The sequence below is a fragment of the Leptidea sinapis genome, chromosome 30, assembly GCF_905404315.1.
Source record: "Leptidea sinapis chromosome 30, ilLepSina1.1, whole genome shotgun sequence".
NCBI classification, from domain to species: domain Eukaryota; kingdom Metazoa; phylum Arthropoda; class Insecta; order Lepidoptera; family Pieridae; genus Leptidea; species Leptidea sinapis.
The window spans coordinates 3140121-3259231 of NC_066294.1; the positions used below are offsets into that span (position 1 = coordinate 3140121).

At 35.4% G+C, this 119111-nt stretch overlaps 6 protein-coding genes and 1 long non-coding RNA gene across 12 annotated transcripts; 4 read left to right on the forward strand and 3 right to left on the reverse strand.

Moving 5' to 3' along the window:
* Positions 1–738: 738 nt before the first annotated feature.
* Positions 739–28959, reverse strand: LOC126973904 (mitochondrial 2-oxoglutarate/malate carrier protein). Its single transcript, XM_050821272.1, has 7 exons — positions 28748–28959; positions 26607–26825; positions 22732–22825; positions 11177–11262; positions 9202–9304; positions 6940–7058; positions 739–5821 (listed from the first exon to the last, which is right to left on the reverse strand). The coding sequence occupies exons 1-7, from the start codon at positions 28825–28827 to the stop codon at positions 5641–5643; spliced, it is 882 nt and encodes a 293-aa protein (XP_050677229.1). The 5' UTR covers positions 28828–28959; the 3' UTR covers positions 739–5640.
* Positions 28960–36056: 7097 nt separating this feature from the next.
* On the forward strand, positions 36057–42721 carry LOC126973867 (uncharacterized). The gene is made up of 3 exons (XM_050821222.1): positions 36057–36427; positions 36919–38296; positions 42119–42721. Exons 2-3 carry the CDS (start codon positions 36927–36929, stop codon positions 42450–42452), a joined length of 1704 nt encoding a protein of 567 aa, XP_050677179.1. The 5' UTR covers positions 36057–36427; positions 36919–36926; the 3' UTR covers positions 42453–42721.
* On the reverse strand, positions 42711–50464 carry LOC126973916 (non-structural maintenance of chromosomes element 3 homolog). Its single transcript, XM_050821286.1, has 5 exons — positions 50049–50464; positions 49696–49870; positions 47901–48013; positions 46757–46852; positions 42711–43212 (listed from the first exon to the last, which is right to left on the reverse strand). The coding sequence occupies exons 1-5, from the start codon at positions 50259–50261 to the stop codon at positions 43150–43152; spliced, it is 660 nt and encodes a 219-aa protein (XP_050677243.1). The 5' UTR covers positions 50262–50464; the 3' UTR covers positions 42711–43149.
* Positions 50465–54022: 3558 nt separating this feature from the next.
* LOC126973921 (glutathione S-transferase 2-like) lies at positions 54023–69407 on the forward strand. Of its 4 annotated transcripts, none has more exons than XM_050821292.1 (5): positions 54023–54190; positions 54293–54429; positions 65071–65238; positions 67190–67332; positions 68331–69407. In XM_050821292.1, exons 2-5 carry the CDS (start codon positions 54297–54299, stop codon positions 68499–68501), a joined length of 615 nt encoding a protein of 204 aa, XP_050677249.1. In that variant the 5' UTR covers positions 54023–54190; positions 54293–54296; the 3' UTR covers positions 68502–69407. The 4 variants fall into 4 exon arrangements, with proteins under 4 accessions (XP_050677249.1, XP_050677251.1, XP_050677250.1 ...); XM_050821294.1 differs by lacking the exons at positions 54023–54190; positions 54293–54429 and adding exons at positions 60585–60652; positions 61705–61841; XM_050821293.1 differs by lacking the exons at positions 54023–54190; positions 54293–54429 and adding exons at positions 60601–60770; positions 61705–61841.
* A 7742-nt stretch (positions 69408–77149) lies between these two features.
* On the forward strand, positions 77150–89478 carry LOC126973893 (glutathione S-transferase 2-like). Of its 2 annotated transcripts, XM_050821258.1 has the most exons (6): positions 77150–77231; positions 77319–77563; positions 84317–84450; positions 85969–86136; positions 88023–88165; positions 89027–89478. In XM_050821258.1, the coding sequence occupies exons 2-6, from the start codon at positions 77388–77390 to the stop codon at positions 89195–89197; spliced, it is 792 nt and encodes a 263-aa protein (XP_050677215.1). In that variant the 5' UTR covers positions 77150–77231; positions 77319–77387; the 3' UTR covers positions 89198–89478. The 2 variants fall into 2 exon arrangements, with proteins under 2 accessions (XP_050677215.1, XP_050677216.1); XM_050821259.1 differs by lacking the exons at positions 77150–77231; positions 77319–77563 and adding an exon at positions 79677–79839.
* A 1843-nt stretch (positions 89479–91321) lies between these two features.
* LOC126973922 (glutathione S-transferase 2-like) lies at positions 91322–103007 on the forward strand. 2 transcript variants are annotated; one of them, XM_050821296.1, is made up of 5 exons: positions 91322–91489; positions 94278–94414; positions 96828–96995; positions 100956–101098; positions 102538–103007. In XM_050821296.1, the coding sequence occupies exons 2-5, from the start codon at positions 94282–94284 to the stop codon at positions 102706–102708; spliced, it is 615 nt and encodes a 204-aa protein (XP_050677253.1). In that variant the 5' UTR covers positions 91322–91489; positions 94278–94281; the 3' UTR covers positions 102709–103007. The 2 variants fall into 2 exon arrangements, with proteins under 2 accessions (XP_050677253.1, XP_050677254.1); XM_050821297.1 differs by lacking the exon at positions 91322–91489 and adding an exon at positions 92199–92223.
* Positions 103008–106714: 3707 nt separating this feature from the next.
* Positions 106715–113704, reverse strand: LOC126973933 (uncharacterized). The gene is made up of 2 exons (XR_007731436.1): positions 113434–113704; positions 106715–106972 (listed from the first exon to the last, which is right to left on the reverse strand). It is a non-coding gene; the product is annotated as an uncharacterized LOC126973933 (long non-coding RNA).
* Positions 113705–119111: the final 5407 nt, after the last annotated feature.

A 119111-nucleotide genomic window follows, 5' to 3' on the forward strand; every position in this document is an offset into this window, starting at 1 on the left:
CAGCTCGAAGTCCCGACCTCAATCCCATAGAGCAATATTTAGGATGTGCTTAAACGAAGAGCACGATCGGTGCCGCCCGATTAATTGATTTCATTCATGAATCTTATTATATCTTTTGTAGTGAGCTGAAGTAGGTATCTCAAGTGGATGAAGAATTAGGCTTCCCAAAGCGATGCTACTTTTACGTATTAACGGACCCCATTCAGTGAGGATATGTAACGGGGTTTCATCTGCACTATTACAGAATCTACACCCTCTGCAGTATCTGAGACCTAAGATTGAGAGGTTTTTGTTTCATCTGCAGTGCTCCGTTAGTGTCTTGGTTAGAATGCGTAAGTTATATCTACCTAGCCCTAGTGCCTTATGTGCAGCCTTGGATTAGGGATTTGGAATGGGTTAAACCCGGAATGTTGCTCCAGAGTTTATTGCACTCTTGTGAACATGATGTATCAACTATCAAGGGTTGATTTAACAAGACTTCTTGGGACACCGCAGAAGGGTTCAAGGCCAAATTGAGTGCTTTTAGCACCAATTCTTGCAAGTTCGTCGGCGTCTTCATTGCCTTCGATCCCTGCATGTCTTGGAACCCATCAAAGTCTAACTCAATGCTCCCAGAGTATTCAGTATAGTCCGGCAGTTATCTACAAGCTTTGAGACTGTTCTCATGGAGTCTGACTATCTTTGTGGGTATAAATACACTACATTTGGGTTACTGGGTTGTTTAATAAAACTACCATAAATATAACAACTGTTTATTTTCGCAGTAAATGTTTACAAAAATATATATCGACATTACATAAATATCACATAGCACATCCTACAATATATAATGGTAACATAACCTATTACTGTACTAACATGAATGAAATGTCAAATGACATATTAAAAAGTATTATGTACTCTGTGTATTGTGACGTCATTCGCCTAACTATAGACATGATAATTCACAGAGTACTAAATATCGCAAAATTCAATTTTATCAGTTACAACGATAACAAAAAAGATAGATCAGGCAATATCTAAGAGCAAATTTTATAACATTGTAATGGTAATCTTATTTAAAGGTTTTCTATGAATATTATATGTAGATTATAGAATCATTTGTTATTAGTAACCGATTAGGTGAAAACCCCAATGGAAGTTTGCAAATCAAAGAAGTTTTATTCATATCGTCTGATTTACTCAAATGTATGTTTTAATACCGAAGACCTTCGACTATAGAGATATTCTCTAACTCTACTAGATGAAAATTCTTTACAGATTTGACGTTACGATACGTTCAACAATCTAACCCTAGGTCATTTATACGTCTGGATAAACTGTGACAGCTGTGAAAAACTGAGATTGAAAGTTAACCTGTAATTTGAGCAATTCACGCACACTAACACAAAGTGACATACAAATCGCGAATGTTTAGACGTAGCTTGTCACGTACAGTAAACCTAACCTATCATCATCAGCCAGTAGACGTCCACTGCTGGACAAAGGCATCCCCCAAAGATTTCCACGACGATTAGTCCTGCGCTGCCCTGGTCCCCGTATTCCGCCGATCTTGACCAGATCGTCGGTCCATCTTGTGGAGGCCCCCCACCAACACTACATCTTCCGGTACGTGGTCGCCATTCGAAGACTTTTATGCCCCAACGGCCATCTGTCCGTCGAACTATATGCCCACTGCCACTTCAGTTTCGCAATCATTTATGTCGGTTTGGATCTCCTATGGATCTCCTCATTTCGATCTCGTAGGGAAACTCCGAGCATATTATATAGCGAGCATATACGACCCTCTCCATTGCCGTCTGAGCGACCATGAGCTTTCTCATAAGGCCGATAGTTAGCCACCGCGTCCCAAATACCACAGATACTGTTGTATTTGGGACGCGAAGATGCTACGGAGCTTCCCTAACACAGGCAAAAGAAAAAATAAGCAATTGTTTTAAATAAACCTATCTTACTGAATTCTGATGACGTATTTTTACATTTTGATTTGATTTGAAACTGGCATACCTACTGGTTTCGGGGTTTACACAAGACGTACTACTAATATCAAATATAAATTAAAAAATGAACATCATTTCATAAGTGTGCATTGCCTAACTTTAGTAACCATAATAGAAAGCCACGAATCAACTTAAAAAAATAATTTCAAAATTTTAGATAACTTTGTTTTATATTTATCATAATTTCAATTAAAAGGCGTTAATAATTTCTTTAAGCAGATACTACAAAAACATTTCACACTACCACGGACTAGTAAAAAATAAGGACTCCATGTCACCTTACATAACAGTGTAGCACCAAAACAAGCCGATGAACGTGTAAATACATAGCCCCACGCACACACTTACACTACTACAGGCCGATCGGCGGCCATTATGAGGATTGTCATCGTCTGTGACAGATCAGTTTGCGTCACAATAAAATATTTTAAAAATGCCGTCGTGCGTTGTGAAAAAGTGTAAAAACGATACTATTTAAGTATTTGTGGCCATATCTTGATTATCTTAAATTTTTATATGTAATTTAATTAAAATGAAATCAGACTCAACAATGTAATGTAATTTAAGTTAATATTGTTTGTAAATCTATGGGTGAAATGCCTGAAAATAAATAATAATAATAATTATTATTATAAAGGTGCCTCACTTGCTAATATCACGGCGCGGAGTCCTTCTTTTTTCACTCGTCCGTGTCATACCTACTACAAACAATATCTCACTAAATGTAATTTGTTCACATTAATGAACTAAAACTAAAATAGTAGTACCTAAGTAATAAAAACATATTTATTTTAACAATTATACAAAACGTAACGAAACTCAACAAAGTTTAGTAATATTAATCAAAAATAGAAAATATTCATAAACCAATTTTACAAAAAAAAAAAAAGCTTCAAAAATAAAACAAGATATCAAAATTCATTATAAAAATTATACAACCAAGCAATGGATTAATTTAAAAACAAAATATTTTTATGCAACTAAATATGCAAAATCTTATTAATAACAATTTAAGCAAATTTCGTACAAATAACCCTTTCTTAAGATGAACAAGCAATTCAAATATCAGTTACTAATTGCAAAAACGTGTTAAATTGCATTTTATGATGATGTACGAACATCAAATGGATTTCATGCTGACAATTTTTTTTGCAGTTTCTCTTACGGCCGTTCCTATCTACTATCTACAGATAAATATAAATTACTACCTTCTACTGTCAGTAATTAGCTGTCAATAATCTGAAGCTGTCCCAATATACCCGATATGTCATTCTTATCGCCTTATATTGGGACGCGTGAATTGAAATTTCAATACAAACTTCTATCGCTGCTGGTAAGCTATACGTCGTCCCAATGACAGACAGCGTGTACGGACAAGGCGAGTTACCGTCGATAAGTTTATTGGGACAGAAAAGTCAACGATAGTCACGATTTTTATCTCAAGAGGTAGACTGAATATTGGGAACGGCCGTTAATGCCATTATGAAAGAAAATAGTATAAAGCAATTCTACAAAACCTATTTGGCTACATCTGGCACTTTCACTAGGAAGCAATATTAATTTGGCATCAATAAAATTTATCTAAATCAATTAATAACTTTGAATAATTTAAAGTTACATTTAAATATCGATTCAAACGATTATTTATTTTCGTATCATAATCTCAAATCACAACGAAACTCGACGTTTAGTATGACAGTTCTGTGAGATGTCAAATACATAAACCCCAGACCAAAAAAAAAATAACAGTGCAGGTTTTGGCTTAAGAAAGTGTTTTCCAATTTGGCCATAGGAAGCCAAATAGTTTACAAGCCGCCACACTGACTTGAGAGCATACTTTCTGCATTATTATAATAAAAAAATCAAAAAAACGCCGTCCTTCTTCATATAAAAAGGAAACTGATAAAAAATTTGATTAAGAGTAATGTTTGCAGGAATTTTAACTTTACTGTAAATTAATTTATAAATAGGTTTCTTAATCAATACGATTGTACAATAGTCTCAAAAAGGTCTCCTTTGGTGGTGTATGGGTAGTATGAAATCAAACACGCTATAAGGATCTGGATCTCAGTCTGAGTCTGAGTCATTTAATCATAATAAATTGCCTGACCTAACTAAATACAACAAAATAGTGTTAGCGTGTTTTAGAATATCAAGCCTCGTAGTGAGCCATATATATTCGTAAAAAATATATGTGGCACAGCAAACATTCATGTATCCCGCAGGCACCAAACGATTGATATCACTCAAGAAGTACAATTAATGGAAAACAAGTTAATATTTTTAGTTTCTTTTATCATGTTTTAATTTTAAAATAAAAAAATAATAACAATATTTAAAAATGTGTCTAAAAATAAAATAATCCTTAATATATCTACTTTATGATATTTTATATCGTATAAAGCTGCACTGCACTTTCTACGTTAAACAATTTTTCTTGCAATATCTAGGATGGCCAGACTACATTACTGACACCATACATTTATGAAGCGATAACATTTTAGCTTGTGGGTATTGAATGAGAATGAGCTGTCACGCTTGGCTGCGTAACGCTAGTTCGGGGTGAGTTGACTAAGGGGGACTGGAGAAGAGATTACTCAAGCCAAATATTTCATAATATTTACTTTATTAGTAAACCAGCCGCGTCACCGACACCGGGTTGCGTTACGAAAATGCTTAGGTTAATAGTGTATAAAAGGGTTGATAACAGAGGGAGCCGGAGAAATATCAGGTTTATGGCTATTGAGGATCCTGATTTATTGCCCTTTTCGGAACACTTCCCTTTCATGAAGTGATCGAGCCAATATATAATTTTACAAGCGTACCCAGCAAACTTTGTATAGCCGATATTAAAATCGCGATACAACAGTAACTGTTGATCGTAGATGGGTGAAAATTTGAGGTTGTATGTATTTTTTAATGCTGACTCATAATCAAACAAATTAAAAAAAAAGTCAAAAAAAAAATCGTGTGGGCCACCCTTAACATTTAGGGAGATGAAAACTAGATGTTGTCCGATTCTCAGACCTACCCAATATGCACTCAAAATTTCATGAGAATCGGTCAAGCCGTTTCGGAGGAGTTCAAAGTTTAAGACCATGACACGAGAATTTTATATATTACATTTAGAAATGCTACAAAAGGGACATGTTCTTTAAGTTGAGTGCTCTCCCTACGAACAAGCCCTGTTAAAATAATCAGATAAGCTGATTTGTACAATCCGAGATTCAATATTTATATCAAAGACCGTTTATCTACATTTTGTGCTTAAACTTATTGTTGAGTTACGAAATCTCGAGTTCTTCTTCATTAGAGACATTTCAGTCGCTACAAAATTATATATATACTTTTAGTATTGTTATAAAAAATAAATATGTATTACCTAATTCTATAGGAAGCAACATAATTTTCAATTATTATATAAAACAAATAACTACCAAATTCTACTAAACAGTTTCTAGTAAGTTAACTTTATAAACGAACAAGTGATAGCAAAGTTGTTCTTTTACAGCCAACTCCTATCAATTTTAAAACTTAATAATATAGGTTGCTTGGAGCTACAAAATTGATGATAAAAAGTTTAATCCTACCATATTCTACTAACTTGGTATCGGTTGGTATTCCTACGAAAATCTACCAATTAGTAGTATTTGAGGTAGGCCGCGTTAAATTGCTCCAGGAATATGAAGGTGAGTACAGTGTGGGGTCCCAGCCGGGCGTAGTACGGCAGGAAGCCCTTCCACAGCGACAGGACGCCCTCATTCCTTAGCAGGCTTGTCACAACAACCAGCTGACTCTCACCCTTTGCTGCGTTTTGTATCCTGGAATAAGTAATTACTTGATAAAGTTGGCAATATGGCCGAAAGTCTTTTTTAAGTCGTTACATTATACTTTCAGTTACCTTGTTTTTAAATGAATATATTCAAATTCAAATATTTCTATTCAAAATTGGATGTGACATCACTTGTTGAAAGTCAAGAACTACCACTCATTACAAAAATAATGCCTCAGGACTTGAGAAGAACGGGCGCAAAAAACTCAGCGGGCTTTTTTTCATCATAAAATATGTTTACAAGGTAAAATTGTAAAATTAAACTTATTATTTAATAGCCTGAGGGCGGTCGCTCTATTCCCAATCTGTCAATTCATCATCATGTCATTTATGTTATAGGAACCTTTACCACACAAACGTTTTTAAAACAATTCTTTTAAATATCGTAATACTTTTGTTCTGAACATTTTCTAGGATCTTGTTGTAAAAGCATATACAACGCTCCATAAAAAACTTACTAAGTCACTCAACTTAGCCGAATAGTAGGCATTATAAGTTTATGTCTGTTCCTGGTGTTAACATTCCGTCTTTAGCAAATTCATTTATGTGTCTATGTATTACATTATCAAGAATATAAGCAAGTAATACATGTAAGAAGTCTGCGATTTTTAATGTGAAACTTTTATTACATCGCCACAAATTTTTTCGACCATCTACCGCATGTCGCATTACAGCCCGCCGCTGATCAGGGGTCAATTCATTAATGGACAAAGAGTTTTGTTTTATTAATTTTTATTTTTTGAATAAGAGTAAAGCAAAATATTTATATTTTTTTATTAAGATTATTATGCTGATATCTGTCATTTTGCGAAAAAAAATTTTTCACTTGTATTAATGTTTCATAAAACCGCACAAATCCCTTTTTTGGAAAGTCTTTTAATTGGCACTTTTTAAGATAAGTAATGCGTCAAAAATCATCAACTTTTCCCAATTTTCTCTTTTTAATGTCAACTCATTCACCACCGCATCGGAAACAAAATGATTGCTATTGAGCAATTGGTGCTTTGCAACAGAAGAAACTGGCAGATAAAGAATTCGTTACATATTTCCAATACAATATTAATATGTATTTGGTTACATTTATTACCAAACGAAATATCAACTCACCTCGTTTTAATGATATCGACGGGCATCGAAGCAATTGTTGTGATCAACCCGGAGACCATAGACGCACAGAAATGTAGTGTGATGCCGTCGGGAACGCGCTTCGCAAATATTTCTCTAGCCTGCGTATTGACATAAGGAATAAAATGGCCGCCTTTTGAAACGTAAACATTAATATAAAAAATAGAGGTCATAATAAAAATCATAACACATAATTAAGTTCAGGGTAGGTATACAAATTTATAATATTTACTTGAACCTACGCCTCCAGCGCTCTTTACCCAACGGAATAAGAAATAAATATTAAACCTAATATAAACCTTGGTATACTACCATAAAAGACGAACCCTGTGTGAAAGTGAGATAACTATACCTAAAACCTAGGTGTGAAAATATATGAAGATGAAACCGTTTTGAAATAATTTAGTGTCCATTAGTCTCCTGTCAAATTCGACCGCGTCTTAATATTATTAGTGTTTTTATCGTTATTGTTCTGTGTTAAAACTAAAAATATATATTGGTGTCGTGTTCTGTATTAGATTATAGTGTTACATATAGCAACATTCCAACTAAAGAAACATTTCACAGGTAAATAATCATTCTTAAATACTTCTTTCGTGATGTTTATTTTCGTACAACATATGCATTAAAATACATTTTATATATGCAGTAAACACTGTATGCCTAATTAAGAAAATATGTGTTAATAAATCATAAAATAAAAAGATGTGGTGTCGTGGGACACCAGGTAGGAACGAAGTTCCTTCGGCTAATGTAGGATCGACACAATTTGTAAAAAAAAAAATCGTGTTCAATTTTATGTAGGTTTTCTTGATTTTTTTCTTAAATTTTGCAGATTAGTTTTTATTTAAGTACAGGAACGTATTTAGGAAATTCAGTATTTTAGGAAATAATAAATTACGTAAAATAAAAAAAATCGTAATCCAAATTATCAATTAAAATAACAAAATATGTCTCTTTATTTTTGTTTGACAACATAAAATTACATAGAAATAGAAACGACTGTCGCGCCTGCGCACGTCTCATTTAACGATTTTATTCCACGGACTTTTTCTTACGGTTTTACTATCACATTTTTTTCAGTTCGGTCCCGCAGCAAAATCCCTATCTCCTCCAAGCCTTAAGCCTAAGGAACTTCGTTCCTATAATGTATACGTGAATATGACGCCGTTTATCAAAATTTGTCATAGGGATTGACCAAAAGCAAAATAATACACACTTCACTAAGTCACTAACACATCTGTAAAACTAGCACACATGAACATTTTACATTTAGTCTCGCCGTTATGAGGAGAGTGTTTGTCTATTACGCTACTATACTAAGTTTATGGTTTCACTGTTCGGTCTTGGCTCCACCTATAGGATGTACCTTACAGTCGATAGCTTGCTCGATCCCTATATTGTATATTAGGTAAAGTGTAGTGACACCCTTGGGAATATCTCACTAGTGTTATGAATTCCAGTGTTCGCACAAATTAAATCTACATTGTTCTAATTTTTTTTTGTGGAAAAGGAGGACAAACGAGCGTACGGGTCACGTGGTGTTAAGTGATAACAGCCGTCCTCATTCTCTTGCAACACCAGAGGAAGCGAAAAAGCGTTGCCGGCCTTTAAAGAAGGTACCCATGTCGTATCGTCCCAGAAACACCGCACAAGGAAGCTCATTCCATAGCTTTATAGTACGTGAAAGTAAGCTCCTTGAAAACCGCACTGTGGAGGACCGCCACACATCCAGATGGTGGGGATGATGTTAATTTGCGGCGTGTCGTGCGAAGGTGGAATTCGCCGGCAGAAATCAGGTGGAACAGGTCTTCGGAACACTCCTCGTGATAAATGCGGTAGAAGACACACAATGAAGCGACGTCTCTACGCAACGCCAAGTGATCCAGCCGTTCACAGAGCACTGCTATGCGTTGCATGGTGAAATATATTATATTACTTTGTTTGTTTCCGAGTCATGGATGTTTAAATGTATTTATGTATGTTTACATGAATTTATGTATGTTTAAGTACGTATATTATATTAAATATATCATTGTCTTGTAACCCATACCATAGGCTATATATGCTTAACTTGGGGCAAGATAATTTGTGTAAAAATTGTGTCAATATTATTACTTATTTGCAAAAACATATTTTTAAAATGAAGGAGTTTGATATTTCTACGAAATACAATGAGAAAACTTTCAAAACCGAATCACAGGTGGTGGCTTGTAGAAGAATTCAGTGTGTTCGTCTGTCTACCTGCGAGTAGGTACTCAGCTGCGCCGCGTTGACGACCATCGCACGACTCACGGTGGGCGTGGCCCCTCGCCACAGCTTCAACACGCCTTCCTCGCGGACTATCCTATCGACGGACATAAACATTAACCAGAGATAATACAGCCCAATCGACAGACTGGTTGACATTAACGGATTCTTAGTAGTACTGCGCGATACTTAATACTAAAATACGCGTGACGTCACAAACCATCAATATAATGCCTCGTACATTGTACATGTAAAAGAACAGTAGCCTAATCGCAGACGACAAACTATCCGTGCCGCACTTTTTAGTCTGTCATAATAAAACTATACAATAATGTGCATACGACGCGCAAAGTCTGACATACAAAATATGCGTGTTCGCGACTACACGCGCTCACGCAGACGACGCTCACGCGACGCGACGCCTAGGGCATAGATATATACTAGAGATAGATGTGCTCAATCATCTTTTTATTTTGTAAAATCAGTGTACCCAGGCCAAGAGATGGCGCTGCGTTATTTTTACGCTCTTAGGGTACCGCCGCTAGATGGCGCTAATTATGTTTATAGTTTTTACTTTTTACTATTGTTGTAGACCGTATTGGATGCATACTGATGTTTGTTTTGTGTCGTTGGAAATTATTATTCGTTTATTAAGTTCAGCAGTCACCTTTAAATAAGGAGGGCCATTCAAGTGAGTTTTTGCTATCACTAGATCCATCTATCCATCTATCATGTATGTTAAATTATCGCCATCGTGGTGAAGTTGCAGCGTACCTAATAGAATAGGTGGCAGCACTTTCAATGCAAATTTTTTTAAGCAGGTTTCATATAATTAGCAGCTCGTTAAGTGTAGTAACAGACATTTATAAAATTTTAAAAAATTAATTGGATATAGTTTTAGAATTGAATGTTTATGAAACGGTCCCTTTAATAATCTTTCTGAAAGAATAGAACTAATCCAAAATTCTTTATTTATTTTTCTTTTTTTGTAGCTCATGTACGAAATAATACACTGCAATCTCTTTACTTTCATTGAGTGTACATTCCTACAGTTCTGCCGACCAAAATGACCGAAAATGTACGTCGTATGCGTTGAGTCTGTGAAATATTTGTCAAAGACATTTTGCACGCAATGCAGACTTTTCGAGTGTCGCAGACTCGATAGCACAAAAAGTGTATCGTCTGCGATAGGCCCAGGGGTGGGACAGACGCCTTAAAGTGACGTTTTCAGAAAACTGTAGTGCCATCTGTTAGTTGGCCTGAAAATGATAGCTTTGTCAGCTGTCACTCGCTTTGAAACCTTTCAATTTTCTTTATTTGTGTCACTGCCCACTGGTCATAAAATGGCGGCTACTTCTAGCGTTTGCGCATGTATATATAGCTCTCGTGTTCCACTTTGCATATTTGCACTACTTAATCTATCCTTTATGTTCTATGTTGTGACAAAATTAAATAACTAACTCTACGCGCAATTTCAACATGGTAAAAAATTGGAATACCTACATTAAAAAGTAGAGTTAGTTATTTAATTGCGTCACAACAAAATGAATTTTAAAATTTCGAGCTTATATAGAGTAATTTTGGGGGCCAATCTCCAGATGGCGCTAGTTTGCAAATAGACAGCTCATAATGCGTAGAGAGGGCTCTCTTTTCCCTATATATTATTATACTCTTTGGATAGGCCTAACTCAGCGGTCTCCTTGAAATTTATAACTGCGTCTAAGCGGAACGCTAGGGTTGTTACATACAAATAGATTGACGACGCGACGATTGTCTCGGCAGCGTACGGCGTGGCACTCAATAGTCTTCCCAAGATTGCTTAGCAACCGTGTAAACCATGTGTATGTGTGCGTGCGTCGATTCGGGTGCAGTATTATGAAGATAAAGTACTGTTCTATTACTGTATTGTTCTATTACTGTATTGTTCTAGTACCACTTGCATATTATGTTTATGATATAAAATGTATACCTCAAGAGCGCGTCCACAACATTCTTGTAATTCCTGCGTTGTTCAGCGGGGAGTCTCCCATCGGCTGTCATGCGAATCAATGCCACCTGTCAAACACAAATCATTTAGCAGTTATAGACAGTCTCTCAAAGAAAAATTTAAAGAAATAAATATTATGACTATTCATTGTCAGTACATTTATGAAAATTCAATATACGTTCACAATAATCGTCACCTTTTTGCTCTTAATAGTGATTTTCATTATTATAACACTAGAAATAAGGGATTGCTTGTAACTAATTCTAGTAGGCTTCATAAGATAGAGAAAAGCTTTAAGGGTAAATGTATACACTTCTATAATAAAGTCCCAGCCAGTGTTCAGGCATTATCTATAAATAAATTTAAATGTTCTATAAAAAAAAAAAAAAGGCTCTGTCGTAAATTCTATTACTCCACTGCTGAATATCTAAATGACCGGACAGCCTGGGACTAGATTGTGATTATTTTATAGCGATAGAGTTGACTGTACCATATTGTATATTTTTATGGAAAAGAGCGCAAAAAAAGAATTCTGGGAGAGTTTCTTGCGCTGCTTCTTTTCTCTCAGAGTGCCATTTGTTTACGAAGCGGTAGTAGTATCTAGTAGTTATTAGAAATGACATCAAAAAGAATTCTAAAGGAATCAATTTTGAGAAAATAAATGCCTTTTATGCCTTTTAGACTATGCTAGGAACAGTAGGTCTACTCTTATTCAACGAAAAACGAAGTTTCGATCGATGTTTCGGGTGTTTCCTACTACGGTTCCATTCGTTCCGAAGTTTCGTCACGAACGTCATTGTTTGGCATTTTGAATTTCTAAACCTACACTAATTCATTTACGTTGCGAAAGAAAATTTGAATTTTGTTACGTCACTTTGCATATACTGTAGTTGAAATGATTTGTAAGACAATTAAAATGTAAATCTTGACTTAAAGCGCTGAGTTTCTTGCTAGTTCTTCTCATTAGCTCAACCCTTTACGAAGTAGCGGTAAATTCAATAAGAAAAAATTTTTTTTTGACATTCATAAGTGTCATTTCCGTGACCTACACGAATAAAGTGTTTTTGAATTTGAATTTTTTAAATTTCAATATGACAGCAGTTTGTTCGGAATTTTAACTTCAGTTTGACGAAACCTTTTGATTACCTGTTGATTGTAGTTTGTGTGGATTTTGTTGCAAACTTGATTGAAATGGTTTCAATAAGAGTCTACCTACAGGACCTCAGATCAAACACCATAATTATAGGCACATGGAACCTGGATCAGCTGCACACTTCTAGAGGAATCAGACTATAGTCGGACCCAGAGAACCAACTAAAAATATTATTTAAATTACTTCGCCCTGTCATGTAATTCTGTAACGACATAGGTAAAGACAAAAAAGTTTTAAACTTGGATTATCTACTTCGCGTTTAATACATAGGCTGCACTAAAAGTATCGGGAATGGAATATTTCCATTGTTCCTGTCATATTAAAATCTTTTTAGTTGAAAACTCCTTGGTTTTAAAAATCGAATACCATTTATTTATTTAAAAAAAGATTCTCAATCTTGTCACAAGGTCTTGTCAAACTTGTTTAGTCGTTGAGAAAATGGAATTGACTCGAGAAAATCGTAATACGACCGCTAGTGTTTGTCCCTTGCAGAGCTTAATCAGTCAGAACACTTACGAGTCATTACTCTCATTGACCCGCTGTTTGACAGCGCGTCAATGTGACAGCAGTCACTTGATACAATGCCAGAAAAACAATAACAAAAATAGTAGACACCTTGGACAAAGTTAAGATCAATATCTGGTTCTATTTTATCGCAAGCAATTACATATATATAATATACATTGTGAAAACAATGTCAGTTCTGCTAAAACCCATCCATCCTCAGCAAATACTACTGGGCCAATAAATTGCGGTAAAGTACCCATTAACAGGAGCTGTGATGGCTAGATACCGTGTATATTTTTTTATTACTTATATAGAGCATTGTTAAAGAGACCATCAGCTCAAACCAAAATACAAGATAAAAAAACTGGTTGCACTCCAAAGTGCCTAAGTCAAAAATTGGACAAGAATGTTGTAAATTTTTTAATACTTTGGAATGGTTAGGGAATAATTATTGTTTCCTTATCAGTATAAAGGTGCTAGCATTTATGTGCACAAAAATGACAATTTATATTACAGAAAAAAATTAACACTTAGGAACTATTACAATATTACATTAAAAAGTTTATCTCTCAGAAAAATCAACTTTCATCCATAATTTAAACGACTGTCTTACGAATTTTCGATCAGGTCACGTGTCCTGATGCGAGTTTAACATTTTATAGCCATCGCAAAAGTGCTGTTGCACCACTTAAGAAATTTTCACTTCAAAAATACACGTCGTCCGTGAAAATGTTCTACTTACTGTAAAGTCCACGAAACGGCGGGATAAATACATTATATTAATTATTTATATTGTGTAATCGATCTATGTGTAATCCGTTAAACATATATTTTATAAAATAATGTGTTAGATAATTACTCTATGGTTCAATGTAAGCCTTTTTTGTTGCCATATTAAAAGCTACTAGTCGCGTAAAAATAATGATGTACAACAGCTGTATTGCCAACAACATTTCAATGAATGAATTTGAGCAAAAACGTGAAACAAATATTACCTAATCATTAGTTTTTTTTTAGTAATCTGATGCTATATCTAGTAAACGTACAATAGCCCAGTCATATTAGGGCTTTCACCTCGGAATGAAAGATAATAAGCTGCAAATTGGTATGAACCTTTGTTTTGTCATTCTAAATGTTGTCTCAAAAGTCACAATCGTTATCGTGTCCGCGTCTCAAGATATTCAAGGTCAAAGGTCACAAAAATCGGTTTTTCGCGAATATCTGGCTTCCTATCGGTTAAATGAGATTTGCATTTATTATAAAAGTTGTAGGCTATAAAATTCCCTACAACTTTTGTTTAAACTTTTTTTTCATACGACCAACCGTTTTGAAGGTAGAGCGCGAAGTGCACATCGTACAGTCATATACGGCCTAATGCAAGGTCAAGCGTGAGTTATGGTTATCAGTACGTTATAAAGTCAATTATTTACTTGGAAATTATAATTATTAAACAATGCCTATTATTTATGTACTAACTATTAATTATTTATATTTAATTAAAGTAAGTAACTTGATTATTTATATATAATTATTCATATTTAACTATTTAAGTATAAAATATTATTAATTCTGGATTATATATTTTAGTTTTATTTTAAGTTAAAATGATAGTAAGAGTATATATTTTACACATATTTTTATTTATTATTAAATACGGCATAATATACATTTATCAAAATGTGAGTTCAAATATCAAAAGTATCTTTGTTGATTTTAATTGTAATGAAATTGGAAATGGAAGCTAATTATCTTCTTCTTCTTCTTCTTCGTCTTCTTCTTCTTCTTGTCGCTCAAAAATGTTCGATTCATTGTCATCATCCTCATTATCTGTCATGTTCATCTCCAAACCTTCCAGAATATCGGGATCATATGTATTTTCTTCATCGGGATTACTTGGATACAGTGAAGCGTTGAGGCAAGCTTGTCCGTTGCACTGGCCGCAAGCTAAAGAACATAGTAGCCCTGATTTTCTGCATCCACAGCGGGAACCACAACCATTTTTGCAATTGCAAAATATTACGTTTAGTAGTTCGGCTGGTGCTGGAGGTAATAACGTTCGTATGGGCTCCAGGATTTCATTTTCAAGCATCCAGCCCCATTCTTGAGGTTCTAAGTCCTTCCCTAACCACGTTTGAATCTGGTAGTAGACACGTTTTATGTGTTGATGAGCTGCTACACTTGTTGGTGGAAGTGTTGACAGTTGTACAGGTTTATTTAGTTTTGTAAATTTGATGAATTGCGTGTAGCGGAAATGATCAATGTTGTCCTCAGATTTTGGAGCATTATATAATGCCAACAAGATGCGCACTCCATTTTCTAATAATGTTTGTTTTGGGCAGTTTTCTTGTTGAAATACTTCCACCAGTTTATCTAAATCAGGAATTTTTTCCAATGCTCTAGTAACAGTTTTTTTCCCTTTTTTAAATAGCGCAGAAGTCGTGTCACAGCCACTGAATGCGTGTAAAAATAAAATGTGCTTTTTAGTACGAGGATATTGGTCAAAACTTTTAGTAGAATATATTTGTGTTTTGACATTGCCTTTGCCAACTTTTTTCAAAAAAATTTCCTGATGATGTGACTGAGTACGTCCAATTAAAATAACGAGCAAATCGATATCTTCTCCTATGATGACAGCAGTCTTTTGATGTTCTGATAAGGCAATAGCTGTGTCAATGATGAGAACATCAGCATCATCTCTGGCTTGTTTTGTTGTGATATTAACAGTTTTAAATTTTTCAACAAGCATGTCGATAATTTTTTTTTTATTAGACCGATTTGATAAAAATTTTTCTTGACTGATTGGCACAACCATTGTTTCGTCAAAACAAACTTCATATGATTTTGAAAGTGCAGCAGTTCTTCTTCGTTGTTCCAGTGCTTTAATATTTTTACTATAGTCCGAATATCCGTCAAATACAACAACAATTGCTGAGCCATAATGTGTTTGTAAATATTTAATGTACTTATTTAAAATAATAGAGAAAGTATCGTCTTTGCTCCATACGACGCGATGCAGAAGAAATCCACCATCGATGATGTATGTTACATTATTTTCATCAAGATCGATAACGACAGGCATCATATTGTCATATAATGTTGCTTTCGTGGTTTTTCTCATGCCATTACTATCAAATAAAGATGTCGGATACGGGCTTAGTTCATACTGAAGATATTCTTGTAAATTACTTTCAAATTTTTTGGTTACAGTTATTCTATGGAAAAGTAACATTGGATCTATAGAAACTTTACAATCATTAATTTTGACAGATTTGTTAATGGCTGAAAGCGGTAAAACCTTATCGACGCGTTTTAACTTTATTTCGTTGAAGTTCAAACCAGTTATCTTTACCATAGATTGCAATCCGATTTCATGGGCTCGGTGACAATTAATTTGGTCATTTCCAACGATTCCTGAAGCTAAGGATACCAACTGATTCGTATTTGGAAAGGGATTATGAAGCGTAAACCAACCAACCAGTTCATTTACATCAGTATCATCCCTTTTTATTCGTGAATCTCTAGCATCAACATGTTGGTCCACAGAATCTAAAGAAATGTTACAAAATCGTTCAATTTCTTCACAAATTGTATTCGTGGCATACATAGCATATACCCACTTACATAGAACACTTTCTTGTGTACTTCGGCCTCGAGATACTCCTCCTTCTGTCTTCATAGATTTCATCAGACTTTGCTCGATTACCATGTCTGTCCATGTACCAGAATTGAATTTTTCTGTTCGTTTTACAGTAAAGAATCCGTTTTTAAAGTTCTCAAAAGCCTGTTGATCCATTGTCTCCTCAAGCTTTAACATATCTTGAAGATACAAATGAGCTGATTTCGCATATAGGAAATGACCACCAGCATGAAAATAGGGCAGCATTTTTCGCACTGCATCCAAATGTTCTTGAAAAAGTCCCAGCCTTTCAGCGCGAATGAAATCTAGGGCTATTGATACCATTTCAAAATATTGCACCCATAACTGTGCCGTGGGACCTCGAGCTTTTAATTCTTTTAGTTTATCCTGAAATTGATCAATTAACGAGTTGGAGCTGCTCGTACATCCTTCAACATCTTCGTAGGAAACATCGCGACTAGTTATCTGTTCAATTAACTCATCTAACACACAATTTTCAATTTTCATCTCTTCAAAAATCTTTATTGATAATGCAAGTCGTAATAATATATGGCCTCTGATACTTCTTGCATAAGCGTGACCATTCAACATTTTGTCGACCGAATTTGTAGCATATATTTTACTTAAAGCTTCCTTGAGACCACTACCGTCCATTACATGTCCTATGCATCCAAGAAAAGACATGAGCATATGAAATCCTCCAAGTTTGACAACTGTTTTAGACAAGTCTGAGTTTGCATCTGACGCAGCAACCATTTCACGTGCTTTTGAGTACAGGGGCTGATCAAATGTAATTATGCACGTTTTTTGTTGATGTGACTTGGCAATATTTATAGCACTATGTAAAGTTGTATAAATTGTGTCTAAATTACTGGCAGGATGATCAATGAAAGGTAGAAATATAACCTGAGAAATTGAAAAATTTTGATTATTTTTCGTAAGTTGTTGAAGATAGCCATTCCACCCTGGCAACGGTGAAAGATTCTTCCATTTTCCGTATAACCACAACAAATCAACTGCATTAAATTTTTTTTCAATCAGTACTTGATCATCATGTAGATTTTGGACTTGAATCTTGCTGTTCCCAGGTACAACTGGCTTTTCATATGCTAAAAGAGATACATGTGATATTGCTGCTAACTCTTTTGCACTCGGTTTAGTTGTACATTTTTTTATGCGATCATCATAAATTACAGCATCTTTCGGAGTAATTATTTTTATCATTCCCATAACAATGTCAAGAGTACTGACATTAATATCTGCATTGTCTCCAACATATTGTACCAACGCACCAGACTCTGATGGTAAAATACGAGGTTGTGGATGGTAAACTGATGAAACTTCATACTGTATGGTATTACTATATGATGCAGCAAATCCTAAAGATGATAAAACATCCAACAATTTTTTAGACCCATATCTTCTGTGAAGAAATACGGAAAGGCCCAACAGTAGCTGTGATGAAAATGAACGTTCTCGTATCGAAGCCATTATTGCGTGGCTAATAGATGTGCATTTCGTTTTTAAATGATCTACTTGTCCTTTTCTATTTTTTAATATCATTTCTTCCAAAAAATGTGATAATGTTTTTGGTATTTCTTCATTAATACAATCTAGCATTTTATTCGGAGGTGGATACGTTTTTGTTTCAACTACAGATGATCTGATGTCTTCCCTAATAATAGCCGCAGCAGCTTCTACAATCCGTAGACGTTCTTCTACAGGAGTACTTTTTTTATTTTCGTACCAAGCTTTTGATAATACGTTAAGCTGTGTATCACGGAAAGATATAATTGTAAATGATCCAATTTTTTTTGTGATTATTATATCAGTTAAATACTTTTGTTGTAATTTTGTAATAATTGTCTTATCGTCAGGTATGTATTCCGTAGGGGCATCTTTAAGTTCTTTCAAAGTAAATTGAGAATCTTCATTATTTTCTATATAATAAAAAATCTCCTTCATTGCTTGAGTGACTTGATCATCTTGGCGAGGCTTTTTATCTGCAGATGGTACTCGGGTTAAAAAGTTGGTATAGCAAATAGTATGATACTTTGCTTCAGCAGCGATCAAATCATACTCGTAATATATACGTTCCTTTACTAATTCTCCTAAGGAATCGTTTCGTTCTTCTGCTCTCTTAATTACGTTGTCTTTGAATGCAAGAGTACTTACATTACTTATTGTCCGTCTATACTTTAATTTTTTTTTCTTTTCTGCTATTTCATCAGCTTCTTGGCCACAAAATAAGCATAACTTTCCAAAATCAAAGACTTCATTTCGTTTTTTACGAGGTGCACTTGACGTTGAAGGTTCACTCTCATCTGTGCGTCGTTTTGATGCAATAATAACATTTTTACTCGTGTACACTTTTCGACACTCGGAATGCACATTTACAGAACTTAAAGTATTTAAATAGTCTATATGTCCATCATTTCTTTCAATACTTGCAGTTTTTAAAGTTTGTAAACCACGTACGACATTCACAGAAACTCCTTCTGAAAGTTTCTTATCACATATAAAACACAAATCAGCCATAGCTCTTAAAACCGTACGTCCGTAGTTGCAACGGTACAATTTCAAACTAACGAATAATCTTGACTCATACAAAGTGGAGAGAGTGGCCTTGAATACTATAGAACATCTGTCCCGGCAATGAATAGAAAAGGGCATAGGGTAGGGACAAGTATTTCCAGGTATATAAGTATTGAGAAATTTACGCGTTTTAAAGAAAAGATATATAATGTCGTGTTAACTTAAAATAAAACTAAAATATATAATCCAGAATTAATAATATTTTATACTTAAATAGTTAAATATGAATAATTATATATAAATAATCAAGTTACTTACTTTAATTAAATATAAATAATTAATAGTTAGTACATAAATAATAGGCATTGTTTAATAATTATAATTTCCAAGTAAATAATTGACTTAATAACGTACTGATAACCATAACTCACGCTTGACCTTGCATTAGGCCGTATATGACTGTACGATGTGCACTTCGCGCTCTACCTTCAAAACGGTTGGTCGTATGAAAAAAAAGTTTAAACAAAAGTTGTAGGGAATTTTATAGCCTACAACTTTTATAATAAATGCAAATCTCATTTAACCGATAGGAAGCCAGATATTCGCGAAAAACCGATTTTTGTGACCTTTGACCTTGAATATCTTGAGACGCGGACACGATAACGATTGTGACTTTTGAGACAACATTTAGAATGACAAAACAAAGGTTCATACCAATTTGCAGCTTATTATCTTTCATTCCGAGGTTGACCCCTTTTTTTACCTAATATGACTGGGCTACAAAGACATGCCATTTTGGAACAACTTTTTGACTTGTATAAATACCACTGGAGAGGCTGTTCCATATGTTTGACAACAAATTTCTTGTACCTATTTGAAGCGCCACTCGCGAGCGTCCAGAGATTTTGACGTAAAATGCAAATGGCTGCAAAGGAACGTACAATACTTACTCTGAAGTATTTTTACAATTTGAATTCTCTCTTAATTTCTTTCAATTTCTCAATTTGAATAATCTCGTTCGTTTTCCGTGTTATTTATACATCAAGAATCAACGTAATAAAGTACACATTTTATTTTGTAAATAGTTTTCCACCATCTATCGATTTTAGTACTAGATTGTAGACTCTCGCTAAATGGCCAACAGCTCCAAAATGGCGAATATCGAAGAGGCACAAAAGCACTTTGACAGCCGCCAGTCCAGTGGTAGAGGTCAGTGGAACAACTCCTTTACAACGAGAGGTGAAATAAATGTGACTGATTGCACTCCTGTGGTATACGTACACGATTAACGAACTCATTTTTGTGGACACCAGAGACAACGATCTCTTTTATTCACCCATCATGGTTGGTGAATAAAAGAGATCGTTGTCTCTGGTGGTCAGGTGGTTCATTGGTCAGGATGATAGTGTTTTCACAATACGACCTCGCCCAAAGAGGATGAAATTTTACGTTATACAAGGCTCTCTATGAAAAAATTGTAATTTAGTTTAGAAACATGCATTGATTTGACATATAAGTTTGAAATAGTAACTACAATATAGGCGACGAAGTATAATCCGGCTACGTTTGAAAGCGAAGAGTTGCTTTAAACGTACCCGTAGTGGCTAGTTCTAGCTATCTCTTTTTTTCTATTTTTTTTATAACAATAAGGGAAGAGACGAACAGAGCGTTCAACTGATGATAATTGATACGCCCTGCCGTACCGCTCGGGATTCTTGAAAAAGCCAAAAATTCTGAGCGGCACTACAACTGCTCTCGCCACCTTGAGACCTAAGTCTCATTTGCCCTGTAATTGCACTAGCTACGGCGCCCTTCAGACCGAAACATAGTAATGCTTACACATTACTGTTTCACGGCAGAAATAAGCGCCGTTCTGGTACCCATATTCTAGCCGGCATCCTGTGCAAAGGTGCCTACCACTGGTAATTATAGCCGTCATCTGTCAATCTATCAATGACTGCACGTTTTACACAATCGCTTTTTACTGAAGGTGAAGAGTAAGCAGAAAACACGCAAACATGGTGTTTTTAGACAAGTTTTGTGGTGAAAGTATAGCATTTCGAGCTATGAACACTACTTAATCCTGTTACACATATCCTTAAGTCTTATTTGTAGGTTGCTAATGCTTGCTGTTGGTTATAGTTAACACTGCCGAGCCGTTTTGAACTACCACTTTTCTTTGAAGTTAAACAAGTTTTTCGGCATGGCGTGACGCATTTTTTGGTACTTCTCTCAGAAAAGTTATTCTTAGAGCTTGTACTTTTTTGTGTAGGTTCATTTATTCAGATTAGTAGTGAATAACGAGGATTGTAAGCATATAAATGTTTTCCACCCAAGAATTTTGAAAATATTGGCTTTGTTACCGGCCGGCTTCGGCCGGCAGCCGTGAACTCATATTGCTCAGGGTAGCTGGCATTTAGTGTCGCCTTAAAGAGTTTCGCTAGGCTGACCTCGCCTTTTGTAAGAATCAATACCGATACATAGTAACTGTTAATCTTATTTTGTACCTTGTCAATACGTTTTCATGTTGTTATCGCTTGTATTATCACTCAGCGCGTCAATGTTAATATAATTATTATGATATTTCAATATTTGTATTGTGTGTTCACCTTGGCGTAATTTGTTCCATAAATGAGATGAACATTTTTATGATAGCCATCAACGAGGGTTCACTTCAATCACCTCTCATTACGACCTGTATAGCCGAGAGGTTAGCGATACTACCTACTAAGCTAGAGGTCCCGGGTTCGAATCCCGGTAGGTGCAAGCATTTATATGATGAATACGGATGTTTGTTTCCGAGTCATGGATGTTTAAATGTATGTTTATATGAATTTATGTATGTTTAAGTAAGTATATTGTATTAAATATATCATTGTCTTGTAACCCATTAAACACAGGCTATATCGACTTAACTTGGGGCAAGATAATTTGTGTAAAAAGTGTGTCAATATTATTATTATTATTATTACAGCATTATTAGGGTTCCGTAGCCAAATGGCAAAAAACTATCCGTATGTCAGCCACTTTGGTACACTTGGTAAGTAGCTTTATTTTATGAAAATAAGGGACGAGACGGGCAGGACGTCCAGCTGCTGGTAATTGATACGCCCTGCCTATTACAATGCAGTGCCGCTCAGGATTCTTGGAAAACCCCAAATATTCTGAGCGGCACTACAACTGCGCTCGTCACCTTGAGACATAAGATGTAAGTCCCATTGCCCAGTAATTTCACTAGCTACGGCGCCCTTCAGACCGAAACACAGTAATGCTTACACAGCTTAGCTATGTATTCTGTGAACCGCATTAAGATTTTTAGACAAAAATAGAAAACAAAATTGCGGGTTCCCCATACTTAGAACTGAAACTCAAAATTTTTTTCATCTGAGGTTTCTAATATGATTTTTCTAAACTGAATAGTTTGTGCGAGAGACACTTCCAAAGTGGTTAAATAAGTGTGCTTTTAATCATTATTTTAATTTACGCGATGATTCCGTTTCATGAGTCTTGTCTTGTTGACATGTAAATACAGGTATGTAACAATTACACGCGTTTTAATCCTTTAAAAAGTAAAAAAAAAAACCCGCTGAGTTTCTTGCGCCAATTCTTCTCAGGTCTGAGGTAGTCTTTTTTGAATGGGTGGTAGTTTTTATAAGTGATTTTGTATCCTATTTTGAATAAAAATATTTGAATTTGAATAAATACCTCGGCAGGTGTACCGACGAAGGCCCCGATGGATCCAGCTGCGATGCCCAGCGCTGTCTTTATCCCGAACCCTGGGGCGGTGCCACCATGGCGTCTATAAACAATTAATTTGTTTTATTAAGAGGAAGAAGGCTCAAAGGAACTCATATCAGGGACTTCCTATAAAAAAAGGCCACCAACGAGGAAGACAGTTAAATTATAAATCCATTAAAATCTAGAAGACACGTATCGAAGTCGAAGCTTAAAACGAAAAAAAGAACGTTCGAGTCGACTCCGAGACACGTAAAATACAAAACATACAGGGTGTCCCAAAGTTATGGGACATGAAGGGAAAGTACCTTAAATATCGTAGATAGGGTATTTTACTGAAAGAAGACTTTGTTATTTTTAAAAGTTAGTAATTCCGCATTCAAAGATTATCTAAAAATTACTTGCCTCGTCTGGCACTCGAACCGACTTAAATGTAAAAAACACCCCTAATTTTAAAATGTCAATCGAAAGAATGGCAAAAAACTAATAACTCTTCTTATGTAACATAGTATTTTAAAAGAAAGGAGCAACGTAAAATGTTTGAGTCAAATTTCAAGAAAGTTATTTATTGCCGACGACGACGTCCGAAAAGTAGAGATATTATCATTCCATAGATAGCCTTGTTTATTCGTAAATAAGTGCCCACTTCATAATTAAAATACTTTATTGCATAGTTTTTTTAGTTTAAAAGCGATACGAGAACGTGGGCGAGTTACAAACAGAATTGTGCCATATCATATCGAGTATTCACCATAAAATGATAAGAAAGTCAAAAGGCAGCGGACTCATTTACAGATTGGCGATTTCTTAAAGACAGAAAGGATCACATTTTGAGCATTTTATTAATTAATTTACAAAAAAATACCCACTTAATTGACTACTTTCTCATATCTTCATATCATAAAAGTAGGGGTGTTTTTTTTACATTTGAGTCGGTTCGATTCCCAACCGAGGCAAGTTATTTTTAGAAAATCTTTGAATGCAGAATTACTAACTTTTAAAAATAACATAAAGTCTTCTTTTAGTACAATACCCTATCTACTATATATTTAAGGACCCTTCATGTCCCATAACTTTGGGACACCTGTATACCTAAATACAAGAATTGTTGGCTTAAATATATAAGATTTCATGCTATTATGTTCCTGTGTCAGTAAAACTTTTAAATTTAACTCACAGCCACAGAAAGGTCATTGTACAGCAAACACGTTAACACCTGACCCCTTGATATTGTATTGTTAGATAAGGTTACATCATATCTTATACTATCAATATCTCTTTATTATTCATAATTTTCATTAACGGAATAAATTCAAAATAGATTGATGCAGAACGGAAAAAGCGTGGCTTAGCCGCATATATTCATTCATTCACCAGTGGGAGGTTCCTTTGCACAGGATGCCGGCTAGATTATGGGTACCACAACGGCGCCTATTTCTGCCGTGAAGCAGTAATGTGTAAGCATTACTGTGTTTCGGTCTGAAGGGTGCCGTAGCTAGTGAAATTACTGGGCAAATGAGACTTAACATCTTGTCTCAACGTGACGAGCACAGTTGTAGTGCCGCTCAGAATTTTTGGGGGTTTCAAGAATCCTGAGCGGCACTGCATTGTTATGGGCAGGGCGTATCAATTACCATCAGCTGAACGTCCTGCTCGTCTTGTCCCTTATTTTCATAAAAAAAATATATATATATATATATGTCCCTTAAACCTACCTACACCAGGGAAAAGAGATAAGTAAGTAAATCTTTAAAAATATTGTTTTATTGCGAAAAATATCTTCTTGTTAAACTGAAACTTTTATTACATCGTCTCAAACTTTTTCGCCTGTGTGTTGCATGTCGCATGACGGTTTGGTGGCGCCTATAGTTCGCAGCAGCTGACCGTGTAGTGTATAGACATAGTGTAGCATATATTATTCATTTGAGCCAGTGCTCCACGCTATTTTGTTTGTTTTTGTCAGTGTTTAATGTAAATATTATTCCAAAAACTTTTAGTTAAATGTGTATAATGTCAAAAAAGTTTCACTTTTACAGTGGTTTCATAAAACCACACAATCCTTTTTTTAAGTTTTAGCAACAGATATATTATTATAAATCAACACAGTGTCTATTGTATGGAAACTTTATCCTTTAAACTACGAGAGTGCACTAAAGAAACTATGGACCAAATAACGAATGTAATAACAATTATCAAGCACTATGTATACTATATTTTAAAGCACACAGATTCTGTAGTTTTAAAAGGTGCACAAATGCTGGCTTTTGTAAAACGAAACACGGAAGACTTCAGATTAATCAATACTAAAATCAATTTATATAATACTCTAGTTAGAAGTATTTTAGAATATGCTTGCATTGTTTGGAGCCCAAGCTATAGCAATCAATATAATATACAGGTGACCCGTACGCTCGTTTGTCCTCCTATACCATAAAAAATAAAATAAAAAAAAAAACACTCGCAAAGACTAGAAACCATACAAAGGAGATTTACTAAATATTTGGCATATAGTGCTCAGTGTATATCCCACAGAAGCTCTTATAGTGACAGAAGTATATTTTTTAAGTTGAACACTCTCTATACCGACATAGGTAATCATTTATTTAGGTTCAGTTTTCTTATATAAATTAATAAATGGTATTAATTCTGCTTAAACTTGTAATTAATATTATATTTTTACTAACAGTAATCAAAAGCTCAATCCTTTGGGGTAATCTAATCAAAATCACCTTATTCAGGCAGGTCAAGGAAATGACTTTTCTTTTTATATCCACCTCCTTTGAGGGTTGAGCTTTAATAAGAAGTGGCAAGAAACTCTTTGTGGCAATCACTCACAATTCATTTCAGTTACATATGTAAAGTGATGCAGCAATAATACTCAAACTACAAATACTAAAAAAAAAAGGAAATTAATACGTAAAAAACAAGAGCTATTGAGTACATTCACGGCCGATACTACTGTATCAACAATAATACCAGGCCATGGTACAGTTGATGCATCAATTCACACACACCGTAAATAAATAAAGGTATTTAGCGACCATTTTATTAGCAATTATAAAAATATAAAAATTTTAATTTTAAAACCATGAGGCAGAGTTTCCGGCTACAGGATCATCCTGCCACCGCAAGCAGCGCCAGTTCACGAGCATGACGCATGGGCCAGCCATCGCCTCCCTCGACCATATTTTAGGGAAGGGAACGACCCGTCCTACGTCGCCGCCACAAGCAGTGACATTTAAGCAAGCATGATGAAAACTGTCACAGGAACTCAACCAATTATTACGTTATTACATTGTCATGAGAATAAAAAGTTATAATTAATTTATAAAATTGTTTTCTTATATTAAATAATAGTGAATGCACTGATTTGCTCATAGTCTACTGCTGATACTCTGTTCTATCTCATATAACATAACTATCTCCCATTATCAAACATGCATCCAAAATACGACAAAAAAAAAACAACTTATTTAATTATTAATATCTAGATAAACTGTCAATCCCTATTTTCATAATTTCAAGCAAACTGGGTCATCAAAAGCAATTTATTATCATTAACAAATATTATTGCTTTAATAATGTTATGAAATATAGCCATTTAGCCCCGTGGTTATTGACCCTGCCTATTGACATTTATATGATGAATATGGATATTTGTTTCCGAGTCATGGATGTTTATTTATGTATGTTTAAGTAAGTATTAAATATATCATTGTCTTGTACCCATAGTACTATGGTATGACTAGGCTAGGCCTAGTTTGGGGCAAGATAATTTGTGTAAAAGTGTGTCAATATTATTATAATTATTACATAGTAAAATACTTGGAAGTTACTAAACTTACTCTTTGTATGAATCAAATAGCCAGTTATATACTCCAAGACGTGTTGTTGTGTATGTAGCTTGTCTGAGAAGACCAGCAGATAATCCAGCATAGAGTGCCACAAACCCTTCTCTGGCTACAATCTCCCCTGCAACCACGAATGATGTTCGACCTCCGCCACTTAGTTGCATTCGAGTTTTTATCAGATCAAGCGGCTGTACTACACATGTCGCTGCCATACTGAAACAATGACAAATTCTTTTAACCCACCACACACAGACACCACTTTGGTATAAATCTTGTCTGTCTTTAACTCTTCAACTATAAGTTTATTGTTTTAAGAAAAAAGTACTTCTACACTAAAATTCTAGGTGGAATATATAAATAATATAAAGTTTTTTTTATTGATTGTTTTTGCAATCGGTCACCAAGACCAAAAGCCGAATTGTTGGAGGAGCTATGACATTATGCCGCACCTCCTCCCTATAATAATATGTGTTCATGTTTCAGTTGCTTCACCACTGGCATTTGTAGCATCTCTGTAATTCATAGTTTATTTATTAGATTCTTAGATACTTAATGCACTCAACAGTTGGTGGTAAGATAGAGTTGCCAAGTCTAAGAAATACAGTGTAAACTGCATGTAACGGCACTCAATGTAACGACCAACTCCCTAAAGTGTCTATATCAATTGGCTTTGTTTCGTTTAGCTTCCATACATAGGATTACACCCACTTTCAATACTGACAACAATTGAGTAGTAAAAAGTAACTTTTAAGTTGCTAAAATTAGTAAAAACTGCACAGCTGTGAACGTTCTTTTGTTGATTTACTATCCTAGCCTGCAATAAACTCAACTGTCGGCATCATGCATACCGAACATTCTAAGAAATTGGTTCTTTTGTTTACCAATTGGGATTGCTTGCAAGTGGAGACTGTTGTTACTCATGACTAAAAAGTAGGAGTCATACGCAAGATATGAATAAAATAAGTAAAAAAATACAACACAAAAAAATAACTCATGCAGCAAAAGATGTCAGACAAAAATAACAGAATTTACTCAATAACATTCAAATAGGATTATTTTTTATGTACATAACTACTAACACTAGTCTGAAATAAACTTTTTCTTTTTCTAATTCTGATTTTTCTTCCCTCTATTTAACAACATCTGTCTATAACCCCATAAAATGCACAGTCCCTTCTGTGTCATTTGTACAGAGTTTACACTGTATAAGGTTAACAAAATCAATAATTTTCCCCATTCCAACTCCATAAAATATCTTATTTAAACATAAAACCTTTCTTACAACAGTTCACATATTCTCAAATATTTTTATTATGTGATACCGCAACAATACTAAGATTCTCCAATTACATTTTAAGGAGGGACTTAAGAATAGTTCATCCTGATCAACCGAATTTCAGAATTTGTATACTACTATATACACATTTTTTATGGAATTAATCATAATACATATAAAACTTTTGTGTCATGTTGTTTGACCATCATGAATTCCTAAATCACTGAACCGATTTTACTGAACTTTTGCACATTGTGTGACATTTAGTCAAACAAGAGAGAAAAGAAGACCCTAAATTTTTTTTTATTTCATATTTTTATCCTGTATGAATAATTCTATGACATATATTTTAGATGCAGTTTGACAGATCTGCTGTGATATTTTTTCGTTACAAGAACAGGGAAAAATCAAAAAGTTAGTGTAAGCAATAAGCATTTGTTTAGATGAAGTGAAGAACACTGGTCACTTGCTAGATCTTAAAAAAGAACCAAACAAGGCTAAGAACTTCTTCGGCGCAGCCTTGTTTTGGAAGAATTTTTATTACTCATTATTTCTTATTTGTCATTCATAACAAAGTATTACTTGTCATGCATTGGACGAATACTTTCTATATAATATAAATGTTATAAGACGGTGGCATGATAGTGATTAGATAATTAAATAATAATTTTAATAAATAAACTTATAGTATTGATATCAACATTGAGTTATATAACTTTTATGGTGTGAAGGTTATCAAGAAATGAAGGTTTCCATGGCTAAAACAAGTACAACCATAGTTTAGAAAATAATAAATTTACTTTTTTTCTTAGATCAATAAAATTTAAAGCTATAAATTTATGAACGAGTTGAGAATTACCCAGCTAGACCACCAAATGCAAATTTCAATCCGTTTGGGACATATCGCTCCTTGGGTGTAGAATCCTGAACCTTTGCCATATTGTAGAAATTATTCACTTTTCAAGTCTTCGCGAATTTATTAACTTACGCATAAGCCTAACAACCAACAGAACTTATTGCTGTATTGCACAGACTAATTCGCAACCAGGCCTCTGGCCAGCGTCAATTTTTAATACAAAGGTATAAGGTACTCTGTGACTCTGTCAAGTGTCAAACTAAAATATCAATGTACCGTAGACTGAGTAAGTAATAGACTACTAGATAGCTTGCATCTCATTCACACAAGAAAGAGAACAGCATATGCATTAGTCATATAAAGAAATAAGATAACCTTACTTTTTTTTCTTTTTCATGTAGCTTGCCGGTTTTTTCAAGGTCAGCACAGTACTTTGTGAAACAAACATTGACAGTCCGCCATAGTTGCAACGCTGTGTGTCTAAAATATAAAATTAATACACGTTGTAAGCACGGAAATACACTTGGTAATACTTCTCAGCTACGAGTAATAATTTGCAAATTCTGAGTTCCACCAAGTCGCACCTAAAGAAGTTTTACTTCAAAAATTCTTTCAATAGACTTTTGTACTAAGCGTTACTTCCGGCAGAAAAAAGTATGTGTATGTACCTTTACGCGCGAATGAAATAAAACTTAAAAAAAAAGTATGTGCGTGTAATCTTTACGCGCGATTGAAGTAAAACTTAATAATGATTAACTTTATGAATAATTTACAGACGCATTAATATATTACATTAAATAAAGCCTTGTTACCAAATAAGCACTCACGTATTACTGAGAAGCTTTGTTAGATTTTTTGCTATTTTTTGTCTCGGAAACGCTAACGATCTAATTTCATCTTTTCGGCATTTTCTCTACCTAATAAAATATAATATTTATAATAAATAGTACTATTTTATCAAGTGAGATTTTATATATTTTACAAAGAATGATATACTTAATGTTATATTTTGATATTATTATTCATCAGAATGTAAACACTTACACTTTTTTAATATATATTAATATTATTTTATCAAGTGAGATTTTATATATTTTACAAAAATGCTATAATGTTATGTTTTGATATTATTATTGATCAGAAAATAATCACTTACTTTACAGGTCAAGTCTTTATCAGGCTCTTGATTTTCTCTTTTATGCTTATTGATCAAAGAGTAAAATGATTGTCATAGAAGAATTGTCAAACTATTCAACGTTGTTTAGTTCCATTAACCTTTCCGAATCGGCGCGCTCCGGATCTCGCTGTACACTGTAGATCGGCAAGCTTCCGGCATTTTCGCGGCATTTTCCCCGTGTGTATTATTTTACGTGTAGTTATAAAATGCTTATAACTAGGGTGATTTGAGTGACTGTCACTGAAAGCTATTGAAACAAGCTATAAGACCATGTATAAATTATTCATATTGTCTTTCTTTTTTATTTCACTCAGACTTTTCATTCGAAAAAAAGTGTAAAAAGCCTTAAATTTTCGTTGCGTTAGTGATGCGTCAGTGAAGTTGGTGAATACGAAAGTAACGCTCGCCGCTGCTGCAGCGTCGAGCTGGAGGTCGTGTAGAGAATTGCATTGCAGAGATGGTATAAAGGATTCAAGTTCACTTAATTTGGTAAGTCTTAAATTTACCGATTATGGATGTTATTTTTGAAGGTAGTTTTAAAACCTAAAAAGAATTTCATAGTTACTGTGTACAAAGCCGTATGATAGCGAAAAACGTCTTGTGGGCGGCGGTGATCACTTAACAACAGGTGACCCGTACGCTCGTTTGTCCTCCTATTTCGCTACCCTCATTACGTACTAAATGAATTAAGTGTTCGATTATCTAAGAAATTCATTATTGTGAAACTAAGTTCACGCTACCGTTAATGTATGAATGATACTTAAGTTTTGTGTTAGAAAAAAAAAAGATACCGTATCATGAGTGTTGATCACTTATTTGTAGAAACACCTATGAGAATTAAGGTGTTTAGTGAGTTGCTATTTTGTGATTGTATTTTCTGTAAATCAAAGTAGTAAATTAACTGATGAGTAATAAGTTTATAAAGTCTGGGATATTATTATTGCCTTAAGACGTGTCATAACTTTTGAGTTTCCCGAATGTGACCAGTAATTAGTTTCATTATGTTGAGCATGTGTCAACTTCCATTTTGATGTTTACAGCTGGAACGAGTGCGCTGCAATGCGTAGTGCATAACAGCGTGTGATGTCACGTGATACCTTGCACAGTATTCTCATGATACAGCGAGGCTCAAGCGATGGAATACCACTGGCGAATGTCCCTTGGCTGTGATTATTTATGGCTGTTGCCCGTGTGTCGGTGACACAGTTGGTGGTATCTTTACATTTACTGGACAGGGATGGGATATTTAGTCAGGTTCGACCAAGCAAGAAGATAACGAGACATGACATGCCCTGTACTTTCCCCGGGGCGTAAAAAGAATAGGGGAGTCCCAGGCCCATGGGTGTCGCAAGAGGCGACTAAGGGCTTTTTAGAAGTGGGAGAGTCACGCTGCCGTTTTATGACGGCAGCACAATCGGGCCAGACTCGTCCGGGTGAATTACCACACTCGCACAGAATACCGACGTGAAGTAGCGGCCTAGAGCCGCTATGTTTCGCATAGGTTAGTGTCGAGGACCGAAGGCCATTCCGCCCCCCGTCCTCCTCCCCCTAACATAATATGAGATCGGTCCGAAAAAAGAAATTACCCCAAGAGGGTACCAGCTCTACCAGAGCCGGAGAATCCCTCCCCGAGCACTCTCGCTCAGGCTGCCCTTATTATTCTGGGGTGGGCATCGAACCGCGCATGACCGAGGACTAACGAGGCAATAACACCACGGCACCCCACGCTCCACGCTCAACTTGGACTTTTGCAATATCAGTGGAATTCACTCCAATTTTAACGCGTCCACCACCACCTTTAAACGGCGCAGCTGGCCGTGTGTTTCCTTACGGAGACGCAGATATCTCGACCTAGCGATACGTCATATTTAACGTACCCGGGTACAAAATTGAGCACAATTTTTTGCCTCATGTGTGTACGTTAGGGAGGATATCTGCTGTCGCCGTCTCGGCAATTTTGAGAGTAGGGACCTGTCTACTCTCTGGCTCTAGATAGATTCTAGATTTAGAGGACCGCGTCCGCATCTATGCGTGTGTCTACAGGTCCCATAGTGGTAACGCAGAAACCGATCATCTCATGGGCTGCGTTCAAGCGGCAATTGCCGACGTACTTGCACAGATCCCCTCCGCTGAAATCGTAGTCTTAGGTGATTTCAACGGGCACAATGCCGAATGGCTGGGATCACGTACCACAGACTACGCAGGGCGATCTGTGCATATGGCGTATGGTCTGTCCCAATTGGTTGAGTCGCCAACGCGGCTCCCGGATGTGGATAGCCACATGCCGTCCTTATTAGATCTTCTGCTGACTACACATCCCGATGGTAACCAGGTCTTTGTCGACGCCCCTCTCGGAACGTCCGACCATTGCCTGGTCAGGAGTGTAGTGCCTATCCGACGCCAACGTCGCAGACCACCAGCAACCCGCCGCGTTTGGCACTACAAGTCAGCAGATTGGGATAGGATGCGTTCCTTTTTTGCATCCTACCCTTGGGGCAGGGTTTGTTTCCCTTCGGATGATCCTAGTGCCTGCGCCGTTGCAGTAGCCGATGTGATACTGCAGGGCATGGATATTTTTATGCCAAGCTCGGTAGTACCGATCAGTGGCAGATCACAGCCCTGATTCGATGCGTCAGTTAAAGCAGCATCCGACTGCAAAAAACAGGCGTATCGAACTTGGGTTGCGGCGCTGTGCACAAAGGATCCGAACTGCAAAGTTCTTAAGAGGAAATATAACCGTGTCTCCAGATTTTTTAAGCGGCAAATCGCCCGTGCGAAATCGAAGCACGTTATCAAAATTGGCGAGCAGCTTTCCAGTTACCCGACCGGAACACGCAAGTTCTGGTCATTGTCGAAAGCTGCTCTTGGTAACTTCAATCAGCCATCCTTGCCACCGTTGCACATTAGGAATGACACCCTGGCCCATACGGCAAAAGAGAAAGCTGATCTCCTGTGCGCTCTTTTTGCCTCCAACTCGACTCTTGACGACAACGGAAAAACACCACCGACCATCCCGCGGTGTCAGAGCTCTATGGCTGAAGAACAGTTCAGATAGAAAACTGTTAGGCGAGCTCTGTTATCGTTGGACGTCAGGAAGTCTAGCGGGCCGGATGGCATTTCTCCAATCGTGCTTAGAACGTGTGCCCCTGAGTTCACGCCGGTGCTAACGCGTTTATTCCGGCACTCTTATTCAAAAGGCGTAGTCCCTGACTCATGGAAGTCAGCCCTTGTCCATCCGATCCAAAAAAAGGAGACAGTTCGGATCCGGCAAACTACAGGCCTATTGCTATTACCTTCCTGCTCTCCAAAATCATGGAGAGCTTAATCAACCACCAGCTCTTGGTATACCTAGAGGGTCATCAGTTGATCAACGACCGACAGTACTGCTTTCGTCATGGTCGGTCAGCAGGTGATCTTCTGGTATACCTAACACATAGATGGGCAGCGGCTATTGAAAGCAAGGGGGAAGGCCTGGCAGTTAGCCTGGATATAGCGAAGGCCTTTGATCGTGTATGGCACAAGGCGCTCTTCTCAAATTTCCATCATTTGGGCTTCCCGAGAGCTTGTGCAAGTGGACCTCCAGCTTCCTCACTGGGCGCAGCATAATGGTCGTTGTCGACGGATATTGCTCGAACCCGAAGCCCGTGAATGCTGGAGTGCCCCAAGGCTGTGTGCTATCTCCTACGCTGTTTCTTCTGCATATCAATGATATGTTGGACACCTCCAACATACATTGCTATGCAGACGACAGCACTGGTGATGCCGTATACACGGGCCATGCAGGTCTCTCTCGGAAAACCGTCGACCAGTGCCGGGAGAAACTTGTGTCTTCCATCGAGTCCTCTCTCGAGAAGGTCGTGGAATGGGGTAAATCCTTGTCTAATTTAACCCCCAGAAGACTCAAGTTTGCGCGTTTACCACTAAAAAAAAACCCCATTTGTCGTATCACCGCTCTTCGACAACACTTCCCTTAAAGCCTCGCCTAGTATCGGAATACTGGGTGTCGAAATCTCGAGCGATAGCCAATTTCGTGGCCATCTGGAGGGCAAAGCCAAATTGGCTTCGAAGAAGCTGGGCGTCATCAATAGAGCACGGCAATACCTCCAGCCGGCCCACATTCTAGCGTTCTACAAAGCGCAGGTCCGGCCACACATGCAGTATTGCTGTCATCTCTGGTCTGGCGCACCCCAGTATCAGCTCGATCCATTTGACCGCGTGCAACGCAGAGCAGCTCGAATTGTCGGGGACCCAGTGCTCTGCGAACGGCTGGATCACTTGACGTTGCGTAGAGACGTCGCTTCATTGTGTGTCTTCTACCGCATTTATCACGGGGAGTGTTCCGAATAGCTGTTTAACCTGATTCCTTCCGCCGAATTCCACCTTCGCACGACGCGCCATAAGTTAGGATATCATCCCCACCATCTGGATGTGTGGCGGTCCTCCACAGTGCGGTTGTCAAGGAGCTTTCTTCCACGTCCTACAAAGCTGTGGAATGAGCTTCCTTGTGCGGTGTTTCCGGGACGATACGACATGGGTACATCAGCTGAAAATCCTACTCGTCTCGTCTCGTATTTTCATTAAAAAAATGGACCAGTGCCGTGAGAAACCTGTGTCTTCTATCGAGTCTCTTGAGAAGGTCGCGGAATGGGGTAAATTGAACCTTGTCATGGTCATTGAACCCCCAGAAGACTCCAATTTTAGACGAAACGAGACTGCAGGAGTCACCGGTCTTCGTCACTTGGCTCTGCTCAATAGACAAATCTCGTGCGAATACTTTTGAGCCTTTCTTAAGCTCTATGGCTGCCGTCATACAATTTGTATTGTGGATGCGTATATCGCGAGTCAATGACTTGGAGATCTGTTTATTTAGCTACCTCTACTGGGAAGCATCGTGCGGGGACTGAAGGATCATTTAGCGTCATACATATCCACGCAGTCACCAAGGCATTCGAAGTGGTTTTGCAATTCGAGTTGGAAATTTCCGGCGTTTTGGATCTGGGTGGGTGTGGGTCGGACCGCAGATTTCACAAGTCGAGACCACTCCAGTTTTTGATTGATATTCAATGTGCCTCTTACTATACGGTGATCACTGCCAGTTTTCACCGACTTGATCACGGAGACATCATTAAATATATGTCTTACGTCATAATGAAGTCGATCTCATTTTTGGTGGCACCATCGGGGCTGATCCAAGTACATTTGCGTTGTTCTGGCTTCATGAAGAAGGAGTTCATCATATAGAGATCCTCCTTCTCCATGAAGTCGGCTACATCTGGCCTAGGGCGTTCCGATTTGCATAACCAAATTGCCCCACTCTCAACTCATCGCCGCTACGTTTGCCCAGTTTTGCGTTGAACTCTCCCATGACAAGGTTGAAGTGGGTCTTCGAAGTGTGAATGGCTGTTGAGATGTCCTCATACATGGCCTCCACCTCATCGTCTGAGTGTGTCGAAGTCGGAGTGTAAACCTGTATGATCTTCAACAAATACCGTTCAGTAATTCTGAGCATAAGGTATGCTACCCTAGTCGACACGCTTCCCACCTCAGTTACTTTGTTGACGAGAGACTTGTAAACGAGGAAACCAACAATACCCTGGGACAGTTGGTCTCCCTACCGAAAATAGAACATGTGTCCGGAATTGAGGATTATCGAGTTCTCACCCTGTCATCGGACCTCAGATTACCCCACGCATCCCCGTAATGAGCTTCCTCCATCGCAGCAGATGTTGTGCTCGTGTGCTTTAACGAAAGATATTGCTGCCCATCCTCCGTTGTTTGTATCCCTTAGTCGCCTCTTACGACACCCACGGGAGGAGATGGGGTGGCGCTATTCTGGTGCGACACCACACACACACAACGGCTACATATGGATTTGAAATCACACTTTCTATCACACCTCTGGGTGTATTTGATGAAAAAGTGCAACTAGTTAGAAAATGTTCGATTAAATTTTAATTAATTATTATTGCTCCGATTCATTGACCATTAAAGTTCGTTTGTTTAGTAAAATGTATTATTTGGTGAATAGACATGTCAGTCATTACGCATTTGACATTTCTGTTGTGTTAATTGAACGTAGTGTTTAAATTCTCTTTGATCTCGATATCTGAGTAAATTTATTATTTAAATTTATTCTTTGTTTGTTCGAAATACATGTATTACCGGCGTATAGATATTAGGTATATAGTTTAAAGTAGGAACTAGGATCCATAGTCTAAGAATTAAGATTGCCGGCTATAAATTATAATAATTTGTTATTAATATATATTACCGCGCGACTGTAAATTGTAGTCGTAACATTATAGACCCGATAGGTATTAGTGCGTAGGAGTGTAATGAAAAAACAAGCAAAGAGTAGCGATCTAAGATCGTTAGATTAATAGTGTTCTGTGTCTAAGATTCTCTACGATTTCCTACTTAGATTTTAAAATTTGAATTTCGAGCAACCAATTGTTTAAATTTGCAAAAAACCCTTAGCGGTCGTGATTGTGTCCCAACTCCCACAAGTAAGTACTTAGTAAGGAACTGGTATTAAAAATACATTTAATAGATGTTCTTAAAAGAACAGTTCTAAGCAGAGCAGCAACAGTACTAAGTTAATAACTTTCATTGTTCAGAATCATAATATTATATGCCTTTGACGAATAAATCTATTTAAATAAAATTATAGAGGTTTACATTTGTGTGCAGAGCATGGAAAAACAACTGTATAGATTTCAAATAAGTCTTCTAAGTTTTAATCCTTAGACACTTGGCCCTTACCTAAAAATATTGTGATATCTTCATTTAATAATATAATGTTATAAAAGTTTTAAGAAGCAATGATTTTTATTATCACTACATCGTCAGTCATGTACTCGTGTGTGTACATGGACAAAGTTGCGTGTATCAGCTAGTTAGAAATAAAACTCTATGGCAATCTTTTCACAAACAGCTATATTCTACATAAGATCTATACTTGTGTTGGAATTACTTATATAATTGAATTTGTTTCTAGTAAATACAATGTGGCTGACAAACTTTCATTCATTAAAATCATCCAACAATATTGATACAGAACGCAAAGTTTACAATGCTCTGGAATCAGATGATCTGGCTGATATAGTTATGACAGCATTAGAAATACTGAACTTGCAGACAAAATTCGCCAATAAGTTCATTCCTCAAGAGGAAATATACATGTATAAATCTGAAATTCCTTCAACTATATATCGTGAACAGGGAAATAATCATTTCAACAATAAGGAATATAAAGCCGCCTTGGAGTTATACAATAAAGCCCTAATGTTTGCGCCAGTTAACTCCAGAGCTATGGCATTGGCTTACAGCAATAGATCAGCAATTCTTTTCAAAGTAAATCTTTTTGAATTATGCATATCGGATATTGAAAAAAGCCTGGCTGCAGAATGCCCATCTCATATAATAACAAAACTTCAAAACAGAAGGGAAGCAGCTGAAAAACATGTGGGATTATACATATATCAGTATGATGATGTGATAAAAAATTATGCCCAAAATTATTTTGATGTAAAACAACACCAACAGATACCATATGCCAATATAGATGTCAGGCTGATAGATGGAGAAGTGAAAGTCACTGCAAGATCTTCCATACATTCAGGGAAAGTAATAACTTATGAAGAACCATATATGATGACTTCTATTACGGATAATAGACTGGTACTTTGTCACTATTGTTACAAGTTTGTGCCAAATTTAATACCTTGTCAAAACTGTTGTGATGTTTTATATTGCAGCGAAGACTGCAAAGATTTGAGCTTCAAAGAATATCATGAGATTGAATGTAAAATCGTGAATTTTATAGAACTAACAGAGTATGAAGGAGTCATTCATTCTTTAATATTTAGAACTGCACTTAAAATGAAATATGGATCTTCTTGGAATGACTTCATCAAGGCTTCCAAGTTGATGGGCTCTGAACGAATAAAGAGCAGTAATATTGAGACATTAAACTTTACCAATAAATTTTCCATACTTTGTGCAAGTGAAAATAAGCCATTTATATATGGAAAAAAATTCAATACCAGTTTTGTTTTTGCTAAACTTATACAACACTTAGACAAAAGTAGATTATTCTTTCCACAAAGTGGGAAACAGAAAGCAATGAGGGCATTTGCTAGAATAATGATGCATTTATATCTGTATGCTTCAGTACGGAAATTATATCCGTATTCATTTGATGCATTTTTAAAACTACACTTGCTTGTAAGAGTACCTTCTTTTGGAATCTACACTTTTGCTAGTAAGCTGAATTATTCCTGCAAACCGAATTGTGTGTTAATTTCATTGAACAGAAAAACATATTATATTGCTATCAGGAATATCAAACCTGGAGATGAGCTGATTGTGTCCGAGTTAGTACCTATTGGAAATTTAGTTATTTTATTTTAAATCTAAGTACTAAGTTATGCAGAAACAATTTACTTTGAAGGTACTTTGCAAGTCTGCACCAGCCATTATAGATTCCTTGAACATTTTTTTTTATGATAATAAGGGACAAGACGAGCAGGACGTTCAGCTGATGGTAATTGATACGCCCTGCCCATTACAATGCAGTGTCGCTCAGGAATCTTGAAACCCCCAAAAATTCTGAGCGGCACCACAACTATCACCTTGAGACAAGATATTAAGTCGCATTTGCCCAGTAATTTCACTAGCTACGGCACCCTTCAGACCGAAACACAGTAATGCTTACACATTACTGCTTCACGGCAGAAATAAGCGCCGTTGTGGTACCCATAATCTATCCGGCATTTTATTCCCACAATTTGCTGTGTAGAAATTTGTGAAAATATAAAATTTATATGGATACACAGACGCTTAAGACAATACTCATAAAAATATTGCTGCTTTAGATTGTTCATGTTTCAGCTCCATAGGTAAAAAACTGGAAAACCAGAGGTCGCCCATGTTGTGTTTAGGAATTCCTTGCCATATGAATGGCTTTTTAGTTAGCCATAGGCGTTTTTGAAGTGTAAACTTCTTTAGCGGTGTTGAGCACTTTTCTTGGGATGGGTATAAAATGTTAAACTCGCGTCAGGGCACGTGTCCTGATCGAGAATCCGTAAGACAGTCGTTGAAATTATGGATTTATACTTACAACTAATTATTGTTCGGATATTTCAACTTAATGATCATATGTTCATTATACCAGTATTCAGAATCATAGTGATTGCGAAGCCGAAACACCGCAAGGTCGAGAGATCGAATCTCAGCCGTGAAATATTTTTACAGTTTTATTATTTTATTTTAAATCTTTGTGGTTTTTAAACCCGGGATATATGAATTTATCCAGGGCTTATGCCCTGAATGGTCCCCAGCATCAGGTATAACGCCGGTGCAGTCCATAATCATTAACTTTGCTTCTATTTATTGCAAAGCCAAGTTTTCCGCTCTCGACTTGAAGCCTTCACGTTACGATTACTGATCTTCAAAATTACTTGCAAGGTTACTATAGGCATGCACAAGACATCTTTAGTGGAATATTTTAAACCTGTACCTATTTGACAATTTTAACACACGGAAATGGCTCTTCAACAATGTCGGCGATTTCTTGCGTGTTCTTTGATATGACCCACCATCACCGCAAACATACTACACAACTACGCAATGTTCAATAGTCTGCTTTTGCATTAGTAAATCAAATACTAATTAAACTAAACAATTTGTTAGTCCCAGTCCCGCATCGTTCATAAAATTTTGTTTTCAAATTTTATTTGTCTAATTAAACTATTGCCACAATAGTTTCAGTGATACTGATTATCACCACCGGCACACCCCGTGCCCTCCGACCTGTCAAGTCCCGCAGTAGGAGACGGGACGTTATCGCGAACCCACTACACTCGCCCTGATGAAGGACCTCCAAATGGTCAGAAACTAGTCCACCACACCGATAAACCATGAGTAAAGTGTTAACTAAATAATGTTAATAACGTCTCGAGAAAATATTAATATTATTCCAGAGTGTGACGGACCCGTATGTTCTCTCCGCATAGTGAATGTTACTTCTCATGACTTTTGGGCAGACACATATTTTATACTCCATTTAGTATTATACTCTACTTATTAATTTGATTTAAGCTGTTGAACTTGCATCGTAAATATTTTATACAGGACCGGACCAAAAACCAAAAAGGGCAATCAAAACTGCTGGTAGTGATTGAAAACTAAAAGTGCTTCGATCTTGTTTTATTTGAATGATCCTATAGCCAAGTATGGTTTTATATGAGCAAAGTATTGGTATAGCAGCAGTGTTTTGATCTAAGATAGCTCTTGTGCCAAACTCGGACTCTTTTAAATCAAGAAATACAGATTACCAGTATTCCCTATTTTCAAGTGTATCTCTGATAACTTCGCTAACTTTTTAAAAATTTTCAGCTGTGGTGTCGTTTAAACCAAACTGTAGGTCAGGTTTGATGAAGATCCATTGTTTGAAGAGAAGTCCGGAGCTCTTGTTACTTTTTTTAGTGAGACTTATTGGCAGTTTGTAATGGCATTCCCAGTTTTTCCTAGAATTCGCAAATTTGAGCAGTGCCGATTTCTTCAGGTGATTGAATCATCGTAACTTTTTTCATTTGCCTGAAAACACCCATGACCTTTTATAGCTCAGTGATTTGTTAGGAAGCACAAAATGTTAGTCTTGGCGCAGACAATATCTATTTCTGAATTATCAGATGTTCCCCAAACGCATCTACTTTTTTCTGTTTAGATCTAGGCTAGATCCAACTTCTGTTGTGGATTTTAAATTAGTTCTCAGGCGCCAGTTTTCATGACAAGCCCTTCTATGATGAATAATTGGTAGTAAGTACTTGTCGCGGAGAGTGGTTTCAGGTGAACTTTCATTCATGTTTCTTTCTCTTTTGGTATTGTATACTTCAGCGTTTTTATAGGTTTATTGAAAGCAGCATTATCAACTGTAAGATGAAAATATAGAATTCTTTGTCAAGAAGTTGGTATGGTCCTTGGCTCGTAGGTGTGTATTCTGGCAGAGATCGCCACGACGATCGTGCATTCCATAGTAAAAAATTGCAAGCAGATTCCGAACCACTTCCTCTTATCCTACATAGTTGAATGGTTACATGTTGGTTCAGTTTTAATGACAATGCATTTATAACAAGCTTATCATAAGAGAAGTATGACTTGGATGGAAGTCCAGGAGCTAGCTCCACATAGAGTATCTCTACACGAGTAAATAATAGAAAATCGAAATATTGTGAATGCATTTTATTTCAAAAGCCGACTTTATTTATTACCATGATGTGGCTACTAGCCAGGAAACGCAAATCAGTTTCTGTCGCTTTACAAGTTTTAAAAGAACAAATTAAGGATTTGTGTTTGATTTTATTGTTGCGCGCATTAGGCGAATCAATATATGAATCGACGTCTCATGGGCCAACATTAATAAGTCCGTTTATTTTTTCTCTTGCTTAGAGCGCTTTCGTACTACGTCCGATCCGTATCCGTGGAAACACAGTCCGGAGTAGTTGTAGAACTATTGCTGTGGTAGTTTACGCACTAGATCCGGCTTCCGTCATCCGATTTCTTTCAGTCAACCGTAGAAATCCAAGTTCAAATACTACTTCGGACCGTGTTTTCACGAATACGGATCGGACTCTGATTGGACGTAGTGCCAAAGCGCACACTATATTACTTTGTAGAAATATTAGAGAGACTACAAGAGCCGAAGACTTGCCCAGTATATTTTATTTGACTAACAAGAGAAGCTCTGTAGATTGTTGCAACTTTACATTTTCTTATCTACTAGGTAAATATTATTTCCAAATGATAAAATTTAAAACTATCTTGCTTAGCTTGGGACGCTATCGATCGATAGCGTCCCAAGCATGCACAAGTTGAAACGTTTCAGAAATTGATCGTTTCAGCTTCGGAATTCTCAATTTCCTATCTTTCCTCGTGGACAGTGTGCTTTATTATTTCACAAAACCGAGAACAGATAAAGAATTGAGCAGCTAGTTGGTGTAGATACGTGTCTGCTTATCAGGCCGCGGGTTCTGCTGTTCGATCCCCGCTGGGTATATTACGTTTATTTTCTTATTATCTGAGTGCATAAATTCTTATTCACAACTATGTACTTAACTAATTTAGCAAAAACAAAATAATAAAAATAGTTTACTTACCTCTTATCAACTTATTCTAATATAATGTTTAATTTCCAGTGAACTGTTTCCAGACACTGATTGCAAGATTTCAGCCCAAGACTACAACTATGTATGTGATTGTTTAGCGAACAAAGATCAGACCTCGAGGGATCATGTCTCTAGTGAACAGAAGCTTTACTATAATAATCTGGATATTGACAATTTGATAACTTTAGGTAAAGATGAAAAAATTTCATTTATATTTGAGACAACTGCAAAAGCTTTGGATGTCCTTGGTGATGTACCAGGGTCTGATGAATACAAGAAAGTTTACAGACTCTTCCGCTTTTGTTTAGGTGCCTTAGAATTTACTCAGACAGAAAGTATTTTTATTTCTCCCGATATGAATTAATGTCGCAATATCTCAGTATAATTATTTTTAACATTAATTGTGTGTGCAAGCGCTAATGCTTCGGTTTGAAGGGTGCTGAATAACAAACTGGGTGGGATAGTGACTTTTATTCAATCATATTTTCATTGGTTATACTTAATACATTCTTTATAACAATATTGATTTTTCTACAATAGTAAAACAGCATGAGGAAGAAAAACTAGAATTTTTGTAAGAACTTTTGTTTTATTACACTAAAGAAGAATAAAATAAACATAATTTAAAAAAAACAGTTTTATTTATACTCCACATTTTAAGTGTATATTATATAGATATTGTGTACAATTGTCAGTTGAGACGCTTTAGCAGTCATAATCCGTGATGTTTACAAAATTATGGTTAAAAGCCTGGCTGCATTTACCTTTCACCATTTACTTCAAATTATATATTTTAAACTGCTTCTGTGGCGATTTTGTACTACTCACTCCAGTTTGTTGGAGTTTCGTTTCACAATAGTAATTAAATGTACTTCAAATTATATTCACACTGCTTCTGTGGCGGTATTGTTTACTCCAGTTGGATTTTCGTTTCACAATAGTAATTAAATGTACATCAAATTATATTTACACTGCTTCTGTGGCGTTTTTGTATTGCTCACTCCAGTTTGTTGGATTTTCGTTTCACAATAGTAATTAAATGTAAGTACTTCAAATTGTATTTACACTGCTTCTGTGGCGATTTTGTACTGCTCGCTCCAGTTTGTTGGTTCAGCTCCAAATGCCTGAAATTATTATTTTTGTCATTGTATTTTGCGACAAGCCTATGGACTTACTTATTCCGTTTTTAAGTGTGCTCAATTGAACGTCGCTAGTTTTATATTGTGCATATGCCTAACTGACATGCGTTAGTTACGTGAATTATCAGGCTGCATGAGATAATTCACTTATTTTCGTGGGAAACTTTCTTAATCATTTTATTACGCTGTGTGTTTACTATATCTAACTGTGGAACCTTTTTCACAACCCGCAACTATACTAATCAAAACTATGACATTTCATACGTAATTATTATTAACCTAACTGCAATTTTTTTAAAGTTATACTCCTTTGGCGCGTTAGGGAAAAATAACCGAGTGAATTTTACGATGAGCGTGCTTACTTAAAGAACATCTTAATGATGTAGGTTTTCGTTAGATGGCACTTGAACTAAACTAGAAAAGAGAAAGGAGGTGTTATCAAGTACATATTTTGAATGCCATGAAATGTGATGCGTTATATTTCTATAGAAACACATAAATGATATTTAAATTAACGTTTAAACTAAATAATGAGGTATAATAATTGTAGCTTGAGTCACTTTTTCGGGAGTATTTCTAGAATTTAGTTACATGCTAGGTGCTAGAGTAGCTCTGCGAGTCCAAAATTGGATTGAGGATGCATTTGTATAACAGTAGTTTGTTTTTCAGCGATTACACTGATTTTTTTACTGATAAGGACATGTTGTGGACATTTCCATTTGTATCGCTCGTTTCGTTAATTTTTTTTTTCAGGAAGTGAACGAAGAAAAGACTAAGGCTTCATTTGCTAGGGGTATCTAGCAAATGCTAATGCAAAATATTTCACGTCATGTCGTAAAGGTCACCTATTATTACATTTGCAACTTAAATTAGGCCAGACAAAAGCCAGCTATTCCGTGCTGTTATCTAGTTTCAATCGCTGAGTATACAGTAAGTATTTTAAGGACGCGTTTACGAATCTGACAAAAAAATAGATGTTTTTCGGTAGAGTTTGTGATGAAATGAAACTAAATCTAACAAAACTAAAAATAGAAATAGATTACTTCTTTATCTCCAATTAGCCCGAAATTATTGCTTTAAAATTTTGATATTTTATGTCGTAAAAACGATTATCCGCCTCTTAACACAAAATTGACGAAATGGGGCTTCGTTCAGGATCATTTTTCTGCTACTACTTACATAAGTTTGTTTCTTAAAAAATATGTAAGGAAAGCAGATATATATATTCAAAAACACAGGAAATAAATTAATGAATATGTTATAGATAATCTTAGAAAAATATAAATGAATTGTCTAAAATTCTATCATAAATATTTTTTTCTGATAAGCATGAGCTTTAATGTGTGGTATTAATGGTTATTTTATTTTGTCACTCCGTACGCATTGCACAGAAATATCTATCGAAACATACTAGATCAAATAAAAGGTCAATATTTAATCGAAATCCAAGATGACGCTTATAAAATTGGCAACTTTTCTTCATGAGTGTTATTTTAATGGTTTTCGGGGTCAACAATATCGAATACCGGGTCAAAATCGAAATCTAAGATGGCGCCTATGAAATTTCCCAACTTCTCTTCATGGGTGTCATTTGCATGGTTTTCGGGGTCAACAATAATGAATATCGGGTCAAAATCGAAATCCATGATGGCGCCTATGAAATTAACCAACTTTTCTCATGGGTCATTTACAGCGTCAAAATTAGAATTCATTCGTAACCTTAAATTTTATTATAAAAGGCCTGTCTAACAATGTGCCACATGCTAAATTAATTCTAAATTCCCTTAATAAGCTGAGAATTGCAACCATACCTTAGAAAAAAAAATAAAGTTAATTATATCCAATAAAGTATCATATATTAATTGTATATTTTACTAACCTACGATACCACAAGGCAGGGGGGGGGGGGGGCACGACCAAAGCATCAGACAACACAAAAAAATAGAAATATTTACGTTTCGACTTTTAGTTACCACCATATTATGTCAAGAAGAGTTATTTCAATAGATATTGTAATCATAAGGTATAAGCTATTACATAAATGTAACGTATATCTTCCTTAATCTCGCATTATTTTCAAAAGACCAAAGGAAATGTCACATATCAAACCTGAATCTAACTTCCAAAGACCTATCCAACAATACCCCACAAGGTAAGTCTCCAGTATTTTTTTAATCTCCACTTTTAGGCAAGATGTCCTTAGGGGGGACGCTACGTTCAAAGCATCAAACAAGACAAGAAATGGCGTGCGTACAAAGTACACATGTCAGAAGTGAAACTTCTTTGTGAAAACTTATTAATTATTACTTACTACCAATTGTTTTTTGTCAATATTAGAAATTATTAGATGTTCTACTTACTCGTTGCCACGCTAAACCTGCACGATACAACGCTAGGAGCGAAGGTGTTCTACTTACTCGCGGCCCTACGCTAAACCCGCACGATACAACGCTAATAGGGAAGATGTTCTACTTTTTCGCATCCGGGCGCTAAACCTGCACGATACAAAGCTAGTAGGGAAGATGTTCTACTTCCTCGCGGCCGCGCGCTAAACCTGCATGATACAACGCTAGTAGTGAAGTTGTTTTACTACATAGCGGTACCATCTGCTTCATGCTTCATTCGCCCTTTCTCACTCTATCTCAATCAGACTCAGTCTCCCTCCCCTCTTCTTAGATAAAAACGTCCTTCATTTTCGTGACACTTTATTTCGTTTCATCGGTAAAAATTCTCGGCCATCTTGGATTTCAAAAATGATCTCAAATTCGTTCTCTGCACCCTCAAGAACCTCGGATACGATATCAATAATGTTGAATTTACAAAAAACTGCGTTTACTGCACACGACATTATGCGACAGAATTGCCATGTAAAGTTCTAAGATTTAACTACTAAACGAATACATCAACCATTTTTATCAAAAATATATAGGTATTAAAAAAACATGAAAGTTATCTGTGAAAAAAATTCAAACTTGCTAAAGTATCAAATTCATTTTATTCCCGCAATTAACTTTAAGTACGTGTATGTGTCAGTGTAGTGGTGCGATTCGATACCTCTCTGTTTTGAGAACGCGTCCTTAAGTATAGCCTTTACGTAGTACAGCCATTTATGTCCGGAGGAAATTCAGAAGTTTGCCACAATCTATGAGCCTGTCTTTTTAGCTTTTACACTTTTAGACACTTCCCTTAATGCCTCGCCTAGTATTAGAGTACTGTTTCCCAAATCTGAGAGGCCACCTGGAAGGCAAACCCAAATTGGCTTCGAAGAAGCTGCGATTCATAAATTAACCAGACTAAAGATGACTTGATGATTGACACAGGAAAAAACAGACATTTATCCTAAAACATATCACTAACATACAGGAAACCATTGAAGTACTCATGTGATGCTTTTGAATTTAGAGTGTAACACATGAGGGATTAGATAGTAACTTTATTGAAGTAGGCGTTACTTTGCGGAAATAGAAGATAGTAACATTTAGTTCATAACATCATCTATAATTATTGTCACTTTAAACTTATTACATACCTCGGCAAACTTTTTCAGCAGAAACATTCTAGGAACTTCTTCAATAGCTCTTTGGCCCCATTCAAAAGTGTACTTGCTCAAATCACCTTCACCAACCTATATTTTTTTTGATATTTATATGAATTTCATTAATTCTCATACTAATTGAATAATTAGGGACTTTTTCTATCCAACCCATCTGGACATAATACGCAGCTGTGAGGATCTGCTAGCGTCTCAAATGTGAAATTTACAAACATCACAAAATTAATTATTTGCTATGTTTAATTTGTGTTAACTTGATTTACTAAAATAACAAATGCCATGAATATCTCAGTATGGATATAGTAAATTAGGCTAAAGCTACTCTCGGTACATATTATAAACAGAAACTGGAGGAGCACACTAACCAGGATGCAGGACAGCTTACTAAATGGGAGACAATATTTATCTTAAAAAGTGCTGAACTAACTACCCTGGTCAAGTAGAGCTCAGTAACTATAGTAAAATGATTCAATTAGTGTCACAAAAATCTTAAGAGGTTTCACACAAAGTCCAATCCATATCAGTGAAAATACTGATCTAGAAATCTCAGACCGAATACAGATATTACTTACTCACTAGTCCGATCTCTGTTCCAACTCCAAGCAACCAGGGGCCACAGAGCATTCACGTCGTTGATTCCTTTCAATTAGGATCAACTTCTGCCAAGGCTATTTGTATGTACGAAGATGCAGAAGTAAGGAATTCTAGGTGCACCCTCTCTTGGTAAAACAATGTTTAAAAGGAGTTTTTAACAATCACCATGCAGTGTTACATTTTTACAACAGTGAGAGAAATTTTGTAATTACTAAAGAATGAAGTGTGTTCACTTTTGATTTCATTTTATAACACAAAACGGTTTTGTTTCGGATACAGTGCATGAGAGTATATACAAATAATTATGGCTACTTCACATTTGACTGAAAGATATCGGATGACAGAGGCCAGATATAGTAGGTAAACTATAAAAAAAGTTCTATGAATATGCCAGTTAATATTTTCATCGGTGCAAATTGGATTGTTTTAGAAATAGTGTGAAACCTCTCTAATGCACACATTTCACTTGTTTGTCGCAAGGCACTAGACCCATCATAAATATCTCAAAACACAACAACTAATCTACCTTTGTATATTTGAGGTACATTTGCTTGGTAAATATATGTGTTAAGATCTTTCGTCCTGCATAATCATTTTCCTGTATTAGATCTGCTTCTGATAAGAAACTCCACATATCATCTGAAAAGTGGTGATTTAATCACTATTTTTCATCAGTTACTTCAAATTATTTCAATTGGTTCATTAAGATTAAAAATACAAGCAAATTGTACACATAAATTTATAGGATAATAAAACAGTCATTTGGAAGCCATCATCAATCACATTGATTATTTCTATACCAATTTGTCTGTTCTTTACACTTTTTAAGAATTGCTTGTTAGAATTCAAGTACACTATATTCATATTATAATGTTGTCTTGGAGTAAAATAATCTAGGATTCTACTGAGTTATGATACTTACATTCATATTGAATTCCCCTTGGGAAATCATAACTCTTTCATGATAAAATATACTGCTAATTTTCTGTACCCATGAATTGTCATGTGTGCAAATTTCACAGTAATCTGTAGTATAGTTAACATACAATACCAATGACAATCTATACACATATAAGCAGATATAATTCTCAGTGTAATGGCAAAAGCGTGCTTAAAGACGATGTAAGCACACTTTTCTCCATATTTGTGTCAACTGACACTGTCCAAATCGGGTTCTAAATTCAACACACATAATGTAAGCTGAATAAATGTTTTACATCACTGCTTATTGACCACGAATATTTTATACAACTGGAGTAAATGTGTCAATGTATAAATAAAGCAGTTAAAGCTTATTGAGGTGTAATTTGAGGCATGTTTCATATTTCGGCTTTGATTTTATACTTTTTTTTTTTTTTTTTTTTTTTATATGAGAGGGGGCAAACGGGCAAGAGGCTCACGGAATGGGGAGAGGTGAGGCAACCGCCCATGGACATCCGCAACAACAGGTGTGTCAAGAAATGTGTTGCCGGCCTTTAAGGTGGGAGTATGCTTTTTTCTTGAAGGTCCCTAAGTCGTATCTGTTTGGGAAGACCGCTGCTGGTAGTTGATTCCTCAAAGTGGCTGTGCGAGGCAAGAAATTTCGAAGAAAACGCATACTATGTGATTTGTATATTAAATAGACATATATTTAGAACGTCATTGTGCAATACACACAAACAAGCTCACAATCACCATAATTATGATATTATGAGTTAGGATAGGAATTCTAACAGTATGCTTGATGGAAATTAAATAACAGCTTATTAACCCCATAGCTATTCTAACAGATTTCCAAGAATTAGGAACTTGGGGGGGTGTAGGCCAGCTATTTCGCCCTGGGCAAGGTAGTACAAATATATAAATCTAAATTTATTGGGATTTTTATGGGATACTTACTCCCATGACTGGATGACTGAATATGAACTTTGGTGATGAAACTCAATCAGAGATTGGTCAGAATTGCAACATTTGTTTGAACATATCTATAAATTATTTGAAATCCGTGGAGTTTCTGGTGTGTGTGTGTGTTATTTATGTATTAAGTCAATTGATACGTCATCATGTAGTCATTTCTGTGGCAATACATTTTAAATATTTCCATATGTCAGACAATAGCCATGTAGTGGTAAGGTATTTTTTAGTCTTAGAATAGAATAGAGTTAAGAACTTAAATTTGCATATATGTTGTAAATCTGTGTTCAAGTTTCGTTTCAGTTTAACCACAAAGTAGTGAAACAGGGTTTAATGTTGAAGCTTGTTTCACATTCCATAAGTTGGTGACCATAAGCTATAATTATTAATAAATAAATTTTGATAAATACAAGAATTATTAAAAATACCCTCTTTGACTGGCGCTCCAGACATAAATATATGGGTCAACATAGCCAACAAAATTTTACGTTGAGTTGCATCTGTTGCCAATGACAATAACGATTTCTCACATGGTTCGTCTAATACCGCTATATACTGAATACCACTTTTAGATTCAACTTGTACTAGTTTTATCCCATATATCTGTAAATAAATAACATTATTTAAATGTAAACATTTTGATTTTTACTACATAACAAGATATGTCTGATTGTTTGTCCACTAAAAGTAAATTTATCTATTCTGTGTACAGTGTCCAAGTAAAAAATCTATTCAAATACATATTAATTAAAAAGAAAAAGTATTTAAATAACAAACTAACTTTTTTCAATAATTTATCAGCCTCTAAAATCACTGTGTTTATGTGGTTTGTTGAAGTTTGATATGTATTTTGTAGATGTTTAATAATTTCAATGCGCTTTATAGGAATTTTGCTTCCTTCACGGCAAATAATATAGCGAACACATTCTCTAACCGCATCCTCTAAATTTTCTGGGAGTTCTACACTTGGCCTACTAGTTCTTCTTTGAGACATTGCGGGTTGGACTTAGTATCCCTTAGCACGAATATGGATTAATAAAAAATATTGTAGTTGATAGAGCTTTAGTCCACGATTACAATGATACCACCTTTATTACAAGGTAATGCACCGCTTTCAAGAAAATAACGAAAAAAATTCTAACCTAAAACAGATAAATCACGTAAATAAACACTACTGACATAGTGGGGGGAGGCTAAAAACTGTCATGATTCATGAAATGATTTTGGTTTCTTTGTAAAATATTTGGACAGGCAAAGGGCTTAAGCCCATACAGCCATAAAATGTATGAAAAATAGTGAAATGAAATGTAAAAAATAGTCTATGACAGATTAGACGGCTTGCTAGAACCAAACTGTAGGCGTTTCCCCCCATTAACAAATTAGGTAGGGGGGAGGGTAGACTTTTATTTTGAGTTTTCTTGAAAACTGTGTATTTCGTTGTAATAAGAGTGGTAGCACTATAATCGTGGACCAAAGCTCTATCAACCAAGTTTTAACCATTTATACCTCAATTCCTCTAAAATTACAGTAGGTATAAACAAGTGAAAACCACTGAACACTTTTACTCTAACGAGTAACGAGGTGAAAACTCAGATGTTGCGGGGACTACTTCTATAGTGTCATTAATATATGGGAAAACAGAGTAATGCCACCTGTTAGCGTGTTTTGGCAACTTTTTAACGCTATAGCTGTACCTACCTATTATATAATTATGTTAAATATTTATCTATGATTATTATAATAATAACAAAATAATTATTAGACTCCTTGTTATTTCACACACAATAATAAATCACATTGTCACAAAGAATAACAAAAGAATCACTGTGTAATATCAGTAGTCACTAGTCAGTACTAGCTTACATAGTACAATGATATTTAAAAGTATAGATAGGTATCTAGACTAAATTCGATGTTTAAAATGATTCACTTACGCACACATTAATCATTTAACATTTCAATAGCACTACGCTACATAACGATTATATCTGAAAGAAGCATAGCATGATACAATTATCGCAAGTGAGAAAGAGATAAATCTAACTTGTTGATTGCGTCTTCGTTTAAATTGAAACAACATACAGTAATTTATCAGATATGACTTTTACCCGTACACAGTGATTTATGCCTAAAATACGATTCACTCATGAGTTCATGTTGTAAAAGTTATAAAGTAGTAAAACTGCATTGAAATTGGGTAAATAAAGTGTTATTAAAATTTAATTTAATAATTAATTCAAAACTTCTTGACACGCTGATGCGGTTGGAACTTAAAACAAGGTAACTAAAAAGGTAAAAAAGTGGTTGAGTAATTTATCAGATATGACTTATATACCCGTACACAATGATTAATGGTAAAAGAAGTTTTCACTTCAAACACATACAGACAGAATAAAATAAAACCGGAATTTATTTACAATAACAGTTCCATGTTTACAATTTTACTAACAACTGATCCCAAAAAGTTTTAAGTATGTAATTATTTTTTGTATATTGTAATATTATTTATGAATATCTTTTTGTTGAGGGTTTATTACAATAAGACAATGGGAGAGTAAGAAAATTATCCATTGATTCTTCTGCACTTAGCAAAAAATATACCGATAGAAACAGAGTTGCTGCAAAAACTCCAAAGTAAGTCAAATAGCACAATCCACGCCCCCAACTCCCGTAAAACTTGTTTCTTTAGTTTAAGTATTTAGCTACCTAAAAGCGTAGTTGTTTGGTAAAAATTATTATATTAATACGTTTCGTATAATACCTGGATCATTCCGTGACAGATAGCATCAATATTTCACTTGGCACTTCTGTATGTTAATCTATGGCACTCGACTCGACTCGGTAGTCGAGTCTCACTCGACTTATAGTCTGAGAGCCCGTGAACCTCAGACCTACGTTATTTTATAAAAGCTGAAAGTTTGCCAGCGCATGCTCCCAACACAGGTAAGAACGATGGACCATTATGGTGTTTGGGTGGCTTTGGCAGGTAAACGGTACTAAAGGTGCGTAAAATACCGATCTTAATATATCAAATAATAAATTTTTTCGGTATAACCTTCAGAATATTATTAAAATCATGTTATTCATTGCCAGACACATAACATCGTGGGAACCCCTTGCCAGACACCCTTAATGTTCATGAAATAATAATTTTACTTACGTCATAGTATAAAAGCTGATTTTCATATATAATACTTGTGTAATAAGTAGATGATGTTTCCTCATTAGCCAGACACTTTTGATAGTTCCAACCCCTTGCCAGACAAGCATGTACGGTAGCTGTAGGAGAGCGCGAAGCAGTATGCATATGGATGAGTGCGAGTAAGATGGCGAGTTAAGTCTACCGCGGTCCCTCATCGCGCAGTTGATATTTCTACTGCGCATGTATTGTTTAGTACTCGGTACTTGTTAACATGAGCTAAAATAATATGACAATAAACTATCTTCAAGTACTATTAATTTAATATTTATTATTAATTAAAGATATAAAATATTTCGAATATATACAGACTACAAAGTAAATTCAATATAATTGATATATACATATATTGTACGTAGTATATATATACGTACGTATATATATATATATATATATACGTAGAGTATATGTTTACAATTTGTTTATGTGACTTTGTAAATAAAAGTGAGTCAAGTCACATCAAGTCATGGGTGACATTAGTGTTATTTGCAACAAAATTAGTGATAAAATAACATTATTTTTTTCTGACGAGACATTAAAAAATGTGAGTTAATTTTAAAATAATATGTAGTCATCAATCTATTCTTTTATCCTTTATAATAACTTGTGTCATTCTTATCACGAATCTCTTCTTGCGATTTACAATTATTGTTTGGCAAGGGGTTGGAACTATCATCAGTGTCTGGCTAATCAATCAGGAAACATCATCAACTTATGACCCAAGTATTTTATATAAAAATCATCTTTTATACTAAAAGCTATAATTTCATAAACATTAAGGGTGTCTGGTATTTTAAGGGTCTGGCAATGAATAACGTGATTTTTAATAATATTTTGAAGGTAATACCGAAAGTAGCACTATAATATTTGATGTATTTAGATCGGTATTTTACACGCCTTTAGTGCCGTTTACCTGCCAAAGCCACTGTAACGCAAACTCCATAATGATCCATCGTTCTTACCTGTGTTGGAAGCATGCGCTGACAAACTTTCAGCTTTTATACAATACCGTAGGTCTGGGGTTCACGGGCTCTTGCACTATTCCGTCCGGCACGCGATGTCGTACCGCCATATTTATTTTATTTAGAGAAATATTGAAATCAAATAAAATACTTTATTTCATGATCCCTTACCTGTGGAATGTAATTCCATTAATTTTGCTTTTTTTACTTGCGTAATTAGTGCATCTTCGCATTACACAAGACGCCATTTTAATGCTGTAAATAAAATTGTAAGCAATTCTGTCAACAACAAACGCGTGTGTACCGTTTTCGTATCGAGAGAGCGACTAGGACCACATGAACCAATTGACTCCATTTAGGCGATTGATTTTCGGCGCGTTAGTGACATATCTACCTCTTTTAATACTATTATATAATTGACACGGTACAGCAAAAATTGGCTATTTATATCAGCCTAGCGAAACTCTCTAAGAAAAAAGCGATTCACTCGATTGTATGAAACGTGCATAGAATAATAGATTGACAGATGACGGCTATAATCTTTTTATAAAAATCAAATCAGATCAAATTTTACGCTAGTATTCTGTGGAATTTAGTTTACATTCCCTTTGATTTATATTTTATACGAGTAATAGACAATAGTGTCCCCACTCCCCAGTTCTGAACAGTGAACGTAGTGTTTAAATTCTCTTTGCCTAGTTCTGTGAACTTGTCTTTCTGTGCTTGTGCCTTGAAACTTGCTTGGAGCTAATAAAATTGTTCGTAAGTACACACTTATGTTGTTTGAATCTTTGCTTTGGAGTAGGGACTGAACACTGATATCAATAAGACAAGTTATTTAAAGAAGTTGGTATAAATTTTTAGAAGGATGCCGAAAATAGTTTTCCACTACTTCCCTGTGAAGGCTCTTGGTGAGTCTACCCGCTTATTGTTGGCGTATGGCGGGGAAGATTTTGAAGATCACCGAGTTCCTATGGAGCAATGGCCAGATTTCAAGCCATGTAAGTAGATAATAATAAGTAATTTCTTTGATTAACGCGAGTGTTACACATTTATATAAAACTATAAAAAAGGCTTAAAACGCGTGTAATTGCGGGAACTGATCTGGAAAAGTCTCGAAACGCCGGCTTTATAATAATATAATATAATATAATGGTATCTTTTCCGCAAAATTAATGTAATAACATAGTTACAATTACCCGCGTTTTAATTAATGTTTTATTTTAATAGATAATATTTAACAGGACTAATAATAAAGGGATTATTGACCTGCATTTGCCAAGGTCCTTTTATACTGCAAGGGAAGTAATGTTAGCTTCTAATAGCATCAATCCTTTCTTATAAGCTCATTTATTCTTGTAGAAGATGACATGTGAATATAAAGGCATAAAAGGCCTTCAAATGCTTTATTTTCTCAAATTGATTCCTTTAGAATTCTTTTTTATGTAATTTCTAATATACTAGACACTACTACCGCTTCGGAAGCAAATGGTGCTCTGAGAGAGAAGAAGTGGTGTAAGAAACTCTCCCAGCATTCTTTTTTTTGCAATCTTTAATCAATTATACAATATTGTACAGTCATTGCTTTTAAATTATCATAATATAAAGGCATTTATTTTCTCAAAATTAATTCCTTTAGAATTCTGATTGATGTCATTTCTAATAACTGCTAGATACTACTATCGCTTCGGAAACAAATGGTGCTCTGAGAGAGAAGAAGCGGCGCAAGAAACTCTCCCAGCATTGTTTTTGCGCTCTTTTCAATAAAAATAAACAGTATTGTGCAGTTATTTCTATCGCTATAAATTAATCACAATCTAATCCCAGGCTATCCGATCATTTAGATATTAAGCAGTGGAGTAATAGGATTTATGACAAGAGCCATTTTTATATAAAACATTTAAATTTATTTATAGATAATGCCTGAACAATGGCTGGGACTTTATTATAGAAGTGTATACATTTACCCTTAAAGTTATTATGTATCTTATGAAGCCTACTAGAATTAGTTAGAAGCAATCCCTTATTTCTAGTGTTATAATAATGAAAATCACTATTAAGAGCAAAAAGGTGATGATTTTTGTGATTGTATATTAAATTTTCATAAATGAACAACTGACAATGAACAGTCATAATATTTATTTCTTTAAATTTTTCTTTGAGATTTATAGGCTGTTGTATCTCTTAGATATTCCGCTGTGGAGTAGTAGGGTCAGTCATCATCGGTCATTGCTTTCAGTGTAATTGGTGGCTGTAATATTGCTAAGCTTTTAATGGATCCGTATCATTAATTAAAAAAATTCTTAAAATTTTGAAATCACTGATTAATTAGTGTACTAAAAGTATAAATGTAAAACTAGTTTTTATTATAAACATTGTCTAATTGTGAATAATATGTTCACACACTAATAATTAATTAAAGATAAGTATATAAAATATTGATGCAATTTTGTGTTTTGTGTTTGTATGAGGAAGGGATGTATGTATGTGCTTATAAGTATTAAACTATTTTTACTAAAGGTTGCTTTCTATTGCAAAATGAATCTAAAGAACATAACAGTAAAACCTGTTTAAGACGATTTCAACCACCAAACAAAAAACACATCTTTCAGATCACATTTTCAACATAATTTAACTTTCGTAGTGCTTCTTCGCTTTGATTCAAAGAAGGTAAAAAAGTGTAAATAATTAACAGCTATTTAAGTCTACATTAACACCCATTAATAACCGAAGTTGACACATCCTCATCATTATTACTCAGGACCTTTTTTTTGTGTGTTCTGCAAAATCTCAATAAGATTTTCAATTGGTTGAATTTTATATGGAGCATTGTCATTAATTATTATTAAGAATATCCAGGAACACCTTGCAGTGAAAAGAATTTTGTTTTAATGTTAATGTACGTACAAGATGTACCTTAAAGGCCGGCAACGCTCCTGCGATTCCTCTGGTGTTGCAAGAGATTGTGGGTGGCGATGATCACTTAACAACAGGTGGCCCGAACGCTCGTTTGTCCTCCTATTCCATAAAAAAAAATGGGTTGTTATTATATTAGGTTTATTAAATGGGATGAAGAATCGAAAATTATCAACTTTCGATAGTGTAGAACTAAAATGATGTCTTGACTCTCAGCTATCAATGTAGTCAGATAATATATGACGAAGCTCAGTAACGGTTACTTGTAAATATTATTTATATTATACATTATTCCATATTCAGTAGAATTAAAATTGTTTATTATTCCATATTCAGTACATGTCGACGTAAGGACGAAATATAACTTGTGTTCGTGCTTCCAATCTTGAATGATCTTGTTTGCATCTTCACCAATATAGATGTGTATGCCAAGGACAAACTTTATTATTTCTGGAAATTTAATTTAAAAAGAATCAATGCTAGTTGTAATGTTCAATGTTTCCTCACGAGTGAAACAACTAATTAGAACTGCCTTCCTCTGTACTGTGCATTCCGTTTATAGCACTCAACGTCACATGGTTAATGTCACTGTCGATGTTGTGACAGTGACAATGATAGTTAACACACTCTGTTCAGACTAGATGTCAGCACACTACACTAGTGTTTGTAAGTATTCTATTCTATTCTTCCTACTATGGCTCCTGTGGAAGGTATACAACAAGTTTGCCAATGTCACGTTAAGGTAGACCACCAAGCTTAGAGTATTCTTTTACTAATTTTAATGGTAGTGATCGGTGCTTAAGATTGAAACAAGTTTCATTTTCTTATACCTGAAACAAATATGCATGCTGTTAGGACTATAAGGGACAAACACAAATATAATTACTTAAATTATTTGATATAAGTACTTAGTGCTATTTACAACTTAATCTTATTTATTTTAATATATTTACACAAAATATATACAAAAGGAGCGAAAACTAGGGAGAGGAGACATTTAAAGGAAGTTGGGCGGGGAATTTCAGGAGGTATAAAATTATATAAAGAAGGTTGCGTTAAAGGGCAATTGAAGAATAAATGATCCACGTTTCCCTCATCTAGACCACATTCACACAAGGAATTCCATGGCGTTCCATGGCGGTGCTCTAACCAACTGAGCTAACCATACGAGTACCGCCTTGTTATAAAATTCTGTTTGCTTTGTTCAACTCTCAGGTTGTGGCTTCATAAAGTTTTGTTTTTCAAATTATATTTGTGTATCAATGCTAGAAGTGAGGGTTATCACTTTAAAAACATTACATATTCTTCACATTTATATCTTATTTTGGGAATATGGTGAAAATGTAGCCGCAGCTAAATTTTGTAAGTGACATATGAAAAAAAAAATGTCTGGGAATCTTTGTTTTAAATTGCTAATAATGTGCCGAGTTGGAAATAGCTGATTAGTTCTTAAGCTACACAAATCTCTTATGATGTTTCCTAGTAGGTACATTCTTCACCCCATATAAGCTCTTAACATTTTTATTATAGTTTACTCTATGTGACCAAAAATTTAATTTAAATGTTATCTAGTAGGTACTGTTGCTAGGTACCTAGTGGGTGGTACGATAATATGGAGTGATAACTTATCACAATATACTTGTTACTTATCAGATACTAGATGATGATGACACACAACTTTAATGGTTATGAAATAATTTAAAAATGGTGTACATTGAAAATTTTGTTTATATTACTTTGGCAACAAACAGGCATGTGAAAATATTTTCTAATTGTAATACTAAGCACTATGGGCATAAAGTGCCTATAAATTAAGTCCATAATTCAAGCAAAATATAGAGGCCACTACTTTTGGCAGTAATTTAGAAAATCAATATAGTAAATTACCACCGTTATATTGGCTGTGTGTCTTATAGCAAAGGTCATGGAAATTATTGCTTCTTTTAATTCATTTTCATTTGATGAAACTACATATATTTTTGATAAATTTCTACTTATCCCTGGCAATGACTTCTTAAAAGGACGGAATGTTTAAATATGGTGATGGTCCTGTACACATGATGTATGATAATTCTTAATATTACTTTAGTACATAATATATTACCCAGATAGAATCAAATGCGGTACTTTGAGGTATTCTGTCATCCACAATATTCTTTTTATATTTGTAATCCACACTTAAAATATATTATAACACCACCAGCAGCTCAGTGTTTTTACTCCGTAGTTCATTGCCATATCTATGTAAACCCTAATATTTCGGTAATTGAATGTCTTCTTCGTTGTGATAACATGGCGGTTAAGGTAGTGTTGGCCGGTTTGTATTTGGCACTATGCAGTAAAGTAAAATTATGTGACATATCGATATAGACATCCATTTATTTAATAAGTACAACCACATTACATGTAATATTATCCATAGAAACCACTTTTATATATTGAAGTGTAACATGTCTGATATATGTAACAATTACGGTAAACAAACTTATAACTTTACCTAAACACTACAAAATAATACTGATACTAAATGACGTAATAAATTAAATAATGATATAAAATAAATTTTTAAATGTTCCCAAAACTTTTTCTTATAAATATATGAAGACTCATGAATTACGTACAGGGATCTAACGACTAAATTAGAAATCAAAAAATTTATAACTAAATTCGTCAAGAAACTTTTACCCCCTTATTCATAATGGTTCGCTAACTTAATACAGCCGCTAAGGAGTGTTTTTTCTCATTCTGACTTAGGTCAGTAGAAGAAGACAGAGTGAGAATTAGCAATGCTTTAAGTTTGCAGACTTTTATGAATAAGAGGGTTAGCATATAGTGTTGTGACATTTAATTGAGGATATTTTTTGTGTTTGTATGTTTTTTCCTTTGTTTTTCTTTTGAACATGCGTTTTTGTTCCTGAGTAATAATTATCCGGATAATAGAAATCATCGCATTTATGCGCTGCCAAAATTCTAAATCAAGAACTATTCAACTACGAGCGCAAATTAGCAGTGCAAGATGGGCCGCGAATGACGACTCCGATGTAGGACTTCCAATTGGTCTGAAACTAGTCGGAACGATCAACGATTCAGCGTGAGTAAAGGCGATTTAAACCAGCATTCTTTTTTTGCGCACTTTTCAATAAAATTATACAATATTGTACAGTCATTTCTATCGCTATAAAATAATCACAATCTAGTCCCAGGCTGTCCGATCATTTAGATATTCAGCAGTGGAGTAATAGGATTTACGACAGAGCCATTTTTTTTATAAAACATTTAAATTTATTTATAGATAATGCCTGAACAGTGGCTGGGACTTCATTATAGAAGTGTAGACATTTACCCTTAAAGCTATTATGTATCTTATGAATATTTTATATGTATTAAATCCAACTAGACTTATGTTCTCACCTATCACATCGTATTATATTATTTAAGAAGGATGTCTAACCTTTAATGTCCTGTCCCTGTCAATCGGCTTCCATAAATAATGAATTATGCTAGACCACGCGTCCTAATTAATCCTGTATCCGGTACTGCCAGATAAACTAACCAAACCAACCTTTTCGGATGATACTATAGAAGCTTCCTTTCCGGAAAATCTCGACTTTACTCGATTTTCTTTGAAGTAGTGGTTTATCCAGATCAAGGGCGTGCAATGGTTTTCTAGCAAGGTAGGCACTGTGGATCTAACTAGTCGTAGTTGAGCTGTGGAATATTAGATTGCTTTACCCGTAGGTATTTAGTATCAGATGTTCAATAGTATTAAAATATCGGAACCAAATTAAACTAATTAACTTTAGTGCTACATTTATTTAGGTTCATAATGATGTAGGCACTGCCTAATTGCCTATGTGATATTCACGCCCCTGATCCAGATACTACTGAGCCTCATTGGCGATAGAGTCGATAATCAAACGACACCTAATATAACTTTTGCCGATTATTATTGTAATGCAGGCCTTACCGGCAAATCTACTAATAATTACGTCGAATTAGAAAAAAATATATCTTATTTTAAAACATAATTATTATTACACACACGAACATTATTTGTAACACAAAAATGCTTGTCGTGTTTCAAGCGTTGATCTTTTCTTTATGGTAAATTGTCACCTACCTATTGTAACTTGACAGTTGTTATTTTGTCCGAAAATATTGAAAGATTGTCAGCTTGGTTGTCAAGAGAACATGACAGCTGACACATCAACATTCATTGATCATTCATGATTCAATTGTCAACAGATTGGGGCCTGTTTTGTGATAGTAGCCATTAGTTTATGTTTAATTGATTTGAATTTTAATTAGGTACCTACCTACTAACCTACTTAAGTTATTTAGTTTTAACACTTCCGCCTTGGTGTGTCGGTCGGTGTTCTTCTGTTATTAGAGTAAAAGTTGAAACAAATCTTTTAATATTTTTTTTGTAAGTACCTAGAAATTGAAACTTTAAAGATACCTATATCGGGAAAGTGTTTATTTATTACTATGATAGAGTAGCTATTATTTAAAAAATCTTTATATTGGATTAAAGTACCTTCTGATATATACAGGTGTAATCTTTAACCCCCTTATTTATAATGGTCCGCTAACTTTAAACAGCCGCCGCTGTTTTTTCTCATTCTGACTTAGGTCAATAGAAGAAGACAGAGTGAAAATTAGCGATGCTTTAAGTTAGTAGACTATTATGAATAAGGGGGTTAGTGTGTTAAATATATGGGAGTGTATAATATCAAAATTTTGGATAGATACTTCTCGTTCGATTTTTAAAAAGCTATTGATATCATTTTACTGATTGGGAACCATACTTACGATATCATTTTAAAGTTTTTTTTTTATATTTAATAGGTACGGAATAATCACATGGTCACAATTAAGGATATATAAATATATTTATTTTATGACCTGAAAAAGTAAATTAAATTCTTAAAGTACTGCTAGAATTTGAATGTGTCATTATAATATCTTATTGCAAAGTAATTTAATAAGGACCACAAAAAGATTGGCAAATGGTTAATGGTAACTAGGACCGGACCGATCAATGGTTACTCGCGTACTGCCTTACTAAAGGCAACACATGGTTTTATTACAATTAATTTTATCTACTAAGCAATATTTATAATATAATGCTGTTTGATGGATTTACTTCGAACAATGTACATATGGGTATTATAAAAACAATTGGTAGGTACATACATATTACAGTATTTTTTTTATGTTACCCTTGATAAACAGACTAACATTATAGGAGTACCTACATATCTAGTTTAGTAAATGTTTAGTAAGGAACCTGTGAATCAAATGTTTCAAAATTAAAAATTTCAGTTTCTTTACCTATTTAGGTTGGTATAAATTTTTAGAAGGATGCCGAAAATAGTTTTCCACTACTTCCCTCTGAAGGCTCTTGGTGAGTCCACCCGTTTACTGTTGACATATGGCGGGGAAGAGTTTGAAGATAACAGGGTTCCTTTTGAGCAATGGCCAGCTTTCAAGCCATGTAAGTAGATACTATTAATTGACAACAATAATAATAAATTGTTGCACAATACTAATATAAAATATAGATGTAAAATTATATTTTTTTTTTAATTTAATAGCACCGTATCCAAGTCCATAGTTAAGGCCTATAACATTATCTCTGATGTGGCACATAATAAAGTACATCTACTAATATTATTACATCTAAAAAGTCATTTTTATTACCCAAGTCTCAGAATATTGGATGAAAAATTCAAATTCAAAATTTCTTTATTTGTACACAGTCATTTACAATCACATATGAAACTCTCCTGGTAGATTTAGATAATCTGTGTTAGGAGAGAATCGCTCATTGCAAGTTATACAAAACAATATTAAAAACTAAAAGTAAGGAAGCTGTTGACTCAAGTGAATTGGTGAATTCAACAAACAAATTCCAGTTATCTAGTTGGCCCGGCAGCCCGGGCGATCGCACACGAAATGAGTCATTAATTTCAATGTGGATCAGGTTATATTAGCATCATGCTAGCCCGGCGACTACATAAACATGGGAATTAGGATCATGTACAAACATTTTTTTTTAGATATAAATAAAGATTATAGTAAAAATGTACAATATATCAAACATTTTAGTTACTTATTATTACTGATTTCGAAACATATTATGATACAAAAATAATTAATTTGATTATATAGTCACTCTTGAGTCTTCTTTAAATCCTCTTGCTTCAGTGATCATGGATGCTAACACACTATCAGCTGATCTTCATGTCATTCTTAGCTAAGTTTTGTCTTTTTTTCTTTCCATCGAATAATGTTTTTTTTTTATGATAATAAGGGACGAGACGAGCAGGACGTTCAGCTGATGGTAATTGATACGCCCTGCCCATTACAATGCAGTGCCGCTCAGGATTCTTGAAAAACTCAAAAAAATTTTGAGCGACACTACAATTGCGCTCGTCACCTTGAGACATAAGATGCCAAGTCTCATTTGCCCAGTAATTTCACTAGCTACGGCGCCCTTCAGACCGAAACGCGGTAATGCTTACATAGTACTGCTTCACGGCAGAAATAGGCGCCGTTGTGGTACCCATAATCTAGCCGGCATCCTGTGCAAAGGAGCCTCCCACTTAAGATTTAAGATTATGTATCAGAGATTAAAATTTCTCTAACATTTTAAAAGCAATCAATTAACATGACAAATGTTTTTGCGAACATGATCTGATTGTGAATTACAGGTTCACACTTTAATCAATTTAGGTTATTAATAATTCGAATAATGATACAAAATAGTGATGTTTTTTTCCGTTTTTGTATGTGAGGGGATGTATACTTGTGTTTTTTTTAGTATTGAACTAGCTGATGCGGCAAACATTGTTTTGCCATATAAATTATTTTTAGAGTTAGGCCGTTTCTTGGACATTGCAACATTAATTTATCTTTCTAAAATTAAAAAAAATCTAAATAAACGTAGCCTAAGTTATTCCTTTTTACTTCAGCTACCTGCCAATCAAAGTCGCGACAAAATCGGTCCAGCCATTTCGGAGATTAGCGGAAACAAACAGACAGACAGACATACCAAAAATTGTAAAAAATGTTTATTTGGTGTATGTACAGTACATAATATATTCATATACATGTAGTAAAAAACGGTTATTTCAATATTACGAACAGACACCCTAATTTTATTTATATGTATAATGTTTCTTTAAGATTGCTTGGAGAATTGAATGTTTCATTATCATCAAAGTTGTTTGTCACCATGAACATCAATATCATTTATCTGATATAACGAGTACTTATTTAGATTTTGCGATAAGTGCGACATATATTATTTTATCAGTCCACAGTATCATACCACCAATATCCTAGTACTTAGTAACAGTTGTGGATAACGATAATGATAATGGAAAATAGATGGTGGCGGTTCAGTCATTCAAAACCCACAAGAGGAGGGATGGAGGATGGGAGGGATGATCCTCGACACTAACCTAACTGTTCTGTGCGAGTGTGGTACTGGTAATTGAGTAACCAGTGGGAGGCTCCTTTTCGCAGGATGCCGGCTAGATTATGGGTACCACAACGGCGCCTATTTCTGCCGTGAAGCAGTAATGTGTAAGCGTTATTGTGTATCGCTCTGAAGGCCGTAGCTAGTGAAATTACTGGGCAAATGAGACTTAACATCTTATGTCTCAAGGTGACGAGCGCAATTATAGTACCGCTCAGATATGTTGGGTTTTTCAAGAATCCTGAGCGGCACTACATTGTAAAGGGCAGGGCAGGGCGTATCAATTACCTTCAGCTGAACGTCCTGCTCGTCTCGTCCCTTTTTCATTAAAAAAAAATCTACTTACCTCAGACCAAGTTCTCGAAAACATGGCGCGATGATGTAATGCGATATGAAAAAAAAAGATCTTCAATATAACGCAAATAATCACATAATGACTTTAGCCTTGAAACTCGTGAAAATACCCGTCGGCAATTTGCATTTACAGCGACGGGTTACAGTTTTTGCTACATATTATTGTCGAGGTTGGTTCATTATAATTTATCAACACACGAATAGGCATGTTTCATCTTCCAAAATTATGATAGATGAAACTGGGCATTGAATGAGACGAAGCCGTCACGCTCGGCTATGTGCACTGTCAAACTGGATCACGTGCCAGCTGGCTTATGGGCGTGAGTTATGGGGTTATTCCATTTCCTACGTTGCTTCTATTAAGATAGACAACTTCAAGCCGGCCCACATTCTAGCGCTCTACAAAACGCAGGTCCGGTCATATGGAGTATTGCTGTCATCCCTGGTCTGGCGCACCCCAGTATCAGCTCGATCCATTTGACCGCGTGCAACGCAGAGCAGCTCGAATTGTCGGGGACCCAGTGCTCTGTGAATGGCTGGCGTCGCTTCCTTATGTGTCTTCTAACGCATTTATCAGGGGCAGTATTCCGAGCTGTTTCACCTGATTCTTACCGCCGAATTCCACCTTCGCACGACATGCCACAAATTAGGATATCATCCCCATCATCTGGATGTGTGTCGGTCCCCACCCTCTGGATGTGTCCGGTTTTCAAGGAGCTTTCTTCCACGTACTACAAAGCTGTGGAATGAGCTTCTTTGCGGTGTTTCCGGGACGATACGACATGGGTACCTTCAAAAAAAGCGCGTAAATTAATTTTGAGAAAATAAATGTAAAAGAAAATAAATTTTAAACTAGACACGGGTTGATAATTTGTAAACATTTCAGCGACTCCGTTCGGGCAGATGCCCGTTTTGGAGATAGACGGCAAGAAATATGCACAGAGCTTGGCCACGGGCAGATACCTGGGTCACAAATACGGACTTGCCGGTGCTAACATCGAGGAGGACTTTGAAATCGACCAGAACATCGAGTTTGTCAATGATATTCGTGCAAGTGAGTTGTCAAAATACTAACAACATATTAATTAGACGTTATTCCAGAAAAACGTTCCAAACCACAATCATGTCCAAAACTGGTCATGACATTCATATTAACGCTTTAAATGACATCATGACTTAGTACCTACCCACATGTATAGAATATTTATTCAAATTTAAACACGAATTCCTTTAAATGTGATGTTTGCAGCTTGGAACGTTTTTCAGGAACTTCGTCCAATTTAGATTCAAGGAAATTGTCGATTGTACTGGAGATGCTGTTGTAGTCTTGGTTATGCGGGTATATCTAGAATCTAGGGTAATCGTCGACCATTGCCAGAAGCAACTTGTGTCTTTAGAGAGGTTTTTGTGGTAGGTAGACTGATGTAAAACAGAACCTTGTTATGTTACCACTTAATTCTAATTTTTATTCATAACTATTTAATTTTAGTTTCTGAATCTACCATATTATAATATGTTCGGAAAATGTGAGGCCACTTTTATTAGGCCTTTAAATTAATGAGTATTGTACATTAGCTGTGATATCCTTACCAAAATCAATTAAGTTTGTAAGGTGCTGCATCCAATAATATATGAATCATGTTCAAAGCTAAAAAGCGTTACCAGTGGGAGGTTCCTTTGCACAGGATACCGGCTAGATTATGGGCAGCACAACGGCGCCTATTTGTACCGTGAAGCAGTAATGTGTAAGCGTTACTGTGTTTGTGTGTGGAAAATGAGACTTAACATCTGATGTCTCAAGGTGACGAGCGCAGTTGTAACTTTTGGGGTTTTACAAGAATCCTGAGCGGCACTGCATTTTAATGGGCAGGGCGTATCAGTTACCATCAGCTGAAAGTCATGTTAGTGTCATAAAAAAAGCGTTTTAAATATGAAAATATTGAATTAATTGTTTGTGCAAGGATTCTTCGTGAACATGACGTGATGGTCGTGATTACTGTCATAATTAGTAATTGCATCAAACAAATACAATAATATTGTATTAACTGTAAAAGCTCGACCAAGGCACCATATGTAGCAACTCGTTGACGAGTTGACCTTTGCAAGAGAATTCTTCTTAGAGATATATACCTATCTAAGCATTTGAGAGCTTTAGAATGTGTTTGGCTCTTGATTTTCTCCCGGCGCTGTTTGCTATATTTCCAGGTTCAGTTATATCTTTATTTCTTCACAGATCGGCTCCGGTCCTGTCAATTTTGTACTGGTCTTTCAATTTATTCCCTTATTGTTTAGTATGTGGCTAGTAAGCTGTGCGATGTCGCTGATTTGGTTTCCTCGTCTTGCTGAACACCAGGCATCACTCGTTTTTATCTCAGTCATGTAAAGACTAATAAATTATTTTCTTCTCATTATTATTGTAAATCTATGTCGCTGTATTGATAAGGTGTGCAAAAATAACTTTCCTAAGAAATTTGAATTAGTCTATTTGTATAATAATATATGTAAATTAATATACTTTTATGACAGATACTTAATGAATAGGTATAATGACATAGGTACTAAATGAATTATTTAGTTATTTACGTCTCATATTATAATATCTTAAAATTTTATTTTATAAATATTAATGATATCATTGTGAAATCCGACATGTTTCGGTATAACAGTACGAGTAGTGTTTAGACAATTTTGTAACATATTTTGCATGTCAATTGACGAAACATATTGGATTATGCATTATATTGTTAACATCTTAAGTACAAATGTTTCCTGCAAATAAAATTTCATTTTCATTTCATTTCAAATATTTAAATTGTAAATTTTTATTCATTTTACAACCTTATTATTATTCCACTACCATGACAATAAAACTTTTGTTACAAATAACACATTGCTGAATTTTAAGAGCGGAGACACATGGTACGGGCATTATTTGCCTAAAAGATGACTCCGGCCACTATAAATTATTATTATTATAATAATGAACCATTGTAATATATTTTCAGAGTCAGCTTTGGTTCAATACGAGCCAGACGCAGCTGTGAAAGCCAAGAAACACGAAGAACACTCCAAGAATTTGTACCCGTTCCTGTTGGAGCGTCTCGATCAGATGATCAAGAGTAACAACGGCCATATTGCACTCGGCAAGGTTTGCTATTTTTTATTAATGAAAATAAGGGACGAGACGAGCAGGACGTTCAGCTGATGGTAATTGATACGCCCTACCCATTATAATGCAGTACTGCTCAGGATCCTTGATAAACCCAAACATTCTGAGTGGCACTACAATAGCGCTCGTCACCTTGAGACATAAGATGTTAAGTCTCATTTGCCCAGTAATTTCACTAGCTTTACTAGTTTGTTCAATGTCGCCCAAACTTCCTTCTTATCAGTAATCACTATTAAAAACTACAATGTTAAACTCAGCATTCGATTCTGTTCTGGGAGTTAATCTCTAACATTAAAAAATATTTGCTGAAGTCATAAATTATATTACCATAATATCTAATCTTATATCTTCCAACGAGCAATTCTTGCATACCTATAATCTGAATCTCGGAAACGGCTCCAACAATTTTCATAAAATTTAGTATACAGGGGATTTCGGGGCCAATAAATCGATCCAGCTATGTTTAAATTTTTAAAAAATGTAGTTTTATCCGTGTTTTAATGAGAAACAGCTACAATATCATTAGAATACAAAGGTAAATTTTGCACAAAAGCTCAGATGGGATATTGGGTGATCCGGAATACAGAAGAACGAAACGATTTGAACCGATTCGAACCGGGTCGAATCCAGATGTCGTATTAGTTTTTATTTTTTCAAGTTATGTACATCTTTAAAAATCCGAGAACGAGAGAGACGCTCGGTCTTCCAGATATTAATATTAAACTAATGGTATATATATATATATACCTAACCTAATATAAATTTATTTCAAAGTATTTCGAATATAGCTCTATCGATTAATAATTCTATCAGATAGGTTTTTCAGTTTGACTAATGACAAATTTAAAACGCCATCTAGTTAATTATCGAGCCATTTAAAATTGTCATTGCTTTTGTTTTTTCGTGGGATAACTCCTCATAAATGTCTTCAGTACCGAACAGATTTTTTTTTAATAATGCCTCAAAACTATTTTCAGTTGACCTGGGCAGACTTTGTCTTCGCCGGAATGTTCGACTACTTGAAGATGATGCTGCAGATGCCAGACCTGGAGACCAAGTACCCCAGTTTCAAGCAGGTGGTTGACAACGTGTACTCGTTGCCCAAGGTCAAGGAGTTCAGCGACAAGGCGCCCAAAACTGACGTCTAGCCTACTAAAATGTCAAAGAAGAAAATCTTCAAAGAAGCTTTGATCTTAATTTGTCTCTTAATATTATTTCTTCACTACGATGATGACGTCACAAAATACATTCTCCGTCTCTCGTATGCATTTTGTTTTTCAGATACTGTATTTAGGTGATGTTAGCGATGTGTGAATATAGGACTTAATGCACAATCTAAACTAATAAGTTTAAAGATAATTTTATTGGTGAGAATTATTAGAATGGGCTAAAAATAGGGCTCCTAGCTCTGGCGTGGGGCGCGAGGGGTGTTATATTACACATACACTTGACATGCAGATGTTTAAACGCTACAGGAGTGACCTACCCGCGTGGGCGAAAAAGCAAAGTAATCGGTACCTAAATACCAGCTAAAAAAGTAGCTAATATGTGAAGCCAAAATTAAATTAAACGACGGGTAATTTTTTGTTTCTCCTTAATAATTTAAATCAATTGGATGTAAATTTTGTAAAGATTTTGTACAAAGGAATGTGTCTCCTGTTGAAAAAATTATTAGATATTCTCTAAAAAAATTTTCACTTCTGACTTTTATGTCTTGATTTTACACACCGTTGCATATCCGTACAAACAGCTTAAACTCATGTTGTTTGAAGTTAAGTTTAATTGTTACTATATTGGAAAGTATATCACAGTTCTATTAAATATTGTCCTTATTATATAAAAATTCCTGGTGAAGTACCATCGGTATAATTGGAACCTTTTGGTTGGTTCACTTGTAATTCTGCGCCACGAGGAGGTGACCACTTACCAGCCACAAAGGTTTCTCATACAAGAATATATTATATGGTTAACATAGAATTATTTTTATATTAAAAAAGCACATAGTATTTTTATATAATAGTTATGATCTTAAATAAATAACATTAGTATGAAAAGCGGAGATTTTTATTTCGATCTTGTCTTAGTTAAGTATATTATTTTATTATTTATAAGGGGAATGTTACAATAACTCATCATGTTTTGATTCCTGCTGCCGGATTCCACACGCCATAATACGCCGTGGACTTGAATGTCATCCTCACCATCTTGGCGTGGTCTGCCACACCGCGATTTTCAAGGAACTCACCAATTTATCATCATCATTTCAGCCAAAAGACGTCCATTGCTGGACAAAGGCCTAAGCCAAAGATCTTGACCAGATCGTCGGTCATTCTTGTGGGGGGCCTACATACCAATACTACGTCTTCCTATATGTGGTCACCAGAGGACTTTACTGCCCCAACGGCCACCTGTCCGCCGAGCTGTGTCCTGCCCACTGCCACTTCAGTTTTGCAACCATTTGGGCTACGTCGGTGACTTTGGTTCTCCTACGGATCTCCTAATTTCTGTTTGGTTCACGCTGGGAATCTCCGAGCGCAGCCCTTTCTATTGCCCTCTGAGCGACCATGAGCTTCTCATAAGGCTCATAGTTAGCGAATCATCAAATACCAAAATGGAATGAGCTTCGTCGCTCGACAACGTCCTTCGAAACCTTCAAAACCTGTTTTTGCAGGAGAATGTAGGGGCTCTGATAATATCAGGTACGTTTGAAGCTGGGATATTTTTAATGCCTGACAACAGCAACACGAATATGGCGTTCAAAAATCATTTATAGTATTCAAATGTATTCCAATTTCATATTGTCAAAAATTTGTATTTGAGTAGGTTCATTAAAAACACTCGAATAAGGTGGTCAGTTATATCTATTTATTCTCATTATTTACTACCACTTCGAAGAAATCTAGCTATATTGAGAATCAGTGGCAAAAACTCATTTCATTCTTTCGGTTTTAAATCAACATTTTGCAAAGTGATGCATCAGGAATATTATTCCGTTTCAAACTTTCTTTAGCAGTAGCAGGCATGTAAGTTAAAAATAGTGTAGTCTTATGGTTTACATATTAAATACATACTAGCTGACCCAGCAAACGTAGTATTGCCATATAAAGAATTTAAAATTTTTTTGGGGTATAAAAAGTAGATGCAACCGATTCTCAGACCTACCAAATTTATCGTACTACAATTACTATTGTATTCGATTGCCATGTTGCAACCCTATAGCGGATTTATGGATGGAACAGAATAATATAAAAATCGCGATAAAAAATAGTTGTAGATCGTAGAAGGGCGAATATTTGAAGTTGCATAATATATTCTTCAATGCTGATTCAAATATGAAATGAAAAACAAAAAATTAAGTCCAAAAAAATAACATTTAGCGGGATGAAAAATAAATGTCCGATTCTCCACCCTAGCCGATATTCACGCTAAGATTCATGAAAATCGGTCGAGCCGTTGCATTGGAGTTTAATTAGGTACACCGTGACGCGAGAATTTTATATATCAGACTAGCTGACCCAGCAAACGTTGTATTGCCGATATTAAAATCGCGATACAAAAGTAACTGTTGATCGTAGTTGGGTGAAAATTTGAAGTTATATGTATTTTTTAATGCTGACTCATAATCAAACAAATTAAAAAAAAATGTCAAAAAAATAAAATTGGCGTGGACCACCCTTAACATTTAGGGGGATGTAAAATAGATGTTGTCCAATTCTCAGACCTACCCAATATACACTCAAAATTTCATGAGAATCGGTCAAGCCGTTTCGTAGGAGTTTAACTACAAACACTGCGACATGAGAATTTTATATATTAGATTAAAGACTTACGAGTACACTTTATAATATGCATCAAACGGAAGGTTCGCAGAACTATATACAAGATATTCGAACATTTTATCAACATGTGAAATAATTTGTAAAATATTTACATACCTAACCTTAAAGTTACCAACAAAAATAGTGTTCTCGACAGGTAACAAACAGCTTTTGATAAGATTAATTAAGATATTATGTATAATTGCATCTTTGGAATAACGGCTGTAATAACAACAAAGACTTCGGTGTCAAGGTTTTTCTGTTATTAAAGTGGACGAGTCACGATGACTGATCATGTTTCCTTTAGAAACAGTCAATTCTTTATAATTATGACTGATTGGTCTAGGTAAGAAACATGGAAACCCGGACACGTCGCACAGTAAGACAGTCGATAATAATATGCCGATGTTCTGTTCTCTTGGAACATGCGGGGTTATACGTCGTGATTGTTATAGAACACTGAATAAAAACATAATAGTATTTTTTAAGTGCTGATTCTTTAGCTCAAGAAAGTTAGCCCCCCAGATTTTTTTTTTATTACATCGTTAGTTCGCCATTTGTTCTTGATTGTTCTCTATAAACATTTATTTGTTCTCGATTTTTTTTTAAATTTGCAATTCATTAAAATTGGTTAGGTTATGTTAGAACAGTTAAAAGAACGCACGAGCCGAGCGTAGCGTGCCGCGGCAGCGGCCGGCGAGTGCCAGAACTAAATAGTAGGCGTTTCCCCCCATTTTTAATTAATTCTTTTTAAATAAACAACAAAAGAACAAACAATTATTTATAGCGAACAATTAAGAACAAACTACGAACTAACGATATGCGATATTGAAAATTCAAAAATAGAAAAAAAAATATTTTTGGGGGGCTATTTTTGATGAGCCTAATTATTTGCAGGACGACTGTCGCCTGTACATACATTATCTACTCTGGTGCTAGCACTTGCAACTTGCAGCAATCGTTTATGCGAGTATAAACGTATAATATATTTATAACTACTAACTAGGTCCTAAAGAATCATTAAGAGAAAAATTTAAAGATTGACAGTTGCTTCTCAATATGTTTGACATTATAAGTTCACGATATATGACTGCTTTTTGCTTAAACGCTTCAAACATATCTGTACCCTATATATTATATTCTTGATAATGTACTATATGTTCATAAGCACATTGAGGAATTTGCTAGAAACTGTGACAATCATAATGTTAACACGAGGAACAAACATAAACTTGTTATGCTTAATACTCGGTTAAGTCGAGTTAGTAAGTCTTTTACTGGGCGATGTATATGCTTCTAGAATATGATCCCAGAAAATAAACAAAAGAAATGTGTTACGAAATTTATAAGAATTGTTCAAAAGCGTTTGTGTGGGAAAGATTACTATAGCATAAACGATTTTCTAAATGATACCACAGACTGGTAATGAAGCGCTCACACTCAGGCTCTTTAACAATGATATTATAATATTAAAAGAGATAGATATGTCACTAGCGCGCCGAAAATCAATCGCCTAAATTGAGTTAATTGGCGCATGGGGTCGTAGTCGCTCTCTCGATACGAAAACGGTATGCACGTGTTTGTTGTTGACAGAATTGCTTACAATTTAATATATACAGCATTCAAATGCCGTCTTGTGTAATGCGAAAATGCACTAATTACTCAAGTAAAAAAAGCAAACTTCATGGATTAACATACCACAAGTAAGGAATCATGAAATAAAGTATTTTATTTGATTTCAATATTTCTCTAAATAAAATAAATATGGCGGTACAACATCGCGTGCCGGACGGAATAGTGCAAGAGCCTTGGAACCCTAGACTTACGTTATTGTATAAAAGCTGAAAGTTTGTCAGCGCATGCTTCCAACACAGGTAAGAACGATGGACCATTATGGAGTTTAGGTTACAGTGGCTTTGGCAGGTAAACGCCACTAAAGGCGTGTAAAATACCGATCTAAATACATCAAATAATAAAGTGCGATTTTTCGGTATTACCTTCAGAATATTTTTAAAAATCACGTTATTCATTGCCAGACCCTTAACATACCAGACACCCTTAATGTTCATGAAATTATAATTTTACTTACGTCATAGTATAAAAGCTGATTTTCATATATAATACTTGGATAATAAGTTGATGATATTTCCTCATTAGCCAGACACTGTTGATAGTTACAACGCCTTGGCAGACAATCATAGTAAATCGCGAGAAGAGATTCGTGATAAGAACGACTTATGAAATCAACTTTTTGGGGCAGACTTATATAACTGATAGTCTATGTAAATTTTGCAAACATTCTCAGAAAAGACATTCGATGCTACAACTACCCTAAACTGTTAAAAATTTCAATTTATTCTGTCAATAACAGGTTTAAAAAAAACAAAATAAAATATTCCTCAACAATTTAATTAAAAATTGGTTTATAATACAAGTTATTATAAAGGATAAAAAAATTGATTGATGACTTTACATATTATTTTAAAATTAATTCACATTTTTTCAATGTCTCGTCAGAAAATAATGTTATTTTATCACTAATTTTGTGGCAAATAACACAAATTAATGTATGACCCATGACTTGTTTTTTTTAAGCAAACTCACTTTTATTTACAAAGTCACATAAACAAATTGTAACATATAATCTACGTATCATACACCAATTATATTGAATTTACTTTGTAGTCTGTAATAACAACGTTATAAAATATTTCGAATATATACAGACATGTATGATGTCTGTATATATTCGAAATATATACAGACATCATTTTTATTTAAAAAAAATCCCGCTGAGTTTCTTGCGCCCGTTCTTCTCAGGTCTGAGGCAGTCTATTTTGAATGGGTGGCGGTTTTTGACGTTCAATAAGTGATTTTGAATAAAAATATTTGAATATAACAAGAACTATAACCAAATAAACATTAACCAACAAGAAAACACCCCATTCTATTAATAAATCGTCGAAGTTTCTATCAAACTAAACGCATTTTTAATTAGAAAAAATAAGGAAGTTGTAAAATATTTACTTATTTAATAAGTTAATTAGCCATTTTTGATGAAGTAAGTACCTTTATAATCATTGATAATAATGCATTGGGGACAAAGCCCTTTTCTGATCCAGCATGAACAACAAATTGGGTTTTGCCTATCGATACTTATACAAATTTAAATATAATATTTTTAAATTAATAATCAAAGTAGTGCCTGTATTTGGAGCCACAACCTGAGAGTTGGACAAAACAAAAACAAAAAATGTACATTATAAAAACCGACTTCAATAACTAAAAAGTATAAAATAACGTAATAAAGATTTAATTTAATATGTAGGTACCTACCACTCATGCAAACCGACTTTTTAGTAATACCTTTAATATTAATAGAATACTATTATTTGAGGTGTAATAAATTCCCACTTATCGGAACACGAACTAATAATAAAATATAATCAACCTCAATTAAAAGACCTAAAAAGCTGTTAGTACAGAAAATAAAATTACATCGTCCACGTAAACATAAATTTCATAAAATGAAAACTACTGGGGCAAACTAATTATGGGAGCAAATGGCAACTATTCCGCATCAAACTAAACAAGAATTCAGTTCATAAACCTCAGCGTAATAACATACATAAAAAAATACCAATCGAATTTAGAACCTCCTGTTTTTTTAATTCGGTTAATAAAAGCGACATAATACACTTAATCACAGATTGCGTGTGGAGAATATCTTCTGGAAGGTACGTAACCTTAACAACAATGACGTAAAGCTGCGATTAAATGAATATAAAGTTACCAAGCATTTCGTCCGACGCGGACGGTGATATTAAAATTCCGTGCATCGCATCTATAACAGCGTTCTCAAGGTCGAAAAGCCGGTTCGTTTTAGCTGGAGTCGACATTCGACAGTGCTACAACATAGCAACCAATGATATTATAGCATTATAAGAGGTATGTTACTACTTACTAGCGCGCCGAAGATGAATCGCCTGAATGGAGGCAATTGACCTCATTGGTCGTAGTCGCCAGACGCTCGTTAGAGTAAAGTGTTCTGTCATCTATGGTAGTCGCTCTCCCGATACGAAAACGATACGCACGCGTTTTTTGTCTTACAGAATTGCTTTCAATTTGATTTAAAGCATTATGCCGTCTTGTGTTATGCGAAGATGCACTAATTACGCAAGTAAAAAAAACAAAAATCATGGAATTACATACCACAGGTAAGGAATCATGAAATAAAGCATTTTGATTTCAATATTTCTATAACAAAATAAATATGACGCTACGACATCACGTGCCGAACGTAAATCGATTGAAACCGAGCGCGACTCGATTGGGACCGCCATAGATTAACATGCAGAAGTGTCGAAATATGGATGCTCTCTGTCACGGAATGATCGAGGTATTAGTTAAACGAAATGTAATGATGTAATAATTTTTAACAAACAAGAATAATAACGCTTTTAGTTATCTGAATTATTAAACTTAAGAAACAAGTTTAAGGATAGGTAGCGGACGTAGATAGTGCTATTTGACATCAATGATATTATAGTAAGTATTAAAAGAGGTAGATATTTCACTAGCGCGCCGAAAATCAATCACCTTAATGGAGTCAATTGCTTCCTTTGGTCGTAGTCGCTTTCTCGATACAAAAACGGTACGCACGCGTTTGTTGTTGACAGAATTGCTTACAATTTGATATAGGTACACCATTAAAATGCCGTCTTGTGTTATAGGAAGATGCAGTAATTACAAAAGTAAAAAGAAATCATAGATTTACATACCACAGTTAAGAAATCATGAATTATAACATTTTGTTTGATTTCATTAATTCTCTAATAAAATAAATATGACGATATAACATCACCGATCGCCGCCAAGCCGAATGCCGCAACGTGACTCGAGTCTTGAGTGCGGACATAGATTATCGTACAGAAATGGCGAAATATTGATGCTGTCTGTTTCGGTATGATCGAGGTGGTATATTTTAGGAAATGATGTAAAAAAGCGTTGTTCCAGTGAATGTAATACGAAATGAAATAATAAACAAGTGCGTATATAGGTAGCTGAACTATCAAACTACAAAAACAAAGTTTAGGGTAGGTAGACAGTGAGTGCTATTTACTTACGTAGGAGTTTTTTTCAGTTACACTGTCCCTTTCGGTATATCTCTTGCTAACTGCAGAAGAATCAATGGATCATTTTATTCTTCTCCTATTATCTTATTGTAATAAATCCTCAACAAAAAAAAAATCATCAATAATATAAGATACAAAAAATAATAATTGTAAACTTAAAACTTTTTGGGAGCCATCGCGGTCGTTAGTAAAATTGTAAAAATGGGACCCTTACTGTAAATAAATTTCGGTTTTGTTTTGTTATGTCTGTATGTTTTTCATTAATTTATGTACAAATAATTGATATCATCAATGTGGCTATATACTACAATTAATATTAAAATATTATTTTTTTATAAAATCAATGACACGTTATTTACCTAATTTCAATGCAGTTTTACTACTTTAAAACTTTTACTACATGAACTCATGAATGAATCGTATTTTAGGCATAAATCACAGTGTACGGTAAAAAATCATATCTGATGGATGATTCTGTGTTTATCTATTCAAATACGAAGCAACTAGAAAATTAGATTTATGTCTTTTTCGCTTGCGATAATTGCATTTACTATCCTTCTTTGACGTGTAATCGTAATGTAGTGTGCTATTGCAATGTAAATTATTAATGTTAGTGTATCATTTATAAACACCGAATGTTGTCTAGGTAACCTATCTATACTTTTAAATATCATTGCTCTTTAACTGGCTTTTTTATGTACATAAAATTGATATTATCAATTTGGTTAAATACTGTTGTAGATTTCCAGCTGAGGAATTAGTGCGACTAAAGTGGATCGATGTTGTCCGCAAACAAAGAAGCGAATATGACTGGATGCCCACGGAAAATACTAAAATATGTTCGGAACATTTTGATAGTGAACAGAAATATACTTCTGCGAAAGGACGTACACTATTGAAAAAATCGGCTGTACCTATTTTCAAGGTAAGGGTGCATACTTGCTTGCTATCTTTAACCAAAAAAGAAATGAAGCTGATGTTTGTTTTTACAATGTTGATCGTTTTGTTTCAGAGGCCTGAACATATACCACTTAGAGAAAATCTCTCCCCAGATAGCCTTGATGACGTAGACATATCTGACATGGAATCTATTTTTGATACGCCTAGAAAGTGTGCGCTAAAGAAAAAAGTTCATAGGCTGGTTTGCGAAAAAGAAAATTTACAAAAAAGGAACAAGATTCTGAAACAGCAGAATAGACGATTGAAAATGAAAATGGCAAGCACGAAAACTATTTTAAAAACATTAAAAAATAGAAGGTATGTATCAGAGCAACAGTTTATGAAACTAAATTTAAACTCTGAAGTTATTGATGTGATCAATAGACTATTGAAAAAAAAAGAATAAAAAAATCGTATTGTACTAAATATCCCCTCTCACTCAGGAAATTTGCATTAACTTTAAATTTTGTATTCTACAGCTATAAAAACGTTAGACGTGTGTTACATACAGTCCTACCACACCCAAGAGTTCTTGGAAAATGGTATAAAATACTATATTACGACCGGTTTTACAGGTCAACCATTTCAAATATTGAAAAAAAAGAGTCAGATTTTACAAAGAAGCATGATTTGCGCCCTCGCGGCAGATGAAATGACTCTAAGACACCAAACCGCATGGACGGGTAAAAGAAAAACAGACGGCCTTGTAGATATCGGATGTGAATCTTCTAACAGTTCCATTGCAACACAAGTTTTGTGCTAATATTAGTGTGTCTTAATGAATGTTGGAGAATTCATGTTGGATATTTTTTATGTAAACACACTAATTGCTAAATTAGTTAAACACACTAAATGAAAAGTCATGATTCAGGTGTAGATGTCGTTGCACTGACCTTCTATGGTTGCTCATCGAATATAGCTGCTGCCAATCTTCTGGGTAGTAATTTATATAATCCAAAAAAATAATAATCACTTTTAGGCACCCATCATGTGATAAGGAAGTTGCAGGTGTACTGGATCCTTGTCACTTGTAAAAATTAGTACGCAATACGTTTGAGGCCAAGACGATAATTTTTGATAACTGCGATAAATCAATTATATGGCAGCTATTAATTAACCTCCATAAAGTGCAAATTGCTCAAGGGCTTACTTTTACTAATAAATTATCTAAAAGACAAATTCATTTCAGAAATGAAATTATAAAAGTAAAACTTACAACTCAATTGCTGAGTTAATGTTTGAATGAATTGTTAGTTTTCTCCAAATTTAAAGAGGTGGACCAACGATAGAATTTATAAATAATTGGGAAAGGCGAGGACAGGACAAGATCATGTCAAATGTCCATGTCGCACCTACTCCCGCAACAATTGGGACCTGTACTCTTGAAATTGTCCAATTGAATTGGCAGGTCCATTTTACCGCACTGTCTGAAGACGAAGGTTTTCAACCAGTGTGTGTTGCCAGTAATGTGTGTTGCCTTACGGTACGTAGACGTGGTCGCTAACTATGGGCCTTATGAGGAAGCTCATTGTTGCTCGGAGGGCAATGGAAAGGGCTATGCTCGGAGTTTCCCTGTGAGATCAAATCAGAAATGAGGAGATCCGCAGGAGAACTCCGCAGAGTCCTCGAATGGCGACCACGCACCGGAAGACGCAGTGTTGATAGGCCCCCCACAAGATGGACCGACGAACTGGTCAAGATCGCCTGAATACGTTGGACAAGGGCAGCGCAGGACTGGTCGTCGTGGAGATCTTTGAGGGAGGCCTTTGTCCAGCAGTGGACGTCTTCCGGCTGATGATGATGAGTATTGTAAATATAGTTAAAAAATATGTTTTGTTTGATTTGACATTTTATATGTAGGTATAAAGAATATATTTTATATATAAATATAATATAATATTTTTTAAACTTTAATAACAACAAGTTAATGAATCAAGCTGATTGAATGTAAAGATGATCCAAATATAATAAAATATCCTTTAAAAATAATAAACAACGCAACGATATTATTTTGAAAGCCACTAAGCATGAACGTAGCGTATCTTTCCTATAAAATCATTGGAAAAAATTGTCAAAAAACGGAAATAAAACAAATTCACTCTTTTTGAAGGTTTGTAGCTGTTAATATTACATTAACAGAAGAATTTAAACTACAACTAAAACTCATGTTTACAAACAAAATATAAACGATGGCAGCGCCACAAATTTTGTCAATTTTATAAAGTTGTTGATATCCAACTTATCTTTATAACTTCTCAGCAATGAACAAAGTACTCTATAACATTGGGTTAATGTTCGTATTTCAATTTCGATCAATAATATTAGTGCTACAACTTACCACCGTACAGTGAAGAGTCTACAGTCTACACTGACAACAGTGCACAATAAATTGACACAAGTGTGCATAATCAGTTTTCAATTCAACTGATCGACTGTTTGTATTGAGTAGGTAGGTATTCACAATTCGACTATTCGTATTTCGTAATTCGTATTCACTTCAGTTATTCGCTCGACGCTTTGTGAAGTGGCAGTAGTCTGAATCATTTATTGTTTATATTTACGGATTTCGATCGACGTGTAGCTATTGTAATAATGTAAGTTAAGACTTTATAAATGTTTTTGTTATATTATTTTGATACTGACATATCTGTTTCAAAGCTGTTATGGTTGTTTAATACTGAAATGTGTTTTTTGAGCAACTTCCATGGACTTAGTAATCTTCTTTCTGTGTAAACATAAATTTAAATGTTTTGCGTCCATTAGAATTCGGTTGTTATGGTTTAATTTATACGAACAGAACATATATCTTTTAAAACTAGTTATTAGATATCTACCTTTATTTGTTATCAAAGGAACTTTTTCGATTGAATTTCTGTCTGGTAAGTTGCCAGGTAGAATTAAATGGGCTCTTTACAAATAACGATGGACATACGCCTACATTAAAAAAATGTGTTACGCTTGCGTAGATTGCTTATGAACGGTTTTACGCAATTGCTATAAGTAGGTGCTATAAGCACAAGTATTTATATTTTATTTAGCTGAAAAGGATAAGCGGGTAGGTACCTACCACGCGCGGTTAAGTCACGCCCTTACAGTATCAGTTTTAATCGGAATGTAGGTATGCCCAGGCTAGGGCTACCAACTCTTTGTCGAAATAATATTTCTTAATATATTACCCACAAAAATATAGTAGGTAACGAAAAGGTGAAAAAATAATAGGTTTCAAAATAGGTATTCTATTTCTTAAAATAAGATTTTTGCCACTTTAAGCCTTAATTAATATTTTTTCATTTTAATGAATGCCTCATTGATATTTTTGCAATTTAAATTTAAATTACCAGCATTAGCTTAGCATTAATTAATTTTAGACTGGCTCTTTCGCACTATTCTTGCCATTTTGTTATTTAATTACAGAATATATAACCGGATGTACAGGCAGATGTTGCCGGAATTAAGAGAAGAAATGATATTATTTTTAAAATATTCGTGAAATATGCATCACTGTGAACTTGTTGTCATTTTTCAACTGCACTAGTACCACTATTATTATTACCACTGTTAGAAGTAGAACATTTTCAATTTCAACTCATCAATAATTTCGTGGAAGAGAAACCTTATAAAATACTAATATTATAAATCAAAGTTCTTATTAAACTTTAAAAGGTACATTTACCAAAACAGTAAACACAAAACAACTCACAGTTGCACATTTTGAACCGATTACCGAACGTTATTGAAATATAGTAGTTTCAGTTCCTCCAAAACTCGTAAAAAGTCCTTAAATCACGCCATATATGTATCTAAATCCATTTCAGTGTGGTAATCGGCGTCTTTGGATTTCACAGCTCTGAAAACTATTTTTGCTTCTGGTACAAAGCCTTAGGGTCTTAGCGGAGCCGGTGTGACATACAATCAAATGTTGTCCTTTCCCCACTGGTTGATTTTTAAGCCACCTTGATCATTTTCTCCAAGCCACATTCGTTTTCTGCACTGGTTTTGATTGACCCAGGTTTTGTCCAGATAAAACCGAGGACAGGTATCGTTTGTCATCTTTAATGTACCAAGTTTCCTTAAAAACTCCAGTCTAGCGCAGACAATATCAATTCGTTACAATACCATTAGATATTTTCAGCCATTCATGTTTTTTAAATTTGTAACATATTTTCTATAATATTTTTTTCAATGATGACTTGCCGCACTTAAATTCAGGTATTTGTACTTTCATTTTTTCTGATATAATAGACATTGTTTGGTATTCACCATTATCATAAAATGAATAAATAGTGCGTTGCAACAAACAAACATCGAAATCGTCGATACTTGTAACTGTTTCTGGTTTTACATATTATGTTTCTCTTGGTGTAGATGGATGGCCAGATTCAAGTATTTCTTTCTTGACTTTGTCTACAGTTATCGTACTAACTCCACAAAGCGCCGTAATATCTCGTGGTTTATTTAAATTTAGAGAAGATATTTTTACCGGGTCACTTTTCAATTCATTAAACACTGTTAACACATTATGAATAACCGTACGTGTTTGGGCGTTAATATCGCCCTTTAATTTTAACAAAGTTAAGTTGGAGAATAATGCGTCCATGGTTCGCTTATGAAAGTCTAATGACAATTAAAAAAAAATTTTCACAAACACCTACATTTGACCTTATTGCATTAGTCATGAGCTACCTGCGTCCGTATCACAACGGCGCCTATTTCTGCAATCAAGCATTAATGTCTTTCGGTCTGAAGGGCGCAGTACCTAGTGAAATTACTGGGCAAATGAGACGTAACATCTTATATCTCAAGGTGAAGAGCGCAATTGTGGTGCCGCTCAGAATTTTTGGGTTTTTTAACAATCCTCGGCACCGCAGGGCAGGGCAGTAATGGGCAGGGCGTATCAAATTACCATAAGCTGAACGTCCTGCTCGTCTCGTCCCTTATTGTTATAAAAAAATTTGTTCAGTGAAAAACTGGCCAAAAGCCTCGTGGCTACTTCTATAAATTGCTTTTATTTCCAATGCTACAAAGTACTCGTAATTACAATTAGTCTGATAATGAATTCTAGTCATTGTATGCCCTAATCCTAGTACAGTATCACGCAACCTTCATTAACTCACTGAGGTGTAATAAGGACATACAAATGAATTGATACTTATCTTAATTATACGAGTGGCGAGTCAATAAATAGTGAGCAGGCAAACTCATTGGAAGCAAAAAAATTGTATACTTATATCAATCGAAGTTGGAATATTGATAAAATCAGAAAAAATAAATAATTAGAATATCTGTTGTTTTTTGAATCGGGAGCCTTTAGTGTTAGTAACAATTGAAACGAATGCTTAGGTATGAAAAAAGTACCCGCGCGCTCGTCCCAGACTGCTTACCGATGAGACTGAACATTTCTCGATCTTCTTTAGAATTGTTACAACAAGTTCCTAAACATTTCACCATTATGACTTAGCAACAAAATTACAGTCTATGACGAAAGAGATTAACCTGTCAGAAATTTAAGGCAAGTCATTCGGCTCGTAAAGATCATTCGCTCTCTCTTAGATAGTAAGGGGGTGATCATAATTTAATATCTCGATAATGGAGCTATACTGTTACTGGTTACTGGCTAAGTCCTCGAAAGGCTACCACGTACCGGAAGACGTAGTGTTGGAAGATGGACCGATGATCTGGTCAAGATCGCCGGAATTGGTTGGATGAGGGCACCGTAATAGCGATCTTAGGGGGAGGCCTGTGTCCAGCAATAGTGGTCTCCCGGTTGAAATGATGATGACTGTTACTGGCTCTTTACACGGACAAATTAAAAACTGCGTACCTAACGAAATTGAGAATCGACGAGGCAAACTAGAAAAAATTGCATTGCATAGACAGAGGCGGGTGGCGGCTATCTAAAGCAAGGGAGGTGGCCTGGAAGTTAGTCTGGGTATAGCAAGGGCCTGGCAGTTTAGTCTGGATATAGCGAAGGCCTTTGGTCGTGCATGGCACAAGGCGCTTCATTTCTTTCTTAAAACTTTCATCATTTGGGCTTACCGAGAGTTGGTTATGCAAGTTGATCACCAGCGTCCTCACTGGGCGCAGGATATGGGTTATAGTCGACCGTTATTGCTCGAACCCGAAGCCCGTGAACGCTGGATTTCCCCAAGGCTGCGTGGTATATCCTGTGCTGTTTCTTCTGCATATCAATGATTTGTTGGACGCCGCCAACATGCATTGCTACGTGGATGACAGTACCGGTGATGCCGTATACACGGGCTATGAAGGTCTCTATCGTGAAATAATTGTCGACCAGTGCCGGAAGAAATTGTTTCTTCCATCGAGTCCTCGCTTGAAAGGGTCGCGTAATGGGGTAAAATGGACCTTGTCTAATTTAATTTGTCACTTCCACAGTCATCTGGAAGGCAAAGCCAAATCAGCTTTTAAGGTGCTGGGCGTCATAAATATACACGATAGAGCACGGCATAACTTGCCGGTACATTGTAGCGCTCGACAAAGCGCAGGACCGGCCACCCGTAGTATTGCTGTCTTCTTTAGTCTGGCGCACCCCACTATCTGCTCGAATCATTTGATTGCAACGCAGAGCTGCTCGAATTGTCGGGGATTGAGTGCTCTGTGAACAGCTAGATCACTCGGCGTTGCGTAGAGACATCGCTTCATTGTGTGTCTACTAACGCATTTTACAAGCGAAGTGTTTCGTAGGACAGTTTGACCTGATTCCTGCTGCTGAATTCCACCTTCCTACGACCCACCCCAAATTAGGATATCCCCACGATATGACATGGGTCAAATAAAGTGCGGTACGCCTTTCTAAAAGGCCGGCAACGCTATTGTGATTAATCTGGTATTACAAGAGAGTGTAGACGGCGGTGATCACTTAACATCAAGTGAATTCTACGCTCGTGTCCTCCTCTTCGGTAAAAAAGGGAAATAGTGGAATGTATCTTATCCTCGGTCTTCTAAATTTAAAAATACTTACAGTTTTAGCAACTACTTTACATGATAAGATAATATTTACAAGGTTTCCAAATTACTTTTTCTTTAAAAACAAGTTTAAATTTAATTTTGTAGAATGGAGAACGTTACGGTTTACTACTTCCCCGTGAAGGCGATGGGAGAATCTATAAGGATGTTGTTGGCGTACGGTGGCCAGGAGTTTGAAGATAAAAGGATCGGGAAGGATGATTGGCCTGCCTATAAAGAAAGTATGTATACTCTTTCGATGATGGTGAGCCTTGGTCCTACTACAATAATTCTTGATAGGTTTTTGTGTATTGGATTTTATGAAAAGAGATAATTTTATGAGATTGTGTCACCGTGGGATAAAACGAGTTTTTATATAATTTCCCTATCCGTCGACTTCTGTCTTTGCTATGGTATGAACAAAAAAAAGTGTGGAATATTTCTCAGCATGATTTCTGGTTTGACATCCAGCGCTGGTCTTCCTTCGGACCTTATGGTGACGTCGCGATAAAGATTGTATATCAAATAAAAATTTTCACCTACCATGTAGTCTTAACAACTGCTTCTACTCTTCTTCTTGCATCTACATAATGCCTCAGGCCTGAGAAGAAAGGGTGCATGAAACTCTTCGTAACTATTTTAGAAACTAAATTTAGGCAATTTAAATAGTTTGGTAGCGATCCCTCCAGTCCCAAGATGTGGTATCGACGCTTATAAAGTCATTAATGTTAACGTCTACCGCACAAATAACAAAACAGTTGTTTTAAATATCGCTTTTGAACTCTTATGTTCATCGTATATATTGTTTGTAATCCAGAGGATGTCATAAAGTAATACTGGTCTATAAGAAAAGTGACAGCTTTACTTTTATAACATCTACTCACAGCACAAGAAACCGATCATTTATTTGTGATCCCCCATTTTTTGTTACGTTATCGTAGAACGGGAGACTCGACGGACGCTGGACCATTACGCCCACTACCAAAGAATATAAAATAGTGCTACTACTCGGTTAAATCAAGTCAGTAAGTCTTTTGTTGGGCGATCGCGATGTATAAGCTGTTAGGACATGATCCCACAAAATGTACAATACAAATTAAATGTGTTGCGAAATTCAAAATAATTGTTAAAGAAATAAAAAATATATATACTAGAACAATGAACCTACAACTAAAAATTAAAAAATATATTGTAATAACTAAAATATATTATTAAAAGGAGTCCCTTTAGGCAAGGTTCCGAAGATACTGGCAGCGTAACCCCTTTGAGTAGCTAGACTAATTCTTTGTCCGAGGTAGCTGCCAGCTCTTCGGTCTCCTGTGATGTCGACTAACCTTTTTGCTATTTCCTTCAAAAGCCTTATAGCGCTAGGACCCCATGTACCAGGGGTCTCGACATCGAATGGGACAAACATTTTCGGAGCCTGGACATGCATGCCTTAGCTTTAAATGATTAATACCATAAATGACTTTCTTAAATTATACCACAAATTTTGAAAAGGATCGACCGCCCTCAGACTTTTTAAAATAATAAAATTTTATTCGAATGTTTCGTGTTGATAGTTAATGAAGTTCAATAAGTGATTTAAAATCCTTTTTTTTTAATAAAAACATTATATGCGTTTTATGCTTATGCATAGTAGGATATATAACTAGCTGTTTGAATTGAAGGGGTTGCAAAAATATTTCGCAATCAATCAATTATGAACAAGTAAATGCTCTTTATGACTTTATTGATGATAACATAAAATTAATTTTCAGGTATGCCATTCGGTCAGATGCCAGTGTTAGAGATAAACGGCAAGAAATACGCACAGACGGTGGCTATCGCGAGGTTACTGGGTCGGAAGTACGGGCTGGTCGGTGATGATATTGAACAGGACTTTGAGATCGACCAGAACGTTGATTTCTTCACTGACATAAGGCTGAGTATGTATTTGAATAATAATTTATGTATAAATCTGAAGAGTGCCCCAGGGCACTAGAATTTTCAGATACACCAGAACTGAGAGTGCCGTTCGGCACATTATTCCCTCACCAAGTTCTGACCCTTATTGTCTTTACAAGATGGTCTATTTTACATGGTCTTATAGCTTATTTCAATAGCGTTTCATTCACTCAAATCATCCTAATTATATCCAATCTATAAATACACGTAAAAATAACGCATGGACAGATAGCTGCACGACTGCTAAACTCACGCCGATCTGAGGCATACCACGCGATCTAAGTTTCCCGGAACGCAACGGGACGTTATATTAACTGACGACTTTCTCACATTTAAGATTTCTAATACAATATACCGTCAGGCTAACGCGGGCGAGACATTAATAACAGAACAACTGCAGCTCCGACTAAAAATCGTGAGTTAAAAAGTCGGGGTTTCTCTCTCGAAAATTTCCTTCTCCAAACCCCAACCGTTCCGGAATTTTGCAAACTGAACAGTTTAGAGCACCCGCGCAATAGAGCGACCAAGGCTGGCTGGATGCGGCCCAGGAAATCATGAATTTTATATAGAAAGGCTGGTTGTGACGCGCACGGGGCCGGGATTGCTAGTCGGTGCGACCAGTATCTACTTTGTGCATACGGGTCGTGACGATTGCGGACCCTATATCGTATTTGTTAGTGGGGCCAGTATCCGACCGGCGTTGGGAAATGATGGGAAAAAATCACCGAGTTATTTGGTGGAAGCGAAGATGACGAAGAAAGAAAAGAACGAGTTGAGACAATTGTAAAAATTCTTGTTGACGAAGATCATAATAAAAAGTGAAAAACATATACCATTAATTTAGCATGTTTTAAAATAGGATATACCCTGAATGCTTTTTTCCGTTTCTGTTGGGTAAAATATAAATAAGCAATGACTGCCATATCCTTGACGTCCAACTCCACTAATGTCAGTTCATCAACTGCTGGAGCCGCCACGGCAACAATGCTTGATTGCCAGTCTTTATCGATATATCGATAGCCGTATTTAATACCGTAGCTCTGACGACCCATTTGGTCGTGGCTATGGTCATGGCTGGGGTGTGGCCGCTCCAGTGCGTTGGTGCCCTAATTGTTCACTTCTTATACTAGTCGTCTGTTTGGAGTCTAGATTAAGTTTTTTAAGCACGGAGTACTCTAGAAGTACAATGAAAATAAAAATATTTAAAAAATGAGCAGAGAGACACAGATACTGATGATATTGACATATTCGAAAGCATTTTAAACCTAGATTTTATAACTCAAGGAGAAAAGTGTCGATAAAGTTTGTATGGAATAATGGCCACTTGTGTTTTCTCTGAATTATCCTTGAATTTGATAGCCAGATTCAAGTGGAATGTCCCGAAATATATTTTTGTAAATTAAATGGCAGTCATTTTGAAATTGGACGTCCTGATTTTTTATTATATGTTGTTATAACGGTAAGATACACAATTAACCAAGATGATGTTAGGTACCAACGCTAAAGCGCGAAGGGGGAAACAGTATTATATTATTAGACGGATATTTATTAGACGATTATACGAACTGCTGTTCTTACTTTCAATTATTTCCCAATATTCACTCCATCTTGTATTTTAGCGTATTTTATTTATTTATTCGTAGCATACCATGACACAATCTAAGCACATTTTAGTAATACCGTTTTATATGCACAACTACCTTATGATTGCTACACACAACATAACTATGTTTTGTCGTAGGTATAACGAAAGGCTTATAAATTAAAAATATTAGAGGAACCATTAAGATTAATTACAGATCACGCAAGTCAAAAATCGATAGTAACTTTGCAGTAGTTGTAAGTTGTAACGCTTTTGTATTTTTAGAGGCTGCTGGAGTTTTTCACGAGACTGATGAAAAAATAAAGAATAGAATGCACGACGAGCTTTTGAATAATTACTATCCGAAGGCATTGAAGAAGCTGGACGAAATCGTCGCCCAGAATGATGGACATATTGCTCTTGGAAAAGTATGTAACAATTGCAAGTTTTTTGGATATTATATACATGCAATGCTTGGATACCTAAATAATTGTATCCGGTTTAAGTACATCGAGAACTTTTCATTCGGTTTTGTTCTACTTTTAACTGAAGTTTTACGGTTTTTGGTTATTTAAGTTTGGAACGGGTTCTTCCATCACCAACTAATTTGTTTGTTAGAGTACAGTTTATGGTATTTTAGTAGATTTAATAAAATGTAAGTGCCTAATAGTTGTTTGACCACATCGCACGAAACGAGCGGTATCATTTACTAGGTACGCTGGTCTAGTCTTGACTCTTGCGGAATTAACAAGTTAATAATAGGGGTTTTTTTAAAATAATAACTAATCCTAATACATGACTCTTATCTAAATACTTAATTGCCTGTGTGCCTCTGAGCAAAGGCCTCCCCTGTTCTTCTCCACTCTTCTTTATTTGCAGATAGTCTAATCCAGATTCTTCCAGCCAGTTTCAATATTTCATCTTCCCATCTTCTAATTTGCCTACCTCTATTTCTTTTGCAACCCCTTGGGTACCATGTAGTAATAGTTTTGCTCCATTTATTAGGTCCTCTCATCAGTTGTCCAGCCCATTTTCAATAACATAAAATAAAAAAGGTTATTATTAATTAATAGGGTTAATAAAATAATGGGGCTAATAAAAAGATACAACCAAGATAGACATACTCTATTCCAAAGCAAAATAAATAATTTCATTTCATTTCTGGTTTTAGCTTATAATAAACCTATAAAATTAAAGCTTTCAAGAATTCTAAGCCTTGTTATGTTTGCCCTGTTTCAACACTAATATATAAATAAACAGTAATTATTTCACCAAACAACTTGTTTCAGCTAAGTTGGGGTGACTTTGTCATAGCTGGAATGTACGATTGCTTCAAGATGATCCTTAAAATGCCTGACTTGGATGAAAAGTATCCGAACATCAAGAGAATTAAGAACACAGTGTTGTCCATACCTAAAGTGAAGGAGTTCTGCGATGCCGCGCCGAAATGTGATTGGTAGACATTAGAAGCTATATTAATTAAAAAAAAATTGGCCACTATAGCAGTTAAATATACCTACTTTAAATATATATACCTAATGTCGATTATAAAATAAACTTGTTACACGATATTTGCTTGTAAATAAATGCGAAAAAACAAACGTACTATTCATTAATTATAAATTATTATAGATACGTATGTACTAAAATAAAATCTTGGAATAAAAATATTTGCTTTCAATATACTTTTAAAGTTTAGAAATGTATCACAGTTAAGTTAATTAAATTGTTTTGTATTTTACTTGTTTTATTTATTTCTCATAAAAATTGTTAAATTCATTAATTTAAGGATTGGGCCATTAACAATCGCATCAAGTCCTTCCACTAACTTGTTTGTTATATTAATATTGACAGAGGTACTTGGCTGAGTGTATTCTCTGAGTAATACCCCAACTCAGACAGGTGAGGTGGAAGGGTGTAGTTCAATCAAGCTCATTAAAATATCGCACTTTTTGTTAAGGTCGCTCCGTAGGTACGCGCAACAGTACCTACATACCAAAGAATAATATCGTTACTTAAACTGCCACAGAACACTGACTCCAAATACCTACGATGAAACGACTCGCCGGTGAGTGCAGTTTTAAGGTATACGAATCGATCGGAGCTTGGAAGTAAACGACTAGAGGTTTGTTTCAACCGTTATCTCCGTTTTTTACACGATTATTACCTTCATCTGTCAATCTATCAATGACTGCTCGTTTCATACAATTAACTGAATCGCATTTTTCTTAGAGAGTTTCGCTAGACTGTATCAGAGAACCAACATGCGGTGGAAAGACCGGCGAGAAAAACCTGCGGAACGCAGTGATTATTATGATATAAGTACATTACATATTTCTGGATGGTATACCGTACTAAATGCTGCAGAGTAGTTAGTTCTTTATCAGCCTCAGGCCATCTCCCCTGTTGTGCGGATCTAGAACAAACTTTCTAATTATTTCAAATTTTGGCGAGAACAATCTTCTTTCACGTTGCCACGTCGATATACTCGTAATATTGATCTCCGAATCCGATGCTCTAACTGAAATTGTGGGGATTTTTGGGGGATAAGGGGACAAAGAACCCATTTATACAGGTCTAATTTCTGGGAAACAGGTTTTCAAATCTGTCGTCTTCCAGGTGTCCATTTCTTTCATCGCAAAGAGGTTTATTTCTCAGCGTTTTGGTTGAACCTATTCATAGCAGGGAAGTCACGTACCCCGAAGGTAGGCCCCCCACAAGATGGACAGACGATCTGGTCAAGATTGCCGGAATAGTTGTAGGAGGGCAGCGCAGGACCGATTGTCATGTCGATCTTTTGGGGAGGCCTTTGCCAGCAATGGACGTCTTCCGGCTGAAATGATGAGGACGATGAAAGTCTTTATTTACAGTAACAGAAGGTCGAACGATTATTCGCTTATACATGACATAGCAATTTTACTTGAATTATTATGTTAAATAGTTATATTATGTTTAATTTTTAAGTTAGTGCCTAACTTAAAAATGTAGAGCACTTTTTTACCTTTTTAGTTACCTTGTTTTAAGGTGCAACCGCATCAGCGTGTCAAGAGGTTTTGAATTAATTATTAAATTAAATTTTAATAACACTTTATTTACCTAATTTCAATGCAGTTTTACTCATTTATAACTTTTACTACATGAACTCATGAGTGAATCGTATTTTAGGCATAAATCACTGTGTACGGGCAAAAGTCATATCTGATAAAATACCTACTCTATATTGTTTCAATTTAAACGAAGACGCAATCAGCAAGTTAGACTTATCTATTTTTCGCTTGCGATAGTTGTATCATGCTATGCTTCTTTCAGATATAATCGTAATGTAGTGTGCTATTGAAATGTTAAATGATTAATGTGTGCGTAAGTGAATCATTTTTAAAATCGAATTTAGTTTAGGTAACCTACCTATACTATTAAATATCATTGATCTGATTTATTAAGCTTTTGACTAAGGTCTAAATTAAAAGAAACACGAATGTAATATAAATACATTAGTGCAGTATAAATAAATTCTATTAGTACTTAAGTGTATTATCAAGCAATATGAATCAACTCTTGTCTCTCAAGGTCAAGGTCAAAATGCCGGTTCCCGTCCGCTGAGTGCCCATTCAAAAGTTGATTTATCAATTAGGTATTATTCTCGATACAAATAACAATCTACTGTCAGTTTAAAGTTGAAGCTTGGCTGAGTTGATTCAGTACACAGATATTTCTACAACGATCACTTGTTTACAGCAGAACGCACAGGACATGTGAGTTTAGAACATTCTAGAATATATTTACAATTGTAACCTTGTTATAGTATCGGTTAAAATGACGCCGGCTGCATAATATATTTATGTAAAATATTCACCTTAAGTGTAAACGTTGTTTTTGTTATCTGCATATGTCAGAATTTCGTGCATTTATTCCAGTTTAACTGCCTATCTTTAGTATACTTATTACTTAGAATTAAGACTGTTATCTTATGTTATTTTTAATAGCTATATACTTGTTTGTACTTACGTCTATCTATTGGCAAGGAATATATTATAATAGTACAATTAGTATCTGTTCTGGAACAGACTAAATATCTACCTACCTAAAGTTTTTTATTCGTTTTGCAAGCTGAATACAATTATTCGACTTGCATGTTGCATCTTATTAACGTAGGTAGGTATGAGAGACCAAGGAAAATTGTGACAAGGGAGAATTTAGTGAGCCGTTTTGGGAGCTTGCAACTAAAACGCTGTCTAAACTCTAAACCCTTTAAGATATAACAAAATAATGTATGGTGGAATTGTATATCTTATACTTATAGGTCTCTACAGGTCTACTTTTACAGGTTTACATTGTATCTGCTGTAAAAATCTTGCAAAGGCGGCTTTGACAATTAATTACTGAATATCAACAAATATGGCTGTATGGGCTTGAACCCTCCGCATTTGCTCCTAATAATGGACACCTAAGAAACCAAAAAACAATTGCGACATTGATAGTCGCGAACGTAAGAAAAATCCTTTAAACTTTTATTTATTATTAAATACAAAAGTAGTAATTAATAAACGAACACTTGGAGATTTTCAAAAAATATTACAGAGAAATTTGAATGAATATTTTTTAAACCATTTTAGCCATTATTAAAATATAACGGTTAAAATTGTTTCACTTGATTTTATTCTGATGGAAGTAGCACGTCGTTACGCACGAAGCGCCTACGGTAGCTGGTCTACCCATAATAAGTTATCACTTCAATAATAACAGTTGAATAATCAAAGATAACATACACAACATATTAGACTTAATAACAGTATTGTAACAATAGGGTGGCACGGCTGGCAAAATGCCACGGGCCCCCGACCCGTGAGGGCCCCAGCCCAAGAGGCCACGAGCTCAAATTTTTTTTTTTACATTGTACCTGAGTATTTTATTTTATTGAAAAAGTATATTTTTCTAATTTCTGCAAAAAAATCCAAAGTGAGACAACTATGATACAATTTCATGTTAGTCGTTAAGCATTTCAACCAACCTAAACAAAAAGATTTTGATTCAAAAAGCTAGCGAATAGATGATGAATGCATTGAGATACGGATGGGGATGGGGACTATAGACCATTCCCTCTCGCCTAGAGAGGAGGCCTATAGCCTATTAGTGGGACATGTACAATGTGTAATTGAGTACGCTGAAAATCTCGAAATTTATTAAAATTAAACTGAGTACAACGTGGTGATTTATACTGATCGGGCCCCATCAAAAGAATTTGCCACGGGCCCCAGATAGTATAGTTACGCCACTGGTTAAAAACCCATATAGCGCGGGATACAGACAATGATTTAAACAAATCACGTCTTATAAAAACAAATCTGAAATATGAAACACGCCACAAACTTTGCCACAAATTACACCATAATAAGCTTCGACTGCTATAATCTATACATTGCTGTATTTACTCCAGTTCTTTAAAATATACTTGGTCACTAAGCAGCGATGTAAAGCATTTCGATTCGGACTGTGAATGATATATGCGTGTGTATGGAGCGTCATTGAGTTCTGGTAAAGTTTTGAATATTTTATCCCACACGTGACGTCACTGCAAACAATTATATTTTATTGTATAAGTGCCTACTTATATGATAATAATTGTTTGTGAGTCCAGACCCATATGCCAGCTTTTGCGACACCTACTATTAGTTATATATAAGCTGATGATACCTCAGCAATATATCACAAAATGCTATTCTTTCACAAGTTAAGCAACAACTCAAGCCTGTAGAGCAAAAGACCCTTTAGATTATATCTAGATAACGCTTTAGATTTTATCTAGATAAATGTGACCTTTGCTGCTTTCTGTGAAAACTTTTCAACATTAAATGATATTATTTCCTGATTGTTTCAGACTCCCATTTTTTATGAAACTAAGGGACGATACGAGCAGGACGTTCAGCTGATGGTAATTGATACGCCCTGCCCATTACAATGCCGCTCAGGATTCTAGAAAAACCCCAAAAGTTCTGAGCGGCACTACAATTGCGCACGTCACCTTGAGATATAAGATGTTAGGTCTCATTTGCTCAGTAATTTCATAAGCTACGGCGCCCTACAGACCGAAACACAGTAATGCTTACACAATACTGCTTCACGGCAGAAATAGGCGCCGGTACCCATAATCTAGTCGGCTCCCTGTGCAAAGGAGCCTCCCACTGGTATCTCTTGGATCTCTACTTCCATAAAAACAGTATGCTAAATGATAAGCCAATCGGACTTATAAATCTCCTGATGAGTCAGTTTACCTGGAATTTCGCTTATAATAATATAAAGCACGCCATTGGTCGTGACAGATCTTCCTGTCTCTGAGATTGATATGTCTCATAATGTTTAAAGAAGCTCGAAACTGTCAAACAATCGAAATTGATCAAAGATTATCAACGCTATATCCGCGGTTCCCGTGCTGGCAACTCGCCAATAATTTTTTTTGTAAGCCCATAATTTAGATGGCATCCTGTGCAAAGGAGCCTTCAACTGGTAAAATCCCCTTTAATCTTGTCTGATAATATTTTTCAGAATCATGGAAAACGTCAAAGTCTACTACTTCCCCATCAAAGCATTAGCTGAAGGTATCAGAATGCTGCTGGCATATGGTGATCAGAAGTTTGAAGATATAAGAATCAGCGGAGAAGATTGGCCCACGTTTAAACCAAGTGCGTATTTATTTAGACCATAGAATTCTAAAAAATAAGGCGGTAGAAATGGTGATTGGTACATTATTACGTATGCTTCAGATATTGTCGGACTTGTGTAGCAGTGATGTGCTAAATAAGGGCCAATCCATAAATCACGTCACACGTGTTTTATTGGAAATTTTAGCCCCCGTGCTTGTCACATTACATTTTTGAAACCCCTCTCCCATGCTGTAAGATCACAAATTGATCCTAATAAATGTGTGTGTCTTCTACCGCATTTATCACGGGGAGTGTTCCGAAGAGCTGTTTAACCTGATTCCTGCCGCCGAATTCCACCTTCGCATGACACGCCACAAGTTAGGATATCATCCCCACCATCTGGATGTGTGGCGGTCCTCCACAGTGCGGTTTTCAAGGAGCCACACGTACTACAAAGCTGTGGAATGAACTTCCTTGTGCGGTGTTTCCGGGACGATACGACATGGGTACCTTCAAAAAAGCGCGTACACCTTCCTTAAAGGCCGGCAACGCTCCTGTGATTCTTCTGGTGTTGCAAGAGATTGTGGGCGGCGGTGATCACCTAACAACAGGTACGATCGTTTGTCCTCCTATTCCATAAAAAAATTAATTGAATGATAGCTCGCTTTACGTTCCGGAATTAATCGCGTTAGCTGAAATTCGCGTATATCGAGGTTTATGATTAAACTTAGTCAAAATTTAATGCAAAAAAATACGAATCATTTTAATCAATCACTTTAACTCTAAGAACACTTTATGCAGTACATATTATTAATTATTTTTTACGGAAAAATACATCTATTGTCTTTCGGGTAGCGTTTTTTTTACGTTATTGTAAACACCCAACACTGTTTGTAATTGTTAGACCCACGGTCATCATTATTGTTTATTCTCTGCAATATGTCCAAACCTGAATAAATTTTTGAGACAGCATTTTATATTCCCCCGAAGATAAAACTCTGTCTTCTACTCATTCTTGCTCATCGTAGATGAGATTATTCTGTACCTCAATCAGAGCTTCATTGATGAGAGGATCGTCGTGCGTTGCTGTGATTTGATATTCGCATCAGGCCCGGTTTTCACCAAAGCGGAGAAGAGAGGGGATGCGTTTTGATAACCAATCAGATTTCGTTATTTCGACATCTCCTCTTCGCTTAGCTTCATGGAAATCGATCAAGCGGAGAGGAGAGGAGATCTCTCCGCTTTGGTGGAAACCGGGCCTAAAAGTGAAACAGCGCAGGTCGTGTAAAGCGGTTTATTACTGTATAGCTATTTTTAAATATTTACTATAGATCGGACAGCGAGCTGACACCCTCCGACAATGATTTTTTTTAATAAAATAAAAATATTATTTATATTTTCTTTACTTTTATAATAATATATTATATTATTTTATTTTATTAATAGTATATTTTTCATGGGTCAAAAGTACCCATATTTATGAATTTTCGTACCTTTTAAAATTCATATCTCTAAAAATATGAATCGTGAAAAGTCGTAGGACCTTTTTTATTTGTATTTGAATAAAGAATATAAAAAATGATGTCCGGTTTAAAATAATAATTCCTTGCAATTGTTTAAATAATTTCGGCTTAAACAATATGGCACGGGGTTGCCCCATGGCAACAAGCATTTATATCATCAGTAGGGCAGTTTGAAGAGGATCCCATAAAAAATTGAGGTGGAATAGTTTTTTGTACTCATGCGACGATTCCTCCTGGACTACTTACATTGGCCTTGTAAATAAGGACAGAGTTAGTAATATTTTAAATCAAAGTCTCTAGATTTTAGTATGTGACGTCACAAATATTTTCATCTTGTAAACTCACAGTAAAAAATGATCGCTATATACAGACTGTTAGAAAAAGGGCAGTTAGTTTTAAAATACCGATGAAATGTAATATTATGATTGGTAAATAGCAGGCTGTAAAACACTTTCCGCAGTTTGAAATGCTGAAATACATCATATTTACGCGTTTCTTCAAGTCCGCCATTTTGAACTATACCAAACCCTTAGATTAAAGGATTTTGTAGTGTGTATTGGCTGTACGCTTGTGTGCGTGGCATCTTGACACTCAATGGCATCTTTCAAATTTTGTAACATACGCTTCGTGATATCTTACATTGAAACTAATGATATATGATCCCAGTGTCTTTCTTATTTCATTTGTAGTGTTATTTTTACAAAGTTTTACTACGAAACTCAGCATTTTTGTTTCAATTATTAGCAAAGTTTGATAGAACATGTGGGACGTCAACGGCACACATTGTTCGAGACTGACTTGAGGCGTAGTATTAGCTGCCACACTTTGCGACTACGTCTGTGGTATCTAGTTGGTGCGCAGCGGAGATCAATCCTTAATCTAAGACCATCCCACTACTTTCTCTATGGTACTTTTTTTTTAAATTTCAGGTATGCCGTTCGGTCAGATGCCAGTGTTAGAGATCAACGGCAAGAAATACGCACAGACGCTGGCTATCATGAGGTTCCTGGGTCGGAAGTACGGGCTGGTCGGTGATGATATAGAACAAGACTTTGAAATCGATCAGAACGTTGATTTCTTCGTTGATATACGTATAAGTGAGTAATATTTAAAAAAAAAAATGCGTGTGTACAAAGTACATGAACCTCTAAACTGCATATGAAGTCCTGGTACATGTTGCTAGGATGACACATGATTTCAACCGCTATCAAAGACATTTCTAACACCGCTACCATATTTATGTTCTCTATGCAGTTATAAGTCGTGCGTATGACATAAGAATATATTAAGGTATACCTACTCGCGTCATACATAAAAATAAAATAGTATGCATATTTCTGTCTCATTCTTTGCCGGCTTCATCCTACACATTTTTGTATTTGTGTCTCTTACCTGTCGTTTTTTCCGTTGCATCCGGTTTGGAATTACAACGATTCTAAAGATTATAACAACAGGGCAAATTTTTTACGAAATATTTCTCGATTTTTTGAAATATTATTGGCAAATTCCTATAAAACTGTTTTTTGTTATTATCTACAGAACAACGTCTGTCGGGTCGGCTAGTATTCTATATTAGCACATTAAAGAATTTGTTAGAAACTGTGACAATAATAATATTAACCCGACGAACAGATAAACTTGTTATGTCTACTTCTCGGTGAAGTCGAGTTAGTAAAGCTTTTATTGGGCGATGTATATGCTTTTACAACATGATCCCAGAAAATGTACAAAACAAATGGTAAGAATTGTTTAAAAACAGTTGTGTGGGAAAGATTATTTTAGATTATTACCTTTAACATAAATGATTTCCTTAATAATACCAGAGACTGGGAATGAAGCGAACACCCTCAAGCTCTTTCATAGTAAATGTTTATTGTACGATATTACATTCTATTCCATATTTTTATGAAAAAAAAAAAGCCCGCTGAGTTTCTTGCGGCCGTTCTTCTCAGGTCTGAGGGACATTAGTTCGAATGGGTGATAGATTTGACGTACAATAAGTAATTTTGAATCCTATTTTGAATAAAAATATCATAACACATAATAAATATAAAATAACAAAACATAATATGAAGTTATAATTAGACACATTCATCACCCTAAATGTGAAATTCTGATGTGAAATTCTAATTCATCACCTTAAAATGTGTGAGCGGTTGCAAGAAGATCGCTATTTTCGAAATTAAATTCACAGAAGGACACATAGCTATTGATTCTAAATATATGCGTAAATCAGCATTCATGAAAATTTTACACCCAAGAGCTAATAGGTAATGTAAGCCTGTATATGATCATAATATAATCATGATACATCTTTTATCGAGTATGTTAAAAAATACTCTTAATTATTTAAAAGTGTTTGTTCTATTGCAAAGTCTATGCATATCAGACAGATAATTAAAAATGCACCGAATAAAATAAAGATGACTTGGAATGTGATTAACTGGGAATCTGGAAGAGTGAAAGACCGCAACATTGAATACAATTTATCAATAAACAATACTATAATTCAATCTCAGCAGGAAGTTGCTTCTGCCTTTGAGAATTTTTTTTCTGACATCCCAGTTTCTATCACAAGCACTCTTGTCTCCTCCACCAGTGTTGCTGAGTCACTTCTTCTGGAAAATGTTAAAGAATGCCAACAAACTTTCAATTTTAGTTTTGTTAGCCCTGGAGAAATAATTAAAACTTTTAAGTCTCTCGACATGAAAAAAACTGCTGATATATGGGGCATTTCTGTTAAAATAATAAGTTCAATAATTGATGTCATAGCACCATATCTTGCAATAGTCTTTAATAATTGTAGTAGTCGTGGCGTGTTTCCTCTCCTTCTGAAACATAGTAAAATTACACCAATATTTAAGTCGGGTTTCTCTTCTGACCCGAATAACTATCGTCCTGTGTCGGTTTTGCCGACCCTTAGTAAAATTTTTGAAAAAACAATTTTAAGCTTACTTACTTTAACTCTCATAAGTTACTTCATTTGAAACAATTTGGCTTTACTAGGGGACGTTCAACAACGGATGCAGGTGTTGAGCTAATCAAGAATATTTTTGATGCCTGGGAGGAATCGCAGAATGCACTTGGCATCTTCTGTGATTTATCTAAGGCTTTTGATTGTGTTCAGCATTCAACGCTGGTCAGTAAGCTATACCACTATGGCATAAAAGGAACTGCGCTCGATCTTCTGACTTCTTATCTAAACAATAGAATTCAGAGGGTCGACGTGAATGGCAAGAGATCTAGAGATCTCCTGGGACTCTTCTCAGTATGGGGGTACCACAAGGGTCTATTCTTGGACCGTTCCTCTTCCTTATCTATATAAATGATCTTCCTAAACTTATAGAGAAAAAACATAAGGTAGTATTGTTTGCGGACGACACTTCACTGATTTTCAAAGTGAAAAGAAACCAAGCTATGACGAAGTGAACGATATTTTATCTGACATCGTGTACTGGTTTAGCGCTAATAACCTATTGTTAAATAGCAAGAAAACTAAATACATTAAATTTACCGTACCAAATGTCAAAAATGTAAATGCAAATGTTTTGTTAAACGGAGAGGTGATAGAACCGGTGGAATCTGCTATATTTCTTGGCATAACTCTAGATTCCAAATTACAATGGGGCCCCCATATTGAAGGATTGGCGAACAGACTTAGTTCTGCAGCATACGCGGTTAAAAAGATTAGACAATTAACTGACATAGATACGGCGCGACTAGTATACTTTAGTTATTTCCATAGTATTATGTCCTATGGTATATTGCTATGGGGCAACGCTGCCGATATTAATACAATATTTGTGCTGCAGAAGAGGGCTATTCGCGCTATTTATAACCTAGGTCCTAAAGAGTCATTGAGAGCAAAATTTAAAGAAATTAACATCTTGACTGTTGCTTCTCAATATATTCTTGATAATGTAATGTATGTCCATAGGCACATAAGTGAATTTGCCAGAAACTGTCATAACCATAATGTTAACACCAGGAACAGACATAAACTTATGATGCCTACTACTCGGCTAAGTCGAGTTAGTAAGTCTTTTGTGGGGCGATGTATATGCTTTTACAACAATATCCCAGAAAATGTTCAAAACAAAAGAATTGTTAAAAAACGTTTGTGTAGTAAAGGTTACTATAACATAAATGACTTTCTTAATGATACCACAGATTGGGAATGGAGTGACCGCCCTCAGGCTATTAAATAATAAGTTTAATTGTTCAATATTACTTTGTAAACATATTTATTCGATGAAAAAAAAAAGCCCGCTGAGTTTGTGCGCCCATTCTTCTCAGATCTGAGGCATTCAATTTGGGATGGGTGGTAGTTTTTGACTTTCAATAAGTGATGTCACATCCTATTTTGAATAAAAATATTTGAATTTGAATTTGAATATGAGCTGAAAAACGAGGTCAGTCGTCGAATCCAACTCAGATGGGCTGCGTTCGAGAAGCTCCGTAAAATCCTCTCGTCCCAAATATCACAATGTCTGAAAACGAAGATTTTTGACAACCACTGATTTGAAGACAACCACTGTGTGTTGCTAGTGATGTCTTACGGTACGCAGACGTGGTCGCTAACTATGGGCCTTATGAGAAAGCTCATGGTCGCTCAGAGGGCAATGGAGAGGGCTATGCTCGGAGTTTCCCCGCGAGATCGAATCAGAAATGAGGAGATACATAGGAGAACCAAAGTTACCGCCATAGCCCAAATGTTTGCGAACCTGAAGTGGCAGTAGGCAGGGCACATAGTTTGACGGACAGATGGCCGGCAGTAAAGTCCTCGAATGGTGACCACGTACCGGAAGATGCAATGTTGGTCCCCCACAAGCTGTACCGACGATCTGGTCGGAATACGTTGGATGAGTTCAGCGCAGGACCGATCGTTGTGGATATCTTTGGGGTAGGCCTTTGTCCAGCAGTGGACGTCTTCCGGCTGATGATTATGATGATATGAACTACCCAGTGTTGTAAATTTAATCCTATCAAGTTAAAGTCGTTTTAGATCATATTTGGCAGAAATTCATTTCCTCAAATATTATTTTATTGTTTTCCAGAGGCTTCTGCTGTTCACTACGAGAGCGATGAGAATGTCAAGGCTAAAAAGCACAATGAGCTAGCAAAGGATTTCTACCCGGTCGTTTTGAAGAAGCTGGATGAAATAATCGCCAGCAATAATGGGCACATTGCATTGGGAAAGGTCAGTCGAGAATGGAACGTACCTGATATTAATGATAAGGGCACGGTTATTGAGTTTAGTCATTGCATGCTTAGCGGGTCTTTCTTATATGCCGTTATAATAATAATAATAATCTCTAATAGTAGGTATACTCCGGAGCCAGTTCTGGAAAACAGCCGTGCCAAGCTCTCCTGGGACTGATCTATCATCACCGTCAGAACTATCATTGCTAATAAGCCTGATATTGTGTTGGTAGATCGGTTAGAGCGTCGGCATTTATTGTTGATATCACCGTTCCGTGTGATGATAACCTTGTGAAAGCTGAAATAGACAAATTGTCGAAGTACCTTGACCTGGCACACGAGGTTACAGACATGTGGGATGTTGATTCAAGAATAATTGTCCCAATAGTCATTTCCGTAAACTGTCTTATAGCAAAGAGCCTCGACCATCATCTCAAGAGGCTCTCGCTTAATAAGTGGATTAAGGGTCAGTTACAGAAAGCAGCTGTTTTGGGAACGGCACGAGTCGTGCGGAACATGGAAGTTCCTCAGTCTGTCGCCCTAACCACCGGCGGAATTGTCGTGAACCAACGCCGGCGGGACTGTTTTTTTTATATTCATATATGTAGTATTGTTTTTTTATAAATATGTTATATATATAAATGTAGAAAATACGATAAAATTAAAATGAAGAGTATAATTATAATATTCGTAGATTGTACCCAGGATAAATAAGGCTCTCTGTAACTATACAGTATCATGCCATATGATCATGACACCGCTAGAACGTATCAGACATCAATTCGCCTTTTTTATAAGGGACGAGACGAGCAGGACGTTCAGTTCATGACAATTGATACGCCTTGCGCATTACAATGCAGTGACGCTGAGGATGACTGAAAACACACAAAAATTCTGAGCGGCACTACAATTGCGCTTGTCTCCTTGAAATATAAGATGTTAGATCTCATTTGCCCAGTAATTTCACTAGCTACGGCGCCCTTCAGACCGAAACACAATAATGTTTACACATTACTGCTTCACGGCAGAAATAGGCGCCGTTGTGGTACCCATAATCTAGCCGGCATCCTGTGCAAAGGAGTCTCCCACTGGGCGCTCCCTTCAAGGCCGCTTTCAGATTAGCCACAAGAAAACTGTTTGTAAATAAATCAACGGCACCCAGTAGCGATTGTTTACGATATGTGTGATCATTCATCGCCAATGAGCATTAGTAAAATTCCCTTGCTTTTTGATATATTCGACATTTTCTATAATTCAAAAAAAAATTGCCTAAGATATCTCTTTTTTAATACAATATTTTATGTTTAAGTTTAGTTAGTTTAATAGTTCTCTAGGAACTAAGTTATAACTATAACACATAGCTCGCTACTGTAGCATAAAAATCATATAAATATTGGCTGTTTTGCACCATAGCAGTATAATCTTATTGTTTTTTAGTTAACATGGGGTGACTTCTTGATTGCCGGTATGTATGACTGCTTCAAGCTGCACCTACAGATGCCAGACCTCGATCAAAAATATCCAAACATCAAGAAGATTAAAGATTCTGTGCTGACAATCCCAACAGTGAAGGCTTTCTGTGATGCTGCACCGCAATGTGACTGGTAGAGAAACTGTGTCGACTTCAAATCGTTTTTATAAAATGGCTTCTCAAAATAACAATTAAATTTAAACAATATGAAAACTCTTTGATAGTTTTAAACATATTTTTGTCATATAAATTTGTAACTTAAACGACAAATTAATTTTATTTGATTGTATGCCACTAAATATGCATTTAAAATAATGTTTGTTGAAAAATATAATATCGTTCCCAATACTTCTGTTAAATATCACAATATTTAAGTTTACCTAATTATACATATGTAGGTACTGGTTTTTGGAAATAAATTTTTTGTATATTTTTTTCCAATGAATTATTTCTTATCTTTCATCACATTGTAACGGCTCCTCGTAGAAATTATCTGACACATTCAGCACATAATTGCTGGTATAGAAGAAAAATTAACTCCTGCTTTCATGAAGACTAACATATTTTTGTGTTTTATTCGAATGGTGACGAAATGTAGAAAAGACATAACTATTAGGTATTTTGAATAAAAAACAATCTTTGGTCTCCCCTGCGCTCCAATTCGACACCACAGGCGTAGTCGCAAAGTGCGGTAACAAATACTACGCCCAAGTGGGCGTACTCGAGCCAGTCTCGAACAATGTGTGACGTTGACGTGCCATATCTTCTGATAAACTTTGCTAATAATTTAAAATAAAATGAGAGGTTGCGTAGTAAGTAAAACCTTGTAAAAAGAATACAACAAGAAATAAGAAAGACACAATCAGTAAGTATTTTATTAATTTCAATGTAATATAACATAAAGCGTATGTTACAAAATTTGAAAGATGCCATTAGTGAGTGTCAAGATGCCACGCACACAAGCATCTAATAGTTGCCGCAATAAAAAAAGCTATTGTTCTTAGGTAGTGTGGTATCTATTTGGAGCGCAGCGAAGATAAATCCGTAATCTAAGTGCAAGGGTTAACAAAAAAACTTGATAAATGATGTTTACACGCAGTAACACGTTTAGATACCTAAGTTTTATTGTGGTATGAGAACATTATTATTACGAGTATCATCAATCAATAGCCGGAAGACGTCCACTGCTGGACATGGGAGAGAGAGAACAAACAAGATAATTTTATATAAAATAAATATAATATTATAAAGCTGCAGTGTTTGTTTGAACGCGCTAATCCCTGGTACTACTGGTCCGATTTGAATGATTATTTCAGTGTTGGGTAGTCCATTTATCGAGGAAGGCTATAGGCTATGTTTTTTTTTCAAAATTAGGGATCCGTAATAAAATTGCTATTTTGTAACACAAGATGTAAAATCGAATAAAACTATCGCGTGAATTATACTTTATATGGCAAAACAACGTTTGCCGGGTCAGCTAGTATAAAATATAGGTAAGTGTTTGTTTCAAATATTAAACATTAACACAATATGTTTATACGGTAAGTACCTACCCAATTATACAACAATAATTAAAAAATATATCTGTTGACTGACTTTCAAAACGTCTGTACTAATTTTGATTTTCGCTGGGAATGCTCATGGAAGCAAACATAGGCAGACATTATTTTGGAATTGAAACCAAATTAGATTGGATATGCAATCTAAATTAAATCTACATGGGCCAAGACGAGGCTGGCTAGAAATATATCTGATCTACGTGGGGCAAGTCAAGGCTGGCTACTAATATATCTGATCTACGTGGGCCACGTCGACCTGGCTACTAATATATCTGTTCTACGTGGGCCAAGTTGAGGCTGGCTACTAATATATCTGTTCTACGTGGGCCAAGTCGAGGCTGGATACTAATATATCTGTTCTACGTGAGCCAAGTCGAGGCTGGCTACTAATATGTCTGATCTACGTGGGCCAAGTCGAGGCTGGCTACTAATATATCTGTTCTACGTGGGCCAAGTCGAGGCTGGCTACTAATATATCTGTTCTACGTGGGCCAAGTCGAGGCTGGCTACTAATATATCTGTTCTACGTGGGCCAAGTCGACGTGGCTACTAATATATCTGATCTACGTAGGCCAAGTCGACCTGGCTACTAATATATCTGATTTACGTGGGGCAAGTCAAGGCTGGCTACTAATATAACTGTGACATTCATAATGTTAACACGAGGAACAAACATAAACTTGTTATGCCTACTACTCGGTTGGGTCGAGTTAGTAAGTCTTTTGTTGGGCGATGTATATGCTTCTACAATATGATCCCAGAAAATGTACAAAACAAATGTGTTACGAAATTTAAAAGAATTGTTAAAAAACGATGGTGTGGGAAAGGTTATTATAGCATAAACGATTTTCTTAATGACACCACGGACTGGGATTAAAGCGAACACCCTCAGGCTCTTTAATTATTAATGTTTATTGTACGATATTACATTGTAATCCATATTTTATATTAAAAAAAAAAGCACGCTGAGTTTCTTGCGCCCATTCTTCTCAGGTCTGAGGCAGTCTCTTTTGAATGGGTGGTAGATTTTGACGTTCAATAAGTGATTATAAATCCTATTTTGAATAAAAATATTTGAATTGAATTGAATTGAAAAATATCTGATCTACGTGGGGCAAGTCGAGGCTGGCTACTAATATATCTGTTCTACGTGGGCCAAGTCGAGGCTGGCTACTAATATATCTGTTCTACGTGGGTCAAGTCGAGGCTGGCTACTAATATATCTGTTCTACGTGGGCCAAGTCGACGTGGCTACTAATATATCTGATCTACGTGGGCCAAGTCGAGGCTGGCTACTAATATATCTCTTCTACGTGGGCCAAGTCGAGGCTGGCTACTTATATATCTAATTTACGTGAGCCAAGTCGAGGCTGGCTACTAATATGTTTGATCTACGTGGGCCAAGTCGAGGCTGGCTACTAACATATCTAATCTATGTGAATAAAGTCGAGTCGAGGCTGGCTATACTAATATAATCACGGAAAAGATGCAATATTCTTCCATTGTTAAATTGTTGTTATTTTTTTTTGTGAAAAATTTACATTTTGTGGAAATAAGGGACGAGACGAGCAGGACGTTCAGCTGATGGTTATTGATACGCCCTGCCCATTTACAATGCAGTAATCCCCTCAGGATTCTTGAAAAACCCCAAAAAATCTGAGCGGCACTACAACTGCGCTCGTCACCTTGAGACATAAGATGTAAAGTCTCATTTGCCCAGTAATTTCACTAGCTACAACGCCCTTACATTACTGCTTCACGGCAGAAATAGGCGCCGTTGTGGTACCCATAATCTAGCCGGCATCCTGTGCAAAGGAGCCACTGGTTAACTGGTCGTCTCTACTTTTAACCAATATTTTTTTTTAGAAATAAAAAGTTTAACTAAAATCCTACTAATGTAATAAATAGGAATGTTTGTGTGTGTTTATTACTTCTTCCCGCAAAAACTACTGCAATCTGCGAGCATTACATATTTGCCGTGTAAAGCCCGTAGGAGTTACAAAAATACATATTGTAATGCATATAGGCGCAAATACTACAACACACCTATTATAAAAAAGAGAATATATATATATAATAATATTTATAATTTTACGATAAAATTAAATCATAAATGATCACAGTTGTTCTTATATCTGGAGAACGGCTGGGTTGATTTTAATGATTTTTTAATTTGTTGGATTTGTCTCCGATCCGAATAGCAAAATAATATAAAAACATTGAAATGTTGACGAATAAATAAAATACTTTCTCATAATGATAATCTCTGGATCTACTGCAACGATTTTAAAAATTTTCTTACCAATAGGTTGAAATGTTGTCTATTGAAAGAATAGAATCCATCTTTTGTGAGTGTCTTATATATATTAAATATATTATATTAACCCGAAAGAAGACTTTTTCGTGGTCGTGGTTGTCGGCTTTAAAAAGTAAGTCTGAGAAAAAACGGTCGAACACTTAAAATAATTTATATGGCAATACAACGTTTTCCGGGTCAGCTAGTAAGTATATATTAAGTTAACGCGCCACTACAGATTACTACCTAATCATATGATCTAGAAGGTCGTAGCAATAAAACAAAATAAAGAAATAAACATTTAATAGTCATTTAATTTTATTTAATAGTCGTTTATATTATAATATGTCGGAGTACATGTTCCATGTTTGACAACCGTCAGGGTTGAGTTGGCGCAGAACATACATTTGGCGTTGGAGTACACCAGGCCATCAGAGCCGCAGACTGGCTTGTAGACTCCGGGGCAGAAGCATTTCAGGCCTGGTGCTCCAGAACTCGCAGCACTGGCTGTCCCCAGACATACCAGCGCTAATAACAGCACTGCAGCTGAAATAATAATATTTTACTTTGATTAATACGAAGAATGATATAATGTTTAATGCCGGTAGACAAGACTGGATCTACCTGACAATTTTTATAGATTAGTTGAAAGTTTTATATAATTTAGGTTTTTTACCAATTCAAATAAGTCATTATTCAAGTTTTTTATGTTGCATCACCTTGTAGGGATAGAAATATGTAATTGTAAAAAAATATTTTGGGGAAGGGAGGGAGGAACGAGCGTAGGTACGTGTCACCTGATGTTAAGTGATCTCCACCGTCCACATACTCCTGTAACACCAGAGGAACCACAGGAGCATTGTCAGCCTTTTAGAAAAGTATATGCGCTTTTTGAACTTTTCTGAAGCACAAAGACATTCAGCGCATGGGGTCGTCCGAAATGATCACAATCGTACAAGGACACGATGTGTTTTCGTAGTGCAATAATGTTGTAGTTTATAGCCTATACGAACACGAATAATTATTGATATGAAAACTTTAGCATCGTTGTGATTTGAAAGTCGATGAAACGAAAAAGCGAGACAGTAAAAAGAGACAGACTCATAAATTCATAATATTTTAACGTGGTAGAAAATGAGGTAGGAAACATGTTTCACACAGTGTTTTGCTACCAGGCAATCATAGTTGAAGGAGAGATTGTCATATGTTTGACGCGAGTATACTTTAATATATTCTGACGTCATGCGCACGATGTATTTCTACATAGACACCAGGAGAAAATAAATATGGTAGCGGTGATAGTAACCTCTTTCGTAGCGGTATAAATCATGTGTCATCGTAGCAACATGTACCAGGGCAGCATATGCATACCAGAGGTTCATGCACAATGCACTTCTGACACCTACCTACTTTGTACGCTCGGTATTTTGTTCTTTCATTTCTGAGCTAATACTGTTGTTTGTTTGGACAAAATCGCTCAGCTGCTAGTAAAATGAAACATCCTATAAAGGGCCTAAACCAGTGGGAGGCTCCTTTGCATAGGATGCCGGCTAGATTATGGGTACCACAACGGCGCCTATTTCTGCCGTGAAGCAGTAATGTGTAAGCATTATTGTGTTTCGGTCTGAAGGGCGCCGTAGCTAGTGAAATTACTGGGCAAATGAGACTTAACATTTTATGTCTCGAGGTGACGAGCGCTATCGTATTGCTACCCAGAATTATTGTGTTTTTCAAGAATTCTGAGCATCACTGCATTGTAATGGGCAGGGCGTATCAAATACCATCCAATAAACGTCCTGCTCATCTCGTCTATTAATTTCTAAAAAAGAGGCATAAAAGGCATTAATTTTCTCAGAATTGATTCCCTTAGAATTCTTTTTGATTTCATTTCTAAAATATTACCGATTCGGAAACAAATGGCGCTCTGCTCTCAGAAGAAGCGGCGCAAGAAACTCTCCCATTCTTTTTTGCTCTCTTTTTAATAAAAATATACAATAATTTACAGTACATTTGCTATTGCTATAAAATAATCATAATCTGGTCCCAGGCTGTCTGATTACTTAAATATTCAGCTGTGGAGTGATTGGAAATACGACAGAGCCATTTTTTAACAAAACATTTAAATTTATTTATAGATAATGCCTGAACAGTGGCTGGGACTTTATTATAAAAGTGTATACATTTACCCTTAAAGCTATTATGTATCTTATGAAGCCTACTAGAATTAGTTACAAGCAATCCCTTATTTCTAGTGTTATAATAATGAAAATCACTATTAAGAGCAACAAGGTGACGATTTTTGTGAACCTCATAAATGTACTGACAATGAACAGTCATAATATTTATTTCTTTTTTTCTTTGAGAAACTGTTTCATGTCTCATGTCTATACATCATTATAATCTAACATACAAATTTTACATACTTGATTTAAATGATATATAATATAAAGACTTATTACAGAATTTAATACACTTCTCTCTTTAAATTAAATACTCTACAATGCTCTGTTGTATTTTTGTAAGAACCTTTGTTCCTATATCAGAAAGATAAGTTAGTGAACTTTGTGGTGATATCAACCATTAAAAACCTCTCTTATAGACATGACAGATATTTGATGAAACCAATACTAAGTATTATATTTCAAAAATAGAAAACATTGTACGGTCACGGACGAGTCAAAAAAGAAGGTCTCCGCGCCGTGATATTAGCAAGTGAAGCACCGTTATACCTACTAGTGTGTGTGCGGTTACGGGGGATACCAGTTACACAATTTTTTCTCTCTTAAATAATCATATCTGGCCACAGCTACTTATATAGTATCGCTTTTACACTTTTTCACAATGCACGACGGCATTTTTAAATAATTTATTGAGACGCAAACTGATCTGTCACAGACGATGACAATTCTAATAATGGCCGCCTATCGGCCTGTAGTAGTGTAAGTGTGTGCGTGGGGCTATGTATTTACACGCTAATCGCCTTGTTTTGGTGCTACACTGTTATGTATGAGCATAATGTTGATAACTAGCGCCATCTAGCTAACCAGTGCTGCACGTCCAATAGGAGTCCTTATTTTTACTAGTCCGTGTGTACGGTAAAATTTATATTTTATATATCATCGCTTATAAAATGCTCACAGAATACCTTTATTTATTTACAGTGTGTGTGGATGATGAAGCTACTGTACTCAATAACTTTTGTTTCATATTAATTTACGTTTACTTTTTTGCCTTTGCTTTACTTATGTAAGGCACTGTCTATTTGACGTTTGAGTATGTTTGTTGCATCACTTTACATATTATATTGTAATCGAAATGATTTGTAAACTTTGTAAATGAGTTTCTTTCTACTTCATCTCATTAGCTCAACCCTTTACGAAGTAGCAGTAGAATCAATAAAATAAAATAATTTTTTTTGACATTCATAAGTGTCATTTCCGTGACCTACATGAATAAAGTGATTTTGATTTGATTTACTCGGTGGGGTTACCGTGGGAGTCAACAGTTACCTGTTGCGTTACCGACATTTTTACGATAGAGTATATATTAAGCTGGTTTAGAGACCAATGGTTTGTTTCCTTATTTAAAAAGTTTAGTACTAATAATAAAGAAAACTGTTTATTAATTATTACCCTAACAAAGTAGCAAAACTATCGTATCAATTAACATCAACTGAACGTCCTGCTCGTCATGTCCCTTATTTTCATAGACAAATAAATTAATATTAATTATCGCCTGGTCACACTAAACGATTACACCCTGTATAGGCGACAGTAATTTTCCTATGCGTACTTATTAGCAATTATAACATTTCTATTACATTATTAATTAGATTTCTATTAGTAAGTATATCAAACTGAAACCCAAACGACATCGGCTCACTGCTTTCTATGACTGGTTAGTTACTAGTCATGCACTGTTGCACACAATGATACACTTAGGCCCGGTATCCACCAAAGCGGAGAGGAGAGGATATGTATTTTAGTAAATTTATTGAAGTAGGCGTTACTTTGCGGAAATCCATAATTATACAAATGATTTAAGTTTTCTTTAGTGTTAATTCCGCCAATATTTGTTTTTAAACAACTCGACACGTGTTTCGCCTTTACACGAGGCGTCCTCGGGACGTGTTGTCTCGCCAAAACCTGGCACGAGTCTCGTGTCGTGCCTTAGTAATCAATCAGATTTCGTTATTTCCACATCTCTGAGCTTAGTTTGGGCGGAAATAGATCAAGAGAAGAGGAGAGGAGTCCCATTTGTCTAAACTCTAAACTCTATAGCGGGGGTGCGGAAACAGTCGATTGACAGGTTGATCGCGAGTGTTTTTTGAGTCGGTCCGAGAAAAAAATCCGATATAGAACTATTCATAGATTTTAGGTCATGAAAACAAAATATAATTAATAAACTATTAACATTTATTTCGATCCACAACTAGGCCCTACCGGTTTAATCCTTTCATCACTTTATTTTATCGTAATAATCCCCTGTTAGGGGTAAAAGGCGGCTTTTTCAAAGGAACGCGCGGTACTTGTCATAGAAAAGGTGCATTTTTGATTCCCGCCAACTTCGGGTTGCCTGTTAGTCGGGACATTCGAGACTTTGTTCGCAATGATATAAATATTGCGCCCGATATAAAATAGGAATCAGTCTGAATTTTAACTTTAAGGCGATATACATCTATATGACAGTCTATTGAATCGTCACCTTTGTGCTCTTCATAGTGATTTTCATTATTATAACACTAGAAATAAGGGATTGTTTGTAACTAATTCTAGTAGGCTTCATAAGATACATAATAGCTTTAAGGGTAAATGTATACACTTCTATAATAAAGTCCCAGCCTCTGTTCAGGCATTATCTATAAATAAATTTAAATGTTTTATAAAAAAATGGCTCTGTCGTAAATCCTATTACTTCACAGCTGAATATCTAAATCATTGGACAGCCTGGGACTACATTGTGATTATTTTATAGAGATAGAAATGACTGTACAATATTGTATAATTTTATTGAAAAGAGCGCAAAAAAAGAATGCTGGGAGAGTTTCTTGCGCCGCTTTTTCTCTCTCAGAGCGCCATTTGTTTCCGAAGCGGTAGTAGTATCTAGTATATTAGAAATGACATCAAAAAGAATTCCAAAGGAATCAATTTTGCCTTTATGCCTTTATTGATAAACAGTCCTAAATGAGTGCGGCGAAGAAAAGTAAAACGTATCATTTTAATAACGACAGGAAATAAGAATTTTTCTTTTGTATGTTAAAAAATAAGTGCATTTGTCTCATTTGCCGTGCGCTAGTTGCAATACCTAAGCTGGGAACTAAGAGAAGCATCATAAAATGTTTCATAAAAAACTATGAAAAAGATTTTCCGTCACAGAGGGTATTACGAGAACGAAAAGTACGTGATTTGATAATATGTTTAAAAAAAGAACAAACCATCTTCACAAGACCAGCCAAACTGCTGGGTTTTTAAGAATGAAACAGAGATTATGCCTGCTATTAGAGAATTTCAGTTATCTCGTCCGACTGTTACAAGGCGTGTTGAAGTCACGAGTCAAGACATGGCAGTTAAACTAAAACATGATATCATGGAATGTACATACTTTTCACTACAGTTCGATGAACCCACCCATATGACAGACACTGTCCAACCTTGTATTTTTATTCGAATGGTAATCAAAGACATGTCAGCTTAGGAGAGAGTCGACAATGATTCCTCTGAAAGGAAAGACCCGTGAGTTCAAGCTAGAGCACTCCTGCTCTATAGCATTTGGTGCCGCGTCGAGAGATCAAGGGGCGAGGAGATTAGAGAAAAAAGCACAGCTCACATCTCCTCTCGCTTTGGTGGAAATAACCTGATAGCTTGGCGGCTTATCTCCTCTCCGCTTTGGTGGATACCGGGCCTTACGTAATTTAAACTATCTACTTATTACCTTTTTGAAAGGAACTTGTTTTTAAAACCAAATGATATAGGTAATTAATACTGCTGAGAATTTTGCGTAAAGTTGTTGATATTAAGATAATATTGAATTTCAAGTTAGAAGTCGAGATAACGACCGACTAGCAGTTGAGGCCAAAATAATATTAAAACCTAATGAACCAGTTTATTAGATCTTATCATTATTTTTATTACTAACATTGGTACCTAAATGTTTTCTATATTATAATTACGGTATGATAATTTAAAGCATTATTAAAAAAATGTCTCTGTCGTAAATCTTCGTTTTATTTATAGTAAGATTACTACCTCCACAGCTGAATATCTAAGTGATTGGACAGCCTTGGACTAACTTATTATTATTTTCAATATGCAAATATATGCAATCACAATTACAGTACAACATTGTATATTTTATTTTATTAAAAAGAGCGCAATAAGGAGGGTTTCTTGCGCCGTTTCTTCTCTATCAGAGCGTCATATATTTCGGTAGGGGTGGTAGTGTTTGAACTGACATCAAAAAATCTATCCAATAATTTCCTATTTAAATTCTTTTATAGGCTATTTATTTACGTATTTTTATAGGCTATATAAGTATATAGGATATTTAGTTTAGTTGTAAAATCTCGAGATAAACTCATATAATTATGGGAGCCTACCATTAAAGTCCATGCTTTTATGCCCTTTAGTAATTTCTAGATTAAAAAAGCTATTTCAACATTTAACCTACACGCAGATAAAAGACGATTATTCAATTATTATTCCGGATAGTTATCAATCTAAATATCTTAATATATTGAAAACAAAAACAGATATTAAATTTACTTTGATATATTTTAACTCCGACATCAGGTAAATTCAAAATTGAAAAGTATTAAGACTACATAAGTACAAATTAAAACTAATTCAATTTTCAATAATTGCAAATGTTTCCTACTAAAGTTTTCGTGTCAATAAGGAACAAAAAAAAATAGTTAAAAATTTAAATATTATGTTAGTTTTAGTCCAAACTTAGCATTTCAAGGTTTTAGTTCTTAATAATTAAATATTAATTACAAAATATCGACTTACTTGATGGAGAAGCCATGTTGCAATGGTCAATGACGAATTTGTCTCAATTAAGTTTAACAATTAGCTCTAATTAAATATATGCGCTAATTAACAATCGTTAACCACAATTTACTAAACTTCTCTCCAATAGGAGAGGGAGAAAAATAGTCAACAAATATTTTTAAGAGTCTTAAATCCAACAATAAATGGAAGTAAGTCGTAAACTGATCACAGTTAAACTGGCTCTGAGACTGTGTATTGCGTGTTGAAGCCGAGCCTGACCGGTTCCGTCATTTGAAACTTCTTCGAGAGAAACTGTTATAAATTACATTACTGTATATGGTTAATTATTAATTGTTTAACTATGGACCTTATAACGTTGATTTTGAGGTTATTTTGCTCAGATAAGTTTGTTTACAAGGGACTTAAATGTTGCGTAATATTTGTTATTTCGAGTCCAAAGTACTTCCAGATAATTATTCCCCAAGCCTCAACACGTGGGCGGATTTGGTCCGACCGAACAGGTAGCGGACCATATTCCCACAAAATTATTATTATTACTAGATTTTGTGCGTTCGACAATGCGGTATAAGTAAAAGGTGCGGTAAAAGTGACGATAAGCACAAAACCATAAGTACTAAATTGGGTCTTGTATATCTGCCGCCGGACCTATCTATAGAAAAGTTAAAAATGTTTTATCATAAAACTAGTGATATTCTATCAAACACAGATGAGTCTTTAATTTTACTAGGTGATTTCAATACGCCCAATCTAAACTGGCATATAGATAATGTATCAAAAACTGTAGAGTCTAATTTTGCAATTATGGACACACGAGTTAGATTTTTATTAGACTTAATGTCAATTGGCAACCTTAAACAACATAATTATATTAAAAATAGAAATAATCATACGCTTGATCTATTTTTCTCCCGCCAAATTTCCGTATCACTTGAGCCATCTCAAGCCTTGTCTCGAGAAGATGTACACCATCCTGCCTTTGAGGTCAGTGTGAATCATGGTATTTCTAAACCAGTACTTAAATATTGTCAACGTAGTCAGACATTTAATTTTAGTAAGTGTAACTTTGAAAAATGTAAAGAAGAATTTAACAATATCAATTGGCATTCACTTCTCTCATCTACTGACATAGATAATGATCTGGCTAACTTCTATAAAGTTCTAAATAATGTAATTCAAAATAATACACCTTACAAACAGCAACGTAGATCATCTATACCAGTTTGGTTTAGCAACTCTTTAATTAAATGTTTAAAGGAAAAGGATAAATATCACCAAAAGTTCAAAAAATTTAAAAACCCCCGGGATTATGATACCTTTTCTTTTCTGCGTAAAAGATCAAAGAAAATGATGCAAGATTACATCACTTATATAAGTAATATCGAGTCTAGTCTTAAAAAAGGTAGCAGTAAGTTATTTTGGAATTATGTAAAAAATAAAAATAAATGCTCACTTATTCCACCTACTGTTCAATTAGATAACAGAATTGCTACAGATGGTAACCAGATATGTCAAATTTTTGCAGACTATTTTCACACTGTGTATGAGGCTAATATGTCATGTGATTTTGTTACTAACGCCCATAATAGTAATTTAGACTGTCTCAGCAGTATTGTTGTTCAAATGGATGATGTAAGTAGAGTTATAAAAATCTAAATCCGAATAAAGGACCCGGTCCGGATGGAATACCGTCACATTTCGTTAAATTATGTCATGTTGAACTTTCTGCACCCCTTTCTATTATTTTTAATTAATCCCTATCATCTGGAGCTTTTCCTAAAAAGTGGAAAATTGCTCATGTAATTCATGTTCACAAATCTGGTGAAAAGACAGATGCTCGTAACTGCAGACCTATTTGTATACTTAATTGCTTTGCGAAAATATTTGAACGCGTTATATATAGACATATTTACAACTTTATTAAACCTATACTGATTCCTGAACAACACGGATTTGTATCATGTAAATCAATAACATCTAACATAACTGAATATATTGACTATCTATTTGAGACCATCGATGATAAGGGACAAGTAGATGTTATTTATACAGACTTTCAAAAAGCGTTTGATAAGGTCAACCACGAGCTCTTACTTATAAAGCTAATGGAATGTGGTATACATGGTAATTTAATGCGTTGGATCACGTCATATATTAAAAATCGCACACAAATTGTAGCTATCAACGGATTTTTTTCTGACGGCATTTTGGTTCCATCTGGACTACCTCAAGGGTCTCATCTCGGTCCTTTATTGTTTGCTTTGTTCATTAATGATGTCTCATCATGTTTTACTTGCAATAGTAGATATCTGTTTTATGCAGATGATCTTAAACTATACAGAAAAATTGAAAACATTGATGACTGTTTCAATCTACAGCGTGACCTTTCTGCTCTCAGTACTTGGTGCCATAATAATTTAATGAAACTAAATGTTGACAAATGTCATGTTGCCACATTCACTAATAAGATAAATAGCGTAAATTTTTCCTATCACATTTTAAATTCAGTTTTAATTCATAAAGAATTTACTAGAGATTTAGGTGTCATTGTTGATAAAAAACTATCATTCATTGAACACATTGATACTACTGCTGAAAGAGCAAATCGGATGCTAGGTTTTATCTTGCGCATTTCAAAACCTTTCAAATGCCAACATAGTGTTGTAATATTATATAAATCTCTGGTTCGTAGTATTTTAGAATATGGTTCAGTAGCATGGTCACCTTTTTATAAAAACCACATTGATACCGTGGCAAATGTTCAGAAACGTTTTTTGAGAATTTTGTGTAACCGTTTCAAACTTAGAAAATCACTGCATAGTTATGAAGCTAGATTAAAATATTTTAATCTAGACTCACTTGAAATGCGCCGTAAATTAATTGATCTAATATACATGTATAAAGTTGTAAATCATCATATTCATACTAAACTGTTGTCAAGGTTTTCACTATACTGTAATCCTTGTAGGACTAGAAATGTAAGGACTTTCTTTGTTCCAACTTCTCGCTTGTGGACATCACATAATGCACCAGTTAATAGATTATCTCGTTCATATAATGACTTAGCAAATATCAATAACTGTATTGATATTTTTTCTAATAGTCTGTGCAGTTTTCGACGCCTAGTTTTAGACACTCTGCGCCTGTTAGAGCCTTAGCTTATCTTTATGTGCTTCATATTTATGTTTTTTGAAATATGTATCAGTTTCGCTTTATTGTATGTTATACTTATAATATGTAGGATATAATTTTAGTTTGTGTGTTTTAAATTTATGTTTATTTTATCTTAGTTAACAAGTTACATGCATTTTCCTAAGTCGTGATAGTAACATAAAATTATTTATTGTTTTATATAACTCTACATTTATTTAAGTTAAATATCACGTGTTACCATCATAAGTGTTTCCATTTAATTGACGTATATGTTAATAATAAATACTTATACTAGCGTTATTTTGTAATTATTAATACATGTATGTTGTATGGGAAACAATAAATAAATAAAATAAATAAATAAATTCGCTGAACGACTACATAACACAAATTAATTTGTTGCTCAATAAATCTTCCCAAGGAGTACGTTTCAAAATGTACATGGACAAGACGAAGATCTTGTCAAATGTCCATGTCGCACCTACTCCCATAACAATTGGGAACTGTCCTCTCGAAATTGTTGACGAGTATGTGCACCCCGGACAAACAATCCAGTTTCGCAGGTCCAATTTGGCGAAAGAGGAAAGAAAGGTCGAATCCAACTCGGGTGAGCAGCATTCGGTAAGGTCCGTAAAATCTTCTCGTCCCAAATACAGCAGTGTCTGAAGATGAAGGTTTTCAACTAGTGTGTGTTGCCAGTGATATTGCTTTTGCTTAAACGCTTCAAACATACCTGTTGGCTAGGAATAAGATCGGCTTCTAGCCAGTACCGACTTACGTAGTAGCTATGGACCCCCTAATCACTTACGGTACGCAGACGTGGTCTTTATCTATGGGCCTGATGAGAAAGCTCATGGTCGCTCAGAGGGCAATGGAGAGGGCTATGCTCGGAGTTTCCCTGCGAAAAAAAGAAATGATACGCAGGTTAAGCCGCGGGGCAGATGTACATATAAATATAACCATTGTCTGCTTGTACGTACGTGCACCTCTGGTGTTTACTTAGCGTGCGTCTTCAATGAACGATAGGTAACTTAGTTTATTTTAGAAATTTATATACAATATTTGCGTTGTACGTACGCATTTCGTCCATGTTTATGTTTGTTCATATCTTTAGTATTATTTAACATTTCGTCGTAAATAAGGGTTATATCCTAAGCATGCCGTTTAAGACATTATTCAGGAATTGATTTCAGTGATCAGTTTGTTGGTAAAAATCAGCTCTTTGTACTGAGTTCAAACCATGAGCCAATTAGTATGGAGAATTGTTTTCGTTTAGTTGGCATGAACTTCTAAAACACTGCTAAAAAGTCTCGACTCTCGAGTCCAACCGCCGTTGGCGTCGAGCCACGATTAATTGAGTAGTTACTAGGAAGGAATGGCCAAAATAGTAGCCTCAAAAGAGCTCGATTTACAAGTAAACCAACCAACTAAACTACAACTCTTATAAGGTGCAAATTCTGCCTCACATGAAATACTGTCATTACCTCGGGGGCTCCCCGACTTCTTTCCATTTAACTGTATGCACTCCATAAGTTATTACTGCACACACACACACGGCACAAGTCCTTCACGATGAGTTATTAGCATTGTGTAGATAATAAAAAAAAAACTACGTTTAAAAAAGCCGACTTCAAAAACTGAAAAGTATCAAATAACTAAAAATTTAATTTAATACACCTTTACTTTTGATATTAATAAAATGCTATCATTTATATGTGCTACCTATTGATAGGTTTTAAGTCGGTGCGATCATAAATCTCAGAGTAATCGGTGTACCTACATAAAAAAATACCGATCGAATTGATAACCTCCTCCTTTTTGAAGTCGGTTAAAAAATGAATGAACTTTGTTTTTCATTGAATATAAGTAATATAATGGAGAATGTTCAAAGGTTCTGGTTTACTACATGAAGCTTCTTACCCTTACTTTTACCAGTGGGAGGCACCTTTGCACAGGATGCCGGCTAGATTATAGGTACCACAACGGCGCCTATTTCTGCCGTGAAGCAGTAATGTGTAAGCATTACTATATTTCGGTCTGAAAGGCGCCGTAGCTAGTGAAATTACTGGGCAAATGAGACTTAATATCTTATGTTTTAAGGTGACGAGCGCAGTTGTAGTGCCACTCAGAATTTTTGGGTTATTAAAGAATCCTGAGTGGCACTGCATTATAATGCCTAGGATGTATCAATTACCATCAGCTGAATGTCCTGCTCGTCTCGCCCTCTATTATTATAAAAAACACTACCGGACATCACGTTGAATATGTTATTTCACCATCATCATGTTGATCTTTTTGCATAACACAGTCACTTTGTGGACCGCGGAATTCTCGAACCGAAAATAATTAGGGAAAGTTTGGCAGCACTTTTGGTACGGCAGCATTTGGCAGTTCACACTTCTCAACAGGCGAGCCATTTGCCTGCTCACCCCATCTAGCATTAAAATATAATACAACTGTTTGTGTCATTTGACTAAATATACTTCCTAAATCCCAATGAGAAACGAATATAAAATCATGCGCTA

Excerpts from the sequence above, each read along its gene's own strand:
- LOC126973904 (XM_050821272.1), bottom strand. The coding sequence starts at position 28,827 with ATGGCAAAGGTTCAGGATTCTACACCCAAGGAGCGATATGTCCCAAAC. Across the intron at positions 22,826-26,606 it reads CTATTTGATTCATACAAAGA|ACGCCATGGTGGCACCGCCC; the intron begins GTAAGTTTAGTA and ends AATTGTTTATAG. Across the intron at positions 5,822-6,939 it reads GTCGATATCATTAAAACGAG|GATACAAAACGCAGCAAAGG; the intron begins GTGAGTTGATAT and ends TACTTATTCCAG.
- LOC126973867 (XM_050821222.1), top strand. The coding sequence starts at position 36,927 with ATGTGGCTGACAAACTTTCATTCATTAAAATCATCCAACAATATTGAT. Across the intron at positions 38,297-42,118 it reads GATGAGCTGATTGTGTCCGA|TGAACTGTTTCCAGACACTG; the intron begins GTTAGTACCTAT and ends TTTAATTTCCAG.
- LOC126973916 (XM_050821286.1), bottom strand. The coding sequence starts at position 50,261 with ATGTCTCAAAGAAGAACTAGTAGGCCAAGTGTAGAACTCCCAGAAAAT. Across the intron at positions 48,014-49,695 it reads TGGAGCGCCAGTCAAAGAGG|ATGATATGTGGAGTTTCTTA; the intron begins GTATTTTTAATA and ends ACCACTTTTCAG. Across the intron at positions 43,213-46,756 it reads TGCTGAAAAAGTTTGCCGAG|GCATTTGGAGCTGAACCAAC; the intron begins GTATGTAATAAG and ends TAATAATTTCAG.
- LOC126973921 (XM_050821292.1), top strand. The coding sequence starts at position 54,297 with ATGCCGAAAATAGTTTTCCACTACTTCCCTGTGAAGGCTCTTGGTGAG. Across the intron at positions 54,430-65,070 it reads ATGGCCAGATTTCAAGCCAT|CGACTCCGTTCGGGCAGATG; the intron begins GTAAGTAGATAA and ends TAAACATTTCAG. Across the intron at positions 65,239-67,189 it reads TGTCAATGATATTCGTGCAA|AGTCAGCTTTGGTTCAATAC; the intron begins GTGAGTTGTCAA and ends ATATATTTTCAG.
- LOC126973893 (XM_050821258.1), top strand. The coding sequence starts at position 77,388 with ATGGAATCTATTTTTGATACGCCTAGAAAGTGTGCGCTAAAGAAAAAA. Across the intron at positions 77,564-84,316 it reads AAAACATTAAAAAATAGAAG|AATGGAGAACGTTACGGTTT; the intron begins GTATGTATCAGA and ends TTAATTTTGTAG. Across the intron at positions 86,137-88,022 it reads CTTCACTGACATAAGGCTGA|AGGCTGCTGGAGTTTTTCAC; the intron begins GTATGTATTTGA and ends TTGTATTTTTAG.
- LOC126973922 (XM_050821296.1), top strand. The coding sequence starts at position 94,282 with ATGGAAAACGTCAAAGTCTACTACTTCCCCATCAAAGCATTAGCTGAA. Across the intron at positions 94,415-96,827 it reads TTGGCCCACGTTTAAACCAA|GTATGCCGTTCGGTCAGATG; the intron begins GTGCGTATTTAT and ends TTTAAATTTCAG. Across the intron at positions 101,099-102,537 it reads GGCACATTGCATTGGGAAAG|TTAACATGGGGTGACTTCTT; the intron begins GTCAGTCGAGAA and ends ATTGTTTTTTAG.